Here is a 144179-nt window from a genome sequence, read left to right on the forward strand (position 1 = left end):
TCTCTGGGAGTGATCAGGGCTCAGGGCATGGGTGTCCTCCCACTGCTGCCTTTGGCCCACTGCAAATCTTACTGCACTGATGGTGCTGTAAGAACTCTGTGGCCTTCTCTATTTGGCTCCTGGTTTCGGTTGTTAATCCCAGGGTTCTACTTTGGGGTCCTTTTGCCTTATTTTTCAGCTACTTCTATAGCCCTCTCATGGAGCATGGGATCCTTTTCAATGGTCTCCTGCGTGTCCCACTGAGCTGAGGAAACTTGAGGGTTACTTCTCTCTCTCCATTGCTTCTGGAAGTCCAATTATAAATATACTAAAGTTTTGTATTCTGACTCATAATTTCTAAATCATTTTTTTTTAAAAATAATTTTTCTCTCTGTGCTTTGGCTCAAAACATTATTCTATTGTTCTATTTCTCAGCTCACAAATGTCTTTTTTCTGCAGTGTTCTAATCTGCCATTAAACCAACATACTGAATTTTCCTGTCTGCTGTTGTACTTTTTAGTTCTAGAATTTCCATTTAGTTCTTTTTTATTCTAGAATTTTCTGGTAAAATTCTTCATTGTTATCTCTTTTCTTCCATTTACTTGGACTTATTAAACATAGTTATTGTGAAGTCCTTGTTGGCAAACTCCACTAATTCCCTTTGACTTGGGTCCTTTCTCTTGACTTTCCATCATTTAATTCTGTCTTTTAGTACGCCTGGTAACTTTTTATTGTATGTAGACTTTGTATATTATAACCTATAGAGGCTCCAAGTGATATTATCTTCCTCTAAAGAGGAAGTGTCTTCTGCTAGGCCCAGGGGTTTGCTCATCTTAATCAAATTAGAGATTTAGCTGAATTGAGGCTGGAGACTTTTTTGTGGAGCCCTCCAGGGGTTTAAACTGAGAACCTGGATGCTCACCTGGGCCCCTCTGTTGGGTGGAACCCAACTCTAATTAGTTTCCTTGGCAGTGTGAGACCGTGTGAAAACTCTGCTCTGTTTCTCAGAGGCTCTCTGCTTAGCTTCTTAACCTCCAATTCTGCAGAGCTTCAGAGTTTGGCAAATGTCTTAAGACTTAGCTCTCCGCCTCTCCCTTCTGGTTGAGGCTTCAAGTCTCCAATTTTCTCTCTTCAGTCCTCTTGAGACCACCCACAGCTCTGCTAGATTCCCTGCCTCCTCTGCCAAGGTCCTCTATCTTAACAAAGGCCAGATTCTCAGTTTTTTGGCATCACACCTGGAATTGCCAAATGTTTTCAGGGAAAAGAAAACTGCAGAATATCAACTTACCTCTCCAGGTCCATCCTTCTCCAGAATCTTGGTCCCTCTAGCTCTGGTTGCTTTGGCAACTCTCCATTACCTTTCTGTTGATGTTTTCTGTTTTATGTCTTTTCTACTTATTTGAGGCAGTAGCATTGCTCTTATATATCATTATTATATTTTTTGTGTTTTTTCTATCAATTGCTGACAGAGGTGTGATAAAATGTCCTACTGTGATTATGGATTCTTCTACTTGTTCTTGTAGTTAATTTTTATTTCTATATTTTCACGCTGTATTATTAAATTCATACAAATAGAAAAGACAATCTTCATGGTGAATTGTGTTTTTTATAATTGTATAGTTCTGTTAAAAAATACTCCAGTTATATATTTTTCCTTAAAGTTTAATTTGTCTGATATTAGATACATCAACTGTTTTCTTTTGTCAGTGTTTGCATAGCATATAGTTTTCCATCCTTCTACTTAACACTTTTTTATATCCTTAAGTTTTGATGTGTCTCTTGTAAGATGCGTATAGTTGAAAACAAGTCCCCCTAAAACTGAGTTCCTCTGCTGAGTTTATGATTAACCTCTCTATACAAAACTTTACTCCCTTTCTTGTCCCACACCTGTTACCCTCAAGATTGAGGAGTACCAAAGAAAAGGGGAATGAAACTGAGCAGGACACTTTGGGGCCCTCCTGGGTACAAAAGCCCTTCTGTGTCCCCTGTTTCTTGTTTGTAGAAAAAAACTTTAGTCTCCAAGGCCTTCCCTGAGTTCTAAAGAGCAGGCACAGGCAGTTACTAATTAGGGAAGTGAGGGAATGCAGAAACAAAGGAAAAGCAATTAAACAAGAAAAGCAATGGCAGTAATTCAGCAATAAAACAGAGTCCTAGTTCCTTCTCAAAGGATATGATAGATATCATAATCTATCAGATATCATAATCTATCAGATATTATAGATATCTAGATACCTACAAAATCTGATAGATATGGATATTTTTAAGTTGTTCTTCAGGAACTAAGGCTCCCCTCCCTCACTCAGGTGGAGGATGGTACTCCAGACTGGTTGGAACCAGAAAGTTGATGATTAAGATTTCTGAAAACCACCCTGTTACCCCACCACAAACGAATCAGAAGAAATTCATGCATCCTGAAACCCTCAACCCCAAATGTTGCCTTTAAAAATGCTTCCCAGAAAGCCATCAGGGAGTTTGGGTCTTTTGAGCATAAGCTGCCTGTACTCCTTGCTTGGCACCTGAAATAAATGCTGTATTTTCTTTCACCACAACCTGGTGTCAGTAAATTGGCTTTGCTGTGCATCAGGCAAGCAGACCCAAGTTCAGTTTGGTAACACAGTTAAAAAAAAAAATCCAGTCTAATATCTTTGTCTTTCCATTGCAGATTTTATTATTGCCTTATACTTGGCATTCATTGAGATTTGTCCACATATTTACCACTTTTCTTGCTTTCTATTCATTCCTGTATTCCAACCAGATTAAATCTGGGAACATATTCTTTTTACCTTTTCAATATATACTTTAGTTCAAGTCCATGCATGAAGAACTCTCCCAGTTTTTGTTTTCCTGAGCATGTCTTTGCTTCACTTTTCTTCTTGAAAAGTATCTCCTCTGGGTACGGAATTCTCAGTTGGTACTTTTCTTCTTTGGAAAGCTTTTTGAAGATAACAACCTTTTGTTCTTGTTAAGAAGAAATCATTCAATTATTGTTCATCCAATGGTAGTTTGTCCTTTTTCTTTGACTGCTTTCATTTTTCTCTTTGTCTTTACTTTTCAGCATATGTAGCTTAAGAGGGGGTATATATTTTATTTAGCATGTTTGCAGACTTTATGGCTTCTTGAATCTGCGACTTAAGGTCTTTCAAAAATTTGAGGAAATTCTTAGCTGTCATTGCTTCAAAATTGCTTCTACCTCATTCTATCTCTCCTTGTCTTTTTGAACTCTAATTACACACATATAGAGCTTCTCACTTCATTACAAATGTTTTTCCACTATTCTCTTTTCTGTATTTTTCATCCTTTCTTTCTTTTTGCTTCATTCTGGATATTTTCTTTGTACTTATCTTCAGATTCATTAACACTTTCTCCTCTCTTAGCTGTGCTTAATCTGCTGTTAAATCCATCTATTGCTTTCTTAGCATGTCATTTTACTTTTTACTTGTATAATTCCCATTTGGCTCTTTTTATTATTTTTATTTCTCTGATGAAATTCTCAACTTGCTTTTTATGTCATTGGTTACCTCAAGCTTTGTTATTTTGGAGACTGCATCTGATAATTCCAACTGTGGGTCTTTTCCATTGTGTTTTTCTCTTTGATTTTATTCATTATAATGTCTCCTCGTGTGTGTGTGTGTGTGTGTGTGTGTGTGTGTGTGTGTGTATGCACATCAGACACTGATTTTTTAAAATGCTTGTAGAGATAATATAAAGCCTAAAATGTTGATATGTTTCTCCAGGGAGGACTTTTTTTTTTTTTTTTTGCTTCTGCCAGCTGTCTAGGGCATTATTCTTCTGGGATCCTCTCACTGCAGTTTCAGAGGTTGAGATGTTTTGAAGGTGCATGGTTTTCCTGTGAGGTACTATGTACTTCCAGGTCACTTCCATTCCTAGGATGCTGTCCTTCTGGGTCCCAAACCACAAGAAGGTAGATTACTAAGGAGAGGGTTTACTGTGAATCCTAGATTCTGCTCATTGTCCTCGTGGCCTTGCAGGCTTTCAAAATCTACTTAATCTCTCAGCTACTCCTGCAGAAACTAGCAAATGCTTCATGGCAAGATTAACCTCAATTATTGACTCACCTCTTTGGTTCTCTTTCTTTCCCCAGAAACGGGTCCAATATTTCTTTTCTATCTTATTAGCTCTGGGATGCCTTCAAATAGATTAATTTCACCCCCAGGTTTTTGAGTTGTCCTGAGTAGGATATCTTGTCAGAATTATCTGTTCTGCCATTAGTAGAAATGTAAGTTCTATATATTTAATATTAATTTCCCATAGATTCTCTTTATACTTGTAATGGGAGATGTTTCATGTTAGTCTTAGTCTGTCATGTTGTCTCAACATAAGAACAAAGTGCTGAATTTATAAAAGATACTTTACTCTAGTGGTTAAAAGCTTGTTCTCTAAAATCAAAGAGATTTGTGTTCAAATAGTAGGTTTTCATTTTCTTTTTATACTTATGTTTTAGATTACCTGGCAAAGAACTTGGTGATGATTTCCTATGCTCTTTAAAAATCTAATTAATTGTGAAGATGAAATTATAAAGTATTTAGCATAGGGCAGCCATGGGGGAATAATCTAGAAACACGTTGTTGAAAAAAGAAATCTTAGCTCCAGGGAAAAAATAACACTTTAAATAGAGAGATTTGGTGATTATCATCTCAAGCAAATGATCAGATTACCCTCTCACACTGTAAAGTGATCAGACATTATGTGCCTCTTAATGTAGTACAATAAGAAGTATATTACATCACCTATGTAGTCTAATTGCTGAATGTGTTTTACCTGAATCAGATCATAAAGGGAGACTAAGACAAATCAATTACAGAACATTCTATAAGATAACCAGTCTGAATTCTTAAAAAAAAATCAAAAACAAAAAACAAGTCAATATCCTGAAAAAAAAAATCAAAGGGCAGGGAGATGCTTCTGGTTAAAAGAGATTAAAGGAACATAAAAAATGATATGCATATGTAAACCTTGTCTGGATCTTGAATTGGGGAAAAAAAATCTATAAAAGATATTTTTGGAACCACTGGGTAAATTTAAATAGGGATTGTAAATTAGATATTATTAAATTAATATAAAAAAATAGATGTGCTGGGCTTCCCTGGTGGCGCAGTGGTAGAGAGTCCGCCTGCCGATGCAGGGGACATGGGTTCGTGCCCCGGTCTGGGAGGATCCCACATGCCGCGGAGCAGCTGGTCCCAGAAGCCATGGCCGCTGAGCCTGAGCGTCTGGATCCTGTGCTCCGCAACAGGAGAGGCCACAGCAGTGAGAGGCCCGCGTACCGCAAAAAAAAAAAAAAAAAAAAAAAATGTGCTAATGAAATTGTACTTAGGAGACTGTACTTATTCTTAGGAGATGCATGCTGAAGTATTTAGGAGTGAAGTATCACGTCTGCAACTTATTTTCAAATGTTTCAGCAAAAATAAATAATAAATGTGGAAACGTTAACAACTGGTATATCTAGGTGAAGATATACATGTAAGAGTCTTTTGATGTATCTGTGGGGAGGAAGGTGATCTCCGCGTCTTACTCTTCCACTATCTTGAAGCTCCTCCCATGTACGAGTTTTTTGTCATGTATTATTACTTTTCTGGGGGTTTGAAATTTTTCAAAATAAAAAGTTGAAGGAACATTCTTGGCTCTTTCATTTGAGTTACTTGTTCTCAGATTAGTTTTTATTTGTTCAAAATAAAAATTTAATGAGCACCTACTATGTATTACTCTTACAGGTGCTGAGGAGTGGGGTTGAACTAGACAGATAAGATCATTCTCTAATTTTCAGTTCCTTCATGCATAAAATGGATATAGAGTTAGAGTGCCCCCCACATAAGCACAATGCTTGGGGCAGAGTAGGCATTCAATAAATGTTGGCTATTGTAATTAATCAACTTTGTCCATTGTTGACCTAATTTCATCCATCTGATGGTTTTGTTCTTTCAACTCTACTTTAAATAAAAATGTGTGATCTTCCATCTTATATATTCTTCCCAAGCCATTTCCTAGTGTTAATACTCATTTTTGTTAATATTATTAGGGCACTGGAAGTTTTGGAGAGAAGATATCATGTAAAGTCAAAGCAAAGATGAAATTAAACTGGTTAGGGGTATATTTTTCAAATTAGGCTTCTATACATGACTATTCTAAGGTCTAAAATTTATATTCCCATAGATTTTATTAATGATTATCTTGGTTTAAGATTGGGTTATAAACTAGAAGCAACTAAGGAAAGGTTTCTAAAAACAAACAAACAAGCAAAGCAACTAGGTCTTGAGCTGATCAAATATTATACAACATTGGAAATTCTTTAATCCTCTATCCCCAATAACCTTAACTCTTTTTACAAACTGTGCATATGTACCATGTTATCTCTGAGTGAAAGCACTCCTTCCTTTCATTCTACTCCACACACACATGTCCTCAGATGCCAATGGCTTGGTCTGATAAATGTATAATTCATTCTAAGCCCATTCTGTAAATTTGTCATTAAGTTCCAAAACTTTCCTTTCAGTGTAGACTGTGATCATAGTTTATAACTTATTATACATAGAATTATTTTAGTGGTATAATACTAAAACAAAAACCAAACTAAAGAGTATTCATATAACAAAATAATACTTAAGACTGATTGGGGTGACCCAATAATTAAAAATAAGTGAAACTTTTGGGTGAAGTTTATTTGCAAGTGTTTATTCAAAGAATTTAAAAAAAATATTTCAACTTTTCCTATTTTTCTCTTACAGCTTTTGAGAAAACAAGAATAATTCTTCATATATTAGCATTAATATTAAGCATCCCGTATATCTTATAGGTTGTACATTGCATTTCAATACAATCTTATCCACTAACAATATGTTAACTTACTTTTATTTTACATTCTGGGTAGGATTAAAATAAATAATATAGAAATAATTTAACAAATCTTTATGGAACTATGTTCCAGGTTTGGGAACACAAAAATAAATAAATGGACCCTGCTATTAAGAAGCTCACAGCCTAAAAGGGGAGATAGACAAATAAAACAGACAATTTAATGTAGTATGCAGCTTTGAGAACGGTATGTACAAAGAACTAGGGGAACCTTAAGAGGGTCACTTAATCCAGAATGGTAGAAGTTTGAGATGGTTTCCAGGTCGGGATGACATATTTTACAAAAGAATTTGCCAAGAAAAGAAGTAATGGTGGGTGAGAAGAAGAACATTCCTATAGCAGGGGTGACTGAATAGTCCTAGGGACTGGACTGCCTGATCTTCAAGGCCCCTTCCAAGCCCAAGAAGACAGTAGGAGACAATCAATCATCATCTACTTGATCCAACAAAGGGAATTTGTATAGAGTGGGGCACCTTCCTGACATTTGCCTACTCGTGGAATACCGATTTCCTGGACTCACTTTTTCATGCTATAGAGCACCATTTAAGAAGAAAATCCCATGCTAACTAAAGGTTTTGTAGACACTTTACCTATGGTGCTGATCACAGATTCAGAATGAAGAATCTGGAATAGTGAATATTATATCATCTACTTTTAAGAAAAAGAGAATGAAAGTTAAAGACTCCTATAAAGCTCTAAACTTCAACAAAGTATACAGGTTTCTCGAAAATAATATTTTTCTTTCTCTTCAGTTGTGGAGAAAACAGAAAGGAGCCAGTCCTTTGTCTTGGTTATCTACAAGGAGTACACTAGATGGTGCTATAAGGCTGTCAAAAAGAAGGTAAGTTTCACCAAGAAAAATAGTGTGGAGGTTCTGATGGCCGTTATGTGTGCTGAAAACTTTCCATATATTTTCAGTCCCTGAGAGCAATTCTAGGTTTGTAGGCAAGTAATGGGAATCTTAATCTCATAAGCTTTAGCCCTCTGGTCAGATTCATTTTAAATTAAACCACAAGTTTAACACAAAATGGTTTCAGTGTTTGACAATTCAATCTGATTCCACTGAAATGGAAATTTTAAAGTTATTGAAATACAAATTTATTATACATTTAAACACGTTGCTATTAATTTCATTTAGGGAGTCTCCCCATGAGTCTAGTTATGTCTACTAATTAATAAATCTCTAGGGCTTCCCTGGTGGCACAGTGGTTGAGAGTCTGCCTGCCGTTGCAGAGGACATGGGTTCGCGCCCTGGTCCGGGAAGATCCCACATGCCGCAGAGTGGCTGGGCCCGTGAGCCACGGCCGCTGAGCCTGCGCAACGCTCTCCCGCAACGGGAGAGGCCACAACAGTGAGAGGCCCGCGTACCGCAAAAAAAAAAAAAAAATCTCTAAGTCAGTTTCTTCAAATGGTTTCCTGAATTTTCAAATTATCATTAAGCAGAAAATATCAATCAAACTCTCTTATCATTAAAGTACTGCAACAGAGTAACACAAATACATGAAACAATACACTTTGAAATCACTCTATCAGTATAGTTTTTTTACATAAATAGCATTTCATGATTTTTTCACATTACAGTAAAACCAGAAACGTATTTTTAACTAAAGTGCAAAATAAAATCAAAGCTATATTTTTATAATATGTTCTACTTAGTTTTCTTTTAAATGTTAAATAGAAAAAGGCAAACAAAAAAATGGACGGCTAAAGATATACCTTTTATAAACTAAGAGTCACTTTAGTTTTAAACTCTCAAAGTTAGGAGATCTGTGTGTGATTTTTCTGCTTATCTTTCCAGTTCTGCTTCTAGAATTTCCCCCCATGTGTCTGCATCCATTGGGTACATGATTTTTTCTGGTAGGCTGATAGGAGAACATATGTTGCTGTATCTGCCACTTAGCCATTCATGTTTCACTTTACTCTTCTGGTAATTCCTCAGTAGTATTACCTGAAAGAGGTAAACCACCATTGTTAAAGAAGGTAATCAGTGGTTGGTGAGTGAGTTTGTTTGAAACTAGAGAAGCTGATTGAGAGGGCTGAAAAGATTATTTACATCGATATACACACATATACTAATAAGTGTGTGTGTGTGTGTGTGTGTGTACAGAACAGAGTGACTCACAGAGTCTCCCGGGGGTTTTGGATAAGGTAGAGTGAAATGAAGTAGCTATTGTGGTTAACAGAGGTAAATGCCCCCAAAATGTAAAAAGATGGATGGGAGATAGCGTGGTTTGCAGGAAAAGAATAATAAAATTCAACTTTAACTCCCAAAGCCAACAAACTCTGTATGTCATTCTGGATATGAAATCCTCCCTCTTCCAAGCAGAAGGTAGGCTTGGGCTCAAACTGACCACCATATTGTCAAGAACACTGCAGACTCCATAGGTTAAACTTACCCTCCAGGGATAACCACTCTCTAGATCGTCATCTATCTCTCTTTGGCATACAGCTCTCACAGTCAGGCAATGAGGTTTCCACAAGGCATCGCTGTGTCTTATTGTGTGATTCCAGCTCCTGCACGTCACTGAAGCCCTGCACAAACTCCAGATGTCCAGCTGACTGAAAATTTTAAAAGTAACTTCTGGAGGCAGCAGTTCAACAAAGTTATTCTGACGCTCTTTTTTTTCCTTCTCAGCATCCGCAGAGTTCAATTCTAGGTCAGAAACCCTTGAACTGTGGTTCCTCTTGGAGTTTTTCTTCATAGCTTGATGTTTTAGTGAATTATCCTCATAAGTAAGCTAAAAGGCAAAAGTTAAAAAGACTCACTCCCTTTAGATCAGACTATAGATCCTACTCTGAGCCAGATACTTTCTGGGTATGATTTAATGAACTTTAACTTTCTTGACTTGAGCTTCTCAGTCTGTAAAATGGGGCCAATGATGCTTCTCTGGGGTGTGTTCTTGCAAGCATAAACAGGGATAATGTGTAAACCATCTAGCCCCACATCTGAATTGCGTGTGGGAGGCACCCAACACATGTTAGTTCCTTTCTTCTTTTTAGACATTTTTGGTAAATGGGTTTGTTTCTAAATATTTGGGTTTTTTTTACTCCCAAAGAACATTATCTTAAAAAAGAGAAGTGATTCTTCACAGTCAGACTATAATTTATTTTTAGCAGTAGAAACGAATATTGTGAGAACACATTCGATTCCAAGTACTGATTGAAAATACTTTTGAAAAGTATTCGATTCTATTCAACTCATTAATATTTGTCTGTGGGAACCAATGCCTTGTCATTAAATTCTTCACCTACAGTTTGTGACTTAATCATAAACTTGATCAACTTTTAGTAGTTTATATAAGAATTGTTTATCTACTTACATCTAATGGGTAGGTGCTCACATTTGACACAAATACTAACTGAAATAGACAAGAAGTTGAGGTCTGGGTTAGACTGACAAAATTTCAAATATTCAATAAGAGTAGTGTTTTAGAAATGGCTTTTATTTATTCTTGGCTGTGTTGGGTCTTCGTTTCTGTGCGAGGGCTTTCTCTAGTTGCAGGGAGCGGGGGCCACTCTTCATCACGGTGCGTGGGCCTCTCACTGTCGTGGCCTCTCTTGTTGCGGAGCACAGGCTCCAGGTGCAGGCTCAGTAGTTGTGACTCACGGGCCCAGTTGCTCCGCGGCATGTGGGATCTTCCCAGGCAGAGCTCGAACCCGTGTCCCCTGCATTGGCAGGCAGATTCGCAACCACTGTGCCACCAGGGAAGCCCCTAGAAATGGCTTTTTGAAGCTACACTACATGCATAGTCAATTATGAATTAAGATAACAGTCACTGAGGCCATCAAGCAACAGTGACTAACAACTATGAACAATGTTTATAACTCATCGAGGTATAGCACGTGACTAAAAATTTAAAGTCCAGTTTCAGCTAATTTACCTAAGGTGCATGGTGCAGGCTTCTGAAATCAGTTGAAAGCATGGAGCTATTTTGGCATATAAAGACAGTTCATATTTACTTAAAATCAGTTTATTCCATTTTGCACTTCCTTTTATAATGAGGGGTGGCATCACAGGAGAGGTTTCAGATACAGCTAAATACTTTTTCTAGCTCAGCTAATGACAAATTAGCTGACAAAGGGGAATGACAAATTCCCCTTTCCAGATGTGCTACTCACCTATATGTTTCTGTACTTGCCAAGACCACAGACGATCCCATTCATTTGGTGGTTTATGATCCAAATTAGTTCTGGTGGTTAGGATTTTAATGTCTGAGTTCAGCAGAGGACTTCCTCTTGAGAGTCTGGGTAAGTAAGAAAGCAAACTGGTAAAAACAAGTTCATGAGTCAAGTTTTTGTCACCCCCACCCTCCTGCCCCATTAATATAAACCAAAGCCAAACTACTCTACCTCATATTAGGAAAAAGTTACTGTGCATTTAATGGCACATTTGTTACTTCTCCCAAGATCTCACTGGGGATAAAATGCGTCCTGCCTTTACAGTTAAACCACAGGAGGCAGATGAAAGCTTTTGAATTTAACAGGTGGGGGTGCCTTGGTGAGGTTCCTAAAATCCCACTAGGCATTTTTCTTCTTTTAAGTCCAGTTTTGCCTGGATGCCTAGAAACCTATCCTCTTCTGCCCCTTCTTCTTTCTGAACCAAACTTTGCTGAATTACCTCTCTAGTTAGGTGACAGATCGCCCCTCTTTCGGGTGTCACACGGAGGGAGGGATCGGAAGGCAGCGCAGACGCCCGGCTCTCGGGGAGCCCTCACCCCCTGCGGACCCCGCAGGTTGGAAGGAATGACCCCACGTCCTTTCTGAGCCACCCTCCTGGCGTGTCCCGCCCAGACTGCATTTGCCGGAGTCCAAACCATATGGGGCACTGACAAGTAAACAATTAACAACCGTCAGCACCAAATGTCACCGCAGCTCCGGCCGGCTAAGCGGACGCTTGTGCTAGCGCCAGGGCCGCGCCCCCGAGCACGCCCGCCCGAAGTCAGCCGGAAGCGAAGACCCTCCTACCTACTGGGCCGTGGCGACCTCTCCTTCAACGATTTAAACCTTCCGGACTTCGAACCCTTCTCCTTCAAGTCCCGCACGTCCAGCCCACTCTAGCCCCGCCTTGCTGACTAGTATTTCGCACAGGCGCAGAGAGGAGCGCGCATTGCCTCTTGGGATTGGTAGTTTTCCCAGGGCGTCTCAGCTCGGCAAACGAGGAGAAGTGGAGGCGCCACGGACTACAAGGACCGGTGTCCTCCGAGACAGGTGGGCGGTGAGAAGGGCTGGGTGGGGGGGGTTAACCGGGGCTTTTAAACAATAGTTTGGAGGCGGCGTGAAGGGGGATATCCCTGAGCTAGTCGCTGGTCTGGGTGGAGGGGCGGGACTCCGTACCCGCGCTGGGGCCCCAGCTCCGTGCGGCCTGGTCACACTCAGGGGCAGTCTTTGCTCCACCTCCCCCTGTGTTTTCCGGGGGCCTGCGTAGGCCCGGCGCCGGTCCATGGAAGGCGGAAACGGCTGCGGGGTCCGGCTCCTCGCGAAGGGGTCTAATCCTCGCGGCCATGTCCCGGGTCTTCGAGCTGCAGCCGCAGGACGGCGGCCCCCGGGTGGCCCTGGCGCCGGGGGAGACGGTGGTCGGCCGCGGGCCGCTGCTGGGAGTAAGTGTGGCGGAGGCTCGGCGGCCCCGGAGAGCCGCGAGATCCTGGCCGGCTCTTGAGGCCCTACTCGGGGTCCTGCGCCTGTTCCCCGCCGCGCCGGCCAGGCCTGTCTGGATTTTAGAAGTTTGGGGGCAGCACGTTTTTCAGTCAACTTGACTTGGGTTATCGTCATTATAATCTTACCCGGGGGTCGGCAAACTGTGGCTCTGGCTCCAAATCCAGCCAGCTTTTGTTTGGACCCACATACTAAGAATGATTCTCAAATTTTAAAATGTAAAACGTAAACAAAAAATCCATGTTAAGCGTTTCAGGGAGAATAATTGCTCTAAGGGTTGGGGATATTGCCTCTTGGCTTGATAAGCCACAGTGTTTACAGTAGTTTCTGGCCCTTTACAGAAAAAGCTTGCCAACCTCTGATCTTAGCTTTTCTAGAATAATTTCTTTTAAGCTTTGGCTCCTTTGGTGGTACTGTGTCGGCTTTACTTTTATTGTAGTAGCCTTTTTCAGCAACAGTGGCTCACCCTTCTGTAGTGTGTAGTATTCCAGGCATTGATCTAAGGACTTTACCCATACCAACTTCTTAATCCTTTCCAAACCCTATGAATTAGGTGCTCTTATTATCTTCATTGTTCAGATGAGAAAATTGAGCTATGGATTGGTTATTTAAAGGGCACACACAAGCTTTTGGACGCAGAGTGCCATTGGGCTATGTATTCTTCCTCTGGGATGTTTAGGAGTTAGAAAACTTGCCTGTACCATTCTGGAATTTTGTAGATCTCTCCCTAAATACACATATATTGTTTTCTCAACATTCAGCATGTCTTGTTTAGTGCCTGCTTTGCGCAGCATGTCGTGCAGACCCTAGCACTGCGGGGCACACAGGGATGAATGGGTCCTTGCCCTCCAGTTTTCTCTTGGACTGTCCCGACACACCTGTGTCAGTGAGCCAATACCAGGGAGTAGGGAGTGTTGTCTGTTACCCTGGTTAACCTCCAGTGTCTAAATAGAACCATAGGTATTAGCCTTAGGACTCCTCTCCAAGCAGGAAAAGGAGTGGTGGTTCAAGGTGGTGATGGGGAAGTCAGTTCTAAAGGGGTGTGAGTGTATGTGTGCATACATATATGTGTATGTGGTAAGATTTTTGAGAAAGTTCCAAGTTCACTTGCCGGTTTGTTTGTGGGGTTTTTTGTTTTGTTTTGTTTTTACTTAAATGTTTGTTATTTTTCTTCAAAGTTTATTAACCTATACATACGTTTGGTGGAACTGTCTGGAGGTTTCCTCCCTCCCTTCCTCCCTTCTTTCCATCCTTCCTTTCTTCCTTCCTTCCCCTTTTCGTTCCTCCTCCCCTCCCTCCCCCTGTTTTTCTCTCTCTCTCACTTTATCTCAGTGAGAAACAGAGTATGTGCTTCATCTAGAAATGTTATGTCTGATTACTAATGAGTTTTAATTTCCTTAACATACTGTATCACTAACACCGAGTGCCGGTTAAATGATGGATGAATTTTAGGCCTCTGTTTTATAAACTTGACATCGGGTCACAGACCGATTCATTATTGGTAGCTTGATCTTTGTGTTATAGGCTTGCTAATGCGAGAGGAGCCTATTTGGTTTCTCTCTCTTTTTTTTTTTTTTTTTTTTTTCTGTACGCGGGGCCTTTCACTGTTGCGGCCTCTCCTGTTGCGGAGCACAGGCTCCAGACGCGCAGGCCCAGCGGCCATGGCTCACGGGCCCAGCCGCGGACCAGGGCACGAACCCGTGTCCCCTGTGTCAGCAGGCGGACTCTCAACCACTGCGCCACCAGAGAAGCCCCGTTTCTCTTTTTAAGAATGGTAAGGAATAGAAAGTCAATTATCTGGTCAGGATTTAGCTTTTCCTTTTTGAATAGTCATTCAGTGATGAGATTTAAGTTGCCAAGGCAGGTTATTAGAAGTGGTTACGAACTATACTAGATGTGTGGAAGGAAAACCTTGAAAAACAAATTACCTTGTGGTTCTCAAGATTTTGGAGCTGACAGACAGGTGTTTCTTCTCTGCAGTGGTTTAAACTCCACCTGAGGGCTGCTGTTTCAAACAACAGCAATTCCAGTGAGTTGGTTGGTTTGTTTTGTTTGTAGTGTGTGAGAGAGCAGACTTAGTAAACTCAGGGAGTTTATTGTAAATTCGTATCTATCTGAAGTGATTAGTAATAATCAGGATGATTTTTGAACTCTCTTAACTAGCCATGTCTTTTGGAGACAAGTTTCACGAACCTTCATGGCCACAATCTTTAGGTTTATAATTCCAATGTGTAAAGCATTCTTTGTGGTAAAACAATTTGACCGTGGGAATGCCTTTGTGTCTTTACAGTGGCAGGAAAACCCTTATAGAGAACATTTGTAGACAACAGAGCACAGTGAAATTTCATTTTCTTGTTCCCTTTGCTTTAGTGTAAGTCATCAGGGAACCCAAGGTCTTTATTTAACTAAGTTGTCATCAGGGAACCCAAGGTCTTTATTTAACTAAGTTGTAATTCTGTTTCCTGATCACCATTTAAAAGGTTTTACAGCAGGATGAATCTCCAGGGAGTTTTCCTAGGTGAAAACAAACAATTCCAAAGGTCACATATTGTATGATTTAATTTACATACTGTTATTGAAATGACAAAATTATAAAGATGGGGACCAACTTAGTGGTTCCCAGGGCTTAACGAAGAGGTGAGGGGAGCAGGAGGGAATTGGGTATGCCTGTAAAACAACAATGAGGGATTTGTTTTGTGTCTTGACTGTGTCAATATCAATATCTGGTTGTGATACTGTACTGTAGTTTTGCAAGATGTTACTGCTGGGGGAAAGAGTAAACAGTACAAGAGATCTTTCTGTAATGTATCTTTTAACCATGAATCTACAACTATCTTAAGTAAAAAAATTAGTTAAAAAAAAGATTTTACAGCATCTCAAACAACAGAATACCATTAGGCCCAATTATTTGCTTTATGGTTTTTCTTGAATTAAATCCGATTTTGCTCTTAAATGAAAACTGCTCTTTCTGATTTCAAAGTTTCCTTATTCTGTTTTGATAGCAGGGATTATAGGACCCATTCCTTTATGATCTATTTTCCTCCAAGGAAGTAGGACAGCACCTGGTACCTAGTGTGATTTCCTAAAGGCAGATGTGATTGAAGCTACTGCTCTAATTAAAAAGAGAAAGGGCCCCCAGGTGGGGATGGAGTTAGTCCTGGGCTGTAGTGCAGACTCTTCACCAGGCATCAGTTCACCACTTCTAAGACTGTTGTAAGTGTCCCACAAAGTTTATACAAAGTAAGCACTCCCAGGCCTGGCAACTCTGCACTGTTCCTACTTGTTGCCAGACTTCACCTGCTGCGGCTGTCTGGTCTGACAAGGTTTGTCCCTAGGGACGTGCCAAGCACTCCTAGCTTTGCCCTGCCCTCAGTTATTAAGCCTAGTACAATTCCTGACGTATGGTAGGCCTTCAGCACATGATCTCTTCCTTTTCTGCATCTCAGCCTCACTCTTCCAACCCTCATAAAGAGCCCACTTGCAACCTAGGTGTAAAAAGGAGAGCGTAGAGTTTTAAAGTGAATATAAATATAGTAACGAGGCAGTGCTACCAACTGCTAAAGCTTAAGGAGCAACATTCATGGTGGATTGTGTTAGCATTTTTTCTATTTTATTGACTAATTAGTAAATTCAGAAAATAGCTAATGAATATATACTATAGTTAGGTGGGAGGAATGAAGGAGAAATAAGTCCTTGCTCTCAGGAAACTTATAGTTAGTAGGTATGAGAGACATAGAAGCAAGTAACTAGAAAGGGGAGCTAGGCGGGCACCTCCAGTGAGTGAAGTGGGAGAGAGTAAGAAAAATAACACAGGGACACACTGATAGATGACAGCGGTGTCGTAAATGACAACTGCCTCAGTGTTGAGGCCACAGGGAGAGAACTGTGTAATGCAGTTTCTGCTACTCACCCCCATTCCTACCTAGTAAGTGTCATATCATTTTTCTCAAAAGTAGTAAGAAATCTAGATTTTTAGATATAACCTCTGATTTTTAAAAGCTCACATTAAAAGTTTTGTTTCAATACCTTGAGCCAAACAGAAGGATGTAACGTGATACAGAGAGGTGTAGGAATGAACCCACAATTAAGATGAGGGCTCAGAGAAGGCTTCGTGAACTCACTGACATATTGAGCTGACTTTAAAGTGTTAGAACAGTTAGAATTTTGATAGGTCAAGAGTAGATAGGAAGGGAAGGGCCCTTAAGGCTAAATGAATGATTTAAGGCTCTAAGGTTGGAAAGGGTAAGGCACATTGGATAATTGGATAAGCGTTGAGTAGACTTGTGGGATGATCACATTACATCAGTGATTCTGTTTAGCTTTTACAGACATTGCTTTTACAACATGTACTAGTTTTCTTTCTTTTTTAAAAATAGGCTTTTTATTTTTCTTAAAAATAAAACCTCCCCTATCAACATCCCCGACCACAGTGGTATATTTGATGAACCTGTATTGACATGTCATTATCACCCAAAGCCCACAGTTTACACTAGGGTTCACTCTTGGTGTACATTCTATAGGTTTTGACAACTGTGTAATGACATGTATCCACCATTGTAGTGTTACAGAGTACTGCCCTAAAAATCTCAATGTTCTGTCTGTTCATCTTTCCTCTCCCCTGCAAGCCCTAGCAACTACTGAACTTTTTAACCATCTGCATAGTTTTACCTTTTCCAGAGTATCGTATAGTTGGAATCATACAGTATGTATATGTAGACTTTTTTTCAGATTGGCTTCTTTTCATTCAGTAGTATGTATTTAAGGTTCTTCCATGTCTTTTCCTGTTTTTTTAGTGATGAGTAATATTTCACAGTCTGGATGTTCCACAGTTTATCCATGTGTCTACTGAAGGATATCTAGGTTACTTGCACATTTTGGCAATTATGAATAAAGCTGTTATAAACATCCATGTGCAGGATTTTGTTTGAACATAAGTTTTCAGTTCTTTTGGGTAAATAATAAGGAGTACAATGGCTGGATAGTATGGCGAGAGTGTGTTCAGTGTTGTAAGAAACTGCCAACTGTCTTCCAAAGTGACTGTACCATTTTTCATTCCCACCGTCAGTGGATGAGAGTTCCTGTTCTTCCACATCCTTGTCGGCATTTGGTGTTGTCAGTGTTTTAGATTTTGGCCATTCTAATAGGTGTGTAGTAAATTGCTTTTCATACATATTTTCCAATTTAATTCTTTAAATTGTCATCTGCCGGGTACCGCTCAATGTGAATACGAGAAACCAGATTTGAAAACTACTTTTAGACACACTAAGTGGAATGCTTGGCACAGAATGGGTCTTTAAGAAATGTCTGCTGACCTGAACTAAATGTATTTAGAAAGCTTCATTTACCAAAGTCCCAAGTGGGGATTTAGACCCAGTTTTATCTTACTAAGCTGTGCTTATATTTTTACTCACTATGTTGCCTCTGTCATAATATATTAAAGTTGAGGATGATGTTCTCACATTTGTATAGCATTCACTGTGCAAGCAGAATTGCAAGCCAAACGGATTGAGTGAGTTGAAATTTCAGTGGCAGTGAGTCAGCACAATTTCATCATATTGGCTAACAATTCGGCAACCTTGAAGTAGGAGCTCAGAAAGTATTGGATTTTACTTTTAAAAGTCTAAATGATCCATATTTCATTAGTATTGTGGATTACATGGGTGTTTGTGAGGTAGTCTGATAACCTACCTCTTATTTACATCATTATTCATGTGAGAAAGTATATTCACAAGTTTCAAAGACCACATCCAGTATATTAATAACCTTATAAAGAGAGATCATGCATAAGTTGGAGTCTGCCTAGAGAGCCTCTGGTCAAAATCAAGTCCATTTCCTCGAACTTGTCATTTCTTAGTATCAGAAATTGCACTTTGATACATTCCACGTGGGATGATGTTAAACAGCTTGTGTCAGCTAGCTTTTGCTCTGTTCAGAAATAAGGTCTACTTATCATCTAATATCATGGCAGCCTTAGTGTTGATGTCTGACCTCTGGAGTGTGGGCTGGACCCAATACTGGGGATCACTCTAGGTAAGAAAAGTTTATGGTTTGTCAACTGGTTTACAGTAACCAGTCTCTCTTCAATTCAGGTCTTAATTTTATTTTTATCTTTTTTATTTTTTTAAACATCTTTGTTAGAGTATAATTGCTTTACAATGGTGTGTCAGTTTCTGCTTTATAACAGAGTGAATCAGTTATACATATACATATGTCCCCATATCTCTTACCTCTTGCATCTCCCTCTCCCCCACCCTCCCTATCCCACCCCTCTAGGTGGTCACAAAGCACCGAGCTGATCTCCCTGTGCTATGCGGCTGCTTCCCACTAGCTATCTGTTTTACATTTGGTAGTGTATATATGTCCATGCCACTCTCTCACTTTGTCACAGCTTACCTTTCCCCGCCCCCGTATCTTCAAGTCCATTCTCTAGTAGATCTGCATCTTTATTCCCGTCTTGCCCCTAGGTTCTTCTGTCCATTTTCTTTTTTCTTTTTTAGATTCCATATATATGTGTGGGAATATGGTATTTGTTTTTCTCTTTCTGACTTACTTCACTCTGTATGACAGACCCTAGGTCCATCCACCTCATTACAGATAACTCAGTTTCGTTCCTTTTTATGGCTGAGTAACATTCCATTGTATATATGTGCCACATCTTCTTTATCCATTCATCTGTTGATGGACACTTAGGTTGCTTCCATGTCCTGGCTGTTGTAAATAGAGCTACAATGAACATTGTGGTACGTGACTCTTTTTGAATTATGGTTTTCTCAGGGTATATGCCCAGTAATGGGATTGCTGGGTCGTAGGTAGTTCTATTTTTAGTTTTTTAAGGAACCTTCATACTGTTCTCCATAGTGGCTGTATCAATTTACATTCCCACCAACAGTGCAAGAGTGTTCCCTTTTCTCCACACCCTCTCCAGCATTTATTGTTTGTAGATTTTTTGATGATGGCCATTCTGACCGGTGTGAGATGATATCTCATTGTAGTTTTGATTTGCATTTCTCTAATGATTAATGATGTTGAGCATCCTTTCATGTGTTTGTTGGCAATCTGTATATCTTCTTTGAAGAAATGTCTGTTTAGGTCTTCTGCCCATTTTTGGATTGGGTTGTTTGTTTTTTTGATATTGAGCTGCGTGAGTTGCTTGTATGTTTTGGAGATTAATCCTTTGTCAGTTGCTTCATTTGCAAATATTTTCTCCCATTCTGAGGGTTGTCTTTTCATCTTGTTTATGGTTTCCTTTGCTGTGCAAAAGCTTTTAAGTTTCATTAGGTCTCATTTGTTTATTTTTGCTTTTATTTCCATTTCTCTAGGAGGTGGGTCAAAAAGGATCTTGCTGTGAATTTCAGGTCTTAATTTTAGATTTTGCTTATTTGCCCCACAATATAAGTTTGGGGACAGAATTTTATGGAAATTATGCCTAAAATAGATCCCATGCTTCTTTAGGTTTAGGCATTTTCTCATAATACAGGCTTAAATCCCATAGCAGATGATTTTCTGTTTTTCTCTACTATGAAAGTTTGAATTTGTCTGTTGTTGATAGAGCAAACCAGATAATCTTATGTGATAGCACTGTAAATTATAAAGTATTGTACAAGAAAATTGTTATTATCTTAGCCTGTGGTTTGTTATGTAGCTTATTCTGAAAAAAACAAATTTTTCCTCTTCTCTGTTTTTCCATTTATAGGAACCAGGCTAAATGGGAACACTGAATTCATGAGATATGTTATTCCTGTCTGATATTCAGAAATTTCTCTGGGAAGACATTGTCAGAAAAATTAACTGATGTTGGTTTTTTAGTAAATATTATATATGGACAAAAATGAAATGAAAGGTCCAGTAGCTTTTCTACTTTTACTTTATTCAGGTTTATTTTTTACTTTTAGGATTTTGGACATAATAAACAAATAGGTCAGAGACCTTGGTTCAAAATATCTAAACATTTCTGCTGATAGTGTAAGAAAATCTTCATTTTGTCTGACTTCAGTAAATGCCAAAAATAAATATTTGGCAAACAAATCACAAACAGTTCTTTTATGTTTTCATGTCTTTTCTTCTACCACAAACTCCATGTCTTAAAAATGGAGAAAACTTGTACGTGTGTCATAACACATGAAATATCCAATTGAAAACCAGAAAATCAAAGATAAGGGATCCACATTGTATTAATACAAAAGTCATATAAAAACAGAGATCCCGGGCTTCCCTGGTGGCGCAGTGGTTGAGAGTCCGCCTGCCGATGCAGGGGACACAGGTTCGTGCCCTGGTCCGGGAAGATCCCACGTGCCGTGGAGCGGCTGGGCCCGTGAGCCATGGCCGCTGGGCCTGCGCGTCCGGAGCCTGTGCTCCGCAACGGGAGAGGCCACAGCAGTGAGAGGACCGCGTACCGCAAAAAAAAAAAAAAAACAGAGATCCCTGTCCCCATTCAAGACACAGTCTGAAGAATTCAAGTAAAAAGGGTTTTTTCTATAGTGTCTGAAGAAAAATTACTGTCATTTTAGCTGTTGCTAACAAGAGATAGGAGTGATTTCAGTGTAATTCTTCAGTCTGTGTATCCTTCAGAATTTCTTTTCTAAGCTCCTGCTGTATGCTGTGCAGTTCTTTTAATATTAAATGTTCTTGTATTTGAATGCTTAATTTACTTAGCTTTTCTGTTTTCTAATACTCCTTCTCTCACTGGCTGAGCATAAACGAATTTGCTATTAGTGTCCAGTATCAATAATAACAGTTGTTAGAGTAGTGTGTGTTAATCGTAATTGCTTCGGCTGCAAGTAACAGAAATGTGACAAACGGCAGCTTAATCAGATTAATTTTTCTTCTGTAACAGAATCTTGGGCAGTCGGTGCAGGGCTGGTGCAGCTGCTCAAGGAACAGGCTTTTCCGTGCTCCTCCTTGGTCATCCTTTGCGTATGGCTTTCGCATCTGTACTCATAAGATGGCTGCTGTACCTTGAGGTGTTACACATAAGCTGGAAGAAAAAGAGAAAGGCAGAGGGAAAAAGGTGCAGGCCAGTTGAGCCTGTTCCTTTTTATCAGGAAGACACTAATCTTCCCAGAAGCTCCAGTATATTTTGAAATGTAGTCTTATTGTTTTGTTAGGTATGGTGAGGCCAGCGGACCAGGAGATGATTATTGTTGAAAAACTAATTACTCATAGTTCCGGAGAGAAGTAAGGACACACCATGCCACACAGGGCCACACAAGGTTGGTGGAAGGCAGAGAGAGCTAGGGGAACTGCAGGAAAGCCTTTATTGTGGTTCTCTTTGGAGTGAATGGGCAAGGCATTGTAAACAGAGGATGATCTAGTTTGAATAATCTTATGGGGCTCTGGGCTTTAGGGGCCACCCCTAGTTGTCGGATGCCTAGTCCTAGGGTGGTTAGGGCAGTGTAAGGACTAGGTAAAGCCATCATTGGGGGTGTGGCTTTGGATGGGTTTGTTTGCATATGAAAGGTGCACTTGCGGGTGAGTCATTTACTGTTTCTTAGAATCAGTAACCCTGGGAGGGGTAGCCTTTCCCTAGTCAGCAAAGTCTTAGCTATCAAGGCATCAGATACAGAAACTATAAAACATGGTTAATACACACTCTTCCTTATGTGCTTGGCTAGAATTGTGTCTCGGCCATCCATAGCTATGAGGAATTCTGGCATTTGGATGTTTTTAACTGGGTACATTGTTACCCTAAACAAAATTGAAGTAATAGTAGTATGAAAGAAGAAATGAATAGATATTGATTAAGCAACTAGTAGCATCTGGTACACAGTGTCATGCGTGAAGAATTAGCATCTGAAAAGTATAGGTGTAGTTTAAATCATGACTTACAAATTCACGTGCCTGCAGAGGCCCGGTATGCAATAAAGAGTGAAGCCGGCTAAGTGGAAGATTATAGGGAGTGCTGGGCACTCTGGGCAGGTGGAGGGTACATACACTCTTCAAAGTAAAAATTAAAAAAGATACTGTCTGAGTGATTTGTGGTGTGTTGGCTACCAGTTTGTGGTGCTTAGTCTAAATCAAAGGAATATTTTAAAACAGCATATAGAAATGTAGAAAATAGAGCATGTAGAAAATAGAGGGTTATTAATTTCACTGGAACAGGTGTAAATTAAATCACACTTCAGTTATGTTATTTAGCAGTCGTGTACACTACATTTCCCATTACCTGATGATAACCCTTTTAGTACCAAGCAAAAATGTACCAATATTTTTGAAATTTTAACTATTTTTGCCTCAACTTTTCATTTCGAAAGATTGCAGACCTGCAGAAAAGTTGAAAGACTAGTACAACTAACACCTATGTATCCTTAACTTAGGTTAGTTAATGGTTAACATTTTGTCCCATTTACTTTTTCTTTATCTCTCATATGTATAAATATATATATATATATATATATATATATACACTTTTTTTCCCTCTTTCTCCTGAACTCATTTGAAAGTACATTGCATGGCACTTCATCCCCAAATATGCCAACATGTATCACCTAAAAACAAGGACATTTCTATATACATTATATATGTAAGTTATATAAATTATACTCGAGAAATTTGTAATGGTGCAGTAAATTTTAATATTCCATATTCAGTTTTACCTAACTTTCAAATAATGCCCTTTTCAGCATTAAAAAAATTTAGGATCCAATCAAATATATATTATCTTCTTTAATCTAGAGCTGTCTTTCATGGCATTAATGCTTTTAGCAGTCCAGGCCAGTTGTTTCATAGAATGCCCAGAATTTTGATTTGTCTGATTGTTTCCACATAATTAGATTCAGGTTAAACACTTTGGGCAAGAACATTCCATCGGTGATATGAACTTAGAGGAGCATGTCAGGAGGCCCAGGTCTCTCTCTCTTTGTCCTGTTGTTGGTGGTTATAAATGTGATCACTTGCGGAAGGTGGTGTCTATCAGACTTCTCCAGAGACGATGCTATTCTTTTTGTGAGTAATCTGAGTGATGCTTTGAGACTTCAGGAGTATTCTGCTTCCCATCAAGCTTTCACCTGAAAATTAACATCCATTGTTACTTTACTGAGTCAGTTAATGTTAGTAGTTACAAAATTGTGATTTCCTCATTCCATCATTTCTTCTATGTTAGCTGTCATTCTTTTATAAAGAAAGGCTTTTTCTCCCAGCCCTGACCGCAGCCCCTTTCTTGAGTTCAGTATGAACTCATGGATTATTTTGTATTGAGTGTGTTATATTCCATTATTGTTATTATTCATATTGATGCCCACACTATTTTCAATTTTGCCGGATCTCTGAACTCTTGGATGTGGGATGCATTTTCAGCCTTTCCCACTCAAGGGGTGACTTTTTTGTGGTTCTCGCTCCCGTCTTCTCTCTTCCTCCTAATTGCCACTTAAATTCTGTTCCAGCATCGATCCTGAAGCTTCATCCGCATTTGGCATTTCTTTCCCCTCTTACATGTAAATTAAAGTTAGTGGTAGCCTGTCTCCTAGTTGTGCTTTAGATGTGGAAAATAGGTGGTTTTATTTGCTGTATTTGTTGATCTCTGATTTTTTGGAGGATGTGTGGTGTGATTAGAAGTTAGGTGGCTACAATTATTTGGTAGGACGCTGGAATTCCTCTATTTTAACTACTTCTATGGTTTTCTAAGATGCGAAATGTCTGACTTTCAAATGAAGTTTTTGTTTAAACCTGATGACTCTTGGTAATCAGTAAGTTAACTCAGATTAGCCTTTAGTACCTTGAGAAGGATGTTATGCCATTCGTCCTACTCCCAGGAGTCTCTAGCCAGTGTACTCCTTTGAGTCTTTATGTTTCTTTGTTTTTCTACAGCCTTTTTCTTTCCACCTGCAGACCAACATCATTGTTAATGCACTGACTACTAAACCCTATGCACTTTATTATCTGCTGTGAATAGACAGCTGGGAATTCAGAAAACTCATCTCATTAGACTTGGGGGTGATCTTAGAATAAACAGGACCACGTGAAAGCCTGAAGGCCTCTTGGAGCTTTATTTAGGGCTTGATTTTTCTTAGAATGTCTGTTTGCTTAATAAATAGCCATTCTTCCTTATTTCCAGTTTTTTAGTATGCTTTAGTTTACAGTCAAGCTGATGTTAAATCATCTAAAAATGATATTTTACCTAATGATAATGAGGGAAGCAGTACAGTACCAAGAACAAAGATGTCTTTAGAATCACAAATCCTGGTCCTGCTGCTTATTGGCTGTGTAACTTTAAGTAGTTCCTTAACTTCTCTGCACTTCCATTTCTCACCTGAAAAACAAAGATAGTAGTATCTTCCACAGGTTTTGTGAAGATGAAAAAGATATATGTGATAAATATAGAACAGTGCCTTGGTCTTGATAAATAATTGCCATTACAGTTAGTATGTTAATAAGAATGTATGAATATTTACTCTGCACAAGGAGCAGTGATTGCTGTTACATAAAGCAGGTCATCAGATCTTTAGGATCTGTTTGTGATCTCACCCACTTCTCACCATCCGCATCCTGAAATTCAAATAAGCTTTAATGATAATTTGTTAAATCTCTAAACTTTCCATTGAAAAAGCATAAATTATTATTTTGTAACTTACTCATTATTTAGAGGTGTGGTTTAAAAGGGACAGGTATAGCTAAATGCCTGAATGATGTTAATTTCAAAGACTCTAAAACACTTTCCTTAGTACTATAGAAATGCACAGCTTGTGATGAAATTACATTGTTGTAGAAACATGTGTCCACTAGAGGTCACATTATACTTTTATGTTATAGCTTCCTGCAAAAATATGGTTTGAAAAAGAAAGAAACCCAAGCTGGACTATTACAGGAACCATGCTTATATGTCATGGTTTTATATTGGACAGTTTCTTACTCTGTTGGTTAGAAAATCAATTTGTATTATTGAAGTTAACAATGAGATATTACTCTCCAAGTTATAAATAGAAACTTCTTACTCCTCACCACACAATAATTTGCAGTTCTTGAAACTACTTCTGAATGATTACAGGTAGGTGTAGAGTAATATATGACTGTTTTTCTCAGGTATTTATTTTTGTTAATAAGTGTGGATTTGGAGTCCTACCTGCTTGAAGAGTGACCTACACAGGCAACTTAAATTCTCTGGACTTTCAGCTTCCAAATATGTAAAATGTGAATAATAGCTATGACAGTATTAGGGTGAAGCTCAATATTTAAGTGAAAGTTCTATGCAAATGATTAAGTTTGTGCAAATGGTAAAGTGGATTATTAGATAACTGCTATTTTGGGCCCACTAAGGCACATTATGGGAAGAATATAGGAACCTCCAAATTTCTGTCCTCTCTTTTCTGATTGAATAGGCTACTAGTTTATGCTTAATTTTCTGAAATAGCCATTGTGGCTAATAGTGGATATATTTTAAATAGGCTACCTTTAAGATATTTTATTTTAGAAAATGTTCTAAAAATCAACTGTAGCTGTGTGGAATATTCACTATGTGGAATTTATTCCACTGCTATGCTTGATGTTACTGTTTTTATATAGTCATAGCCTTAAGCGTGGAATTAGTCGTTGGCTAAAAACATGAGTACTGATTCCTGGAAGTTTCATATTTTTGCAAGTTTTTGTAGAACCAATGGGTTTACTTGAATTTAGGCTTTGCTACAGTCTGCTTTTACTGATAATTTTGGTCCTGATGTGGATAAGGTCAGAGATGAAGTGATAGATACTAAGGTAATGAAGAGGTAGGCCGGATAATTATGGTGCTAAGTAAAATTGATGATTAAAATGTTTTCATTACATAAAGTCACAAATTACAAAGGTAATCTTAACTGTTCTGTTAATAGCCATGCAGGGAAGGCTTGATTGGCAATTTCAACATTGAAAGTGCAAGCAATTTTTTTTTTTAATTGTGGAGAGGGGAGATAGAAAGTGCAGAAGTGAAGGTTGCAATTTATTTTATTATTATCATTATTTAAATATTTATTTATTTATTTGGTTGCACTAGGTCTTAGTTGCGGCAGGCGGGCTCCTTAGTTGTGCCATGTGAACTCTTAGTTGCGGCATGTGTATGGGATCTAGTTCCCTGACCAGGGATCGAACCCAGGCCTCCTGCATTGGGAGTGTGGAGTCTTATCCACTGCGCCACCTGGGAAGTCCTCAATTTTTAATCATTGGTGTGCAGAAGTGATTGTGAGAGTAAGTAGAACAGTGTTGGCTCAAAACAGGAAGCAAATATATAATTAAAATTTTTTTCTTCACTGTAAATACTCGGTTTTCACTGCTCCCTCTCCTACCTTCCTGTTCTCTTAACTACTGCTAATGGCCCTGAGCTCAAATGCAGGTCTGCCTGACCTGGGTCTGCTTGACACCAAAGCTTGTAGTCTTACCTTTTACATTTACCAGACTGCTGCTTTTTGAGACCTTCTGTCATTATAACATAATTTATCTGTATTTGGGATCTTATCTTATTTGGAATGCTTATCTGTATTTGGAATGCTTCCTGATAAGTACATATTATATAGATTTTTTTTTCTCATTTTATGAATTTTATTGATAAGAATCCCTACTAAATGTCTGTCTTGAATGGAAACCATCATGAAAGGTTTTGGGATCTCTTAGTTTCCAGCCTTGAGTCTCTGCTTCACTGTTTATTTTTCTGTGATTAAGGTCCCTTAATCTCTGAGTTGTTTCGTTATTTGTTCAGTGAGGACAGTCATTTCAATATACAGTTGTTGAATAAATAATAGATTTCATATCTAGCCTACTGATTTCAGAAACGTTGCTGTGGGGTTTGTTGTTGTTATTGTTTTTTAGACAGGTGGCTGTGTTTGAAATTTTAATTTTTTTTCTCCTGTAGATAACAGATAAGAGAGTGTCCAGAAGACATGCCATTCTTGAAGTGGTGGGTGGTCAGCTTCGAATCAAACCGGTAAATATGTTATTGATGATTTATTTTAACATTTTCTCTCTCACGTGCTTCCAGCTCCTGATTGGAGGGGCTTATTTTTAAGGTTATGAAAATAGGGAATTAATGTCGGAATATGTTTTTCTTATTGCCAGAAGATAATTGGGAGATAAAGATCTAAACTGTTTAAGCTACTTTTTTTTTCCCATGGGGCAGTGCTACATTTATGTAGTTAGAATCTTAATGAAAGGTGACTACCAGTTCATGTGTACATCATGATTTTGTTCATGAGTAGATTTTACAAATAAGATTCTATAAGAAAGTCCATAACTGTGTAATGGTTGGCTTTTGGGGGATGGGTTAGCAACCAAAGTCACTTAAGTGTTATAGACTTGTTTCAATAGATTTCTGTACCTAGAGTATTTTCCAAATTGGCTTAATAGAGATGCTTAATTGGAGTCATGTCTATACTTGGATGAAAAGTATTCAGGTGTATTTTGAACTTCTGTGACTATTTAAAAGAGTATCGATAATATAAAATAAATATACTTAAAGGTGATTTTATTAATGGAAAATTCTTTCTTCAGGTTAAACTTTATCCCTTATGAAGTGGGTCAGATTTCTGTATGGGTGTTTAACAATGTTCAAACAAAGAAGACACCTTTTAGAAAACATTCTTTACCTTGCTTGGTCTTTAATTAGATTGTGTTGATATAAGTCAACAAGTGTCTTTTGAGCACCAAACTGTGGTAGATACAAAATTAGAAGTTAGAGCAAAAATTCCACATTAGATTATAGACTTTTAAAACTAAAATTTGGGATGGTAACATTTTATTTAAATTATACCTTTGTTTATATTTATCTTTTAAATATTGTTTAGTATAATTTTATGAACTTTTAGTAAGTGACCTTATATACATAGGGAAAAGGTAAGTGTTTTTACCCTTTTCTTGGTACTATTATTTTTGACAACTTAGAATGTCTAATTCTACATAGTCAGCAAGTTGTTAAATGAGAATTAGAACTCAGGTTCTTTGCACCCTCTGCAGTATTTTTTTTTTTTATCACATTTTCCAAGTCAGGATTCTTTTGCCATGTTCTCTTCTTTAAAAAAAATTCTTGAAGTTAAAACTAATTGTTTCAACTTATCTTCACAAGACGTTTTAGTGCCTTCAGTTGAGTAGAACTTTAGAACTGAAAGCAATCTTAGATTCAGGCTTTTGTATGTGGGAACTTGATTTGGGCCAGAGCTGGCATTGCATGTAAATGGAGAAGAGAACTTTTTATCAGTAAATGGTACTGGGACAGTTTGTTGTTTGTTTGGGCAAGAAAATTTAAAAAATAATTAGACCCCTACCTCAAACCATACACAAAAATCAATTCCAGATTAATGTGAAAGTCAAAACTGTAAAACTGTTAGAAGATAACGTAGGATAAAACCTCTATGACCTTAGAGTAGGGAAAGGTTTTAAAATAAGATATAAAAAGCAGAAACTGTAAAAGAAAGATTGAAAAAAAGCCAATTACATTAAAATTAAGAACCTTTGCTGATCAAAAGACACTATAATGAAAATGAAAAATACAATGGGAGAAGATACTTAAAACATATAATTGACAAAGGAATGATATCCAGAATTTATAGCAAATGCTTTCAGTCAATGAGAAGAAGATAATCCAATAGAAAAATGGGCTGAAGATTTGAGTGGCACATTGCAGAAATGGAAACTTGACTGGCTAGTAAACATGAAAAGCAGGTGCTCAGCCTTCTTATTAGATGGAGAAATAAATGAAACCACAATGAGATACGATTCCACACCCAACAGATGGGCAAAAATGAAGAGTCTAACAATTTCAAGTGTTGGGGGAGCAGTAGAACAAGTGGAATAGTTATGAGCTGTGGCTGGGAGCTTAGATGGTGCAGCCACTTTGGAAAATAGCTTGACGCTATTTCCTGAAGATGAAGGCTTGTATTCCCTGCAGGCAGACCTCACGCACACACAGGTACCAATAGATATGTACAAGAGCCTGAAGAGCAAAATTGTTTATATGATAGCAAAACACTAGAAGCAACATAAATTTCCACCAACAGTAAAATCAATAAATATATTGTGATATATTAATTTAATGAAATGTAGTACAACAGTGAAGATACAGTACTGTGAAAGCTGAAAAAGCATGGATTAAAATCAGGAACATAATACTGAATGATGAAAGCAAGCATTGGAAGAATATTTACAGTGTGGCTTCATTTATGTAAGATTAAAAATCCTACAAAGTAAACAATATATTCAGGGTCATAAACATAGGTGGTGAAACCATAAAGAAAATCAAGGAACTGATAAGCACAAAAATCAGGATAATTACATCTGAGGAAACTGAGAAGAGAGTGGTTAGGTAAAGACTCATTGGTAACATCAAAGGTAATGGTAATATTCTTAAACTGGGTCCACACATAATATCTTACATGTATTATGTCTCTAAAAAATTATTATGGAATATTTATAACATGAAAAAAGGGTAAAGAATAGTACAGTATATTGCAGTTATTTCTGTAATGCCAAACTACCAAACATTGGAAGACATTAAAAATGTTTTTTTAAGGAAATGTGCAGTTCTAGTACTAGAATTTGATTGCTCTTTTAGAAAAATATTTAACTGGGTTTTGGATTTTATTCCAAGAGTTACGAAATTCACTTTATATTAGTTGAAGGAAAGCTGCTTCTTGGACTTAGTGATATACGTATGGGTTCTTTGCTTTATGTAATGCTTGATTTCTTGTTTATATTAATATAGTTTCAATAAAATACCTATCCCCTTGAAATAGATTTATTTATTTAATCAGCATCTTATTGTAGCTGCACCTTCAAGATGCAATTTAGAGAAGTTTAGAGGAATTCTAACACTGACTTTGTTAATGGAAGTTTAAGATTAGAAGTAATGAGTATGAGATGGACAGATAACTTCCAGTTTATTCATTTTATCATAATGTGTGCTAAATATCACTTATTCTCTGTTCTAGTCAATCACAAATTATTTGATCTGCTAAAGCAAATTATATATACAACTGTAATAAAGTGTTGAGAGAGAAGTTTTAGTTTAAAAAACTTTGTAAAATTATATAAATAAATATAGCAGATATTTTGTTTTGATGATCCCTTCTGTATGCTGTATACTCCACTTTATGTTTAAGTAATTAAATGTTTTTTTGCTTTCCCTCAAATTAGAAATCTAAGTAAATAAAAAAGTAGCTTTGACAATGATAGATGAATGCAATTAGGGGAGTAACTAATTTGGACTTTTAAATTGGATGAATTTGTCTTTTTTTCCTGCTCTAATATTTCCCTTTAGAAAAGCCTCTAGCTCTTAGCAGTTCTTGGAAATAGTGCATGAGGAGATAATATTAGCTCATGGGGAGATGATGTTCGCTTTTTTGTGTGTCGTTTAAATTTGATGTACAGTCTGGTATCAGCAGGGAGAAAATGCATTCTGAAGGCAAAATGATGATGTTCTTTGTAAATGACTGTATCACCAGTGGTTAGTTATGTCATCAGGGTGAATTTATAGCTGTCAATGCTTTTTTTCTTTTTTTTTTGCGGTACGCGGGCCTCTCACTGTTGTGGCCTCTCCCGTTGCGGAGCACAGGCTCAGTACGTGCAGGCTCAGCGGCCGTGGCTCACGGGCCCAGCCGCTTCGCGGCATGTGGGATCTTCCCGGACCGGGGCATGAACCCACGTCCCCTGCATCAGCAGGCAGACTCTCAACCACTGTGCCACCAGGGAAGCCCTGTCAGTGCTTTTATTTCATTTTAATAAAAACTTACTCTTTGGTTCTTGGATGATTGAGAGAGTAGTTCTAAACTGTGTATAAATTGCAAAAGATATGTATTTTTTGCCATTTGGTATTGATTCTCAAAATATGCAGCTTTGGGTGATTGTATCTTTTCTATTGCACAATGAAATTTCTGAGTTGTGATTGTTTTACTTCCCATGAAATTATGGGTGCACTTGTAAAATAACTATAAAATACTAAAATAGCTTTTCCACAACTCATTTTGTTTTTTAAAAAAATGCTTTCCAAATTAAAAAAACACAAAATAAGAGGGAGCGCTTTTTTTCGGTATACATCAATCTTTGTTTAATATTTAATGATAATTCCAATAGAAAGCGATAGAAAATTGATTTGCATTTTAGTTCTAGTCCTTCAGGGATAATGCATCCTTTGCACCATTTCTTTTTTTTTTTTAACGTCTTTATTGGAGTATAATTGCTTTACAGTGGTGTGTTAATTTCTGCTATATAACAAACTGAATCAGTTATACATATACATATGTCCTCATATCTCTTCCCTCTTTCATCTCCCTCCCTCCCTCCCTCCCTATCCCACCCCTCTAGGTGGTCACAAAGCAACGAGCTGATCTCCCTGTGCTATGTGGCTGCTTCCCACTAGCTATCTTTTACATTTGGTAGTGTATATATGTCCATGCCACTCTCTCACTTTGTCCCAGCCAGCTTACCCTTTCCCCTCCCCGTGTCCTCAAGTCCATTCTCTAGTAGGTCTGTGTCTTTATTCCCATCTTGCCCCTAGGTTCTTCATGGCCATTTTTTTTCTTTTGTTTTTTTGATTCCTTATATATGTGTTAGCGTACGGTATTTGTTTTTCTCTGACTGACTTCACTCTGTATGACAGATTCTAGATCCATCCACCTCACTACAGATAACTCAGTTTCGTTCCTTTTTATGGCTAAGTAATATTCCATTGTATATATGTGCCACATCTTCTTTATCCATTCATCTGTTGATGGACACTCAAGTTGCTTCCATGTCCTGGCTATTGTAAATAGAGCTGCAGTGAACATTGTGGTACATGACTCTTTTTGAATAGAGGCAGAAAATGTTGTGTCTGTCTTCTCCTTTTTTATAAATATTGATAAATTTTTGTCATTTTATAACTTTTAAGAAACAACCTTTTGGACTTCTTGTATGTGTGGCTTTTTAGTTGGAGTGTATATTGTTTGATATAGATTTTTAAAAAAAGCTTACTCAATGAGTAATAGTTATTTAGATGTGAGTTTTAGGAGCGAACATCAGATTTCTTGGTATGTCATTTTTGCTCTTAGTTCTGGGATCTCCTGTATGAACATTTTTAGAAAAAGAAAAAGATGATCACGGAGCACACAGATTGGTCCACTTTCTTTGTGGATGATTTGCTAAATGCCTAATATTTAACCACCTATCATTTAAATATTAAGTGCTTTCAGCTGAGGAAAAAATACTCAAACTGACTGTTTTCTTGACTTTGGGTTTGTGATGTGTTTTTAAAGAAACGTAATCATTTTCCTTTCTTAAGTATTTTACCTATTCTTCTCTTACAATTTTATGCCTTTGTATTTAACATCTTAGCTTTTATAAACTTAGGAGTATATCATTATTTAATATTGTTTAGAGATTCGTTTGAATCTTTAAAATACTCATGAATAAGAACATGGTCTTCTCTTAGCTTATAAGAAGGAAACCTCATTTAGAGAATATTCAGGGTTCAGGCAGAAGATATGTATATTCCTGTTTTGACTTTTGTCCTTCCTGCTACCCACCATTCCTCATGGGTGACCATGGCATATACCCGAGGACGGGGAGGCTTCACTTTAAAGGCTGAGGAGTAACAGGGAACATTTCCAAGACCAACAACGTGCAAAAACACTCAAAAGCTCTAGCCATATGCCAGAGAGCCACATTGAGAGATAAATTAGGGGTGGCTGATAACATAATGAAAGGTTTCTAAACATTACATTTCAGTTATAACTTAAAAAAAAAATCAATTCACAGCTCTTTTTAGGAATATGATGTTGCATAAATTACACTGCATCTCCATTGTTATGCCATCTTGTTTATAAAATTTTATATTAATATAGTTTATAAAATGACTGACCAATGAAATAATTGCCTACCAAATTTGTATAGCCCCTGTTTTTAACTTCTACTTCTACCCTTTTTCTCCAAATTTTATTTTACTGCTTTCTTTTAACACAGACTTAAAGGAAATAGAAATGTTTCCAATTGCAGAAACACCTAGGAAGGACTTAACCAGATCCTCATGAATTTTAATTGCCAGAACTAGATAGACTATATTCATTGCAGCTTTCAGAATTGTCTTTTTTTTCTTTTTCTTTAATTTGAGCATGTAGGTAACAGTGCTTATTTTCCTGGCAGCTTTTGCTTTAACATTCCCTATTCTGTATTAGTCTCACCGGCCTGCCCCAGGCCTTGGTTAAATGTACTGTTTAGATGGTTTAGCGTCTAAAATGTAGTTATTTTCTTTCCTAATTTAGCTAAGTAGTTTTTGGTTCCTTTCCCCAAATTCCATGATTCTGTGGTTAATTTAAAAGTATATTATCGTATGCTCTTGGATTAGAAGAATCAGTATTGTGAAAATGACTATACTACCCAAAGCAATCTACAGATTCAATGCAATCCCTATCAAGTTACCAATGGCATTTTTTATGGAACTAGAACAAAAAATCTTAAAATTTGTATGGAGACCCAAAAGACCCTGAATAGCCAAAGCGGTCTTGAGGGAAAAAAACGGAGCTGGAGGAATCAGACTCCCTGAGTTCAGACTATACTATAAAACTACAGTAATCAAGACAATATGGTACTGGCACAAAAACAGAAACATAGATCAATGGAACAAGATAGAAAGCCCAGAGATAAACCCATGCACCTATGGTCAACTAATCTATGACAAAGGAGGCAAGGACATACAATGGAGAAAAGACAGTCTCTTCAGTAAGTGGTGCTGGGAAAACTGGACAGCTACATGTAAAAGAATGAAATTAGAACACTCCCTAACACCATACACAAAAATAAACTCAAAATGGATTAGAGACCTAAATGTAAGACCAGACACTATAAAACTCTTAGAGGAAAACATAGGAAGAACACTCTTTGACATAAATCACAGCAAGACCTTTTTTGATCCACCTCCTAGAGTAATGGAAATAAAAACAAAAATAAACAAATGGGACCTAATGAAACTTAAAAGCTTTTGCACAGCAAAGGAAATCATAAACAAGACGAAAAGACAACCCTCCGAATGGGAGAAAATATTTGCAAATGAATCAACGGGCAAAGGGTTAATCTCCAAAATATATAAACAGCTCATGGAGCTCAATATTAAAAAAACAAATAACCCAATCCAAAAATGGGCAGAAGACTTAAATAGACATTTCTCCAAAGAAGACATACAGATGGCCAAGAAGCACATGAAAAACTGCTCAACATCACTAATTATTAGAGAAATGCAAACCAAAACTACAATGAGGTATCACCTCACACCAGTTAGAAAGGGCATCATCAGAAAATCTGCGAACAACAAATGCTGGAGAGGATGTGGAGAAAAGGGAACCCTCTTGCACTGTTGGTGGGAATGTAAATTGATACAGCCACTATGGAGAACAGTATGGAGGTTCCTTAAAAAACTAAAAATAGAATTACCATATGGCCCAGCAATCCCACTACTGGGCATATACCCAGAGAAAACCATAATTCAAAAAGATACACGTAGGGCTTCCCTGGTGGCGCAGTGGTTGAGAGTCCGTCTGCAGATGCAGGGGACATGGGTTCGTGCCCCGGTCTGGGATGATCCCACGTGCCGTGGAGCGGCTGGGCCCGTGAGCCATGGCCACTAAGCCTGCACGTCCGGAGCCTGTGCTCCGCAATGGGAGAGGCCACAACAGTGAGAGGCCTGTGTACCACATAAAAAAAAAAAAAAAAAAAAAAAAAAAAAAGAGACATGCACCCCAATGTTCATTGCAGCACTATTTACAATAGCCAGGTCGTGGAAGCAACCTAACTGCCCATCAACAGATGAATGGATAATGAAGATGTGGTACATATATACAATGGCATATTACTCAGCCATAAAAAGGAACAAATTGGGTCATTTGTTGAGACGTGGATGGATCTAGAGACTGTCATACAGAGTGAAGTAAGTCAGAAAGAGAAAAACAAATATCGTATATTAACGCACATATGTGGAACCTAGAAAAATGGTACAGATGAACTGGTGTGCAGGACAGAAACTGAGACACAGATGTAGAGAACAAACGTATGGACACCAAGAGGGGAAAGCAGCAGGTGGTGGGGGTGGTGGTGTGATGAATTGGGTGATTGGGATTGACATGTATATACTGATGCTCATAAAATGGATGACTAATAAGAACCTTCTGTATAAAATATATATATATTATTCAAGTCATCAAATGAAAATAAATAAGTAAATAATTTTTTTTAAAAAGTATATTATGGTATTTGATCAGAAGAAGTCATGTGAAGTGACAACTAAAGTTACTTTTATGATTTTCTTGGGATTTTGAAAGCCAGTAAGCTCACGTGCCGAGCTGCTTGCTTCCAGGAGCTTTTTAGCAGATGAAAGTGGATTCTGTTTGAAATTTAGTTTACCTAATTGTACCGATTATAATTTAAAAAAATCATTTAATATGACATCTTATAGAGAATGCAGTCAAACAGTTTTAGGGGTGACTCTATTTAAGTGATTCAACAGGTAGCATTTTTATTAAGTACATTAGACTTCAAGCCTCACTTCTTATAGTACACTATTTGGAACCGTTCCTGAGATTATTCACTAATGATTGACAGTTGAAATATCATTGATTCTTCCTGCTGCTAGAGGCTTCTGTAGTCATTTTAATCTTAGACTGTTAGAACTGTGTTAGGTAGTTATCTGCACCCATGGACCTTGGAGTCTAGTGGTGATTTATCAGATGACTATCTTTGAACTGATAGGGACTGGTTCCAATAGTTCAAGCAGAACGGTGGGGTGGGATAAGACATTACTGAGGCTGTAGTAAACAAAAGAGCATTTTTGAGTAGGTCTCGATGATTGGATCAAAGATTGTATGTATAGGGTGCAGATTTTGGTGTATGAAGGTGAGAGATGAGGTTGCAAACCACTGTAGATTTATAAAGAGCCTCCACTGCTATGCTTTGCTTATATTGGAGAAGCATCAGAGGCCTTATGTAGGGAAATGTAAAAAAATAACTTAGGAAGCAGTGAGGTAAAGGAAATCAGGGAGACTTGATATGATGTTAGCATAAGCAAGAAATGCAAGCAGTGGGTAAGAGTTTGAACTAGGGCAGTGACTGCAAATGCTAAAGAGAGATGGACTCGGGATACTTCAGAGGTAAATGATCTGGGACTTGACATTTGAATGGAATGAAAGAATGTTGTAGATGTTCAGTAAAAGTTTGTGGATATTTTGGTGTGTTTTAATATATAATCGAAACTAAATCAGAATATCCTGTATTTACGCTTGAAATACCCTATGCTTTTTCCATAGAAATAGACATTTTAAGAAATAAAAACAAATGAAAAATAAATTATAATGCAAAATAATCTACCTAACTTAACAACATTATTTGCTTCATGTTTTATAACAATATTCTAGACTTGTTTATATCTTACTTAGTTTATATTCCATAAATGATTAAGATTTTTAAAAAATGTAAGTAACTATATTTAATAAAAATTTTAACCAAGTTTCCCAATGAAAAGAAAATTTTTGAGGGGTAAAAAGAAAAAAAAATACTGATGCATTTCTAGAATTTCAAAATACATTAAAAAGAGGACTATTATAAGTTTCCTTAATTTTTCCATAATGAATATTTTTTACAGTAGGAACAGAAGTTTTTACCTACTGAATTTATACTCATTTCTAGTCTGTTCAAACTCAGGGTGAATAAAACGTATCTTAACACCTATAGATATATTAAATGGTTGGGATCAGAAAAAGTTTTGATGTGTGAAAATTTAGTTGTATCTCAAGATACTTTAATGAAGTATAAATAGAAGAACTGAGAATGTTTGTCATATGTCCAATCTCAGGGTGACATTTACCTTGCTTTAAATGGAGAGATGGTTGATGTCTCTAGAAAAAAGTCATTTATACTGATGAAGTAGACAGATGAATGGGTGGTAGGGGGAGTTGCTCTATGTAAAATTCTTTTAAAAAACTGAAGATCTGCATTAATGTGGATTGCTTTGGTATATGCTAAAGCTTATTAAAAGGCCCAGTGGTTTAGATGACAAGAAGGCTATTCTGGAGATGGCTAAATTCAGCTTGATTTTAGTTAGAATTTTTAAGATGCCTTTCAATAGGTGTTAATTATGGAGGCAACTCTCATTATCTTTGCTAACATGAGGTAATCAGTGGAAACATAATTCAAAATAGGGAATATTGTAATAGCTTTGACATTGAGATATATTTACCTCTTGCAATTTGAATATGGATGATGATCTTCAGAGGGGAATTTCATTTAAACAAAATAAGAAGATTCCTCTGTGAGGAGTAAAGAAAAAAGGTATGTTGTTTGCTTGAGAAATTTGATCAAGAATTTCCTTCCCATAGTTTCTCATTTTTTAATCATAGTAAGAAATTATTAGGGGAAAATAAGCAGAAGAGAATTTTCAAGAGATTAGTGAATTTTGGATATCAAAATTGGGGGACTCAGTTTCCATACTGATAATTATTTTTCATGTTTCTCTTTCCAATGTCCAGTCATCTCTCAAACAAAATAGAAGTATCTTTTAACCAGTTAATTGATAACTTTGCTTTTTTCTTTGATTCCTAGAGAAATGGGAGGTATGTTACAACTATTTTTTTATGTTTAGATAATAATTATGATACTTAGAAGTGCCAGATTTATTAGACTTTTAAGTGTAAGTTTATACTTAGAATTGTTTTGACACAAATTTTGAATCAGTTCATGTTTCGTTGTAGTTTTGTCATGATTTTGAGTTACTACATCACTGTATTCTTTTTCTTTAATTTGTTAGATACATACAAATCCGTGCTTTTATCAGTCTTCTGAGAAGAGCCAGCTCTTACCATTGAAGACAAATCTATGGCACTGGTTGAATTCTGGAGATAGTTTCTCTTTATTAGTTGACAAATACATTTTTCGTGTTTTGTCTACACATTCTGAAATGGAAGTGGAATGTACTTTAAGGTAAGATTGCCTGATGAAATGCAATTAAGTAACGGTATTTGTAATCTAATTCCTCAGTCATCCACAAAACCTTCAGTAGAAACCACTCTAGAATTCAACTGTATTGGCGATAGGTCTTACATGGTGAGCGTGTGTGTGTGTGTGTGTGTGTGTGTGTGTGTGTGTGTGTGTGTGTTTCTAGAAAACATTAGATTTTGGAAACTTATGCCTCAATAGTGATTGCTTCCATATGTTGTATCTTTTACCATTGTGTTTAGAATATATTTCGCATCTGACAATAACCAGGATAGTTAATTTGAAACTGACTACATTTTCTTAATCTTTTTTTTTAGTTTTTAAAATTTTCTTAAGGTATTAACCTCTGTTTTAGATTATGCTTGTATAACTCTTATTTCTTATAAAAATAACAGAAAATATAGAATAGGGAAACGGATGAAATGAGGTTACAATAAATAGCTGATGTAAAATTGAAATTAATGCACTAGTTTTGTTGAGGCAGTCATTAGCAGATTATTCGCCTTTGTTTTAGCTTTTAAATTATAGAATACTTAAACTGGACCTATAGAAGTAGATAGACAAAATTATATAGAGTGTGTTCTTTGACGGCACTGGTATTAAATTTAAAAATCAATAAAAATACATTATCTAGGAAAATCTTCAAGTGTTTTGAAATTAAACAGCACATACCTAGGTAACCTCTGGATCCAAGAGAAATCACAAGGGCAATTAGAAAACATTTTGAACAGAATAATACTGAAAACATAACAAAAACATTTGTGAAATATATCTAAAGTAGTCCTTTGAGGGAAATTTATACTAAATGCCTATATTAGAAGAGAAGAAAGAGGTAAAAATGATGCCCTTTGCTTCTATTTTAAGAAGATAGACAAACAGGAGTAAATTAATCCCAAAATAGGCAGAAAAAAGGAAACAATAAGAATAGGACTAGAAATCAACGAAATAGAACATAGACAAATAACAAAGAAGATCAACAAAGCCTAAAGTTAGTTTTCTGAAAAGACTAATAAAATTGATAAAATTGACAAGGCTTACCAAGAAAAAGAAGCTGGAAAACACAAATTATCAATATCAGGAATGGAAGAGGCAATATCACTACTGATCCTGCAGACCTTAAAAGAATAATGAAGAAATAATTATGTAAAACTTTATGCCAGTAAAACTGATAGCCTAAATGAATGGATGCATTCCTTGAAAAACACAATTTACCAAAACTGATACAGGAAGAAATAGAAAATCTGATGAATCTTATGTCCATTAAAGAAATTGAGTTCCCGATTTAAGAATTTCCTGCAAGGAACTTCACTAGTGATTTCTCTTAAACTTACAAGGTACAAATAATACCAATATTATACTTTGTTCTCCAAAATAGAAGAGAGTACACTTCCCCACTCATTTTATGAAGCTTCCATAATCCTGATACCAAAATCAGACAAGAACATTACAAGAAAAGTAAATACAAACCCACATTGCTTATAACAAAATATTTAGAAGTCAAACCCAGCAATGTGTGAAATGGATTTTAATACACTATGACCAAGTGAAATTTGTCTAAGAAATGCAAGGTGAATTTATCATATATATATAAAAAAAAACCAATCAGTGAAATTCACTATAACAGATTAAAGAACTGTCATTCCAGTAGATGCCTAAAAACAATTGTGACAAAAATTTAATACCTGTTAAAAAAACCTTAGAGAAAACTAGGAAAAGAAGGAAATTTCCTTCCTATAAAAAAATACTTAGTAGTGAAGTATTGAAAAGTTCTCTCCCTACAGTTGGGAACAAAACAAAGATATCCATTTGCACAACTTCTATTCCATGTTGACTGGAGGTCCTAGCCAGTCCAGTAAAGCAAGAAAAAGAAATAAAGTGCATCATACTGGAAAGAAAGAAGCAAAACTGACTTTATTTGCAGATGACATGATTGTCTATTTAGAAAATCCTGAGGAAGCAAGGCACAAAACAATACCTACTGTATAGTGACATTTATATTACGTTCTAGTATAAGAAAACTAATCCATCAATGTTTATTTCTGGAGGATTGACTAGGAAGGGGGACCACAAGGGAACTTTTTGGGGGTGATGGATATATTCTCTGTCATTTTAAAAATTATAGTTGATTTATAATATTATATTAGTTTCAGGTGTACAGCATAGTGATTCAGTATTTTTATAGATTATACTCCGTTTAAAGTTATTACTGAGAGATGGCTGTAATTCCCTGTGCTGTACAATATATCCTTTCGCTTATCCATTTTATTCACAGTAGTTTTTATCTCTTAATCCCATAACACTATCTTGCTCATCTCCCTTCCCTCTCCCTAGTGGTATACACTAGTTTGTTTTCTATATCTGTGAGTCTCTTTCTGTTTTGCTATATACATTCATTTGTTGTATTTTTTAGATTCCACACATAAGTGATAACGTACAGTATTTGTCTTTCCCTGTCTGACTTATTTCACTAATGTAAAACTCTCTAGGTCCCTGCATCTTGTTGCAAATGGCAGAATTTTATTCTTTTTTATGGATGAGTAATATTCCATTGTGTGTGTGTGTGTGTACGTGTGTGTATGTATATGTATATATAAATGTATCTTTGTATAACAACAGGCCATTCATCTGTTGATGGGCACTTGGGCTGCTTCCATATCTTGGCTGTTGTAAATAGTGCTGCTATGAACATCAGGGTGCATGTATCTTTTCGAATTAGTGTTTTTGTTTTTCTAGGATACATAGCCAGGAATGGAATTGCTGGATCATATGGTAGTTCTATTTTTAGTTTTTTGCGGAACCTCTGTAGTGTTTTCCGTAGTGGCTGCACCAATTTGTAGTCTTAAACAGTGCACAAGGGTTCCCTTTTCTCCACAGCCTCACCAACACTTGTTATTTGTACACGTTTTGATGATAGCCATTCTGACAGGTGTGAAGTGATATCTCATGGTGTTTTATTTGCATTTCTCTAATAATTAGTGATGTTAAGCAACTTTTCATGTTCCTGTTAGTAATCTATATGTTTCCTTTGGAAAAATGCCTATTTAAGTCTTCTGCCCACGTTTTGATCAGGTTGTTTGGCACATGGCTACACGGAGTTGCAAGGAAAGCTGGGCAATGTAATCTCTAGCTGGGTGGATAGCCATTGTTAAAGGTGCTTATAGATCAGTGCCATTACCACTTTGCTGACTGTTATGCAAATAATGTCCACTTAGCCTCTGATGGTTAAATGCTAACCACCTGGCCTCTACAATTCTAGAATGCTGTCATCTCCATTGATGCTAAAGAGCCTTGTTCTTGGCAGCCTGTCCTACCATCAACATTGACCTATAGAGGCAGTTACCATTGAGCTCTTCAACACTGCCTCACTAGTATGTACCTTATAGCTTAGTGTTCTGGGCCCTTCTGGGGAACATGGTCAGGTGGGGGATTCTCTAGTCTCATGTAATAAGTCCATTTTAGCATGCCCACCTCTTAGAGCCTATTGACCCCCTTTTCAGTATCATGCCAGGGCATTCTCTATTTCTACCCTATTTACTGTAAACATATTCTTTTTCCAAGCATGAACAAGCCATTTCAGCTGTATATTAGGACTGGCTTCAGGTGTCCTTGCCAGTACCTTAAATCCCAGGTTGCAGGACAGGTTGCAGTGTTTTTTTTCCAGTTTTATTCTGCATCCCCTGTTTTAGCATCTTCAAGATCTATGCTTGGGCATGCTCTTCTGGTTTCTGTCAGTACATATTAGCCAGGTCCTGTAGCTCTTTAGTAAATATTTGCTTTCCTGTTGAAGTAGGGACAGTACTTTTCTAGTCAGGTAATGATGAGTTGACCTTGGTTATTGGAATAGAAGCCACGAGGGGTGGGAGGGCAGGTCTTGAGGAAAGCAAGTATTATCATGACAGGTATACCATTAGGAGGCAGCTGCCTGGTCTCCAGACAAAGAAAGGCTGCTATCCTCTAACAAGGGGGAGTGAACCATGTCTTAGACTGTGGAAGTATTGAAATATATTTTAGACATTTTTTGATACCATTGGGATTCTCATATATTTTAGAACTAGCTCCATTTTGTAGTGTCTACCTCATAAAAACACCGTTGTACTGTTGTGTAAGATTTACACGTATGAAGTTTTTAATCTTCACAACCATCTTTATAAGGAATAGGTACTGTTAAAATCCCTATATTACAGATAAGGAAACTGAGACACAGAAGGTTTGAGACTTGCCCAAGGTCTCATAGCTAATATGTGACAGAGAATTCAAATACAAGCTGACTAGGACTATAGCTCTTACTGACTTCCCTGACTGTATAAGAAAGCTTACTATAGCAGTCATTCTAATAGTGAAGACACTTGGAGAGTGGCTAAATAAATTTGGTGTAGTTTTAAAATGGAGTGAAAGTGAATGAACTAGAGAGAGCTCCAGGTTGAAATGTGGATAAATCTCCACAATGTAATGTTGAGGAAAAAAACAAACAAAAAGATTACATATATATAAAGCATACACCGTTTGTATATAGATATATATTACATATTATACCTGTGTATTATGGATTATTTGGATTACTTCATGAATAATATATATATTATGTGTGTATATATATATATATATATATATATATACACACACAAGTAATGGATGTATACATATAGTAGTAAAAGTATAAGGACATGCATGTGAATAATAAAATCAGAATAATTTTCCTTCAAAGAAGGGATGAGAGGGAGAGGAACAAGATTGAGGCTGGACACAGAGGAAGCTTTGATTGTATTTATAATTAATCTGGAGCAAATATGACAAAATGTTTCTCTTTGGGTGGTGGATACAGAAGTATTTATATTAATAGATAGGTAGATAGAATACATACATTATATTTTCTCTATATTTCTACATGTTGAAATATTTTTAAATTTGAATAAAGAAAACCTATGTGCTTTGTGTCAGTTGTAAGGACCCCTGACATCATTGTAAATTTTTTCTTCCAACCAGTTATGAATTTAAGAAAGAGATTTGAACAACAAAACAACCGTACAAAAGCTTGTCATTTCTTTAGGTTCTCACTTCACTCATGTCAACATGCTTTTCATGAGTGTTTACATTCTGTATAATAAATCCCATTCATAATGAACTCAGTGAGAGCATATGGGTCTGTATATATCAGCTCTAGTGTGTTCATTTTTCATTCTTTTCTGTATATGTTTCTATGAAATTATTCTGTGAGAAGTACTAAAATCCATACGTTTTTGAGAAGTCGAAGTAAGAAAGCCAAAAAAAAGTTTTAGATTTTAGCTAATTAAATTTTGACGTATTTCATATAGAAGGACCAACATTAATTTTGCATTCCTATTGCTTCCCCAGTAGTGGGTGCTTAGCAGGCATTGGCTTCTTGAATACATGAATGAAATATTGTATAACATTTTCTTTATCTGAATTTCATTGCTGATAAGGAAGTATAACATTCTCTCTCTAGAGGGATTATTTTCTTTAAAACACTGTTGAGGAAAGTAAATCTTTTGTACCAAATTACATTTTTCTTTCAAATTGTTAAAGTTCTTAATACTTAGATTCCATATAAATAGCTAATTTTAATCACTTTAATTTTGGACAGGGCAAAACAATAAAATGTTGATGAAAATGCCATTGTAATATGAAAGTGTGCATGTTTACAATTCATTTATAATTATTTTAAAACTTACTTTTAGATCCAGCTCATACATATTAGCAGTACATTTTGTATTAAAGACAAAATATATAACTTATATTTAAATATAACTTGGAATATATCTTTAAGAGTTAAGAATAACTTAATTGCCAAAACAGTCTTTAAAAAGAAGAAAAGAGTTGGAAGATTCACACTTCATAATTTCAAAACCTGCTACAAAGCTACAGTAATCAAAACAGTGTAGTACTGGTGTGAAGAAAGACATACAGGCCAGTGGAATACAGTTGAGGGTCCAGATATAAACCCTTACACTATGGCCAATTAATTTTCTACAAGAGTGCCAAAACATTTAAATGGAGAAAAGAGTAGCCTTCTCAATAAGTGGTGCTGGGACAAATGCAAAAGAATGAAGTTAGACTCCTACCTCACAACATAGAAAAAATAAACTTAAAATGCACCAGAGACCTAATATAAGAGCTAAAACTATGAAATGCTTAGAAAAAAACACAAGTATAAATTTTTGTGACCTTGGATTAGGCAATGATTTCTTAGATATAAGAACAAAAGCACAAGCAAACAAAATAGATAAATTGGACTTCATCACAGTTAAAAACTTCTGTGCTTCTAAGGATACCATCAAGGAAGTGAAAAGACAACCCACAGGAGAGAAAACATTTGCAAATCATATATCTGATAGGGGACTTCTATCTAGAATATGTAAAGAACTTTTACAGCACAGTAATAAAAAGACAACCCAATTTCAAAATGCATACTAAATTTGAGTAGACGTTTCTTCAGGGAAAATACCCGACTGGCCAATAAGCACATGATAAGATGCTCAACATGAAATGCTAATCAGAGCCACAATGAGATACCATTTCACGTTCAGTAGGGTAGCTATGGTAAAAAAGACATAATAACAAGTGTTGATGAGGTTGTGGAGAGATTGGAACTCTTATGCTTTGATAGTGGGTTGTAAAGTGTTAATGCCTCTTTGGAACATATTCTGGCAGTTCCTCAAAATTTTAAACGCAGAATTACATGTGACACAGCAATTGCACTCCTAGGAATGTACCCAAAAGAATTGAAAACATCTGTATACAAACAACTTGTATGATTCCATCTATATGAAGTTTCTGAAAATGTAAATCTCTAGAGACAGAAAGTAGATTAGCAGTTGCTGGGGCTGGAGAAGAGAATGGGAAGTGACTGCTGATGCATATGGGATTTCTTTTTGAGGTGATGAATATGTTCCAAAATTAGATATTGGTGATCATTGTATAACTTTGCAATATACTAAAACTATTGAATTTTATACTTTAGCAGCATGAATTTCATGATTATGTGAATTATGTCTTGATAGCTATTACCAAAGAAAAGGGTAACTCATTTACCTTTGTTATATTGTATTTAGATTAAATTCCAAGTTTTTATTTTTTAACAAATTCTGATTACACTGTATTATAAATCTGTGATAGTTGATTGCTTGAGGAGGAAGTATTTGAAGATAATTTAAGAATATGTCCATATCACAGTGACAATATTTATATTTAAATAAAAGTATAAGAGAATAATTTGCACTTTGATCTATTTGAAACTAAATGTTGGAATTTTGTTCTGGGATAGGATTTTTTTTGTTGTTATATTTATTCTTGGTAAATATTAATAAAAATTCCCTATGGCTATAGGATGTGTGTGTATTAGTCTTGAATTTATGCCAGAATAGAAAAACTAGAAATGGAATGGATGATGTTGCTTAATTTGTAACACTGTAAGTTGTAAAAAGCCATTGCATTTCTCTGGAGTGTTTCTTAATATTTTTCAAATTAAATATTAAGAAAGTTTGAGGAAAAAATCAGAATTTGGAAGCACACCTGTGTGTTGTGAGTAAAATGGATTTGAATATTGTGATGGGAGTGCAATTTCATGCAATCATACATTTTCAACTCTGAGTCCCCAGTGCCTGGCACAGTGTCTGACACACCCTAGGTAATTAAAAAATATTTATTGAATGAACTAAAACAGTGGTGTTGTAGGGAAATTTAGTCTAAGTAAGTTGTTCTCTTTTGACTGATTCCTGCCATGAATTCGAGTCTGCCTTTGAAGGAGGTTATTCCTATAAGATACACTAAAACAAATAAAACAAGCCATTAATTATTCTTTTCTCAGCTAGACAAAGTTTTTTAATGTTAGTGTTACTGAGGAACATTTTACCCATAGTAAAATTCACCCCTTTTAAATGTATAATTCAATGCACTTTGACAAATTTGTGTAGTCATGTAAGTACCACCACAATGAGATATAGAACATTTTCATTTCCCCAGAAAATTCCCTCTTGCCTCTTTGTGGTCATTCCCCTCCGCCACCCACTGTTTCTGGTGACTTCTGATCTGATTTCTGTCCTTGTAGCTTTACCTCTTCAGAATGACATATGCATGGATTCATACGATATGTACTTTTTGTGTCTGGCTTCTTTCACTTAGCAAACTGCCTTTGAGATTCATCCAAGTTGATGTACATATCATACTTTTTTCCTTTTTATTTCTGAGTGGTATTTCCATCTATATTTTCAAATTTTCAAAAAGATAAGTCTGGGGCTTCCCTGGTGGCACAGTGGTTGAGAGTCCACCTGCCGACGCAGGGGATGCAGGTTCATGCCCTGGTCTGGGGGGATCCCGCGTGCCGCGGAGCGGCTGGTCCCGTGAGCCATGGCCGCTGAGCCTGCGCATCCGGAGCCTGTGCTCCACGACGGGGGGGAGGCACAGCAGTGAGAGACCCGCGTACCGCAAAAAAAACAAAAAAATGAAAAAACAAGAAAAAGATAAGTCTGTTGGATCATCTCTATGCATACATAAAGAATAATGATCCAGAACTTTGGATGATCTTACCACACTTTGCAGCAAGTAGGAGGTAATTGGTTCTGCTAGTATGTTCCACATGTGACCGTGGATGCTCCTGTGTCAGACGACAAGTTTGGGGAGATTTCACAAGTGGCTGCACTGGCCAGGACCCCAGTAGCAGCTGTGTGTGAACTTGACCTCAGGATTTTATTTCTTTTTTCTTCAAGAGCCTAACTAGCTTAGCTGATGTTCTTACAGTTTGCATTTTCTTTTTGGATACTTGGAGGAGATCTTAACTTTTATGGACAATCCGAACAAATACTATATAGTAAGTAAATAACTCTTAAGCCTTCATAGAGATGGCCATTGCCCATCTTATAAGTAGCTGTGGTTTCTAGGCCCATGTTTTGGAAAGATTAATGTATTTTATGGTGATAGAGTGGGCAGAAGATGAGGAACATATTCTAGTCTATGTATTTTATTCTAGCATACTATAATCTGCTTTTTTGTCTTCCTAAGTCTGAGAAAAGTAGCATAACCCATTAGTTAGATGTACTTGGGAGAATCACTTAATGATGGCATGGTAGGCAATAGAAATGTTTCAAATTTAAGTGATTAATAAATGAATTTCAATTGTATTTCATAGAAACAGTCAAATACTTGATGAAGATGATGTATTGAATGAAACGCCAAAATCTTCCTCGATTGATTTGCCTGATGAGACACCTGATGCCCCACAGCTGGAAAGAAGCACAGAAATAGGAAAGACCCAGACCGCTGCAAATAGTGTGGTAAGAAATTTAAGATCTCATCCATTTATAACATGTTCCTTAAGGAAAGAAAAGACAACTGGTATTAGACATATCATGACAAAATTTATAGCATTGATCTGCTTCTGCTCTTTGTAAGTTAAGCTCTAGAGAATATCACACTCGACCAACACTTCAACTAATAGAGATATTGAATTTCTTTCTTTGAGAACTTTGAGCAACTCAGTCCACAGTTGCAGATGGATTTCTTTTTTTTTGCGGTACGCGGGCCTCTCACTGTTGTGGCCTCTCCCGCTGCGGAGCGCAGCCTCCGGACGTGCAGGCTCAGCGGCCATGGCTCACGGGCCCAGCCGCTTCGCGGCATGTGGGACCCTCCTGGACCGGGGCACGAACCTGTGTCCCCTGCATCGGCAGGCGGACTCTCAACCACTGTGCCACCAGGGAAGCCCCAGATGGATTTTTTTAATGGTAGTTTTCTGTAAGTAAATAATTTTTATGGTTTTATTAAGGATGCAGGATTATTTTTAGCAATTAATATATAGGTGCCTTTTTAGTCTTTCCTAGATGAAAGTAGAGACTTGAGTAAGCAACAGCCAGACCCTTCCCAGAGGAAAAGAATCCTTCCAGCGTGGATGTTAACAGAAAATCTAAGTGATCAGAACCTTTCATTACCAGTCATCAGTGGAGGTAGGTTTTGTTTCAAGAAAATGTTTAACAGAATTTGAAAGTTTTTCTGAACAAATGAAGACAGAATAGCAGTTATGTAAGTGTATAACTTAGCCTAACATTTCTTTAGATGTGTTCATGAAGTCTAATTTTAAACATAAACTTTTATTTTATGCCATTTATCGAACACCATTCTGCTAATTATTATGATTATGATTATTTTTTAGTGGCTTAAAACAGTACCCATTTATTAGCTCACAGGTTTTTTAAAAATAAATTTGTTTATTTATTTATTTACGGCTGCATTGGGTCTTCGTTGCAGTGCGCGGGCTTCTCGATGCGATGGCTTCTCTTGTTGCAGAGTATGGGCTCTAGGCATGCGGGCTTCAGTAGTTGTGGCTCGTGGGCTCTAGAGCTCAGGCTCAGTAGTTGTGGCACACTGGCTTCGGTGCTCAGTAGCATGTGGGATCTTCCCGGACCAAGGCTCGAACCCGTGCCCTCTGCATTGGCAGGCAGATTCTTAACCACTGCACCACCAGGGAAGCCCTAGCTCACAGTTTTTTTTGTTTTGTTTTGTTTGTGGTATGCGGGCCTCTCACTGTTGTGGCCTCTCCCGTTGTGGAGCACAGGCTCCTGACACGCAGGCTCAGGGGCCATGGCTCACGGGCCCAGCCGCTCTGCGGCATGTGGGATCCTCCCGGACCGGGGCTCGGCAGGCGGACTCTCAACCACTGCGCCACCAGGGAAGCCCTAGCTCACAGTTTTAAAGATGAGAAGTCCAGGCAGATTCAACTGAGTTGTTTGTTGAGATTTTCACAAGAGAAATCGAAGTGTCTGTCAGGCTGGGTTCTGACCTGGGTGTCATGAGAGAATCCCCTTAGAAGATTATTCCAATTGTGGAGAATTTGCTTCCTCGCAGTTGGAGGACTAAAGGACTTGTTTTCCTGCTGACTGTTGGCTGGAGCTCACTCTGCTCCTAGAGGGCATTTTTCTGTTCTTGCACTTCATTTTCAAGGCCAGCATAACACAACAGACCTTTCTCCAGCTTTGCGGCTCTCTAATTTCCCCTCGTTGGCTAGCTGAGAAAACTCTCTGCTCTAAAGGACTTGTTGACTAGATCAGGCCCATGTACATGGTCTCCCATTTAATTAACCCAAGATAAACTGATTTGTAACCTTAAAAATAGGTGCAACATTTATTTTGCCATATAACCTAGCGTAATCATGGGCATGATATCTCATCTTATTCACTGTCCTGGGGATTAGGGCAGGAAATCTTGGGGAGGGTTCATTTTAGAATTCTGCCAACCACAGTAATACATGGTCTTAATACATCATCATTTAAGAATTATCTTATTACTGAATATTTATTCACTGTCTCAAATTGCAGTGTCATTAATAAGTGCGATTAAAAATCGTGAATATCTTAGAAGTCTACTCTTATTATTACTATGGTATAAATTGTAGAAAGGAAATTAGTTTATCAAAAAGTGTAAATATTAAAGGATCATGATATATGTTGCTAAAGCACTCCCTTTATACTACAGTGGAAAAAAAACTTTCGAAAAATTGTTTCCTGGTCAACTCTAGGTTTCACCCATTACAATATGTGCCATTTACATATGTAGAAAAATACTATTCATTTTAATACTGAAAGCAATACAGATGACTTATTAAAGTAAGTTTTCAAACAGACCTGTTGGGGTCATGTCTAAGGTAAAAGACAAGCACAGTAAGAGTGTTTAAAATTAATTATTTAATTAAACAAAAAACTACAGGCACACAATGGTACGTGCTGAAGGAGTCAAAGAAGATGAGACCAGTGTCCTAGCATAGTTCACTGTTATAGCAGATACCACAATGATTTATGTCATCTGCTGGGTATTCCCATTGATTCAAGATTATTAAAATGTTTCCTACATTGTATTATTCAGTCTGCATTTTATTTGCAACTTTTCAGTCATCTCAGGTTTAGTTTCTATTGGCTGCTTATTTTCCTTTATATGGCTCACATTTTCTTGTTTATGCTCTTGGATGTTATGAATGATAGAGTATAGAGACTTTGATTTTATATCCCTCTGTATAAATATTTTTATTCTAATAGGCAATTAACTGGGCCTAATGGGAAATTTACTTCCTGTTTTCTTAATGGGCATTTAATTCAGGCCCTGAACTCTGTTTCCTCCGTGTAGACAGCAGCTGCAGTCTCTGCGCATGTAGTTTAGCAACCAGCCAGGGATTTGGGTCAGTTTTAAATGTAGGTTTTGGTTCTTGGCTCTCTAAGCCTTTCTTCCTTCTGGAATTTTGTCTTTAACTTTCTACCTACTCTGTTAGCCTCAAACTCAGCCCTCTGACCACTTAAGCCAGTAAGGCTGCAGCTTTCTGTCACCTGCGAATTGGGGGATGCCCTCAGGGAAAAAGTCATAAATTGATAAACCTCACAGACTGTAGTTTAATTTTTCAAGGTCAGACTCTTCATTTCTGCCTTTTTGGTTATTCTCTAGTGCCTTCAAATAGTTATTTTTTTAAAAAAAATACTTTGTCTAAAATTTGTAATGGTTTTGTTTGGGATGATCAGTTCAGTCAATCTGCCTTTTTACCTTGAACATTGTCTTTTATAAATTAACAGCACAATTGACAGTACAATTAACAGCACAATATATGTTAGTTGAATGTTCCGACTCTTACTATTTCTCATGTTCAGCATAGTGGTCATAGAAGTCTTCTAAAGTTTTTGATCAAATATGTTGTGTACAGAATATTCCTTATTTGATGCTAATTTAGGTTGTAGTAGGATCAGAGTGATCTTGTGGCAAAAATAGCTCATATATCATGTGGTGAGGGAGATGTGATTTAGTCTAGAGAATTTTCGTATTTAAATCTAAGATTTCCTGCTAAGTGTTTTATTCCAGGACAGTGGTTTTCAATCCCCCACCCCCCATCATTACGTGTATAATATATTTTTATCAGTAACATTTCTCATTAAGTGTGGTTCTTCTCAGTTTGCAGGATGGGAATGGGGGATGGTAGTGGAGAGGGGGCAGCACTTTCCCTCAGTAGAACCTTTTCTCTAATATAGAAAGAATATTATTTGACCAAAAATTGGACCAGTGTGAACTGCCTCCTTGTAAACAAGTTCTTTTCTTTCAGAGTTATTTTGTACTCTATCTGCTTCTGTACTACCATTATTACATGACTTATAATCGTCTAAAATATATTTGCTTCAAATTATAAATTTGAAGCAAATATCCATTAATTTTCACTTGATAAATGCACCATATAAAATAAGAAGCACTTTTTTGGGCACCTCACCTTGAAAATACAAATGAGTAATTTGACATTGATTTGGACAGGAATATTATATAGTACATAATATACTTAAAATGCTAAAGCTTCAAAATAAGATAAAAAAGTCTTTGCATTCAGGCATGTCTTAAAAATTCAGACTTTGGGGGAATACTTAAAAAAGTGAAGTTAGGTTACTTAACTCCTTTAAAGACAGAAAGATTTAGAAGTAAAGGACAGTTTCGTACTTGAATCCAGCTAATTAAAGGTTGGAATAATTTGACTTTTTCTGCTGTGTAGTTTTTATTGTTATTGTTCTGTTTGTTTAAGTAATATATCATCCAGGTCAATAGACCGATGCTAATGATTTTGAAAAATCAATTTCCAAGATGCATTTTAGGCTCATTTAGATGTAGGTTACTTTCTTATGTCTTTTGCAGCTTTAGTACTCTATTGTGTTCATTGATCTTTATTTAGACTATCTGAAACCATCTTGATATTTTGGAACCATCTGTGACATTAATTACAGGACAAATAATAATGTTAACTGATGTTAACTACCTTTTTTAAGATCATAATAAATGCCAGAGCTATAACTGAGACCTAGTTCTGTCTGGCTCTAAAGCCCATGCTCTGAACCATATCACTATACCTGGATGGCCGCCTAAATTTACCCTCTGTATGCTTTGGGGGTTTGGTTTGGTTTGGTTTTTGCTTTTTATTTTATTAATATGCCCTTGCATTCTCTTCTAGATCTTTTCTCAGTTTAACTGTTAGTTTAATTCTTATATGTACGTGACTGTTTGCTGTGATCAGGCTATCCTTTCTGTCTTTCAACCAGTATACTTCTAATTTATTTACTTTTCTGGGTCCCCAGGTACTAGCCCTTAGATGTTATCATGAGCTCCTCAGGCCTGGGCTAAAATTTTTCCATGCCCCTTAGTGATTGGTAAGTGAATATAAATATTTGGGCAAAGGGTATTAGAGCCTCCCCTCTCTTTGCTTCCATTTGCTTCCTCAACCTTCTAGACCCCAGGACAAGTTAGAACTCCTAGGGTATGACACTCTTGCTAGATTGAAAAGGCAGCTTTTGTATTTTCACTGGTTATCATGCAACCCTTTAGTATTCTTCTTTCCCCATCTTCTAATCCTCCAACATGGAGTTATGAAAAATGGCACATGCTGATAAGGTTGAAGTAGTAAGTAATCCCCAAGCCATTTAGTTTACACTTAATTTTGTACTCTGAATATTTTCTGTATGACAACACAATACAGATTATAAATATTTAACTGACATTGTTTAATTTGGTTATGGTTCAGTTTACTTAAAGCTCTTCTTATTCTTTATAAACATTTACTTTATTTTAAGCATCCTTGTTAAATGATCTAATTAATTCTAATCATTTTTTAGCCTCTTGGATTTTCTAGCTGTATAGTCATATCTACAGAATTATGATAATTTTGGCTCTTCTGATCTATTTACTGCTTTTAAAAACATTTCTTATTTCATAAGTTAGATCCTATAAATTTTAAATAAAAATGGATAAAATTGGCATCTGTATTCCTGATTTTAACAGTAATTCTGTTAGTGTTTCAGCATTTAATATGATTGGTATTTGGTTCTGATACTTATCATGTTTAGTGTGATTGACTGATTCCTTCAGGAATAACTGTTGAATTCTTTGAAAAGAAATTTTGTTATAGAAACAGTCCTGCATTTTCATATGATAATGAAATTAATGATGTTGGTAGATTTCCTAATGTTGTACCATGCTTGTGTTCCTGGAATAAGTTAATTTTACTGTGGTGACTTATTATTTTCATGCTGTGCTAGATTTGCTGATATTTAGTTTAGGACGTTTGTATCTATATTCATAAGTGTGGTTAGTATTTTTCTCCATTTGTGCCATCCATGTCAGATTTTGACATTAGAGCTATGTCAGCATTGTATAAAGTGCATTAGGAGATTTTTTATATATGCTCAAGGACAGTTTGAATGACAGAAATATTCATTTCTTTATAGAACTTTCCTTTTTCACAATCTAGGCTGGTGCCTACTTTTAGTAGTTGATAGTTCTGGCATAGGAATAGGTAAGTTAGACCAGTAAAAAAGAGTGAAACACCCCAAAGCAGATTAGAATAACACACATTTAATATATAAGAAATTATCAGTTAAATTGATGGGGAAAGGATGCATCATTATTAAATATGTTGGGAGAATTAACTTTCCATTTGGAAGAAATAATAATAGAGCACTCACTGCTCATGCCATATTCATAAATAAACTTCTATTGAATTAATAACCAATGTAAAAATTGAAACTATTAAGGCATTTGAAGAAAATATGGGGAAATATTTTTTATTACTTCTGGGAAATGGTCTTAAGATGATGAGGAGCCTAGAACCATAAGGGAAAATTTGGCAGATCTATTTAGATTAAAGGTAAAAAAAAAATTTTAATGCAAAAGACACTGTAAACAAAGTCAGAGGCAAATAGCAGACTGACAAACAATACACTGGGAGATGTTATCTGTCACAGTTATAAAATAGATAGAAGGTTTTTAATAATTGTCTACTTAGTAACACAAAAGAAAGAACTTGGTAGAAATTTGGGGCATTTTATATGCTGTACTACAGAAGAATAAATAGAAACAGCCAATAAAGATATGACTACTATCAGATAGGGAAATGTAAATTAAAACAACCAGATACCAGTTTCTGTTTATTAAGCTCATCAAAATCTCAGTAATTGATAATATTCAGTACTGACCAAAATGGGTATCAGCAAACGTGGTTGGTGGAAGTATAAGTTGGTATAGCCTTTTAAAGTTATTTAGAGACATTAAATAGAGATATTTGCCAATATCTCTTAAATCTTTAAATGTATAACACATTTTGGTCCAGAAATTCCAGTTCTAGGTATTTATCCCAGAGAAATAATAGCATGTATACTTTTAGCCCTGTATATATTTATGTATTTGTAAATATATTTGCTTATTCTTAGGAAAAAGTTGAGAAGGATACGCATCAAATTGTTACTATAACTGTTAGAAGTGGTTTCTTTGGAGGATAAAATTGGATGGTTGTGATTTTAATGACATATATGCATATAGTTGAGCTAGTATTCATATAGTATTAGTGTAACTGATCATGTAAGTAAATGCAGTTAGTAATTGTTTAAAATAAACTGATTTGCTCTAATAGCTAATTTCTTTTATATTTCTATCATTTAAGTATACCTATCCTGGATTTAGAAAAATATTTTATATGCCAGATATAAAGATTGTTACAAGCCAGTTAACTTACATATTTTATATACACTTTGTGAAGAACATTTTAACAATATCAAAATGACTTCTTCCTATGCAAAAAAAAAAAAAAAAAAAATGAGCTCTGGTCCCTAGAAGGGATATTTGTAGTATATCATTTGGAATTTTAAAGAATTGGATATTTTAAATATATATATATTTAATTTTAGAATTTTATATACATCTGTGACACTTGGAATGTGGTGAACTCTCATTTGTGGAAAAGCTGTGCCTTATTTAATATACAGTTTTTTAGTTCCTAGCATAGTAAACAGTATCACAGTTGATTATTTCCCTTGGTTTCACTAATTCATAACTGTTATAATATTTGGTCATTTGCTTCACCAAACTGTATAGTCAGTTTTATTTAGTCCTATTTCTGCCAGTTTCTAAAGTGATGTGAAATGTTCCCTAATTTAGATTCAAAACAAAGATTTAAATAATTGAGGCTGAGTTTAGTTATTAGATAGTTTTTTCATAAGTTTCCTTTGATAAATACATTACTTTTATATTGGTTCAGTGATTTTCCTGTTCAATAATATGGACAATATTCTATTAGTATTTCTTTTCTGAATTTAATGAGGGTGTGTCATTTCAGGGCATTTGAATATCCTTTAGAACAGCTCTGAGCAAACTACAGCCCATGAGCCAAATTCAGCCCACTGCCTGTCTCTGTAAAGAAAGTTTTATTGGAACATAGCCATACTCATCCATGTATGTATTGTCTATGGCTGGTTTCACACTACAAGGCAGAGTTGGATAGTTGTGACAAATATTATATGGTTCACAGTGCTTAAAATATTTATTCTCTGGCTTTTTACAGAAGTTTGCTAACCTTTGCTTTAGAACATTAAAATAGTGACTACAGATTGCCTTACATACCTGTATCCAGTCTCTCAAAGGATCTTTGGACAATTTCTGTGTGTGCTAACAATTCAATTACTCAGACATATTCATTGAGTATCAGTTTTGTGTTAGGTATAGGTCTAGATACTAGAGACACAAAATGGGGGACAATGAACAAGGCACAGAAAGTCTCTGCCCTCATGAAGTAGAGGAGAAAGACAACTAACCATGAAGATTTTCCTCTTAAAATAAGCAGATCTTTTTTCTTTTCTGATTAGACAATTCATGAATTTGTTAACAAAATATGATGCTGATTTAAGTTTCCCCACTACATTGAACCTTGAATAAGTATTATGACAATGCAGTGTCCATTGTTGTTGAGACTTGTTTTCTTTATCAGTGAAGTTTGTAGAGGTTGCTCTTCCTTTTCAGTTATTTTAGGTACTTAATCTGTATTTAAGGTAACTTAAGTTGTATTCCTCACTGTGGATGATAGAGGCTCAGTAAGTATATGTAAAATTCATTGGATAGCTATATGTCAGATTTTCTGTTAGAGAAATTCAATGCCAAAATTTTAAAAAATGTATACGATAACTAACATACATGTGGTACTCTGAGAGTTTATATATCTTACCTCATTTACTCCTCCTAATAACTCCATCAGTTATTATTATAACTCCCTTTTTCCAGATGATGAAACCAAAGTTGAGAGAGGTGAGGTGAAACAGTTAAAGGATGGAGCCTGCCCACATTAGCATCTTGGCCAGGATGACTTCAGGGCTGGAGCTCTTGGCCATGGTGCTGCTTAATACTTTTTGAGATTTGCAAATATGCATTTTCAGATTGGAGATTGGCCTTAATATAAATAGAACTTTAAATTTACTTGCTCTTTTATCCTTTTTCTTTCCTTCTGTCTTTTTTTTTTTTTTTTTGGCATGGATTATTGACATTTGAAGGTACAGGAGATAATTTTCTTCTTCTTTTTCTTTGTGTTTATGTACTTGTGTGTGATTAAGATAATAATGTAATCCGAGAAAGTGGAAAAGAAGGAATCTGCAAAGACAAAACCCAAGTAAACATCACACAGCAAGGAAGAAAGCGATTAATTTCATCAGGAAGTACAGAAAGTATATCAGCAGAGCAAGACACAGGAAAAAAGTGCAAAAATGCTGACCAGGAAGAGTCTATCATTTCATCCAAGGTGATTTTTTAAAAATTCATAATTTGATTGTTTATTTTCTTCATCAGGTGTTCTAGTTAGGAATAGTTATATGCTGTATATATCAAGGAAAAACCAAAAATGCTTTTTATATTGAGTTTATCAAGATAAAAACTAGGCCTAGTTTTTCTTTTGTTTGTTTTTGGTTTTTGGCTTGCTGAAACTAATCTTTAATATAGCACTTGCAATGTAGAAAACAAAGCTATTTAATTTAGACATTTTCAGACTGAAAAAAAGGTGGAGACCACTTGACTTTGGTCATAGTTTGGTACCTCCATTTTGAAAATCTGGTTTCTTCTATTCTATTGGTCATTCTCAGACTGCCTGTAACTACCTTCTTTTTGATAAGTGTGAAGAGAGGAACAACAAATGAGTAGTTCTTAACAGCCTGTTGCAGGATTACTTCTGGACTAACTTGCAGTATTTATAAATCTCTTCTTTCCTCTTTCAGTTTTTGCTAAGTCACTAGAATTGTTTGGCTGACTGAAGCATTCTTTGGTACTGGATACTCTAAGAAAATGAGGTCTATTTATTGGATGAATTTAAGAAGAGAGAGAGAAGGGGGAAAAAAAGAGAGAGAGAGATGGCCCTAGGACAAAAAGATCAGGTATTCTTCCTTTCCGGAGTAGGGTGGCTTTAGATGACAGTTTTCATGATCCTTGTAGACCGATGGCTAAGCTTTGTGGGTCCCCATCTATTTAGTCTCATTGAGAGCCATAGGAGTAGGATTGGTTTTAGAATAGCATGCACTGGATTGATGGAAATTCCAGCAGTTATCCCAGAGAGTCAGACCTTTTATAGTTCTCCCCTCACTCTTGCCTCCTCTCCCATTAGAGGAGATCCTGCTTCTCATTGGATCCTTTCCTCAAGCTAGAGAAGTGGGGTATAATCACTATAGGCTCAACTCCTTTGCTTACTTATGGAGTCAAGTTTAATAAATGAAAACAAAATGTGTTCTGACTCATATATTGGCTATAAAGACTTAATAAGGTCATCAGTGCAGTTTGGGGTCTGCAGCCATGGATGAGCCACGTGCAAGTTCCTGCACAGCAAGGGAAGGAGAATGCTTTTAGAGAGGGGGAAAGGAAGTTGGGAGGGCTATAGTAAACAGAGTCCATGGTTTTTCATTGGCTGAGTCCTTGCCAGGAAGGAAGAGGAGTCTTTCTTTTTCATGTTGTGCTCTGCTATCATCACAGGGCATGAGAGCTCTGCCTTCTGGTCTCCCAACTCTATTTAATTGAAGTTTCTGTTTGTTAATATTTTACGTGTTACCCCTTTTGATCACGGTCTTTCTCTGAAAGCACTGCTGATCAAGAATCAGGTTTTCTGGTTTCAGTGGCTTTTTGTCCCTTAATGCCAGGAGGGGCCTTTGCTGGGTGTGGTGTCTCACATTGGAGAGAAAGTACAGATTGGAAACCTATTGAAGTCACATTCAAGTATCAAGGAGAGGTAGGAGGAAGAACTTTCAGGCACTTTTAATCTAAAGTCTCTATGTTATAAAGATCATAGAGATTGGAGAGCATCTGAAGTGTTATGTCATCATCAAAGGTTTGGCAGACAAGGTTCCAACGGGCCTGGTCTGGATATCTAGGGAAAGCTGTCTCATCAGATGTGGCTTCAATTACGGGAAATCTTTACCTTCAGGTCATCAGATGATGTGCAGGGCCAGTCAGGGTTCAGTGCAGTTTTTAGTGTGTCACATTAATCCAAGAGTCCACTCCTTGGAGTTTGGCAGCACAAGGGCTGGTTTGCAGTACCTGATAGGGGCCTTTCCAGTGAGGTTGAAGAGAGTTCTTCTGGAGGTGTTTCTTTCCAATAGACAAAATATCCAGGTTGCCAGGTGATGTTTAAGGTCATCATCTCCCACAAGTACACTATGAAAAGATTGCTCTACCAAAACATGGTTATTTTTAATAGAAGCAATTAGGCCTTTGCAATATTGGAGGATCTCTCCTCGTATCAGTTGTGAGTCAGAAGAAGCAAGAGCCAAGTGCATTGAGCATCCTGTGGCTGTCTTAAAGGGTGAGAGCTTTCTGAGTTCCAAAAGGGGTGGATCTGAGATTTAGAAGGACCAGTGGCGAGGTATCTGGAGGGCCTTTACAAATTTTGCCAATTGAGTCATAATAATGCCATTAGTGCATTCACCTAAAGGAGAATTGAGAGTGGAAAGCACCGTGAAAGTGTTATAAAACTGGCTAAATAGCAGACTTGAAGGGCCTGATCAGTAAAATGTGTTCCTTGATCACCATGAAATTTGAGAGGAATTCCCCAGGTAGGGATACTCTTTTCTAAAAGGACCTTAACCACAGAAGAAGCAGTAGCCTGTCTGCAAGAGAGGCCTGTCTGTATGTGAAAACACATAGACCATTGCTAAAACATTTATATCCGTGAGCCAGAGCAAGTTGTCAGACCTTGAGTGGTCCATCGGACAGTTTAAGTTGTTTAGGAGCAGTACAAACAGACTTCTTTGGGTTGTATTTCAGGCAAGTGGGACAAGTGAGGTAGATACTTTTGGTGGATTTGTCAGTGTTTCCCCATCAATACTGATTCATGAATGCTGTCATTTTGTCAGTAGACCAGTGGTCTGATGCATGTACAGGGGTGATGAATGGGGATTTTAGAGTCTCCAGTAGGACTGGGTTGTTAGTTAGTCTAAACCAGAGCTTTCTCTTTTTATCAAACCAACAATTTTTGAATTTCTAATCTTGTTTTTCCTTTTCTGAGGCCAGTTGTTGGCCTTCTTTAGCCAGTTTTTCTAAGTTATCATCTGGGGAAATGTTCCTTTGGACCAACAGAAGGCTGTTAGCCCCTTTCAGGGCAGCATTCCCTGCAAAAATGTCAGCAAAGTGATTTCCCTTAGCTTCCAGAGAGTAAAGTTTAGAATGCCCTGGAATATTAGTAATAGCTAAAGTGGCAGATAAAAATATTGCATTCCTGAACATAAGAGCCATTTAAAATTTTATTTCTGCTGGAAGTAAGGAAGCCACGTTGCTTCCACAGTATTCCAAAATCATGAGCTACTCTTAAAGTGTGTACCATCAGTATAAATATTGGCAGTTTTGCCCTTAGCTGAAGTACAGGCCCATTTGAGAGTGTATAATTCAGCCTGTTGGGCCAAAGTAACCATTGATAAAGATGCTGCCTCAGCAACATGAAAAGGAGTTGCAAAGCATACCCAACATAATATTTGCCATTGTTACCTTTTAAATAAGAACATCAGTGAACCACGAGAAGTCAGTGTTACTGAGAGATCTTTCCTGTAAATCACCATGAGGAGTCAGGAGGTGATCAGTCAGTGTTAAGCAGTCAAGAGGGACTTCTTTCGTGACAGAGGGGGGAAGAGTAGCAGGGTTAAGGTTATTATAGCATAAAAGAGTTATGTGAGGAGCAGTTAACAAAAGGACTTCCTTCATAGGAGGTGAGGCAGCTGGCTGAGAAATATTGAGGGTGATGAGAATTCAGGAGGGCTTCTACTGCATGAAGTACAAAAATAGTTAGAGGGGATCCCACAGTTTTCTTGGGGGCCTTAACCCAAAGGGCAGTGGCCATAATGGCTTTAAGGCAAGCAGGATATCCCTGTGCCACAGGGTCCAGTTATTGGCAATAATGCAGTGTGGGTTGATGGTGGACCCCGTGGTTTTGGGTGAGTACGCCAAGGACATTCTCTTCTTTTTCATATACAAAAAGGAAAAGAGGGAATTTGATAATTGGGATTCTCAAGGGCAGGCGGGTTCATCAGACTCAACTTTAAGGCCTTAAAGGCTATATTGTTTGGTTCTTCCCATAAGTTTGAGTCATGGTTGTTATTGTTTAATAAGGCATACAGAGGTTTGGCCGTAAGAGAGAAATTTGGAATTCAATTTTGGCAGTAACCAACTATCCTGAGAAAACTTTGCAGTTGGCGGTTAGTTTGGAGTTTGGGAAAACTTAGGGCATCATGAAGTGTATCTGGATCTACATGTAGCTTTTGTTCTGATATCAGATGCCCTAAATATCGAACCTAGGTTTGGGCAAACTGCAGATTTTCTTTGACAACCTTATGTCCCTTTCAGGCTAAAAACTTTGGCAAGTGAATACTGTCTTCCTGTGAGGATGATTGAGAAGTAGAGCAAAGAAGCAAATCATCCACATAGTAGAACCTCTAGGGAACTTTATATAATCCAGATCAGCCTTTGGGATTTGTGAGAAATAAGAAGGACCCTCAGCAAAACCCTGGGACATTACTGTCCAGGGGAATTGTTTTTCTTCCCAAGTGAGAGCAAAAAGGTATTGGCCAGCTTCATCAACTGGAATATTAAAGAATGGACTACATAAATCAGTAACAGTAAAGAATTTACTTCCAGTAAGAATGGATTTTAGTAATGTACGGGGATTAGGAACAGCGGGGTGTCAAGGGATAACAATGTTGTTTACTGCTCAGAGATTCTGGATGAACCTCCACCCTCAGCCATTAGGTTTTCTTACCAGGCTGGTGTAAGGGATAATGAGACCTTGAGCCTTGTAATGTTCTTTTATGGCTTTATGCCTTTAAGTCCTTCTTTTCTTATGGAATATTAATTCTGGAAGTGGTTTTGAGGGCTCTATTTGAATCTTGATGGGAGGTGCGCTGTGAATTTTGCCAGTATCAGTTGGAGTTTTTGCCCATAAGGAGGGTGGCAGCTGATTCACTAGGGACAAATGATCAGTGTTTCCAGAATTAGCTCTAGTGCCATCAGAGGCAAAACAAATAAAAGATGTCAAAGGATCACTTAATTCACCTGATTGGTTACTTTGATGACTATTGTCAAATTCTAGAATTATTTCCCCCTTTTGGGAGAAAGAAATTCCAGCATGATACTTCTTTAAGAAGTCTCAGCCTAATAAATGAATAGGGGCAGAGGAACTAAGGAGAAAAGGGTGTGCATCTCTCAAAGGGTCTAAACAAAAGGGAATAGGCTCAGGGAGAGGAAACTCTTGAGGCTGTTTAGAAGTCCCACTATTTGAGCTGTTTTAGGGACTGCTTTATAGTAGCGGGGTTGAGCATTGAGAGTATGGCTCCAGGGTCAGTTAAGACTAGAAGAGATTCATCCTCAATCTGGAGAAATGTTTCTCCAAGTCGATTGAGAGGGAGGATTGGGAAGAGCCCCTGTAGTTTATCAGAGTCCTGTCATTGAGAATTGGGCAGATGTTGGAAAGGCTGGTTAGAGGGCTGAAGGCCTGAAGTACTTATACTTGTTAACAGTCTCTTTCCAATGTCCTGGCTCTTCACAATAATAGCAGAAACTAGGAGGGTTTTGTTTTTGTTTAGGAGTCTTTTAGTTGCTGGATTTGAAGATTAAGAATTTTAGTAGTCTTTTTTTTGGGGGGGGGGCAGGGTTACCCACCTAGAGTTGGAGAGAGCTGGTTTGCCAGGTTAGCTAAATCTGGAGTGGACATTGTTTTCCATTCTATCCTGCTCCTTTTTACTAGAAAGGAAAGGACCCAGTTCAGCCCAGTAATAAACATAGAGTTAACAGTTACCCAGGTGGAATCCACATCTGAAAGAAGAGCAGAATTTTCTTTTAAAACAATCTGAAGTTGATTGTAATAGTCATAAACAGGATTATCAGATTTTTGTGTGCAAGCCTGCATTTTGTTCCAATCAACAGGCTTTGGAAAAGCCGTAGGAATTACCTGATGAATTCGCCTCATGATTGCTTAAGTGTGATCATATAATAAGTTACTGGGCTGGTCTCCCACTTGTAATGCTAGAGACCTTTCAAGATTTTCCCAATTAGTAGTTTTTATCCAATGCTGGGCCTGGCCTTCACTGACAAATATATGAACTAGGTGATGTAAGTCAGAGAAACCAGGTTGTCAAGTTTGAATGACTGTATTAAATTCCTCAGCAAATCTATGAAGATCTTCTGTTACTTTGGGAAAACCTTTGACTATTGCTCACAGTCAGCTTTAGTCCAGGGAATATAAGAAATTAAGGGTTTAGCCTCTGGCTCCTCAGAAGGCTTAATTTTAAAGCAACAGGTTCTGGCAATTTCAAAGGAAGAGGGAGTAGGGAGAGTTTCAGACAAAAGGGGAAGTTTAGCAAGAAAATTAGTATGGGGGCACTGAGGGTACAGAGGAGGTATAGACAGTATAAAAGGAAGGAGGAGGTTTGTGCCAGAGGCAGAGTCTGACCATAGGAGCTGAGGGAGAAAGACAAGATGGCACCTGAGGTGGAACCTGAGATGAAGAAGCTAAGGAAGACGAGCCTGAAGCTTCAGAAGCTATTTTGTTTTTCTTTAATCATTTGCCTCAGTTAATCTTAAAATCTTATTTTGCAGAGAGGCAATTTTAGATTTCTGATAACGTTGGGAAGCCTCAAAATTTCAAATCAAAATAGTCATTCCATTCAGTTCTGGAAGTTTTTGAGCTATTGTAATCCAGCTTGGTTTTAAGAAAATTAATTTGGGGATTTCAAAAGTTTCCCATAATGGCCATTGATATTCTAAATTGCCTTTGGTCAGGTTGGTCCATTTAGTTGGAAATGCCCGTGAGGAAGGACTGTGGTTTTTAAACACAAAATCAGCTGAAGTACCTGTTGTGGGGGTGGGTTGCCCTCAAAATATTTAGATAACTGGGTCCCAGTTCTCAGAGGTTTTTCTCTATAATAAAAGAACAATTTTCAAACAGCTTAAACAGCTCAATTCAAACAGCTCGCAACTCAAACAGCTCGCAGGTCTAATACCAGACAGTTCTAAGGAAACAGTTTGGTCCTGGAGAAGCCAGGCTAGAGGCTTCTCAGCCAGCTTCAGTTAAAACAATCTGATCTCACAGTCGGACCAAAGTGCCAAATGAGTACCCTCATGCAGAACAAGGCCTTAACCTGGAAGACAGAACCTTAAAATAGATTCCAGATAAAGCCTGGAGAGCTTCAAATGCAAAGAGGATATGAGCTCGGATCCTGGAGAAACATGAGTCTGCGAACTCCAGGGTCTGCGAGAAAAATCAGTGAGCACAGTGGACTCAATTGTGGGGACTGCACCTGTTTGCTCACCAGCCCTGGAGCTATTGGGGGTCTTCTCTGATCCCCATACAGGCCACCAAAATGTTGACCTAAAACAAATGGTTTTATTTGTGATCAGCAATTCGAGGTCTATAACCATGGCAAGCCATGTGCTGCAAGTTCTCGCTTTACAAGGGAAGGAGAACTCTTTTATAGAGAGGAAAAGGAGGTTGGCGGACTATAGTAAACTAAGATTCCATGGCTTTTTATTGGCTGAATCATTGCCAGGAAAGAAGAGGAGTCTTCTTTCTGTTGGGCTTTGCTCTCATCACAGGGCATGAGAGCTCCATCTTCTGGTATCCTGACTCTATTTAATTGAGGTTTCTTTTTATTGATTTTTTACAATATCAATATAACTACCCTTTTTTTTTCCAAGAAGAGAAATTTTTTTTCAGAGGAAAATCTGTAGTATACACGTTTTCCTATGTTTATACCAACCCATAAAGTTTGATAATCACAAGTGAACCTTTAAGAAAGGTCAGACCTTTTCTGCCAACTGTAAGGACTGCAATCAAGGTTATTCAGAAAGAAAACATTTTAAGTTATCAGGAATATCAAAAGATCTAGATGTTCAATAAAATCTTTGAAACATTACCAAAAATAGGTTGTTTATTCCTGAAAGCTGGTAGGGAGGTGATATTTTAAGAGTATCTTCATTTGTCTTGAGTACACTAGATTCTTGGCTTGGCTGACCAAAATAACAGGAGAGGTGAAGAGTGTAACTCTTACTTACGTAGCTATCTCTTAAGTAAGACTGTATCCCCCAGAGCTTCTTAGTGTTTGTTTACTGCATCAAAGAATCCTATATCCTTTGCTCCTGATCGGCCATTTAGGTTGTACCATTTATAGCATGTCTCTGATCAGTCCCACAGAAACACCTTTTCATTCATTTAATCATTCATTCATTTAACAAGTGCTCACTAAGCAAATAGTAGTAATATGGTGGCATTAATAATGCTATTAACAACAACAACTGAAAAAACACCCACAGTCATTTATTGAGCCTTTTTTATCGGCTATAGCCAGTACTAAGATATACTTATTTCATTTAATTTTTAGAAAATCCTGTAAAGTTGGTTGATAATATCCCTGGTTTACAGACCAGGGGAGTCTGAAAGTTTAAATCAACTTGTTCAAGGTCAAAGGTTAGGAAATAGCAAAGCTGATATTCAAAATCTGATTCTTTTATTTCAAAGACCATTCTAATAATCATTACACTAAAGCAGTCTTTCTGTTATATGCAAGGCAGTATGCTAGAATATGGAATTCAATGAATAAAGATGAATAAGATATAGTTGATAAGAAGCAAATAGTCTTATGGGGGACATGATTCAAATCCTAAAATAAAGTGACAGCACATTGATTTTTATGGGAGCCTTGAGGAGGACTACATAAGCCAGCTCTTCAGAGGAGAGATTGGAAGAGAATAAGATAAAAACGGGGGATAAGGGCACTGACAGTGTCATGAAATGACGAGAATCTGACCCAAGGCACTGACATTAAGGATGATGCAAAGGCACTGGTTTAGAGAAATATTTAAGAAACAAACTGCAGCACTTGTTGCTTAGATCTGGGGAAAGTGAAGGAAAGAAGAAATGAAAGATAGACTTCCAAGGTTCTGGCTAGAATGAATAGATAAATTATGTTGGCCAAAACTATGGCCAGAATACAGAGGGAGGATTTCAATTTTGACATTTTGAGTTTGAGTTGCATAGAATATTGAGGAAGGAATGTCTAGCTAGTGGTTGAATATATGAGTTTGAAGCTCAAGAGTGAGGCTGGGGCTGGAGTTTAGGATTTTTTAGTCCTTAGCATGTGGGTGCTAATGGGATTGATGCAGGACTTTTAAGGCAATTTATCAGCACAGACATTCTTTCCTAGGGCAGCTTGGAAACAACAACAAATTACTTCATTGAACTTGTATCGGGGAAAGTTCTTTATCCTGTCCCTTGCAGTGTATTAAAACTTCAGATGGGGAATTCCCTGGCAGTCCAGTGGTTAAGAGTCTGTGCTTTCATTGCCATGGGCACTGGTTCAGTCCCTGGTTGGGGAGCTAAGATCCTACAGGCTGCATGGCGGGGCCAAAAAAAAAAAAACAACTTCAGATGGTTGAGGGACGAGGGAGGGCTTATTGGGCAAGTTAACAGGCTACTTTAATAACCTTAATATGGTACATTTTAGCCACCTTCAAGCACCAGGGCCACCTTCCATTAGCTCCATGCTCCCCGATCCCTGAGGTCTCTAGCATGTATTTTTACAAAGTGTAGATCTGCCTCTTCTGTCATGAATCTCTAGCCTGCCACACTTCATTCTTCACAATTTCATCTCATCTAGGACATAAGCCATGTGGGTGCCATAAAATGTGGAGCTCTGCCTTCCCCTACTTCTTCCAAGTACAGAGCACCCTCCATCTTTCCTCTTCTCTCATTTGCCAGTTCAGTGACTTGCTCTGGCTCATGAGTTTTATAATTGGCACAGTACGAATTTATGTCTCAGCAAACTTACAAAATACTGCATGTAATAGATTTTTGAGACCGTTTATGAATAATTGAAACCACGAATGTTAAAGGCCAGGGGCCTACTGAATATCAATATTTCATGGAGTTCCATAAAGAACATTATGAATTCCAGTTTTTATGCCTCTTAAAATATTTGAGAACCCCTGATCCATAGTATTGATATCTGTGACTTTATTACTCCTTTCTCTTTTGGAATAAATTAACATGTTCAACATATTCCTTGTGAAGATATTAAAAAAACAAATCCTTCTTTACATTTCATGGAAGTAGAGGGAGTTGAAATATGATGTTTTACACTTTATATCTTTTATTTCATTTCTTTGGTTTGCTTTTCATATTTTAAGTGGTAATATAGTAGATGCTTATTGTCAAAAATTAGACTATTCAGACGCATGTGAAGTAAAATGGAAATCTTGATTTGCCTCATCCTTCAGTCCTATTGCCTACTGGTATTTCGGTTTGCATCCTTCTAAATCTTTTCATGTGGATTTACACAAGTAAGTACTCACATAGATATATAGGGAATTTTTTTTTACAAGCTAGATGGAATCATAGTATATATATATTGTTTAATTTAAAAAATCCTTAGATATATATATAGATCTACCTCATTCTTCTCAACCTCTGCACAGTGTTTCATGGTAAGAATGTGTTCTACTTTATTTAACCATTTCCCTAGTTGTGTTGTATTTTTTCCCCTATACTAAATGTGACAGGACGTTGAATGGGATATTTTTCCCTATTGTCAACAAAACTGTTGCTGAGGCCCAACACTGAGGACAGAAGTACTGTTAAGTATCTCATGTTTGAAAGGAGCACCCCAGCAGTGAGAGCTAGACTTTCCCTGTGGGGCTTATTGAAAGGGGTGAGAAGTATTCACTGTTCCACCCTCAGGCTTTATATAAAGAGAACTGAGAGACAAGGAGGTTTTAAGATCTGGGAGAAGGCTGTGTTTGGGGGAAGAAGTTATTTTCTCCCTTTCTAAAATCAAGAGAAGAGATGTGCTCTAAGAGAATTTATTGTAGCATTTCGAGATGCCAACAGGAAGAAGAGACTGACATTTTATTGGACCTGCTTAGCCAGTGGATTTGCTGACTTACCCCATTACTGTCCGAACAGAAAAAAAGAAAACTGGTGAGAGTTGACCCAGTGTGTGGACTGCCAAGTGGGGAGGTGGATCAGAATTGCTCTGTTACCCCACCCACCCCCAGGTCCAGATCCTGGCATGTGTTAGTTGGTCCTATAGCAGAGGGAGATGAGATTGGGGTGTACTTGAGCAGCTTCGGAGGAAATAGTGTATATGTTAGCGGGATGTGGCATGAATGCCACTACCTGAGGGCCAGCTCCAAGAGGTAGTCACATGATTGGTTATCTATTACCTACTATACGAGAGCCATGATTAGTTCTAGGTTCTTTTTGCAAGGTCTTTAGTCAGTTTGGATAACATTTTAAGGTTGGCATACTGTGCTAGAAAAGAAAAAACTATCAAAACACCTAAGTAATTAGTCTAAAAAAAAGTCATGCTAATACCTTCTCAAGAAATTTGAGCTGTTGGATATCACATAACATTAAAACCAGCTTTTCCCAGAAGACAGCCAGCATACATGAGTTCTTAGTTATACATGGGAGTGAACATTCACGTGTATCTAGAACATGGTCATCACATCCTTACCAGGAGGACTGGGGTTTATCTGAGCAATGTTTTCACTCCACAGGAAGTATAAGTAATTAATAGGTCATTTTTAATAGGGTAAGACTAGGCTTATTCGTTGTACTTACTGGTGGTAAGTACACATTAAAAAAGGTTCTGTAGTGCTAATGAGAATATTTACTTGATTCAAGATGCCTTTAATTGGTTAAACTGAAACTGTTATTCCTACCACTTCAAAGGAATCATTTATTTTCTAAGTTGCTCATAACTTAATGCAAATTTTTCTGTGAAGGAGGAGCAATTTCATCATGCAGCTGTAGGAAAAAAAATCATGATTATATTTAGAGGGTAGAAATAAAGTATTACAGTAACTTCTAAGAAATTATAAGAACAGGGCATAAAAGTGTGACACATTCTTGAACAGGAAATTTAAGAGCCTAGTAGGTTTTTTGGGAAAGATTATATTCAAACGAAAGCAGCTGTTGTGTTCTCTTATGTTTCGTTTGTATTTTTCTGGTTATTTGTCACTGAATGTTTGACACGATTGTAAAGGTTTGATACAGCTATAAGTTCCTTTTCTGATAACGGTAGACCATTTCAAAGTTATTAAATTAGAGACAGAGATAATGGTATTTTTAATAACTTTAAAATGTGAATCTTAAAGTTTTAAAATATACATATTGCATGAATCTTGTAGTTTCACGCTTTTATGCTTAAATTTACATATTTCTTTTGAAACATGTTTTATTATTTACTTTCTGATTTGTGTTATAGGAAATGTCACAGTCATTTTCTGCAATCACGTTAGATAACACAGAGGTAAATAACATGAAGACTAATGCACAGAGAAATGAAATCCCAGTAGAGGAACTTGGTAAGGTTCCTGAACATAAAATCACCACTAAGGGAACACCAGATAAAGACAGCAAGGCGAGGAGTGGTTCTGAGAGTTGTTTGAGTGCCCAAGGCAAGTCCTTCCATGACGAGCCTGAAAGATCTCATCCTGAGTCTGGCTCTGATCCCTCCAATCCTGAAACTTTGCATGCAAAGGCAGCTGATTCAGTTCCACAGGGTTCTGAAGAAAACAAGGTCAAGAGGACATCCTGCATGTATGGGGCAAACTGCTACAGGTATGAAGTGAAATTACAGCTAGCATATAATTCCATTATTTCAACAGCATAATAGCTATGTAGATACATGCTATAGTGTGTTAAAAGCCTAATAAAACCCATTGGCCTAAAGGTTAGGAGATTTTTCATGTTTCTCCTGGTTTGCACTTTCTCAGTATGCATTCTAGCAAATCCTGCTAGAGGCTTTTAAAATATTGTGGGGGATTAAATGTTTCATTGTAGATATGCTGATTAATACAGGGATCTGAACTGGGGAATCCAGACTTGAAAACAGAATCACTCAGATCAAAATACCTGCTTATGTAATGTCTTATTTAGCTGTTGGAAAGATGCCTTCATAAATAGTTGCTGTATACAGTATAACTCTCAAGAGAATTCTAAGTTGTGCTTAAGCATCTGATATTTGTGCATTTTCCTTTATATTTTTCTAATGGTGCTTCTGAGTCACCGTGATGCCTTCTAAAACAACTAAATATATATTTTCTGGATTGATTGGTTACTCCTATACTTACTTCATTTGATAACACTGTACCGTATTTTCTAATTTCATGCTTTGTGAATTAGTTTTAGGCTATAGTTTCTCTCTGTTTATTCTAGCATGCTTATAATTACCTAGCCCTATTTCAGAAGTATTTCTTTGCCATTCCAACTTATCAAACCAAGTATCTTATCAGTACATTCTAGTACAGTTTGTCTTCTATTCGATAGCATATTTATATCACATATTCTGTTAATTTCTCATTCATTGTATCTCTCTTTAAAATGCAGTGCCATTATAACACCTGAATAATTATATTTTTCAATTTCAACCATTATAATTTATGCGTTTATTCACAATTTTGTCTATTTGCAATGGCCTTAGTCCTGCATATGGAACATAATTTATAAACTTGTGAAATGGAAGTATATAAACCTTCTATTATTTTGGATTTTTGAAAAATCCTGTTTGGTATCTGTATCAGTTCACTAGAGCTGCTATAACAAAATGCCACAGATTGGGTGGTTTAAACAGCAGAAATTTATTATCTCACAGTTCTGGAGGCTGAAAGCCTATGATCAAGGTGTTGGCAGGTTGGGTTTCTCCTGCAGGCTCTCTCCTTGGCTTGCAGACAGTGCCTTCTCATGGCGTCCTCACATGGCCTTTTCTCTGTACATGCACATCTTTGGCGTCTCTTCCTCATCTTATAAGGACATCAGTCATTTTGGATTAAAGCCCTACCCTCATGACCTTATTTAATCTGAATTATCTCTTTAAAGGCTCTGTCTCCAAATATAGTCACATTAGGGGTTAGGGCTTGAACATATAAATTTGGGGGTAGGGAACACAATTCAGTCCATAACGGTGTTTGGCTGGTACTTGTCTTTGTTAAATGTGATTGAATCTTTTATCAAGATCATAATGAATTCATACATATTTGATGATGATACACGTTAGTTTTAACCAGTCATAGCTTATGAATAGTTTATTTTACTTCTTCACTAATTTTGATACACATAATTAATACCTGAGAAATATTTGCCACTGAAATCTTGAAAACAAAATGTTTATATTTGTAACAAAGGGGGAAAATAACCTATATTGAGTTCTTGTTATATACGTGCATCTTAACAATTAGTTAAATGTATCTTTTCTGCAGCCTCAATGCTACTGCTTTAGCTCATGCAGTGATCTCTCTGGGACAAGTGAATAATCTCCTAAGTCTCCAAACTTTCCGTCAGGTTCATATTCCTTCCTCATTGTTGCCTGAATGATCTGGCTAAGAAAATAAAAACAAAGGTAAAAAAGAAGAGAGAGAAAAAAATCTGACAATATTACTCTCCTTTACAGAATCCTTCAGTGGCTAAAGGCCAGATTTCTTAGCATAGTCTAGAAGACCCTGAACTCCCAGTAATTCTTTGGATGCACCATGCTGTCATGCCGTTGTTAGGTCCTTTGGATGTGTTGTTCCCTTTTCCTGTCTCCTGTCCTGCTTAAAGACACATTCAGTTCCTTTCTTAGCCCTTTTTTAACATGTTCATTCTTCCCTAAATTGCTCATCTTCTATTCTACACAACATTTCCTCATACGCTTTCTAATATTTGATATTAGATCTGATATTTACTATCTAATCATTGATTTCTAATTCTTTATTTACATGTTCCGTCTTAATAGAAAATTATTACTCAGGGGTAGTCTTATTCACTCCCTTGATGTTATGGTATTAACTCCCAAGTCTGTATCTCCAACACAGATTTCTGTACTAAATTTTAGGTCCAGATAATCACCACTTAAATCACAGGCACTTCAAATTCAACCTGTCTAAAGCAGTCACATCTTATTTCAATCCTTTGTGAAACAAAAAAACAACAAAATAGCATTTAACTTTATAGAAACTGTTGCTTCCAAAAAATTCTTTTTGAAAATTTTGTTCTTTTGGGGCCATATAGTTTTTCTGTTTAATAGCATATGATTCCATTAGTAAACTGCTTTTAAAAATTGGATAGAAATTGAAATGTCTCTTATTAACTTGTAAGAAATTTATACCTTAATTAAAACTTGTAGATTTTATCTCCATAAGGTCATATAAATTATGAGTTAATAATCTATAAAATAAGCGTTTTATCTCTAGTAAAGGTGATGTGTCTTATTGAGGACCAAAGCTCCCACTGAAAACAACTAGCAAAGCGGAACACTCATGCTTGAGAACATTAGAGGCAGTCAGGACCTTGAGGCTTCTTTTTCTCTTGTGACATTTGCCAATTTTTTAGTGTTTCAGACTGAGGGCTAAGAGGACAGGCAGAGTTTGGGGCAGTCTCATGGAACTTAGGCAACTTTTACATTTCTTGCCTTTGCATTTGGCAAGAAATCTTTGACAAATCCAATGTCATGAAGCTTTCCCCCTGTTTTCTTCTAGAAGTTTTATAGTTTAGGTCTTACTTTTATGTCTTGGATACATTTTGAGTTAATTTTGTTTATGGTGTAAGGGAAGGGTCCAACTTCATTCTTTTGCAAGTGAATATCCTCTTTTTCCAGCACCATTTGTTGAAAAGAGTATTCTTTCCTTTTGGAATGGTCTTGGCAACTTTGTTGAAAAATCATTTGACCATATAAGCAAGAGTTTATTTTGGGCTGTCTGTTCTCTTCCATGTGTCTATATTATATGCCTGTCTTTATGTTAGTACAACACTGTTTTGATAACTGTAGTTTTGTAATAAGTTTTGAAATCAGGAAGTGTGAAACCTTCAACTTTTTCAGGATTGTTTTGTCCATTTGAGGTTCCTTGAGATTTCACATGAATTTTAGGATGGAGTTTTCTATTTCTGCAAAAAAATGTCATTGGGATTTTAATAGGGATTGCTTTAAATCTGTAGATTGCCTTGGGTAGTATTTACATCTTAACAATATTAAGTCTTCCATTCCATGAACATGGGATGTCTTTCCATGTATTTGTGTCTTCTTTAATAGAAATTAAACCTGTGTATGTCTTTCACCTCCTTAAGCTTATTTCCTAACTATTTTATTTTTAAATGTTTTTTTAAATTGAATTGTTTTCTTAATTTCCTTTCGGGATTGTTCATTGCAAGTATATAGGAACACAACTGGTTTTTGGGTGTTGATTTTTGTATCCTCCAACTTTGCTGAATTAGTTTATTACTTCTAACAGTACGCCAAAAGTAGAATGTTCACAGCAGTATTATTTATAAAAACCAATAACTAGAATGAATCCAAAAGTCTATTAATAGTAGAATGGACAAATAAATTATAGCACTTTCATACAGTGGAATGTTACACAGTAATAAAAGTATACTACTGTTACATGCAGTAATGTGGAGTAATCATACAAACATAAAAAGTCATTCTCAAAGAAGTACATACTACATATTTCCATTTTAATTCAAATACAGGAAAAACTAATATGTTGTTTGTAACATTGCTTCTGAAAGTATGTTCCAGAGGCCCTTGCAGGTCCTGGTCCCCAAGATGCTTTTAGGAAACCTGTTGGGCCAAAACCATTTTCATAATAATACTTTGTGTGTGTGTGCCTTTTTCACTCTGATTCTCTCACTCACAAGTGTACAGTATTCCCAGAGGCTACATGATTTGTGTTAATGATTGAATGCAGAAGCAGATAGGAGGAGAATTCGGATGCCCTCTTTTAAGCCAGACATTAAAGAAATTTCCAAAGTATAAAACAATGTCTCCACGAATTTGTTTGGAAAATAGGTATTTACATTAAGATGTGCTATTTATCATAATATGTAAAGGGTTTATTACTATTATAAAGTAAACTTATTTTTTAAATTTCTCATTTTTAATTTCTAATAGGTTAAATAACCCACATAAATAAAAGTCCTCTGGAGTTTTAATAGTTTTTTTCCTGAGACTGAAAAGTTTGGGAAACACTGTTGCGGATGACAGGATAGTGGTTAGCTTTGGGTAGTAAAATGGGTTTAATGATTCGAAGGGGACATGCAGGGCTTCTAGAATGTTGGTAATATTGTTTTTTATCTTAGCAGAGGGAGTGTAGATGTGTTCACTTTATTAAAAGTCTTTAAAAGCTCTGTATGCTTATACTATTTATATTATCCTGTATATTCTGTTGTATATAGCCTATATAAAGTACTGTTTTCAGATTGTCTGTTGACATTCATGGTCTTCCCCATGTCACCAGAAATTTAATTTGCTACCATGAGAGTTCCGCACTGACTAAATGTCATGTAGCATGTTGGTTCACGTTCTAGAATAATCACATGTGTATTGTTTGGTTTCCTGCTATATCCTATTAATTATTTTTTTCTAGTTTATCTAGAAGTCTGCTATATCCTATTAATTCTTTTTTCTGACAGTATGTTTATCACTCTCATAGGAAGAATCCTGTCCATTTTCAACACTTCAGTCACCCTGGTGATAGTGATTATGGAGGTGTACACATCACGTGTCAAGGTGAGGCTGATGACCGGCCCGAATGTCCCTATGGAGCATCTTGTTATAGGTACGTAAACCTGAAGTGTTTGGTTATACTCCTTTTCTGCTTAATCTCTGTTACTTATTCAGGAGAAACTGCAGGCAAGTTTCTCATCTCAAGCCTTTAACTTTTAGTTTTTAAACTTCCATAGATAATAGGTTTTCATTTTGTTAATAGGTAGGATTGTAATGTTTCTTTTAGATAATTCTAAATTGTTGAAGTTATTAACATTATAAATGCCTAAAATTTTTCCTCATTTCTAACTTTCTAAAGTGTAAATCAGATAATTGAAAAGCTGTCAGTGCTACCCCATTATACCTTCTATCCAGACTCCTTAGTTTGACATAAATCAATTCAGGATGTTATCTCTGCTTCCCTCAACGCCTACCAGGCCACCATTCTTGCCAGCACATGAAACTCAATCCTAAAAGGAAACAGTACCTCCCCTCTCTCCTTCCATAGCATCTTGTACTTGTCTGTATCATGCACAGTAGAATTTATCTCATGAGATTGTGTTTAATTCTTTCCTGGATTGGCTTCCCCTCCAGAGAGTAAGTTCCTTGACAGTAAGGACTTCTTTTTTTAAGCATCTTTATTTCTTTTTTAATTTATTTCCTTTTTATTTATTTATTTTCTTTATTTTTTTGGCTGCATTGGGTTTTAGTTGCAGCATTGGGGTATTTGTTGAGGCGTACGGGATCTTTTGTTGCGGTGTGGGCTCTTCGTTGTGGCGCGCGGGCTTCTCTAGTTGTAGAGTACGGGTTTTCTCTCTCTAGTTGTGGCGCTCAGGCTCCAGGGTATGTGGGCTCTGTAGTTGTGGCACGCAGGGTACAGAATGCATGGGCTCTGTAGTTTGCAGTACGTGGGCTCTCATTGAGGAGCGCAAGCTCAGTAGTTATGGCATGTGGGCTTAGTTGCCCCGCGGCATGTAGGATCTTAGTTCCCTGACCAGGGATTGAACCCTGCATTAGAAGGCAGATTCTTTACCACTGGACCACCAGGGAAGGCCCTCCAGTAAGGACTATTTTATCTGCAACTTTGTTGAATGAATGAATGAACTTGAAATAAATCAAACTACCAAAGAAAGAAGTAGGATTCCATTCTTAGAGAGCTTTAATTCTAGACAACTGTCTTTCTTAGATAATTTTGGAATACAGGTTACTGAGCCTACTGCCGTTTTTGAAATTGTTGCTATTTCTATGATTTGGTTTTCAATAAGAAGGCAGGGTATATGCCCAGTAGTGGGATTGCTGGGTCATATGGTAGCTCTATTTTTAGTTTTTTAAGGAACCTCCATACTCCATACTGTTCTCCATAGTGGCTGAATTTACATTCCCACCAACAGTGCAGAAGGGTTCCCTTTTCTTCACACCCTCTCCAGCACTTATTGTTTGTAGATGTTTTGGTGACGGCTATTCTGGCTGGTGCGAGGTGATAGATACCTCATTGTAGTTTTGCTTTGCATTTCTCTAATAATTAGTGATGTTGAACATCTTTTCATGTGCCTCTTGGCCATCTGTATGTCTTCTTTGCTGAAATGCCTATTTAGATCTTCTGCCCATTTTTTGATTGGGTAGTTTTTTTTTTTTTTGATATTGAGCTCCATTGTGTATTCTTGCCTCCTTTATCAAAGATAAGGTGGCCATATGTCACCTTATTCGGGTTCCACGTAAGTTAAGCGAAAAAATCCTTGACCATATTTCCGCGTGCAATTCTCTACTTAAACGTAACAAAAACGTTTCATTTTTAAAACAAATTGTGACGGGCAATGAAAAGTGTACACTGTACACTTTTTTTTGTACAGTGGATACTGTACGATAATGTGGGACGGAAGAGATCGTGGGTCAAGTGAAATGAACCACCACCAACCACACCAAAGGCTGGTCTTCATCCAAAGAAGGTGATGTTGTGTATATGATGAGAGTCCTCTATTATGAGCACCTTCCGGAAAACCAAATGATTAATTCAAACAAGTACTGCTCCCAATTAGACCAACTGAAAACAGCACTCGACAAAAAGCATCCGGAATTAGTCAACAGAAAACACATAATCTTCCTTCAGGATAATACATGACTGCACGTTTCTTTGATGACCAGGCAAGAACTGTTAGAGCTTGGCTGGGAAGTTCTGATTCATCTGCCATATTCACCAGACATTGCACCTTCAGATTTCCATTCATTTCGGTCTTTACAAAATTCTCTTAATGGAAAAAATTTCAGTTCCCTGGAAGACTGTAAAAGGCACCTGGAACAGTTCTTTGCTCAAAAAGATAAAAGGTTTTGAGAAGGTAGAATTATGAAGTTGCCTGGAAAATGGCAGATGGTAGTGGAACAAAACGGTGAATATGTTGTTCAGTAAGGTTCTTGGTGAAAATGAAAAATCGTCTTTTAGTTTTACTTTAAACACCGAAGGAGCTTTTTGGCCAACCCAATACTATGATACCATTATTAAATAAATCTTTAATATCTCAATATTCTGTCAGATATCCCTGTTCCCTTACAGTCTCATAATATTTTTTTTTCCTTTTGTATCTTTGCATTCAGATCCAGTTAAGGTCCATGTATGACAAAAAGTGGCCATGTTTATTAAGTTATTTAATCAATAGGTTCCTCTTTGTTTTTTCCCTTGCAATATATTTGTGTAAGAAAGCTGACCATTTGTACTGAGGAGTATCCCTTAGTCTGTATTTTGCTGATTGCATTACGAAATTGTCATTCATTATGTTCCCTTGTATTTCCTCATAATTGATTGTTAGAAGCTAGTTATGTGTTTGTTACAGATCTCTTACTTCTAGTAGTACTTTGTCTCTGAAACACTACCTGAGTTAGAGATCTCACTCTGCCTTTTTGAAGATTCAGATTCAGAACTTAAGTCTCTCAGACCTCCCAGGAACTCAGCAAATATTTCTTGGGAAAAATCAGCCTTGTGTTTGGGGTTCCTTTAGTTTCTAGACTGTTGTGACAACACCGTGAGATCATGATAAGCTGTACTAATTTCTCTTTCCTAAGATAGTGGGCCTCCACTTGGTCCAAATCTTATCCTTAGCCCACTCTAAGAATTGTCAAAGGCTTCTGCGGAAGAAAGAAGCCAGTTACTGTCAGCTCACCTAGGAAGGACTTTTTCCTCTTTGGAATTTTAGATAATATAAAATTCTCGTTGCTCCCACAATTCTCTCATAAATATATTTTTAACCATTTATCAAGGGTTTTTTTTCTAGTTGTTAAAACAAGAGTATCGGTCTGCCATGATGTCCTGCACCCTTTTCAGAAGCAAAATACAAATACGCCTATTCTCGAGGAGAATAAAAACAAAATGCAAAGCCTTGCTAAGAATAATGATGTCAAAAATTGCTGCCGTTATTTCGTCAGTCTCTTTAAATGGGGGCAGAGTAGGGAGTAGTCAAGAGAAATTACTCAAAGGCCAGTGACTCACATGTACTAGTAGAAACTTTCATATCTATATCTAAATATATTTATATGTATGTATATTGTATTTTTCTTTTTCATCTGTTGAGCTGCTTGGTGTCACTGTTTCCACTTGAAGATAAAATCGTAAGATTTTTTTCTCCCTCATTAATTTTAATTACAGTTTAGAGAGACTCTTGGAGAATGTTAGAGATGATTGCTTACTCTGACTACTGTTTTGCAAGTAAGGGAATGGAAACAAAGAAAGATTGAGTTGCCTAAGACTCCAAAGCTAGTGAGCTCAAAACCAAGTCTCCTCTCTCCTCCAGTCCAGCATTTCTCTGTGTTGTGGCCTGATTCCACCATTGTTAGCGCTTCTAAAGTATTGATAGTGCTTGTCTTTTTAGCTACATAGCAAAATAATATTTTGGAGTTAAAAAAAAAAACCAGACCCAGATAAAGTACCTTAAAGAAATCGTGAATTTTTCAAATCAACAAGATACTAGAAACTAGATTGTAGAAGCATGATATATATTTATATATCCTTTCTTGTCACATTATCATTTTTAGTTAGGCAAAAAACAGATCTAGTAAATTTATGTTGTATCATTTCTATAACTAAATTGATATAATGTCATGAGCTGTTTTTTCTTTAACAATATTGATTTGCAAGAATAAATTATTTTTTTAGCCATATACTGTTTAGTGCTGTTAGAAAATGATTTAAAGAAGACAGTTTGGGTGATACAAATTAACTTTAACACTTCATGAAACAGTCTCCATTTGGAGAAGTGCAACATGGGGCAGAAGACAGGAAGTTTTTATAGGATGAAGAATAAAGAACAAGGAAGAGAAAAATAGAAAATGTCTGATTGGCTGGGGCCCCATAGTCAACCTTGTTTGGGGTGAGAAGGAACAAAGAAATAAGTATAGAGCCGAGAATTGGTTTGGCCTGTGGGGATTGGCTGACTGGATACACGGTGTCTCTGGTCAAGCAGAGCATTTACAGGGACCTGAAAGTTATCTTAAGTTTCAGTTTGCTGACATGGCACCCTAGGCAGGAGTGGCTCCATCTTGGTCCTAGATGTTTGTTTCAGTAGCGCTAGAATATAAGCCTACTGTATCAGAATGATAAAATGTTCTAAATTAGCTTGCTTAAAAGCAAGTTTTTAGGTAAATGCATGTCAGGTTTTCCCTGTAGCCATAGAAGAAAAGTATTGAAGCCTCACGGATCATAAAATAACCCACGAAATCACCCAGAAATTAATATATTTAGAAAAGTAAAGATATATATGTTTTAAAAGTAGAGTTGTGATAAGCCTGTATTCCATGATGGTTGACACATTTGGAAGAGAGATGAAATTCATGGGCTAAAACATCTTTGTTTGCTTTTTATCTTTAAAAATTTGCCTTCACAAAACAGGATAAGAATTATTCTCAAGTAAAAACAAGTATTCTCTCAAGTGAAATACTAGGTTGGCTTTTAATTTGTTTGCTTCCCAATCTTACCTTCTAATCCCTTGAACGTGTCCAAGTCAGTTTCTCGTTTTGATAAATCTAGGTGATCTCAAATGTTGTATAATACATTAAATCTTAATCTTATACTCTATCAGCTAGTACAGCTTATCATGATCTCATGGTGTTGTCACAACAGTCTAGAAACTAAAGGAACCCCAAACACAAGGCTGATTTTTCCCAAGAAATATTTGCTCAGTTCCTGGGAGGTCTGAGAGACTTAAGTTCTGAATCTGAATCTATAGTAAAATAAAGATTCCCATAGCCCATATAATATAGGAGGTTGATGTTGAAAAAAGGACCTTTAATTATTAAATTTTATTTCTTCTAAAACTACAGGCATTATTAATATTTTCTCTGACATTATACTTTTAAAACTCTAACAAAGTTAAATCAACTTGAAAAATGATAATTTGAAAGAACTAGTTGTTATCATTTTCAGTATCTCACTCATTTAACCAGTTTTCTTCCCTTTGCGCTATACACTGCAGCCTGTCAGAAGACTCGTTCTGTTTAATGCATTTGATTAGCTTAAGGTACTTGTCTAAATTAGAACATTAGATACTTAATGTCCAGGATAATCCAGTGATTGCTGTGCTTGCCTCTGACCCACCTCCTCTGGTGCATAATAGGATTTTATTCAGTGCATTACTCCTGTTCTTATTTGTTAAATTAAGCACTAAACTTAAGATATATATACACTAAAATAAACAGAATCCATCTTCAACCAGCTTAGTGTAAAAATGTCAAGTCAAACACGTATATTGTCTTAGATTTACAAAACCTTAGGCAGGCATGTATTATACAAATGAAAGTGTTGTTGCCTTCATGTTTTCTAGAAGCCAATGCCCCATTTTTTTTAATATTAATTATAATACCTTCTAAGAGGGATGACATAAGGAAGTGTATCAGTCATCAACTATAAGTGCTCTCATTGTAGTGAATCTGCAATATAATCTGTATAGTGTGAAAAAACATAAGTGTTTTTGCCGCAAGCATAATTCGTTGATATTAAAATTACTATCTGTTTTTATTTGTTGATCCAGATTTATAGCTATGATCTAGTCTTTTCCTATTTTCTCTTTTATTTTCAAAGTGTTCCAAGTTATTGCAGTATTATCTTAATTGATCCTGTATGCAAATGTACACCTTAAACTACAAGATACTGATCTTTAGAAGCTGCTTAATTAAAAAAATAGGAATGTGTGTGTTTAGTGTAAATTCATATTATATTATTTGAGGCAAAATAAATAGGTTTTAATAGGGAAACTCTAATTGCCTCGTAGTTGAGATTCCCAGAAGCAGTCATGTGAGGCTGTCGATTATTTTATTTGTAGTTAAGAATAATCAAAGTTGATCGCATTTTTATAGGATCTGCATATATAGGAAGTAACCTGTCATCACTTGCCACGCTTACGGTTCTTTAATCATATGTAAGAATACAATCTTAGAAGAAAGTATCTTAAAGTAAATGTTAATCACTGGCTGCACAGTTTTACCTGAGACTTGGCTATACATTTTTGTTTAACTTCATTTAGAAATAGCAGTAACAGCAACAAAAAAGAAGTAGCAGTAACAACATTGCTACTTGACATGTAATGTGTCATATAGCCTTGACAAAATGTGCTGGAGTGTCTTCTGTGGTTTTTTTCTTTATCCTTCATTTGAATATACGTTCCCTTTCATATTAATGTTTGTTTTTCTTTGTTATATTTAGTGTTAATTGCACATGTATACAAATTTTCAGAGCTCTCTTGGCAGAGATAGTAAATTGTAATGATTTTCAATTAGCAGATTGACTACTTTCTCTTATTTTATGCTGGCTTACTCTTTCAGTATTTGATAAAGACCATATTTGTTAATTTTCCTTTTTCTCCTAAATTTGAGACTTAGATATTTGAAAACATAGGATTCATGTTTTTGCTTTAGGTTTTAAAATAAGTGTTGAATTTCAGAAGTGCAGGATAAATTATTTTGGAATGAAAACATATAGTATGATCATTTATTCATTGAGTGAATGTTGAGCATCTGACGTACTAGTCAGTTTTGTAGAAGTTGATGTAAAACAGTACTTTAGGTTCATTTTTAAATTTTGAGTGGTAGGTTTGGTATTAAGTTATCCACTTTTCAGAAGTAAACAAAAATAAAAATTATTCTGTTCTTGTTACTGCCTAGTTAATCTTCAGGTAGCTCTTTATGATGGAGAGAGAATGGGTTTTGAAATCAGCAGACTTAGGTTCTAGTTATGGTTATGCCAATTCTGTAGCAAAACTTTCAATGTCGTTTGATTCAAACGACAAAACTTTCAATGTTGTCGGCTTCAGTTCCTCATGAAAACAAGAAGGTTGGATCATTTGTGCTCTGGAGGCCTCCATTCAATAGTGGGGAAATCTAGAACAGAGAGAAATATAGTCATATTCATAAAGTCAGATCAGTTACATTCATGGCTACTCTTCCTTAGCCGCCTTTGCTGTCTCCTTTTTCCCAGCTGTAATTATTGCTGAGCCTCAGGGTTCAGTTCTTTGATCCTTTCCCTTCTCTGTTCTGTTTATTCCCTAGGTGAGCTAATTCAGGGTAATGGCTTCAGACTCAAATGTTTAAATGCCTGCACTTGGTTGTAAAATAGGTCAAACTTGTATCAGAAACAGACCTCTTGATTTTGGTCATGAAAACAACTCTTTCCCAAGTGTTCTCCACCTTTGTAAATGACTTCACCATTCACATAGTGTTTAGGCCCCAAACCAAGACATGCCCTTGATTCTTCTCTTTTCTTCACATCACGCATTCAATCCATCAGCAGTTCTTGCCATTTCAACCTTTAAATACATTAAGAACCTGACCATTTCCTACTTCCTCTACTTCAGTCGTCTTAGTCATAACCACCGTCATCTCTGACCTGGTGTACTGCAGTAGTTTCTTAACTGATATCCTTGTTTCTTTTCTTGCCCCTTAATAGTTCATTTTCCACACAGCAACTAGAGCGGTTCTCTAAAAATAAGTCATATCATGTTGATTTCTTACTCAGAATCATCCGATAGCCTCCCACAAAACTCTTTCCCATGGCTTACAGGTTCTTCTCTGACTTCATTCAGGACTTCTTTTCCTTCTCCCTCATTCTCCTTGAGCTATACAAATCTTTATTTTTCCAAATACCCTATGGCCGTGGCAAATTTGAAGACATTTTTAATTTTCTCTTACTGAGTGTTCTTCCTTCAGATATGTATTTGTTATTCATGTGTCTATATCATTAACACCAGAAATGCTTTCGAAAACGTATATTTTAAAATGTAACAGCTCATAAAAACCTGGTGTAGTTATGGGTGTATACGTCTACCTTTAGAACCCAAAGATTTAAAAAAAGTCCAAAAACAGGATTTTGAGGCCTGCTGAGTTACAGAAAATGCTATTTGTGGAAAAGGTTGATGTAAATCTTTTATGAATGAATTCTAAGTATTTCCATTCATTATTAGGAAAAAGTCCTGGGTGGAATTTTGCATTGTCCTTGAAAGTTATTTCAGATGTTCGTATGTCCCCAAAGAGCTGTACAGTATTGCCACTTAGCGTTAACCCAGGGTTATATGAAAAAGACTTTCTGCTTTATTATTAATAACTGATTTTTAAAAATAGGATATGCATGGGCAAATGTTATAAAATATTCTATAAATATGTGAAATGCAATTGGGGAAATATTCAACAATAATAATTATATGTATTATTGAAGGAAAAATTCAGCTTTCTAGTGTTAGTTGGCAGTTACTTTTACTGGCATATAGAATTTTTAGACATTGTTGGCTATCTTTTTTTTTTTTTTTTTTTTAATTTATTTATGGCTGTGTTGGGTCTTCGTTTCTGCACGCGGGCTTTCTCTAGTTGCGGCAAGCGGGGGCCGCTCTCCATCGCGGTGCGCAGGCCTCTCACTGTCGGGGCCTCTCTTGTTGCAGAGCACAAGCTCCAGACGTGCAGGCTCAGTAGTTGTGGCTCACGGGCCTAGTTGCTCCGCAGCATGTGGGACCTTCCCAGACCAGGGCTCGAACCCGTGTCCCCTGCATCGGCAGGCAGATTCTCAACCACTGCGCCACCAGGGAAGCCCTGTTGGCTATCTTAAAGTAAAATTGATTTCTGTTTCTATAAAAATAGTTGACACCTGTAAAATGCTTAATGGCCTACAAATGTTTATGCACATCACTTCATTTAATGCTTCAAACAACGCTGTGTGAGGCAAGCAGTATTTTCCCTGCTTTACAGATGAGGAAGTGGAGACTTGGTCACAGGACTTGCCCTGAATCACATAACCAGTAAACTGTAGTTTGAATTCAGACTCGGTTCTTCTGATCTCGAAACCTGAACCCCTTCCACAACATAATGCTGGTGATCTAAAGTTTAACAAGCCAGATGAGAACTGGTCCAAGTCACAGTGGCATCTGCCTCTTAAGCGTTTGTGAGGGACACACTCTGTGTTCCTGTTAACTGGAGTGATTGATTGACTAGAGCTAAGTGTCCTATGATGCTGAGCAGTCAGTATCTCAGGAACCTGATTGCAGTGGTGTCTGCTTAATATGGTTGTCGGATTTTCATTGTTTCCTGGGGAAGTAATATGAATTGTTAATGGCAGGAAATTCTAACATATTTCAGTCCTAGGTTTGTGTAAAAAGCTTCCGTGAGCACTTTGATTATTAACTTTGTAGGTGTGAATGCAGAGCAATTTCAGCACATTGACATTCTTTTCAGCCTAATGAGAATAGGCATTCTTTGGCTTATATCCAACAGAAAAGCTGCCTTTCAAAGGATAGACTTCTGAAAACATCACGATCCATGGATTACAATTTCCAAAAAAAAAAAAAATTAACATTAATGTAAGAAAACTCATCAGTCTAGAAGTTATTAGAAATCACGTTTTGTACCAGCCAATGAGAATTTTATTGCAAATGTTTTTTTTTTTAAAAGATTGGCATTTTTATTTTATTTTATTTTATTTATTTATTTATTTGGCTCCGTTGGGTCTTCTTTGCTGTGCGTGGGCTTTCTCTAGTTGCGGGGCCTACTACTTAATTGATCCTGTATGATCCTTATTGATCTCTAGTTGCGGGGCCTACTCTAGGAACGGGGCCTACTACTCTTCATTGTGGTGCGCGGGCTTCTCATTGCGGCAGCTTCTCTTGTTGCGGAGCACAGGCTCTAGAGCGAAGGCTCAGTAGTTGTGGCATGTGGGCTCTAGAGCGCTGGCTCGGTAGTTATAGTACACGGGCCTAGTTGCTCTGCAGCATGTGGAATCTTCCCGGACCAGGGATCAAACCCGTGTCCCTTGCATTGGCAGGTGGATTCTTAACCACTGCGCCACCAAGGAAGTCCCACAAATGATTCTTTCAAGCTCTTTTCAACAATCATTTTCTTAAGAAATAATAGTATAGGTAGCAAAAACAAGGGCCTTTTTCCTCTTAAATAGGAAAATAGAAAATATTTCATCATTTTGGAAACTCATGTAAAGCTCAATTTTAAAAAAACCTCTTTTTGAAGGAAAAGAGTTGATTATATTGTAGTAGGTAGATAATTTATGAAAAATATAGTTGAATGCCACCTTGTAAAAGGTACTCTTGTAAGTGCTATAAAAGATATTTAAAAATGTAAGAAAAACCCATGACCTCCCGCAGCTCATTTGACAGATGATGAGATAATACACACACACACACACACACACACACACACACACACACACACAAACATTTGTGTTGAAAATTTAGATGACAGTATAAGAAATTATGTGATAAGTACCAAATGGTGGATATGGACAAGATGTTCTGGAGATATTTCCCAGTAATTATCAGAGTTGTTTTCCTGTGCAAGGTACTTAGACAAGCAGTGTAGAGTTAGAAGAATATTCTTGGCAAAAAGGCTGTGAGCAGTATGGAGATTCCTTAAAAAACTAAAAATAGAACTACTATATGACCCAGCAGTCCCACTACTGGGCATATACCCTGAGAAAACCATAATTCAAAAACAGTCATGTACCACAATGTTCATTACATCTCTATTTACAATAGCCAGGACATGGAAGCAACCTAAGTGTCCATCAACAGATGAATGGATAAAGAAGATGTGGCACATATATACAATGGAATATTACTCAGCCATAAAAAGAAACGAAATTGAGTTATTTGTAGAGAGGTGGATGGACCTAGAGTCTGTCATGCAGAGTGAAGTAAGTCAGAAAGAGAAAAACAAATACCGTATGCTAACACATATATATGGAATCTAAAAAAAAAATGGCCATGAAGAACCTAGGGGCAAGATGGGAATAAAGACACAGACCTACTAGAGAATGGACTTGAGGACACGGGGAGGGGAAAGGGTAAGCTGGCTGGGACAAAGTGAGAGAGTGGTATGGACATATATACACTACCAAATGTAAAAGATAGCTAGTGGGAAGCAGCCACATAGCACAAGGAGATCAGCTTGGTGCTTTGTGACCACCTAGAGGGGTGGGATAGGGAGAGTGAGAGGGAGGGAGAAGCCAGAGGGAAGAGATATGGGGATATTTGTATATGTATAACTGATTCACTTTGTTATAAAGCAGAAACTAACACACCATTGTAAAGCAATTATACTCCAATAAAGATGTTAAAAAAAAAAAAAAAAAGGCTGTGAGCAAGTGCCTATCAATGGCAAAAAATCAAAACCTTTTTTCCCGCCGACGTAGAAATGAAGGATTGGGCTGCAAATAAAGGTGGAGAGACCTTGAAGGAGAGGATAATTTAACATTCAGAATACTTAACTTCTTTACATTTAAATTGCTCTGTAAACAAAACATGCCTAAAATTTGTTTTTGAGTGTGTGCTTTTGCGCATAAATGTGATGATACATTTTTGTTTCTGCTTTGGCTCATTTTCATATTGAAGTCTATCTATTCTGTGAGTTATAGCATCAAGAAAGAATAAAGTATTTTTGAAAATACCCCAAAACAGGGAACTTTTGAACCTGTCCCAGAGGATATTTTTTCTTCATTTTCAGTGAATTAACTAGCAGAATCTCTATTGATATTAATTAATTAATACTTTTGTTTTAAATGGGAAGTTTGATCTCTAAGTTAAATGTGGAGAAGTACCAACCCAGCTGGTTTCTTCTGGTCTACATTGCAGTCTTAACACCTGCCTTTTAATGAAAATAGCAAGTTCTCCTAGGAAAGGATGGAAACTATTAGCAGAACCTCAGAGAAACAGCTTTTTCCCCTCTAAGGCAGATGAGAATCTGCACATGGAGCTGAAATTTTCTGAGCACAGAATTTCATAACACATATTTCTGCTCTTCCTTTTTGCAATATACCAGGGTAAACTTTTTTCCCTATTCGTTTATTCTGAAATGGCTTGCCTTTTCCTAGGTAGTGTGTGAGGTTAGATAATGTAAATGGAGTATGTGAGTGCAACTGTGTATGTGTTCCAAGATGATGGGGAACCTTACCTTCTGCAACTTTGGGATTGAACCATTACCTCCATCCCCACTGTGGTTTCTTTTTTTTTTTCAATTGGGGTATAGTTGTTTTACAATGTTGTGTTAGTTTCTACTGTACAGTGAAGTAGAGTTCCCTGTGCTATACAGCATGTTCTCAATGGTTATCTATTTTATACATATTAATACATATATGTCAATCCTGATACTGTGTCTTCATTTGGCCTTTTAAAAAAGTTACTCTTCCTTTCAGTCTTGCTAGCCTGACAGTGGATGTCCACAGTCTTTTAACTGGTGTTTGGTACACAAACTGTACTTGTCTCCATTAACTCACTTAGTTTCATTTCTATACTTTTTTTTTTTTTTTTTTTGCGGTACGCGGGCCTCTCACTGTTGTGGCTTCTCCCGTTGCGGAGCACAGGCTCAGGATGCGCAGGCTCAGTGGCCATGGCTCACGGGCCCAGCCGCTTGGCGGCATGTGGGATCTTCCCGGACCGGGGCACGAACCCGTGTCCCCTGCATCGGTAGGCGGACTCTCAACCACTGCGCCACCAGGGAAGCCCTCTATACTTGTTTTTAAAGTCTGACATTTAGTTACTTGAGAGTTTCTAAAGCAGCTTTTGAAGGAGGCTCTAGTAGCAAACAATTAAGACCATATTGAACTTTTCAATAATCCTGCTCTGTTAAGGGCAAAACAGGAAAAGGTTAGGACTTCTAGGTACCTGAAGCAAACATGTATTAAAAGGAAGGAGGAAAAAGCCTTTAAATCTCAAATGACTGTAGATAGATAGATAATAATAATAATGAGGCATCTGTGTAGAATGTTAACACTTGAATCTTGATGAAGATATATGGAATTTCTGTGTACGAATCTTGCCACTTTTCAGTAGTTTGACATTTTTTCAAAATAAAAACTTACTAGTATATTTTACCACAATAAAAAAAAAAAAGATTTTAAAATGGTTACCAAAAACAATCTCAAAGGATCAGCAATTTTATCCAGATTATTGATGAAAATACCTTTGGTATTAATGTCCCCCATTTTTCTGTTCTTCCTCCCCTGATGTCCAACATTAATTGTACTTTAATAAAGACTGAATTAAACAAGTTAATTACCTGTGCCAGCATGTTCAGTGAGGAAAGATCTTCCCACGAAGCATCATGGCAGCTTTGTTCGTTTGCAGCTCCCTTCATCACGTTTAAGTTATCCAGTTTATTTCTTTCAACTTTGAAGTTTCTTTTCCATCAAAAGGTCAAATTTGGGTTAATTACCCCAAACACGCAATCTTTTGGAGAATCTTTTTTCCAGTTTTCAAAACTATTGAGTTATGACCCCAGTTAATTGTGTGGTTGCACTCTCGTACTGTGTTTAATGCTCATATCGTAGGAGAAGTTACCCCAAAAGGAGAGATATTAGAGATATAAGAAACGTCGCTGACACCTGACACAGAGCCTGGCATGTAATAAGTGGCCCATGCCTATTACTTGGACCACTGATGAATGAATCAATGGCTAAGATTAATTACTTACCACCTACTGCGCCCTTAAACTGAGGACTTATTGTGTATTACTCCTGAATCCTCACAACAGCTTCATGTGAACTGTATACCTCAGCACATGTCTACTGTCAGCGCTCCCCAGCTCTCCTTTGTCAGTCCCCTAAGAGAAAGGTACCCACCAAGTGGATCATGATAAACCAGTTGCTGCTTTGGGGTTCTGCTGCCTGGGTAGTTTTGTACTTTGTGGAGAATGTGTTGTATACACAGTGTACCCAAACATTTGTTTAATGAAATGATAGAAGCGCTCATCAATATATATAATCAAAAGTAGATATTCAAACAGTAGTTTCTGTTTGACTTTGAGATATGTTATTATAAATTTCTCGATGCAAACTGACTTTCTTGTTTTCTCATAACAGTTGATTGGTATTCTTTGGAGAGACATGACTTACATGCTTTTGTCTTTGGATTCTAGAAGAGCCTTAGAAGTATCCTTTTAGATATTACACACACACACACAATTTGATATTTTGTGTTATATACTTTATATACTAATTTACCTCACATCTTTATATATGTGATATGTGGCATTGACAGTTTAGAAATACAGTATATTGTATTATATTTTATTTGTCTCATACTGCTTTTCTGTAGGATGTCAGTCATGAGGGCAGCACTTCATCTGGTTCATCACTCTGTCTGCATCTAGAAGTATGCCTGGCATGGAGTAGGCACTCAGTAAATGTAATTAAAAAGCAAATGCTTTGTACAGCATGGTGACTATAGTTAACAGCAACAACAATAACAAAGCAAATGCTTTTCAGTGAGAGGTTTACTGCTAATTTTATTCATAGGTTAGTGAGTGCTCTAGTTTAATTTAAACAGTCCTATTCCTTTTCAGTGATTGTCAAACTAGACCTTATATTTGCTTTCTTTCTTTTTTTTTCCCTTTTTTTTTTTTTTAAGGAAGAATCCCCAGCACAAGATAGAATATAGACATAGTACATTTCCAGGTAAGTAATTTTCCTTCAGGAAACTCCAAATGAAACCTTCAAATGGATTCTCCTGTTAAACCTAGATACAGTTTCCAGTTATTGTGAATTTTTAAAATCTCTGCTTCTGTGAATTTGTTGAATTGCTGATTTTAATAATTTTCTTAGATTTAATAACTGATGAGTTTTTATATAGCAGATGTTTTCTACAATCATTGTCCAACAGTATATATTTGCCTTGGTATCTGTTATGATTCTTTTGTTTGCAGGTACCTTAAAACAAAATCTCAAACTGGCCTGAACAATAAAGAGATCATGTTGTCTTCTATAACTGAAAAGTCCAGAAGCAAGGCTAGATTGGACAAGATTTGTTGCTTTGGCTCATTAATAATGTCAATAATGTTACCAACACCCAATTTCCTTCCATCATCCTGTCTTTAGAGGGGTGATTTTTATCCTAAGACTGGCTCCTCTCCCCACCAAGGAACTGTATGCATCCTTATTCAACTGGCTAAACTCCATTTAACATGGTAAACTCCCCATGTTTATATGTAAGGAGAGAGAGAGAACAACTTTGACTCTTGCTATTCCTAGGAAAAATCATAAAATTAACTTTTTTGAAACTGGCTTAGGTTACATTCTTATTCTTGAATTAATCACTGTGACCACTGATTAGTTTGTTCCATGCTTGGAACCAAGGCAGAGTCCCTTTCTTCAGAACCACAGAGATCCCCAGTAGAAGCTAGCTTTGGGGAAGGAGAAGGGGAGATAGACACCAGAGATGCAACTATCGAATGACTGTCATTCCTGTTTACATCAGTCTGTTTTACCTTCTGTTTCCCCTGCTTCTGAACTCTAATATTTTTTCCCGTTAACAAATTCTGGCTTCTTCGTATCATTTATATAATGCAGAGGCCAATTCAGCATCCAGTATTTCTGCCCACAGAGTGAGAGAATAAAATGTACTATCCAGGCTATGCCCACTTGCCTTTGTATATGTATAAACACAGCCAACTTGTAACCAAGTGATAAAAATAATTAATTTCACCACAAGGGAATTCTATTTGCTATTTCTTATTGAAACACACTTCAGTGCTTTAATACTGCGGATACAGATTTAATCACTTTCTCTGAGCTAATATGGTATGGAGTTTATATGTTATCCTTTTCTTTATTGGGGCTGTATCTCAAGCTATAGCTTTTATGGTTGTTAAATTAACTTTCCTTTGAACAATAATGTAATAATATTTGATTAAAACTCTATTTTATTGACAGATTTCAGCACTGCCCCATGAAAGAGCATTTGACACATTTGTATATCTTTACAGAACTAGGAACCATTTTCCTAAAACCGACAATATGCATCATATGGCATAGTTAAAAGTATCTGAATTTTCTTTGAAAAATCTCTTTGAATTATCATTGAAGTGTCTTCTGAATGAAGAATGTATTTTTAGAACAATTAACTTTTCTTAAAAAAAACTGTTTCTTTTGTTGGAAAGACAGTTGTGGTTTTTTTTTAAGTATGATATTTTAATGTAACAGTTTAGCCTTATATATTTAATGTAGTTTCAAGAGTTGTTATGTGGCAATATAGTCAGAATATCTCTTCCTACTCTAAAAACCTATAAATTAAGGTGTCTGGGGTATTTAAGTATTAAATGTTGAGGTCTCATATTTCTTAATTTAGAGATATCTAAAATAAAATGCTAACATACTTGTTTTTCTTATTTCCCAAATATTTAAAGTTTAACATTACCCAAGATCTTAATCTGATTTATGTAACACTCATTCACTCATTTATTCATTTATTATGTGTCTTCCAAGTGAGCAGAGTTACAGAGATACATGAGAACCAGCTCTGGCTCTACATGCTTGGGGTGAGATGCTCTAAAATCTTGGAGGAAAGGGATGGAGCACTTTTTGCCAGGGTTTATCAGGGTGGACTTGATAAGGGAATTTTAAGTTGTTCTTTACAATGGTAGGATTTCAATTATCTTTGTTTCTTAGCTTTGCGTGGGTGGGTATAGGACATCCCAGACAAAGTGAATAATAGATGAGTCAAGGACATTGAGTAGAAAATGGAAAGTTGCGTTTGGAGTTAGAAGGTGGATCATTTTAACTGACAGGGAGAGTCTCTATAGTTACTGTGAATGATACTAAAGGGATGTATTGAAGTCAGATTATAGAAGCTCTTGAAAGCTAGACCAAAGAGGTATTGTGCACTGACAAACAATGGTGAGCCAGTATTTTACCCCTGATAATGAGCAGTCTGAATTAAAGTAGGGGAAGCCTTCAGGAGATCAGTTAGGTAGTTGAATAAAGGACCAGAACTAGGCTACCATGAGAGTAGGAAGATAGGATTGGATACAAGTGAGATTTTGAACTAAGCGTCAGTAGGATTTGCCAACTGATTGGTTGTGGTGTGGGGGGTGGGATGAGGTAAAGGAAATAGGAATGACTGAAAATTAAAGTACAGATTATCAGGAGGCTGGAGATGATAATAGAGATCAGGAGGAAGAACTAGGTAGTTTGTGGGTTTTTTTTTTTTAACACATGTTAAATTTGAGGTGGGGGTATCATAAATACATAATAAAACAGTAAAAGTTAATATAGACCCATATACTATATACCAAATACTATAGAATTTTATAATACAGAATAACTACATGAAATCCTTATTTAATTTCTGATTTGTAGCACTCCTAGAACACTTCAGTTTGTAAAGTTCTTCCACACATGTAACAGTTTATGCAGTGTATTCCAATTTTTGTAGGTTTGACTGCTATCATCTGTTAAGCTTCTTGTATATCTAATTGGTTTAAAATTTCACTAACTTTCCACACTTTTTCATAGTGCTGCAGTTTTAGCACAACATATTGAATACAAGAGTAATTAATGCCAGGAAAATTTTATTTTAAACTTTCTTAGCTGCCTTGCTTGTTGACAGCATTTGAAAGAAATTGTCGTCAGCATTTTATTACCTGATTATTGGAGTCATTCTTTCTGGCTTTGATTATTATGCGCTAGTCATGATTCTAGGTGATCAGTACCATTCATGACTCAAAATTTAGAATGTCCTACTGATAGCTATTTTCATATTTCTCTAGTTCTGCAGTTGTATGCACACATGTGCTTATGTAGACTTTTTTCTTTTCAGAAGTAGAAATTAAAAGGTCTAGAAAGAAAGCTATTAAGGAAGGTTGGTGAAACTTAAATGAGATTCTGTAAACTGCTGCTTACTGTGAAGAAACCTGAGAGATTTTGGAACATATAAAAGGCTAACACAATGGTGTTTTAAAAAAGAAATAAACTTAACGTATACTAAAGTGGATCAGACCTGCACAAACTGCTTTCCCAAAGTTAAAAATATGAATACCCAACTAGTAGCTTGGTCTTTAGTAGTAAAATGAGGCATTTAAAAATGTATATTCTTATAGTATGTAGTAAGCTTTCATCTTTAGAGATGCTGGGCTAAAGTATTTTTTCACTTAAATGAAAATTAATATCCTAACTAGTCCTAAGATATACTGGAAAAGAAAGGAAAATAAAACCTGAAGAATTATTGATGTTAAGCTGTAACGAGACATCTGTCTTATTATTGCCTATTACCAGAAAACTATTTGGAGAAAATCAGCAATTTGGAAAGATTTTTTTCTCCATGTAAAAATCTTCCAGCATGTATGTGACACAGTATACTCTTCAGTAGCTCTGCAGACTTGGTTCTTGGGATAAGACTTTGATGGTGAAATTTTAAATTGTACAGGAAATATTGGATACAAACTTCAGAGTTGTCATTCTGTTATTATAAATTCCTCTGCATAAGTAGAAAAGTCAGAAATTACCATATCCTAATACCAAATAGTTAATAGCATGTTGTTTCAAATATGTTAAAGAGTTTGTTACTTTTTCTAGAGGTTGTTATTTTTCATTATTATGGTAGAACAGTGTTACCCATCAGTTTTTTTAAAAAAGTGACAGCTTATTTCTCTTGTGCTGCTTTCAAGTAGTCAAGCTGTCAGCCTGTCTCTGCATTTCATATTCCTGTAGAGAAAATGAAAATTCCTGTTTTGTCCTTAAAATTAGAACTTTGGAGTTGGAAAGGATCTTTGAGGTCATTTAATCAACATCCTTTGATTCACAGATAAAAAGATAAATTCCATTAAATCCCTTGTTCATTGTCATGGGCTTCATGACGCAGATCTTTATACTTCTACCCTCCTAGTCTCTTTTTCTTAAACCATGCTATTTTTTAAAGAGACTTCTTGTTGGGTGAGGGGAATGGAACACCACATAAAAACAGCAAAAACTAGCAGCTAGAAACTTAAAAGTGACTTATGTGAAGATAGAGGAAAAATTATTCCTTCCAAGCTCACCTTGATTTGGAAGAAACAAGCTCACTTCTGATTTCTTAGACATGCTCAACAATTATATTTCAAATAAGGTAGCTGCAGTGTAAGAAAATGCTAAATGTAGGCTCTTATTTTTTCAAAAACGGTATTACGCTATTTAATTGTATGGAAATCTATTGGAAGTTACAACTACAAAAAATAAAACTACAAAAATTATTTTTTGCTATTGATTAAAAATATTAAACAGTTACTACTCCCTCTCCTGTTAGTTTTGTACTTCAATAAGCTTTTCACTAACCGTGGTGTCCTGTGTACAGTTTTGGGGTCTGGGCTTGGGATCTTCTATGACGTGACTCCCATGACTGAGTTGTCTGATTTTCTAACCAACAAGCTTCCTTGTGTGAGAGACTTTCTTTGAAGTTTTTGTGTAGCAAACAGGAGGGTTTATATGAACTTTACTGGCTTCATCACTTTAAATCCAGGTATTCAGATACCATGCTTCAGCTTGCTCAGAAAATACTTGCATGGGTGTTTTTTCTTGGTTTCTCTGAATTCCCTTTGCATAAAAACGTATTAATTGTTATGGTAAAGACAGGTATTTTATTCCTAGGTTAGGTGCTAGTCACATTTATTTCAGAACCATGCCTCCTGAGATTATTCCCACGATTCAGGAAATGATGAAATAATTCAGATCAACAGGTGCGCTGATTCAGAGCATTTTCCAAGTAAGGAAAATTTCGTTATCTCTATGGCCCAGTTACACTGAAAGGCAGAAACTTATTTCTCTAAAAATACCTTCAGCACTTAAAAACAAACAAACCCTCCCACCTAGGTGGCATTTGTATTGTGGGATATTTAAAGTCACTACTACAGAATTTGCTACAAGAGGGCCCATTTATTAAGATTCCACAAAGATGTCAGCATTCAAAATCCTGAAATGTCGACCTGGGACCACTAACAAAGGACACAGAGCTGAGTTCCGGAACTGACTTGCCCTTCTCATGACTTTGGCTCTTTAGGTGCTTTCACTTAAAGCACAAAGTACCCGTTCTGGAATTTGACTACCAGCTACATTGAGTTCTGTTACCTATGGTTTTTTCAGATTCTGAACCTCCTGTTAAAAGAACATAAATGTGATGTTTACGTAAACATCAAGTGTAATGAAGATTTGATAGAGAAAAACAAATTTTTGATGAAACAAGTGTAAGTCTTCTGATAAATACATCCTTATCACTTGAACAAATGAGCCTACCCAGTTAAGTTGCTAAAGATTTCCAGCGTTCATTGAGGCTTAAAGCTCCTTCAATTAGCAGGGTTTAAATAAAAGTCTTTAATGTAATACATTGTGTTAACAGGCAGGCTCGTGATTAAAAGTGTAGATTGAAATAAGAAGGGTTTCTGTAAACTAAAGGTGTTCAGCAGTTGATTCACAAATGGTTCATTTGTTCATTCATATATTTAACAAATATATGTATATAAAGTAACTTATACGTGTTAGGCACTGTTGTAGGAGCTGAGGTTACAATAGAGACGAAGCCTTGCTTTTGTAGTATTTCACAAAAGTGGACAGTGCACATGTTAACAATTATATGATGTCATGTAGTGATAATTGCTAAGAAGAAAAATAAAGCTTTGTAAGAGGACAGAATGGCAAGGGTGTGCATGGGGGTGGGGGTCAGGTCCCATTTCAGATAGAACAGTAAAAGAAAGACTCTGTTAATTTGACATCAGAGCAGAAGGCTGAAGGAGAGAGCAAGCAGGTGATTCTCTGAGGGAGGAGTATGCCAGGCAATGGGAATGGTGCTTCAAAAGCCCTGGAGATGATCCTGCTTGGACTATTCAAGGAGCAACGAAGAGAGAGTAGGATTGGAATGAAGTGTAAGTGAAGAATGGTAGATGAGATCAGAAAAGCCAGAAGTGAACCAGTTTTGTAGGGTCTTGGAGGCCAAGAGCTACAGATGAAGACTTCAGATCTTATTTAGAGTGAGATAAAAAGCTATAGGAAGGTTTTCTGGCTTCTTTGTGGAGAACAGATAAGAGTGGAAGTAGGGAACCCAGTTAGGAGGATATTGGATTAGACCAGGAAGAAAATGGTGGTATAGGGACCAGGGTATTGGAGTGATGTGAGAAGTGGTGGATGTATTTTGACAGTACAGCCAATAGGATCTTTTGACATATTAAATATTACAGAGGATATTCAAGGGTGACTCCAAGGTTTCTTGCCAAAGCAGCTGGAAGGTTAGAAAGTTGGAGGAGTCATACATTCAGGATTGATAAGAGAATGACCAGATTTGGGTGAAGTACCTCAAGAGTTTTGTTCTGGAAATGTTGGGTTTCAGATTTCTGTTAGTCACCAAGTAGAGATAATACATAGGCAGTGAGATAAATGAGTCTGGAATTTCGGCAATGGTCAGAGCTTAAGGTATAACAAATTCGGGAATGTAGGATATATAACTAGGTGAAATCATCTAAGGAGTATGTTAGAGAAGAGATCCCAACCTGAAATTTGGGCACTCCAAAATTTAGTGGTTGGAAAGATGAGGAAGATACAGCAAAGGAAATGGAGAAGGAACAGCCAATAAAGTAGGAGAACCTGACGTTGTTTCAGCTTTATATATTTTTTTCTTATAAATCTGCTAAGATAATTTCAGAATTTGAAAGGAAGCTCTTTATTGAGATGTCATTAGTTATATATACGACATACTTCCAAGAGTAAAATGGACAAGAACAGAAATACTGCTGTTCTTCCCTCCTAACTCCCTTCCCCATCTGCAGACTACCCTCTAAATGTTTTTTTAATTGTATTCTATCATAAAAGTTATATGGGGAGTCGAGATTAGTTAGACATAAAACATGCCCTCAGGATGCTTACAGGAGATGATAAGTGTACAAAAATAAATATAACGCCAGACTTCCCTTAAGGAACTGGTGTGCTGCTTATGCCAATGAGAATTGTGTGAATTACTCTGTAGCCTTTTTAGCCTTGGCTACCAAGAAACTCGGGGAGAAATTTGATGCTCAATTTATATGAATTACGTTAAAAATTGAGGTTGACATACTTATATTCTGCTTTCTTTGTTCTTAGTTTCTACTTTTATTTGTATTTTTATTGTCTCATTATTACTGTTATAAGCTATCTCAAATCCTCTTGGAATGACTAGTGATTATTAAGAAAAATATAATCGTCTGGGCTATGGAAGTTAAGAAGACAGATAAATTACTTCTTTTGTCATCATTTCTCCCATCAAATTTTTTCCCCGTCAAATTTCTTAACTTTCATTTACATTATATCTATTATATATGAACATTTTAGGAAGAAGTTAGCTAAAGCATATACAAAAGTACAAACATTTTTAGCCTATACATTTGCTCTGCATCACAGGGATTGTCTGCCATTCAGAAGACTTCCAGATAGAATCTTCCTACCTGTTTCTTAAATGCTCTACATCATCCTAGAGTCTCTTACTGCCTCATTTTAAACCCACTCTGTTGCTCACTGTGGAAAGAAAATAAAACAGAGTGGGATGAGGGAAGAAATGAGTCTTGAGACAAAAGAATTCTAGAATTGTAATTCTACTATTATAATGTTATTTAGAAATCTGTAAAGTCTAATGGCTGTTACCATAGTAATCCTAGTCTTATTGAAGCATGAGCTAAATTTTCCAAAGTTTGTAAGCTTATATTTCCTCATTTGGTCACAACCCTGGTGTGTCAATCAGATTGTGCTAGGTTTGCAGAGATAACAAACAGTCCTCAAATTTTAGTGCTTTACAACGATAAATAGGTGTATTTCTCCTTCATGTTACATGCATGCAGCTGCATGTTGGCTGTGGCTCTGTCTCATGTGTGTTCTCATCCTAACTCCAGGCTGAAGGATCAACCTCTGTCTGGGACACACTGTTCTCCTAGCAGAGGGGAAATGGCAATAGCAGAACCACAGAAAGGCCCTTAAGGCTTCTCCATGGAAGCTGTTACTTCCACTCACTTTTCTTTGGCCAAGTCTGATGTCAGTGGGGATGGGTATATAGAATCACATCACAGGGAGCGACAGTGAATAACTGGGACAAAAATACATTCTACCACAGTGGAAGGTAGGGTAGCATGAATATGATTATGATATTATTAAGGAACCATTATGAATCTCAGAGGACATTTTAGTCTTGGGAGCCTCATGGTAGGAAAAGTGAGAATTAAGCAGATGTTAAAAAAAAAGTTAGAATTATAACAAATGAGAGCTTTAGCCCCCTTTCTAGAAATTTGTAGTAGTTAGCTTTGTGTTAAGTAAAATTAATTCTTCTTGGCAGAAAAGGATATTTTACAGTTAGATGTTTCTAATCCCAGGTTGAGTGGCAATTGTTGTGTCATGTACTAAACTGTTTTTCAGTGAGAAACATTTCAGATGAAGATGACAGTGTTGGCCAACCCAGTGAGTACAACCTGCATGACAGCGTTACAGATGATGAGGGAGAAGGATATGAGCCAACAGATGAAGATTCCGACTGGGAACCAGGAAAGGAAGACCTAGAAAAGGAAGATGTGGAAGGGCTTTTGAAAGAAGCGAAAAGGTTTATGAAAAGAAAAAAGTAACTCTTCTCTGCAGTAATATATGGCTCATATTTACCATTTCTTTGTGGAAAAATAATTCAGGAACCACGGAAGCACTTAAGTGATAATTGTTTTCCTTCTTTTTATAGTTATGACTTTACTATTGACTCTTTACAAGTGAAACACTGAAATGTCAACCTTCAGTGTAGTGGATGGAATTTGTTTTGTTGCTTTGCTTTTCTGTCCTATTTAAAGCATCTGGAAATAATAAGCAGACAGAGAGTTAAAAAGAAATAATTGATATTTTTCATGCACTTTTTGTGTTTATAATAAAACTAAAAGCCATAGGTTGCACAAAACATTGGTCTCTTCTTTTTTCCAAAGATTCTGTCTTTATATAGAATACTTACGCCAGTATAACCAGGCAGATTGCATAATTAGTGGGAAAGCATGCTTCTTTCATTCCTATTAAAGTAATTCTTCAAGCAGAACCAGGCTTTAAAAAATAACAGCCATCACATAATGGCTGTTATTTTTTCTAGAACCCTAGATGTGAGCTTTGCAATTTCATTTAGCACTTTTATTCTTTGAAACAGGGAAATCAGTACCAAATGGATACTGCAAATAGATTCAACTAGACTGTAGAAGAGAAATGTCCACCATGTTGGGGATGTTATTTTGTGTCCCAATTCTGTAATTTACTGTATGTCTGAGTTTAAAAGTATTTAGGAAAACTCAAAGAATTTGACCATTTCTTTTACAAACTGAAGTCCTGCCTGATTATTTTAGCTCTCAATGTGCTGTCCTTATATTAAGAATAAAGACAGTATTTTTAACCATAATTTTCTCAAACGATATTTGTTCTTTTATCCTCAGATGAAAGTAGCAAGTTGTCTGCCAGCATTCAAGATGCTGGCCTTTTATTTCAAGAAGAAACTTCTTCTTCTCCAATTTTATGTAGTGTATCTTTTTTTTTTAAATTAATTTATTTTGGCTGCGTTAGATGTGGTGAGCGGGGGCTACTCTGTTGCGGTGCACAGGCTTCTTATTGAGGTGGCTTCTCTTGTTGCAGAGCACAGGCTCTAGGTGTGCAGGCTTCAGTAGTTGTGGCATGCGGGCTCTAGAGAGCAGGCTCAGTAGTTGTGGCGCACGGGCCCAGTTGCTCCGTGGCATGTGGGATCTTCCCGGACCCGGGATCAAATCCACGTCCCCCACACTGGCAGAAGGATTCCCAACCATTGTGCCACCAGGGAACTCCCTGTATCTCTGTTGTTAAACTACTTTAGGCTCTGTAATACTCTTCATTTTAGATGACTTAGAATCTTTGAAATATAGTTTAGAATCTTTAATTTGGGTATGTACACAACGCAGTAGATACAGTATTGAAATCATAAATCATAAACCAAAAGTTTTCTTGTTAAACACTAATATTTTCTATTCCAAAAGAACCTAAAAATGTATATCTAGAAAGAGCAAGACAGATTTATAATTGTTTTCTTAGTGTCTTTAAATTTGTTTTCAAGAAATTATATAATATTAAAATTTACTTAAATTACAGCAAGGAAAAGGTAAGTATTTCTCTATTGTCTATTATTCTGATTTTCTCTCTGTTGTTATTTAGGAACTAATGTTCTTTCCTAATGTCCCTTTAGTCTTGGGGGCTTGAAAAACCTGTGAAAAAAATTCTTTGAACTTATTCTCATTTTGCACTAACTTAATCCTCAAAGTGTTTCTTGATCCACTTACAGATCTATCCCAAAGGAATTAAAAACGTGTCCACGTAAAAACTTGTACACAATGTCCATAGACGCATTATTCGTAATAGTCAAAAAGTGGAGACACCTAAATATCCATTAGCTGATGAATGGATAAACAAAATGTGGTCTTCCTCTACAATCAAATAGTTTTTGGCCATAAAAAAGAACTGAAGGATTGAAACATGCTACGGCATGGATAAACCTTGGAAACCTTATGGTAAGTGAAAGAAGACAGACACAAAGGGCCACAGATTGTATAAACTCTTTTATATGAAATATCCAAAATAGGCAAATCCATAGAGACAGAAAGTAGATCAGTGGTTGCCAGGGTCTAGAGGAGGGAGGGGGCTAGGGCGTGACTCCTAATGCATAGAAGACTTTCTTTATGAATTGATAAAAATATCCTAAAATTAGTGGTGATGATGCAAAATTCTGTAAATTTACTAAAACCCACTGAATTATACACTTTCTAAGGGGGAATTTTATGGCATATGAATTACATATCTCAATAAGGGTATTATAAAAAAAAGAATGCAAAAGGTGACACTCGTCTTTTAGAAAGAAAAAAGAGCATTCAATATCAGAATATATTCTTCCTGGAAGTAGAGTAATATGATAACTCATGGTAGCTGTTTTTTAAGGATAGTTTGATGTGCCTTTCATAATCATCCTGAAGACACTTTTGAGTATAACAAACGTATAAATATGTAACTCAGTTGACTAAAGTGTAAGAAAAATTTGCCACTTGTAATTGGACTATATTTAAGTCTGTGATTCTCAAAATAGAGGGAAAACTGATGACATTTGTGGGCTCAAAAGCAATATTAACAAAAACTTGATTCTTTAATTAATTGCTGTCCTGAACGTGGAAAAGAGCCAACTCTCCCTATTGTGATGTTCATGGAATTTAAACTATATCCCAGCATCCTCCTTCAAGCTAAAAATGATCACATATACATTTCTCACCTACATGTTTAATTCTAAAAGCAGATATTTTTTGTTCACTTCTTGAAAGGAGGTGGGTTTTCTGGGACCTTGGGAAGCTGGAGAGATGAAGATTTTTCAGTGACACATGGGCGCTGATTCTGCTTTTCTCCCAGGTTGAGGATGGCCTTGTTGATACTGTTGGTTTCTAGAACTAGACGATCCTAGTGGTTGTAAACATTCATTGTAATGAAAGCAAATAGATTGTGAGCATAATTTTTCCAGAATGGTGATATAAAGCTGACAATAAATGGATAGTGACTTTCTTCTGATTTATCTATGCAGAGTTCAGTGTCACCAACACACCCCTTGGAGGCGGAAACCACACACCAGCATGCTATATCCAACCCTGCTCTGTGTGACCACCTTGTTCCAATTAATTTCTCTTTCATGTGTGTGTATGTGTGTTTGGTTTCTTCCTGCCAGTCTGCAAACCTAACTTATGAAGCTGCTCCTCTACAGTAGGTATTGAAAGAAAAATGATAAAGAGTAATTATTGCTGAGATTGTTACCGGCCATCTTGATATAATATACATAATAAACTTGATTATCATAAACAACCACAGTTGTACTCTGTTGTGCCCAAGACCCTGTCTTAGGTGCTGGTGATTCAAAGAAGAATAACACAGAGTTTCTGTTTTCAGTGTCCTTACAGTCTATTGGGGAAGATAGGATATTTATTCATTCAGTAATGGTGACTACCGAACACTGTGGAGAATACAAGGAAGAAAAGGACATGGGGTCTACAGTCAGAGAGCTCACAAAGGCAGTGAGGCAAGTATGCAAATAGCATAATGGGTAGAAATGAAATAGTCCAAGAAAGGAATGCTGGAGTATAATTTAAATGTCCTGTCTTGCTGCATATTGAAATACAGTCTCATTCTTGAGGAAGAGCCCTTGTCTGATGTGAGTTACAATCTGAACTAGCAAATTTTTTTCATGGAATACAATTTTTATCTTCAAGAGTGACTGGCAGACATACTGTGGTTATTCAAATTTGGGTATGTGGCAGACAGTTCCTCAAAAATGAACTTAGCTTATTTTTTCAAGGAAAGCAACCAACAGTATATGTTGTAATTGTAAAAATTGAGCTTTCAAAGAAAAAATTAGAATTTTAGAAGACTTGTGTATGTTGCTGTGAGCTTGATAGCTTCCCAGAACTTTAAAAACTCTTCTGATGATATTGATGGTGATATAATACAATGAAATGTGTCCACATTTAGGAGATCTACAAAACTGAGCAAGCCATTATTTTACGAATGACCAATGTATGTTATAAAATCAGGCATGGATAAAAGATACATTCAAGGCATAAGATAGACCAATGAAACTTAGTGTAACAGAGTCTGTAAAGTTCATTAATATGATTTCAGGTTACACATTGCACCTAACATCTCAGAAGCTGCTGTCTGTCTATTTTGGGTGACATTTTGAAAATAATATTCACAATTATCTGAAAAGGCTATTAAAATACTTCCTTTTCTAAGTATATATCTATATAAGGCCTAATTTTCTCTATATACTTTGAGCAAAACAACAAACGAGAGCAAACATGAGAATCTGTCTTTTATTAAGACAGGCATTAAAGAGATTTACAAAATGAGAGATTACAAAAATGTGAAACAATGCCACTCATTTCACTAAATTAAAATATTATTTTCCATAAAATATATTATTTGTGTTTATGTATAATGGATTTATTATTTTTAAAAGCATTAGCAAGTAAATATTTTAAATTTCTTAATTATAATTTCAAAACAGGTAAGTATAGATAGGACCCTCATAAACAAAAGATCTTTAGGGTCCTCAATAATTTTTACGTGTTAAAGGAGTCTTAAGCCTCAGTGTTTTGAGAACCACTCAATTAGATCACTGTGCCATTCAACTAGGCTAGTTATGGTGGGATAACCCCCAAATCACAGTGCCTGAACACAAGGAAAGTTTTCATCAGCCAAGATTTTTTGTGTTGGGTGACTCTCCAGGCCAGTGTCTTTCATGTGGCAACTCATAATTCCAGGCTTTCAGAACCTCTGTCATCTTGTAGTTGTACCACCGGAACATGAAAACTTATCAATCATGACTGCAAGGGGAACAAAGAAAGTGGAGGGCTGTACCCTGTTAATTAAATGCTTCATGCTGGAAGTGTCACTCATGCTCACAGCCCATTGGCCAGAAGTAGTCACATCGCCTTGCCCACTGAAAGGGGCCTGGAAAGTACAGTTTGGGTGCCCAGAAAAGATGAGAACAAGATGGAGTGAACACTAGTAATGTCCACAATCACTGAAGGGGTGAGTGATAAATAGGGAGAAGAGAGTTGAATACAAGATCTTGTGTGTCAGCATTTAAGGAGTAGGAAGATAAAGAAGCCTTCACAGGAGTTGGAGAAGAGAGATGTCGGGAACTTGCTGTGTTGCAGAAGCAAAAATTTGAGGGACTATTAAAAGAGAAAGTAGCGAACAATGTCAGTTGCTACAGAATGGATACAAGCCTAAGTACTGAGATTACATTTGACTTCCTACTTCATGGAGATAATTGAAGCCATTAGATGAGAACTTACAGACTCTCACCTCTATCTACCTATCTCCCAGCTATTCCCATATTCTCTGTTGTCTTTCCTGATATTACAGTTGAATTGTCTGTGTTCCTATTTAAAACCAGTCCCCCATATTCAGTCACCTCTTTCATGCTCGTGGATGTCACACTGGTAATTCCTCCCTTTTGCTCTTATCTCATCAGTTTTTGCCTATATACTGAACCATTCCCATCACCATATAAAGAATATTTCTTCCATCCTGAAAACAAATGAAAATCTTCCTCTGACTTCACTTTTCCCCACAGCTTTACTACTCCCATTTCTCTTCTCCCCTTAACAGAAATGTTCCCCAAGAGTGTTGCCTATACTTGTTGTCACCAATGCCTCTACTCCTTTGAAACTCAAGCTTTCCTTATCACCTCTCCATTGCAACTGCTTTGGTCAAGAGCATCAATGATCACGCTTCTAAATCCTGTGATCAATTCTCAGCCCTCATTCTTCTTGGACTTTCTGCAACATTTGAGACAGTAAGTCACTCCTACCTCCTTGAGACACTTCCTTGACTTGACTTCTAGGAAATTAGAGTATCTTGAGATTTTTCTGCCTTACTCCCAGTGTCCATTGCTGGGTATTTAGTTTTTCCATGAGCTCTTAATGCTGGGTACCCTGCAGCAGTCCTTGGTCTTCATTTTCCTATTTACATTCATTTGCTTGGTGATTTCATGCAATCTTCTGTTTTGTTTCATTTTGTTTTTTCTATGTATGGATAACTCCTAAATTTGTATCTCAAGACCTGACCTCTTCCCTAACTAAATTCCAGACTTACATACCCAATTGTCTACTCAACATCTCCGCTTGAATGTATGATAGACATCTCAAACTTTACATGTTCAATACTGAATTCTAACTGCCCTCCTCGCTACCCCCCAAACCTTCCTCTCCTGATCAGACTAAACAACTTGATATTATTCTTGACCTTCCATTTTCTCCCACACTCAGCAGAATCTTGATGGTTCTACTTTCAGAATATATCCAGAATCTGACTCTATCTCTGAACTTCCACTGCTATCAGCTTGGGCTCCCTGCTTCAATCTTTGGCCTCTACAGTTATATATAGCCTTAAATGTATATATTAGGAAAAAAGAATACAAATAAATGAACTAAGTTTTCTCAAGAAGCAAGATAAAAGCATCAAAATAAACCCGAGGAAAATAGGACAGAATTAGTAAAGTGAAAACTTGAAACAAAAGATTTGAAAAAGCAGTAGACTTGATCAATAATACACAAAAATAGATTCTTTGAAATGACTGATAAAATAGACACGTGGCAAAAAAAGACATTAGAAACAAAAATGGTTAGAACTATACATACAAATGTTGTAAAATTTTTGTAAGATAATATGTACAACTTCTTGTCAGTAAGTTTGTAAATCTAGATAAATGTATGACTTTCTATAAAAATATAATTTAATCAACATTTACTTTAAAATAGATTTAAAAATCTGAATAGATCAATAGCTATAGAGGAAATGGAAAGTATTCGAAGATCTGCCCCTACTGTGGTACTAAATGCTGGGGATTACAAGTGAAGTCTATTAAACCTTTATTCAACATACAGTCCTCCTGTTATAAGAACTATTACAGAGTATAGAAAAACATGGAAAACTCTCCAATTCTTCAAATCAGCCAAAGACAGCACTGAAAAACTTACAGACTTACCTCAGTTTGAACATAGACATAAATATCCTAAATAATGACTCACTTGTCTCCAACAGTGCATTAAGATATCATGATGCACCAGGATTTATGCTGAGCGTATAAGGGTAGTTCAGTGTCAGTAAATCTATTAATGTGATTCATCACACTAACAGGTTAAAGAAGGAACAGCTTCTCATGATCTGAAAAGCCAAAAATGGTACTGGATAATTCAACATTGTTTTTCGAAAAACAAAATAGCAAGAAGAAAACGCTTGGTAAGCTAGGAGTAGAATTAAACTGCTTTACGTTGATGAAAGTGTTTATTTGAAATTTACGGCAAACATTGCAGTTCATAGGGAAACATTAGAAGTGTTCCCAGAGAAGGAGTTTGAAACAAGACAAGGGTTTCCACGATCACCTTTACAGTTTCATGGTCTTCTGAGTCTTCCTCCCCAGGTAATAGAAATGAAGAGAAATAAGAGTTTTCCATATTGGATAGGAAAAAAACCCCAACAAAACCTGTTACTATCTGCAACATGTTTGGCTACGTAGGAAATACATGAACTGAAAAATTATTAAAACTAACAAGGATATTTTTTAAATTGGCTAGATACAAGATCACCAAAAATTAACAGCTTCCCTATACATCTGCAGGAACAAGTTAGAAAATGTAATGAATGAGTATCTTATTCAGAAGAGTAACAAAGTCGAAAATGCCTGGTAATAAACCTAACACAAATGTGTAAGACCTATAGAATTAGATATTAAAAACTTTATAGGGCATGAGAGACTGACATAGATGGAAATGCAGACTATATTTCTAGGTTAAAAATGCAATGTTGAAAGACACCTTAATTAATTTGATGTGGTAATCATTTCACAATATATATTATGTCAAAACATCATGTTGTATACCTTATATACAATTTTTATTTATCATACCTCAATGAAGTGGAAAAATATATAAATCTCTCTAATCAGTAAATTCAATGAAATCTCAAGTAAAATTTTGAATGTTTTTTTTGCGGTACGCGGGCCTCTCACTGTTATGGCCTCTCCCGTTGCGGAGCACAGGCTCCGGACGCACAGGCTCAGCGGCCGTGGCTCACGGGCCCAACTGCTTGGCGGCATGTGGGATCTTCCCGGACCAGGGCACGAACCCGTGTCCCCTGCATCGGCAGGCGGACTCTCAACCAGTGCGCCACCAGGGAAGCCCTGAATGTATTTTTTATAGAGTTTTACAACCTAAAGTTTTGACAAGTTTGCAATTTTAAAGTTCATTTTGAAGAAAAATATACTTCACAAATCAATAATTTTTGAACAAGAACAATGAGAAGACTCAACCACCTAGTCAAATTGTCTATATCTAAACAATAGAGGTATACGTGCTTTTAAAAAATTGTTATCAATACAGGAAGAGACAAACAGATGAATGAAGAAGCATAGAGATTCTAGAAACAGACCCATGTGTCTATAGGAATTTAACTTATGATAAAAGTGCAATTTTAAACCAATTGGGCCAAGTTGAAAAATAATGAAATTATACTCGCCTCAGATACTGAAAAATAAAATTCAGATGGATTAAAGAAAAAACATGGGGGAAATAAAATATTGGGAGGAAATGTAAAATAGTTCCCTAACCTAATGTTAAGGAAAGCCCTTCTAAGAAAAACCCACGCTTCAGAATCTGTAAAGAAAAAACACGACACATGTCACTCAAAAATAAAGAAATTTTGTTTTAATAGAGCAACAGACTGAGGGAAAATATCTGCAGTATATGCAACGTATACACATAAAAATCTATGAACAATGTAAAAGAAAAATGGACAAGAGACATGAACAGGTGATTCATAGAAGATAAGCAGTTTGCCAGTGTGTATGTGAAAATGTGTTCAGCCTCACTGTACATGGGTACAAATTAACATGATGAAAGAGTTCTTGACTGCCAAGTTTTAATCTCAAATATTGACAACTTTCAATGATAACAAGGAAGTGTTCAATGGTCAAGCCTTTCTGGAAGATAATTTTGCCATAGTTACAAATATTTAAAGTGCAAGCCCTTTGACTCAGATTCCTATTTGAGGAAACAGTCCTACAAAAAACTTTGTGTCCAAGTGTAAAGATGAATATTCCAAAAAGTCCATTGTAGCCTTGTCTCTAATAAGAAAGAAAAACAAAAAAGAAAAGAACCTAAATTTCCATCTATCAATAGGGAAATAGTTGAATAAATTATGAAGCTGCCATATTGTGGAGTATTATGCAGCCATTAAGAAGAATGTGTTTGACTTATGTACAAATATGAAGAGCTCTCCAAGAAATGCTGTTTGTAAAAAAAAAAGAAGTCATTGAATAATTAGACCAGTATGACTGCATTTATGCAAAGAAGAAGTACCTGTGTGTATTTATTTACATTTGAATAGAAAAAAAGCAGGGTATAGGTAACTGTTAATAGTACTTACCTGTGAGAATGGGAATGGATGTGGGAGGGGGAGGGGAGTAAGGGTGGACTGTCAAATTCAGCCCATGTACTAATGTATTCCCAGAGTATATTATTATATTATAACAAGAACATATTCAAGTACCACTTGTGTCCAAAAAAAATCATTGCTGAGGATCCCAATCGAGGCTGGCAGTGAAAGAGATAAGCAGTACAGTCTCAAGATAAAGCCCTCAGACACATACATTATTTCTGCTGCTGTCAATAACATTTCTGTCAATGAAAACTATTTTAGTGACCAGGACGAATCCCCCTATGCCCATGGCTCCTGGGGTTTTGCCAAAACATAAATTCAAACAAAAACAATTTAACTAGTAGAAATGTAAGAGATTTTATGGATTCAAGGCATTCCCCATGCCAAATCTGATAGATTTTAGAAAATCTGATAGATTTAGAAAAAAAATTTAAGCTAAATTTCCCCAGTTCCCTCCAAATTCCAGGCACTTATCAATGTAACTCCTGGGTGAGGAGTTCGGGGAAGCTGGAGAAGGAGCATCATGAGGTAAAACAGAATGAACCCACTCAGTGCTGCATCCTCATCCTTTATTCTGGAAGGAGTCTTCACCCCTCCTCCTGGAAATCTCTTGACATTCCATGGTGTTTAACATCTGTCATAAATACTGAGTGACCGGGTTCTCCTAGATGTCTTGATGCTTGGACTCCTCCACTGTGTCAGCATCATTAGGTCAGCAAGCACCCACCCATGATCATTGTTATTCTGTGTATTATAACAGGGCAAGGTGAAAAGCCAGGGGGGTTTTCACCTACTGGTACCACTGGATAAGAAAATGCAGGTTGAAGAATGTGAGCTAATTAAGACTCCAAACAACCCCCACCCCATCCCAGTGCTTACATGAGAAGTCCAGAATATCCCCTAATTGTGTTAATGCTAGCTTAATGACAGCATATAATTGGAATTCATCCCTTCTTTTTTGAAAGAGAAATTTGTTCTTCCAAAACTGAGATTAAGCAAACTGTGTTTCCAACACCCTTGATTACATGCTGGAGGGATTTACATTCTTTGGACAGTGCTATCTAAGTGCTAATGGACAGGAGATAAAATCACGTTGCTTGGTGTGTCTAATTAATAGCCACAGATCAATCTGCCTATTGTTTTCTTCTTAGATATAACACTTGTTATTTCTGATTAATGGTTGCCATCTCAAGATGGCACAAATCATCTATGCCTAAATATTAACCATGCCACCTGATAAAGAGATGACACTTTTGTGACTTAGCAGGTTTACTGGTCTGTGAAATAAACAAATGTCTGGAAGTAGCAGGCTGGATATTCAGGTAAAATTTTCCTAATCAAGGATACATGTTTGTTCCCCCAAACTTTGTTTTCCAAGCTGGCACCTTACCTATAGTCCCTCTAAACGGTAAAAATCACAATCACCTAAGTTGTTTTGTTTTAACAAAACAGAGCTATCGACACAATCAGAATGACAAAGTTAATGAAATTCCCACGTCTTCACTCAACACACCATCTCACCAATGGCAGCCACTCTCAGTTCATTGTAAAGAACATCTGAAGTTTCCTTAGTAGAGGCTGCCCGCTGGTGATGATCTGCTGTCTCTGAGAACATGCCCAAGAGTGGCTCTGGGGACCATGTCCCAGCTTCAGGATCCTGCCTCTCTGACCTCAGCCACTGATGCAGGGTGAGCCCAGACCCCACAGGCCCATCAGGTGTTCTTTCCAGAGAATTTGTCCTGGATAAGAACAGAAGGGAGGAGTTGGAGCTGGGGCAATTGCACTGTGGCCGTCTAGAGAGCGTATCCCCAGACCTTTGTCTGAAGTGCCACAGGGTCTTTTTTATTTTCCTTAAGCTAGCCAAAATTGATGTCTGCTGCATCCGGAAAAAAGGAAAAAACAAAACCCCTTTTAATTATTACACTATGATTAAGCTATATAATCAACACTATAGTTTTCAATTAAGGGAATTTTTTTTAATTAAGGGAATTTTAGCCATCAATATTTGTTATGATCTTTCCTTTCCTGTTTTCTCCAAAAGTCAGTACTTAAGGAAGCAGACTGAGGTAGAAATGTTGAAAAGATACTGTTTGTCTTTTAAAACATCTGATATAACGCTTTAAGGTGAACTTCTTGGCATTTTGTCAAGTAATGAGTCTCAAAGTTTATTCTTTTATACAGGTACTATTTCAATGCTTCTTAAGCTCAAATATGTACAGGGTCTTCTTAAAGGAAAAAAAATCTTGCAGATCTTCAGATCCCAGTGCGCCAGCATTTATTTAGCTGATTAGAGATTTAAGTATAGCTTTAACTACCAAAGTTGTAAGTGAAACAAAAAACTAGTGACTCTAATTCATAACAAAATATTAAATACATACAAATTTGTGAGTATATAGAATACTACTGTTACTACTATTAATAATATTTCTTACAAAGTAAAAGAAGGAAAAAACTCATTAACTTCTTACTCTGCAAATTTGAAGAAACATTTATCCTGCCTTTGGGGAAAAACTGTATTTCATCCCCTGTAGATGAGAGAAATCTCTTTTTCACAGTAGAATGCCAGCTAATAAAAGGAGGAGAAATGAGAGAACTAGGAAATCACCATTTTCTAACCGCCCAATGTACCCATGAATTCAGACCAGGGCCATCAACAAACACATCCTGAAAAGTGTCATCCTGCAGATAATTTACAGATGAGAAAATGTAGCTTTACAATGGAGAGAGAAGTTGTCACCCACCAATATGACCTTATGTGCTTCCTGAAGTGATGTTCATGACCACAATATTTTATTGAATCTAATTAAGCCTTTGAACCTAACTCTCAGGGTACAGGAAATATAGTGGGCAGAGGAACATGGTAAATGACACCACAATAAAATAATCAGATAAACAAAATGTGGGATGTTCTACCTGATCTCTTAAAAAAAGACAATGTTCTAAAAAGATTGTAGGGGGACCAGTCTGGACTTAAAGAGAATAAAAAATTATAACCACCACACGTAATACATAAATCTTGATTTGATCTTTCTTTGGAAAAAATAGATATTTTTAGGACTGTCAAAGAAATTTGAATATGAACCGAATATTAGATGATATTAGGAAATTATTGTTAATTCCTTTGGCTGCAATAATAGCATTTTGATGCTGGAGAAGAATGTTCTTAATTGGAGGAGATAACAAGCTGAGGTATTTATGGCTGAAGTGGCATAATATATTTAGCTTATTTTCGAATGGTTCCATTATACACATATACACACACGGATAATGTGGCAAAAATGTTAATTAATGTTGAATTTAGGTGGTGAGTATCCACATGTTCATTATACTATTATTTTAACTTTTCTGTGTGTCTGAAAAAACTTTCTTTAAAAGTCTTAGAACAAAGAAAATAAAACATGGGGGTGATTTCTTAAATACAAAAGAAAGTGATGCATAGCTCTATACTAGTTAACTTGAAGACAAAAGAATCCTGTTAAAAATATTATTTCAATTTGACCTCATCCTTTAAAATTAAAAATTTTTTGTGTGTTTTGTAGTGCATATATTAATATGGTGGTGCATATAAATACTTTATGTCCAGTATTTATATGAATGCTTGCTCAAAATTTATAAAAAAATATATACATGCTCAAAGTTTCTTGTTCATGCAGTGTGCGATCAAAAACATTTGGAGACCACTTTCATGCTTAAAATTTCTCATATTTCCGGGTGAACTTTTAAACTGCTACCAAGGCAGATAGAATAACCTGGTTGTGGGTTTGTAGAGCAGACAGAAAGTAAGAAGAGTAATCAATTAGGAAGAATTTGTTAGGGGGCTTCAATCAAGATTGGGAGGGTTTTTTGGGGGTGGGGTCTCACTTAAGCATCAGAAGTTAGAATTAAGTTGAAGAGAGCATTCTAGACTGTGTTTCTCTGTCTTCAACCACTCGCTTTGCCCCCATGGAAATTTGGGGACATGTAACATGATCCAGATATTTCCTATGGAAGGCTCCCGAAGGCTCTGGCTGCAGTACTTCCTGGAACTAAGGCTCATGGGAAGACAATACAATGATCTTCTTGGGGAAAGTAGCAAGTTGCAATGGCAAGTAGATTTATCTTCATTCTCCTAACAATGTCACTCAACCCACACGTCTTACCAACGAGGAGAGTGGTTCAGTGTTGGGAGGAAGCAGGAATTGGGCAAGATTGGATGCTGCCGTACGGAAGGTTCCTGCGACCTGTGTGAGACAAGCTTGGGTGTCACACTGCTTGTCTCCATGTGGCTCTTTCGGTAAGAAAATCTCCCAAGTGGCCACCAGCAGATAGACACTTTGTTCTCTCATGTGAGTCCCAGATTGCAAGAGCCTGGACTACTGAGACCGAGGTTCTGTTCTTGGTCTAGGAGAGACTTTAGAAAATTGGAGCTGGAAGGAAGGGGATTACTTGAAGGTCAGAAGATGTCATTCCCCTTCTAAAATATCCTCAATGGATTTCCATAGCCAACGACAGCTTTTCCCAAGTGGAGCTCTGATCCTATAGGGTGTTTATAGGTGAAGCTCAGAAAGGAATACAGTGATGAAGTAAGTTTGTGAAATGCTGGATTAAAAGGGTCTCTCACTCTGAGACATGTCATAGCCTTGCATAAGGGAATTTGTTCTGTGAATCTTCAAAATTGTGTTTATAGTATTTACTGTTTATGAAACCTGTGTAACCATGACTTTTTTCCTGGAGCATTCTAGAAATTCTAGAATATTCATTCACTCCTTCATTCAACAAATACTTATTGAGTAACTATAACTGAGTCAGACATTGTTCTTGGCACAATGTTCTTTCCCAAACGTAGCGTATTCTCTAGCAGGATAACGGCAAATAAGCCAGCAAAACAGAGACGCTGATAGCAATGTAATAAGTGCTATAAAAATAAAAAAAAGAGATAGGGAGTGGTGAGGTGGGGACTTGTGGTGGGTGTGAGGGGTGGTGGCTAATTTAGATCAGTGGTAGGAGAAGGTGTCCCTGAGGAGTGATATTTGAGTAGAGACACAAGTGAAGCAAGGCAGTGGCCACGTGTAGATCTAGGAGAAGAGTATTCTCAACAGAAGTAACAAGTACAAAGGCCATGAGGCAGGAAGGAGCTTAGAGAGTTCCGGCAACATCAAGAAAACCTGAGTGCTTAGGGTAGAACGAGAAAGGCTGAGAGGAGTCGGAGGTCAGGAGGGATAAGAGACTTCTCCCTTTCGTAGAGGGAGGCAGGAGCCAGACCACGGAGGGCCAGCTCATGGGGATGTTCAGAGAAGAGGTGAGCATCTAGCAGACTTGGGAGATGACAGAGTGTGACTTACAGAGGGTAAGTTTGGGGGCTGGGGAGGAGTAAGAAACCGAGTCAAGTTTGTATACGTATTGAGCACATAGGTATGAGATACTAGGTGCGGAATGACCTTAGACTTGACTGAGGCAAACGGGTGCGAGGCACGGTGAGATGCATCTGATGGAAGACAATTGCGGCTAATTGCAGTCTCCAGTTACAGGGCATGGAGTATGGGCAGCTGAGGCTTGTGATGTCCTGAGGAAGGGGAGAGGAAGCGTTACCAGGGCGTTCAGAACCCTTTGGGGTTTCGTTATTTCTAACTGAAGCCCCTGTCCCAGCAGGGAAGGGCGGTCATCCTAGGAGGGTCATGTGGGTCCAGTTTCCTTGAGGGTGAGGCCTGTGTTCTCTTTTTCTCACACAGTTCTTAGCCCTGTGCTGTATACGTTTTTTTCCCAGCGAATTGAATCTAGATCTTGTGGCTTTGAGAAGATGAATGCTCTAGAAGAGAAACTGACTTACACTATAGCTAACAGAATCCAAAGCCATGTCAGCTGAGAGGAAGAGAAATCCATAACACAAGAAACCTTAGAAACATTTCTACTATAACCGTCAATAACACCCGAAATATTAAAAGTTAAAAAACTTCAAATGAAAATAATGAGGACCTTGTATGCATATTAATGAAATATGTTTTAATTATACATATGTGTAAGAGATACTAAAAAATAAAACCTTATTTGGTGTTAGGTGTGTATTTGAAACTTTTTAAGGTTATATCATTTTTATCTAATTCCATCTAACTCAAAAATGTCATTTCTTCTCTGTGGCCATCATTATGCTGAAAAAAATGAAAAACTATTGAAAATGTGACTAATCATGCCCTTTAAGTAGTTTCTCGAATTGATGACAGGTTAGCGAACATTCCTGAACTTTTCTATAGACCTCATTAACTCCTTGTCAGACATTAGCCTAGGAAAGCATTTCTGTCTCATCATAATGACTGGAGAATATGTATTGGTTGAAAGTAGTAAAGGTATCATCATCATTTAATTTTACTGCTGGAAGAAGCTTTAGAGTTTACTGAGAAGCAAGGTAGACTGTGGAAGACTGTTCATTATCATTTGAGACAATGATGGGATTGCTTCCTCTGTTATGACCCCATGCATAAAGAACCATCAGAAAATACAGAGGGCTTCCCTGGTGGCGCAGTGGTTGAGAGTCCGCCTGCCGACGCAGGGGACACGGGTTCGTGCCCCGGTCCGGGAAGATCCCACATGCCGCGGAGCGGCTGGGCCCGTGAGCCATGGCCGCTGAGTCTGCCTGTGCTCCGCAATGGGAGAGGCCACAGCAGTGAGAGGCCCGCGTACCGCAAAAAAAAACCCAAAACAAACAAACAAAAAAAAGAAGAACATTTATCAGTAGCGAGGCAGTAACTTAAGCTTAAGGAAATATTAATAATATTGATGTGTGAAAATCAAATAATATGTAAATTAAGAGATGTTAAGTGAATCTTCCAAAGTTACAGAGGAAAAATTAGTAGCAGAGTTGGTTCTAGGAGGGGATGGCAGATGCTTTAGGCCTTTTTCTCATTCGCTGTACATCAATAGTTCAAGTACTCCCTTCCAGCCTACTGGGTCCTTCCTACCTTCTGAAGCTGCCTCTAGTTAGTAGTGGCGGGTTCAGCGGTAAAATTGGTTCACCTGATGCCTGAACCAACTCTCTCACACCTAATCTTATAAACAAAACAAAGTGCCAGGAGGTCAGATTTTTATCTCATGCTTTGATCTTGCTTCAGGACGCTACTTTGAATGTGGACAATCAATGACCGATTAATATGATTATCAGCCCTTCTGAAATCCATCCTCTTAGTGAACTAAGGTCTTGCTAGATTTGCTACTTAAAAAATGAGATAAAGCTATAAGGGAATATAATAGATGCCAACTTGGCATCATTCTCTCAGCGATAAAGTATTTCTAAAAGAGGAGTTTCTGACTAAAGATGCAAGGACCCTGTCATGCTAATTTCAGCCAATTTCCTGCCTCAATATGTCTTCCTGTCTCTGTCACTACCAGTGACTGACAGCTGGCTTAATAATTGAATTCAAGCAGTGTTTGCTTTTCTTGACCTTTACCGAGAAATGAATTTTCAAGCTCTGGACATGAATAGAGTGCTTTAATTTGGGGAGAATAATGTGCATCGTCCCCAGCAACCCGTGGATCTGATTACCCGTGCTATTTCTACATTCCACTGTGTGTTCACAGCAGACTTCCAGAGGATGGCTGGTATTGTAGCCACTCTGTAATTCTGAGCTTTGGCTCTCTGCACACTCATCACCCACAAGAGGGCATGTTTGTTTCTGATTGGATGAATAAAGTCTCTAGCTGACCACTGCTCTCAAGAGGCTTCAAAACCTATATATTTTGAACCTCTAGATTTTTCATATTTTGCTAAGGTCTTTGTTCAGGCTGGTTTACATGAACGAATAGTTTTCTCAAGTTGTAATCTTGATTTTCTTGCCTGTTTTCATCTTCTGTTCTTTCCTTCTTTCTTTGTTTCCCTATTGCTCTCCATTCCCCTCTACTGGGGAACACCTGGTGGTGCAGCAGTAAAGAGCCCTTAGACTTGAGTGAGCTTCAGGATTTCAACAGTAAAATGGATCTAATACCCATCTCGTAGGTGTGTTGAAAGGATGAGGCATGACCATGTATGTAATGTGCCCAGCAAGTGCTTGACACATGCCGTGGTAGGTGCTTGATGCATGTAACTGCTGCTATTTTCTTACGTATCCAAAGGCTTCTTTATGATCTTTAGTTCTCCAGCTGTGTGGGCTTTACAGGTTGCCCCCCTTCCTTTTTTTTCTGTGCACTTTTCTCAGATCCTTCAAAGAGAATCAATTTCTTGAGAGGAAAATCCCCCTACCCCCTTTGTCAGCATTGGTTTGGCTATTCCAGAACATCCTGGGATTCTTTCTTTGTCTGGTAAGTACCTACCCTGGAATTTTTCCGGTCCTCTCCTGACAGTGGAAGATGCCACCTCGAAGAACTAAGCTAGCTCTAGGAGGCAACCTCATCTGTAAATGAGAGGGTGGACTCCATCTCTAAGAACTCATCCAAACTGAGTCTAAGGACAAGTAAAGACAAACCCATAAACTTCAGAGGCCTGTAGTGGGGTAGCAGGATGTCCAGACATGTAAAGCCAAAGTGACCACATAATATACCACCCCACTGGGACATTTTTGAAAGTGAAAGGGGACGCTAAAATTGTTAGAATTAAGTGATTTTTAAAATATTTAACAAAATATTGGTTTTATTGTATTGGCAGACCTGCAAAAAAGTTTATTCAAAACTGTTTTTCAAAACTAAAAATCTTTTTAAAAACTTGAATACATAAGTGATAATAGATCAAAGTTTTAAATTCCCTTATAGGTTTTCTTTAATATTAAAAAATAGCATAAGCAGTATATTTATTTTGGATAAATATTCTTGAACTTTAATCAATTTCAGGGCCATATCTTTGTCTTATTATGTGACACTAGTATTTTGCTGAAGAAAGTAGTTTTTTCAATTCAGCCTTATTTTTACTTTTTTTTTAAAAATAAAATCTCCTGTAATTTTCTTCAATATTGCTGTTATGGTTAATCAATTTGAAATTGTTTATACTTTCATCTGTCTCTTCTCCATAGAATATAATATTGTTAATGAAGAAAATATTCTATCTATACATGCTGAGGTACCCAGTAAACTTAGAGTCAATTATGCTAAATGGAGACTATTTCCAAATCTATTTTGTTTTGTATTGAAATGGAACAATATGTCAATCAAAATATTTTCAGAGATACTTTTACTGTTATTCACAGTATCTTTCTTTTTTTTGTTATTATTTATTATTTAATTTATTTTTTGAACTTCTTTTAACAATTATCAGCTATATATATGTTTTATCTTATATATTTATCTTCTCTCTTCCCTATTTTCTTTCTTTTTTAACATTTTTATTGGAGTATAATTGCTTTACAATGGTGTGTTAGTTTCTGCTTTATAACAAAGTGAATCAGCTATACATATACATGTATCCCCATATGTCTTCCCTCTTGCGTCTCCCTCCCTCCCAGTATACTACAAAGCTACAGTAATCAAGACAGTATGGTACTGGCACAAAAAAAGAAATATAGATCAATGGAATAGAATAGAAAGCCCAGAGATAAACCCACGCATATATGGTCACCTTATTTTTGATAAAGGAAGAATAGTGAACATTTATCACCATCTTCCCTTAAAAAATGATAATTAGTACTCTCCTTTCTATAAGTTCATTGCTACCAAGAGGTTTTTATTGCAAAATAAATTTTAGAAAGCACTACCAAACCATATTGTAAAATTTTTAAACTTCATATTTTTCTGATTCCTGAACATCCCCATAAATAGGCTGTGAGCACGCTGCCCAGGTGACCAGGTGCACCAGTGTGATAAGGCTGGTCCCCACTGCAAGTTCCCCTTCTTGCCCTCCCTCTGACCTAGTGGCATTCAATCACACTAATGAAATCCGCTCACACTTTTTGCTTATGTGCTTCACTCTGACCCCCAATACAGGCACTTGTCCACAGGTCCTCATTCTCTCTTGGCTGCCCACCTGCTTGGTTGAGTCTACTCCCTTGGCCCTCCTCCCATGCTGTCGCCTGCATGTAGTGCTGGGTTTACCTCTTCTGGGACCTGTGAGTATAGTAAATCTCTTTCACTTTCATGTGCCTCTCTATGGTGTTATTCTGTGTCTGTACGAGGCTGATCAACCAAAAAAACCATTTTAAGTAATAGAGGTATTCCTTACAACACACAAACACTAAAATAAATATATAGATCTAGATTTACACTGTACCAAAAATGATGAAACTGCTGTAGCACAAGCACTGACTACTCTCTATAAACTCCAAGGCAGGACAACTCAGCCTCTGTTCCCACACACCTGTCCTATCATTTCCCATGTTTGCCAGGGACCCTTACAGCTGGTAGCAGGGAAGCTTTGAGCATCTTGCAGGCCACAGCACATGGGCCATGGCACAACTGGCTGGTTTCCCAAGGAGCCAGCAGGAACAGAATTGGTGAAGACCTGAAAGAGTTAGATGACCCTCAAACCTAGAGGCTTCATCTACTTACATTGCCTTCTGAGCAGACGTTTGAGTTTGTAACCCCTGATTCTAAAATGTTTTTGCCATTCAGCCTTGTTAAGATATATTTTTGTTTATGATCCTTGGATTTCTCTAGATGATTTTTTGTTTGCTTTTTTTGTGGCAATATGTTATCTAGTCTTATTTTTATTTCTTTAATTTAGTTTTTATTATTGAAATATATTTGACTTGGGTCACATGTTAATTGGATACATTTACATACTGTGATATGATTGCCATTGTAGTGAAAGTGAGCAACTTTATCACGTTACATAATTATCCTTTCTTTTTTGGAGTTGGAGTAGTTAAGTTATAGTCTCTTAGCAAGTTTGGTAATTATAATGCAATATGTTACACAATATTGTTCATTGTATCTCTAAGGCTTATTTATTATTTGTTGTATCTAGATGGTCTCAAATACCTCTACTATGCATCTACTTACTTTCTCAAGGACTTCTGACAGAAGCAAACTGCTGCTCCCTTTCCTGCAGTCGAAGTAGAAAGTACAGGTGATAAATGGCAGCACAGGAACTTGGACCTCGATTTATCTGATATCAAGGCCCATGTTCCGTCCAAGACTCCATGCTGCCCCTCTTGTACCTAAGCACTGGTGAGAACACAGGAGATGGATGACCATAATAACCCCTGTTTGTTGAGAGCTGCCAGGTCCTGCAGTAAGCATTTCAGGTTCTGAAGCACTTCAAAGTTTCAAAGTGGTTGTTTTAAGCTGTTCGGTTTCAGTAATTTTTATGTAGCAATCGATAATTAATATAATTAATGTTTAATTTGATTCCTTTAACCAACTTCCTGAACTTATTCATCTTCCATTGCTGCCTAAGAAACTTACCCAGAGAGAAGAGATGATTCATGAAGAGCAGTGTATTCAGGATCCCATGTGAGTTAGAATTTTCTTTTTAAATTTGTAAATGGAAATGATTTTATTCTTCAGTCTCACGTGTTTGGCTAATACGAGTCCACTCTTAAGGGATGAATCAGACATTGGCCACAAAATCAGGTTGCTGAGCCCACAAGGTTGAGGACCATAGCTGAGTGGTTGTGAACATAGGAAGTTAAAGATTGTCCTGGGAGGGGAGAGATGTACCATGTTCTTGGATTGGAAGAATCAACATTGTGAAAATGACTATACTACCCAAAGCAATCTACAGATTCAATGCAATCCCTATCAAACTACCACTGGCATTTTTCACAGAACTGGAACAAAAAATTTCAGAATTGTATGGAAACACAAAAGACCCTGAATAGTCAAAGCAATCTTGAGAAAGAAAAACGGAGCTGGAGGAATCAGGCTCCCAGACTTCAGACTATACTACAAAGCTACAGTAATCAAGACAGTATGGTACTGGCACAAAAACAGAAATATAGATCAATGGAACAGGACAGAAAGCCCAGAGATAAACCCACACATATATGGTCACCTTATCTTTGATAAAGGAAGCAAGAATATACAGTGGAGAAAAGACAGCCTCTTCAATAAGTGGTGCTGGGAAAACTGGACAGCTAAATGTAAAAGCATGAAATTAGAACACTCCCTAGCACCATACACAAAAATAAACTCAAAATGGATTAAAGACCTAAATGTAAGACCAGACAGTATAAAACTCTTAGAGGAAAACATAGGAAGAACACTCTATGACATAAATCACAGCAAGATCCTTTTGGACCCACCTCCTAGAGAAATGGAAATAAAAACAAAAATAAACAAATGGGACCTAATGAAACTGAAAAGCTTTTGCACAGCAAAGGAAACCATAAACAAGATGAAAAGACAACCCTCAGAATGGGAGAAAATATTTTCAAATGAAGCAACCGACAAAGGATTAATCTCCAAAATACACAAGCAGCTCATGCAGCTTAATATCAAAAAAACAAGCAACCCAATCCAAAAATGGGCAGAAGACCTAAATAGACATTTCTCCAAAGAAGATACACAGATTGCCAACAAACACATGAAAGAATGCTCAACATCATTAATCATTAGAGAAATGCAAATCAAAACTACAATGCGATATCATCTCACACCAGTCAGAATGGCCATCGTTAAAAATCTAGAAACAACAAATGCTGGAGAAGGTGTGGAGAAAAGGGAACCCTCTGGCACTGTTGGTGGGGATGTAAATTGATACAGTCACTATGGAGAACAGTATGTAGGTTCCTTAAAAAACTACAAATAGAATTACCATACGACCCAGCAATCCCACTACTGAGCATATACCCTAAGAAAACCATAATTCAAAAAGAGTCATGCACCAAAAATGTTCATTGCAGCTCTATTTACAAGAGCCAGGACATGGAAGCAACCTAGGTGTCCATCGACAGATGAATGGATAAAGAAGATGTGGCACATATATACAATGGAATATTACTCAGCCATAAAAAGAAACGAAACTGAATTATTTGTAGTGAAGTGGATGGATCTAGAGTCTGTCATACAGAGTGAAGTAAGTCAGAAAGAGAAAAACAAATACTGTATGCTAACACATATATATAGAATCTAAAAAAGAAAAAAAACTGGTTATGAAGAACCTAGGGGCAAGACAGGAATAAAGATGCAGACCTACTAGAGAATGGACTTGAGGATACAGGGAGGGGGAAGGGTAAGCTGGGACAAAGTGAGAGAGTGGCATGGACATATATACACTACCAAATGTAAAATAGATAGCTAGTGGGAAGCAGCTGCATAGGACAGGGAGATCAGCTTGGTGCTTTGTGACCGCCTGGAGGGGTGGGATAGGGAGAGTGGGAGGGAGTGAGACGCAAGAGGGAAGAGATATGGGGATATAGTATATGTATAACTGATTCACTTTGATATAAAGCAGAACCTAACACACCATTGTAAAGCAATTATACTCCAATAAAGACGTTAAAAAATAAATAAAAATAAATTCATTGCAGTTTCTAAAAAAAAGATTGCCCTGGGAAGGTATGACAGCTTTCAGGACATTCCTTCGGTGAATGCACCTGCTTTTCCACACAAAACTCCTCAACATGGGAGTAAGAGTAAGAGTTCCAAGGAGCCTAACTCTCATGGGACCCTGAATCTGCAGAGCTCCGTGACTCATCTGTTCTCTGTTTTAAGTTTTAATGGAAGCTGAATGAGATTGAGGCAGTTGTGGTTAAAGGAATTGAATATTTATGGGTGTGTTAATTATTGATTATTGTATAAAAATTACCCAAAACAACAAACACTTATTATCTCTCCATTTCTATGGGTCAGAAATCTGGGCGTGGCTTAGCTGTGAGCCTCCGGGTTAGGATCTCTCACAAGACTGCAATCAAAGTGGCACATGGGGCTGTGTTTATCTCAAAGCTCAACTGGGAGAATCCACTTCCAAACTCACTCATGTGGGGTGGCAGGCCTTAGTTCCTCACTGGCTTATTGGCCAGAGACATCAGTTCCTTGCCCCATGAGCCTCTACCCCAAAGGGCAGCTCACAACATGGCAGCTTCCTGGCTCTAGATCACATGAGAGAGCAACAGAATGTGTCTAATATGGAACCACAGCCTTTTTTAACCTAATCTCAGAAGTGACATCATCACTTTTGCCATGTTATATTTATTAGACGTGAGACATTAGAACTAGCCCATGCTCAAGCAGAAGGGATTACATATGTCATGAATATTAGGAAGTAAGGGTCATTGGGGGTCACTTTAGAAGCTGCCTACCACAACCCTCCTTGTTCTTTTTGAAAACTGTCATGGCTATTCTTGCAGATGAACTTTAGAATCAGTTTGTCAAATTCAAAAATAAATTCTATTCTAATTTTTTTTTTTTTTTTTTTTTTTGCGGTACGCGGGCCTCTCACTGTTGTGGCCTCTCCCGTTGTGGAACACAGGCTCTGGACGCACAGGCCCAGCGGCCATGGCCCACAGGCCCAGCCGCTCCGCGGCATGTGGGATCCCCCCCGGACCAGGGCACGAACCCGCGTCCCCTGCATTGGCAGGCGGACTCTCAACCACTGCGCCACCAGGGAAGCCCCTCTATTCTAATTTTTAATGGGAATGCACAAAATCTATAATTTAATTGGAGGGTACATATTTAGAAAATTCAATCTCATCCAGGAATATACCTGCCCTTCCATCTCTTCGGTTCTTCTTCTATATCTTTAGTATTACAGTCTTTAAAATAATGCCTTGCATATTTCTTGCCACTTTTATTTCTAAGTACTTCATAATTATTTTTGCCTTTCTGAATGGAGTATATTTTTCCTTTGCATTTTCTAATTGGTTACGGCTATTGCTATGAATAAGAAAACAACCCAAGTTTCCTGTGTTGATCTTTTATCAGACCAACTTAATGAACAGTCTTAATAGTTTCAGTATTTATTATAACACATTCTGAGATATTTTCTCGTTAGACAATGATACTATTTGCGAACTAGGGTAGCTTTGTTTATTCTTTTCCAGTGTTTGCACTTCACCTATTTTTCTTGTTCCATTAAGTGTTGAATAATGGGAACTTATAGCCAGATTCCTTACCTTGTTCCTGATTTTAATGGGATTGCTTCTAAGATTTTACCATGAGGTATGGGACTTGCTGCCGTTATAGATAAAAAAGATCATAGAGTTAGAATTTTACAAGCAAACCTTTTGTTTTCTGTCTAAATAATTGTCTAGAGGAAGAAATGAGGGAAACAAACACAATAATTCAGTCTTTTTCACATAAAAATAATCACAGTTTCTTTTTTTTATAACCTAAGCATAACCTAACAAACAGCTCTTCAAGAATTGCCTTATGGTAAACAAGGAAGAAAGGGGTCTTATGACATCAAGTGGGGGAGATAAGACCCAAGATACTCAAAAAGGCAGATGAAAGTGGCACTTGTGTCGTAATTTAGAAACTTCAAGGTCCGTATAAAGAAAGCATTGATAACACACATAGTAATTATCCAGGAGAGTATTTGGGAAGGTACCATGGCATCTTTTCCAGGAGAGTAAAACACTGAAGACCTATAAAAAGATCACGAAGTTGGTGCAGAGGAGTCAAATATTAAGTAATTCTTTGCTGAGAGGTTAACATTTGGAATATGTGACGTGTAGTTTTATTGATAGTGGGTCTGTTTTTTGGGTTTTTTTTCTCGCACGATAGGTTTCTAGTTAAGTTTACTTTTATTCATAGCTTATAAAGAATTTTAAAAAGAAAAAATTATTTTGAATTTATTAAATTCTTTAGCCTCTGGTAAGTATATTTCTTCACCATTCACCTTTTCATGTAATAAATTACATAATAGATATTTAATGTTGAACCATGCTTGTATTCATGGAAAAAATCCTGGTCATGATTCTTCTGCTGTATCCAGTTTTGCTAATATTTACTAACAGTTTTTGATCTGTATTCATAAGGATGATGGGTAAATATTTGGGCTGGCCAAAATGTTTGTTCGGTTTTTTGGCCAACCCAATATCTGGGGGAGATTTCTATCATTTGTTCCTCACAGTTCAGTAGACTTTTTGCATAAATCTGGCTTTGTTACCTTTTATAGGAGGAGACTTTAACTACTTTTTCATCTATCTATAATTACTGTGATTTCTACCTCTCGAGTCAATTTCTGTAATTTCCAAAAAATGATTCATTTCATCAAGTTTATAAAATGTTACTTTCATATTTTAAAAAATCCTGTACAACCATATTTACTTCCTTTTTTGATTGCTAAAGCTATCCTCTACCACTAATCTGTTTATTTTCTTCAGAGATTTCATGCCTTTGAAACTTTGTCTTGCTAAGGGTAAATGAGGTTTATAGGTGATTTGAATGTATGTGATTGTTGTTTTTTGCTTTCCTGTTAATTTCTTTATTTTGTTTACTTTAGCTGCCTCCCTGAATCACTGACCACTAAAAAGGCAGAATAGAATAGGAAAGATGTTCTAATATCCAGACACCTGGATTCTCAGCCTGGTTCCAGAACTTACAAGCCTTGTAAGCCTAAGGCTCAAACACATACCATGTCATCAACAACCCACTCCTCTCAAAGTGAGAATGATTACAATAAGGGCCAGTGGCCCAAGGTGGGGGAGTGTAAGCCATAATGATGTTTGGTCTCTGGTCTTCCCCTGGTTTAAGGAACACAGTATAAAAAAGCACTGTTATGAATTGAACTGTGCCTGCCCCCCCTTCCCCCATTCATATGTTGAAGTTCTAATTCCCAGGACCACAGAATACCACAGAATTGGAAATAGGGTCATTGCAGATGCAATTAGTTAAGATGAAATTATACTGCAGTGAGTGGACTCCTAATCGAATATGACTGGTGTCCTTATTAAAAGATTTCATGCTTATGAAAACATTTGGGCACAGAGAGAACGCATGTGAGGATGAAGAGATAAAGCGGGGTGATGCTTCTACAATGTCACAGATTGCCAGCAAACCACCAGAAGTAGAGAGAGACACAAAACAGAATCTTCCTCACAGCTCTCGGCAGGGACCAATTTTAACTACACCTTGATCTCAGACCTTGAGCTTCTAAAACTGCAAGACAATCAATTTCTGTTTTGTAAGCCATTCAGTTCATGGTGCTTTGTTACAGGAGTTTTAGAAAACTAATACTAGATGGGCTCCAGGGGAGTATCTCTAGAACATTTCATGCTGCTCATCTTTGTAAACCATTACAGGATGTATCGGTCAGCCTTTGCAGCAATAATGGTGCATTACTAAGTACCTCGAAGCTTAGTAGCTTAAATTCCAAACATTTATTTTTCACTTGTGGGTCTGTGGTTGTGGAGCTGCTCGATGCTGCTGGGGTGTGCTGGACTTGATAGCGTGTGGGAAAGATCCAGGTCTCTCTGTCTTCTCGTTTCGGGGACAAGACTGAAGGAGCAGCCACTGTTGTTTGCAGGTGGACAGTACGAGTTCAGAAGGTTGAGTCAAAACATGCAAGTGGGCATACTGAGTATGTCCACTCACACGCCACTGGCCAAAGCAAGTCCTAAGGCCAAGCCCAAAGTCAGCTGTGGAGGGGTGGGGCTGGTAGCTAGTGGAGTCAGCAAAGTACTCTACCTAGACAAGTATGAACAAATAATTACTAACAAATAATACAGTCTACTGCACAGTCCCTAAGACCTAGAAGAAGTGTGTTTGTTTGTTTTATAAGATATATATATATAGACATATTTGTATTAATTAAAATCTGCAGAAGTTCTCTGAACCATCACTTTGTTCGATTTTCCTGAAATGCCCTCCCGACCTCTGTCTCCCCTTTTCTCCTTTCTTTCAAGACCTGCATTGCTGGCATGGAGCTTTGCATACATCAAGCAGTCAATAAATGCTTGTTAAATTTATGGTTGAATTTAACCTTTTCTTCCTGATGTGACTTGTAAAAAAGTAGCCTTTCAAAGAACAGGCATTCAAAAAAAAAAAATGAATGAATTGAATTGAGGACAGGAAAAAGAACAGCTCTTTGAATATAGCTGTTGATGGAGACCCAGACAACCTTGTCTGATTCAAGGATTACAAACAAGAAAACCAGAATGCCATCCTACTGCAATTTTCTGATGTCTTTAAGAGCTAATAACTTAGCCCCAATTAATTAAAATCTATCTTTTTTATTTGATACATTTCCTTTGAGCTTCATTCATTCTCTTACTATTTATATTTGGTATCGTTTCTAAAAATTGCAAGAAAATCTAAATACATTTTATTCTCTTGCTAACCAGGTCTTCCAGTGTGTGAATTCCAGGCATGTGTATAGTGAAAATGCTCCTCTAGTGGTTCTGATGCACAACAGATAATAAAAATCATGTTTAATAAGGTAACATAATGAAACTTCAGGAAGCCTCTTAATCCCCGCCCCCCAAAACCTGAGAATTGGGAGGCCATGTTCAGTGCTCTTCTTCTCTAAATCAGTACTTCATTTGCCTCACAAGAATGGAAAGGACATAAAGTTCAAATTCTGGAAACATGAGGTTGAACTCTGGGTCTGCCATTCACTGCCTGTGTGACTTTAGGGCATTGGCCTCTTTTTTTTTTTTTCTTTTTCAGTGTGAAAAGGAACTAATGATAGGACCTACCTCATAGAGTTGTCGTGAGGATTAAGTGAATAGTGTATATACAGTGCTGGCACATAATAGGTGCTCAATGAACACTTGCTCCCTTCCTTGGCAAAGCATGGCATCTGGCCCCAAAGGGTGACCAGGTCATGAGGGAAGAGAAGAATGCTGTAGAAAAACCTGGATTCTCCCCTTGGGAGTTAGTCTCCTCCATTTGCAGAAATGCATCTCAGGCAAAGGCACTGTGCATAGGTGAAGTATTAACTGTGAATGCTGTTGTTTTTTGGTTTGTTTTGGTTTATTTTTATTTTTTAATCTGAAAAGTCTGCTGGGCAGGGAGTATGAAACTGAATGAATGAAAGACTATAGGGATTTAAAAAAAAAAGATCTACTAACTACTTTTGCTGAAGCTTTTGACTGCTGATTACTCAAATTACTGACTTTTGAACTGGGTCTCAGTCCTTCTTGCAAAGGTTCCACAGAGCAGGCCTTTGTGCCCCATGAAAATGCTGGTCTACCGGCCACGCCCAGTGACAGACCCTTACCCTGGGCTCAGTTCAGGACTTGGCATGTGTGATAGAACCTAAATGTTCATTTTCCTAGCAGTAAGGCTACAGAAAATAGAATAACCAATGGTTTAACGTTTTGTTAATTTCTGCTTTAGCTGGGGAGAGAGGTACTTTCAACACTTGAACTGAATTGAATGGAATTCGGCCCATAGCCAGAGGACCTTAGTACAGTCATATCCTGTCTTCTCTGAGGCAGTTACTAGAATAGGAATTAAAATATAGCTAAAGATGGAAACCCTTCTTTTTCACAGGAGCAACAGGAGTCTAAAGACCTATGAAGATGGTGGGTATAGTGCTGGGGGCAGCAACAATACAATGTCGCACAGCAGTCGTGCAACCACCCATTGTAATAAGTTCTAAAACATTTTCAGCATCTCAAAAGAAACTCTTGTAGCCATTAAGCAGTCACGCCCCATTTCCCACTACCATTCTTCTTTCTGTCCCTGTGGATACCTCTTTTGGATATTTCATAAAAATGGAATATGTGGTCTTTTGTGTCTGGCTTCTTTCACTCAACATAATGTTTTTAAGATGTCCCATGTTGCAGCATGTATTTCTCTTTCAGCAAGAGAAATTATTTCATTTCCTTTTATGGTGGAATTATATTCCATTGTAAGGATATACCACATCGTTTGTTATACTTTCATCAGTTAATGAAAATTTGTATGTTTTTGGTTACTGTGAATAATGCTGCTATGAACATTTGTGTACAAGTTAATGAATGAACATATATTTTCATTTCTCTTGGGTATATGTTGTCTGAGTTAGCCTTTGCTACAATAATGGTGCATTACTAAAATAAGGCATTTGGAATTTGATAGGGATTGCAATGAATCTGTAGACCTTTGGGGAGTATTGCCATCTTAATAATATTGTCTTCCAATCTATTAACATGGGACATCTTTCCACTTATTTAGGTGTTCTTTAATTTCTTTCAACAATGTTTTGTAGTTTTCAACGTGTAAGTATTTCACTATCTTGATTAAATTTACTCCTAAGGACTTTATCTTTTTGATGCTATTGTAAATACAGTTGTTTTCTTAATTTTATTTTGGAATTTTTTTTCTTTCTTTTTTTTTTTTTTTTTCTTTACTAATTGCCCTGGCTAAAACTTCTGGTACAATGTTGAATAGAAATGTAAGAATAGACATCTCTGTCTTGTTCCTTATCTTACAGTGAAAGCTTTAGTCTTTTACCATTAAGTGTGATGTTAGTTTTTCATAGATGTCCTTTATAAGGTGGAGGAAGTTGCCTCTATTCCTAGTTTGTTGAACATTTTTATGTTGAAAGAGTGTTGGATTTTGTCAGATTTTTTTCTGTATCAGTTGAGATTATCATGTGGTTTTTGCCTTTTATTCTATTAGTATGGTCTATTTTATTTGTTGATTTTCATATACTGAGTCAGCATTCCAGGGATAAATTCCACTGGGTCATGGTGTATAATCCTTTTTATATGTTGCTGGATTTGGTTTGCTTGTATTTTGTTGAGGATTTTCATGTCTATATTCATAAGGGATATTGATCTATGATTTTCCTTTCTTAAGATACCTTTGGTTTTTATATCAGAGTAATACTGTTCTTATAGAATGAGTTAGGAAGTTTTCACTACTCTTCTATTTTTTATAAGAGTTTGAGAAGCATTTGTGTTCATTCTTCTTTAAACATCTGATAGAATTCACAGGTGAAGCCATCTGGTTCTGGGCTTTTCATTGTTGTAACTTATGACTAAATCAATCTCTATACTTCTTTTAGGTCTATTCAGATTTTCTATTTCTTCTTGTGTCAGTTTTGGTAATTGTGGTTTTTAGTACTTTACATTCCTGCTTTTACTAATTTTAGTCATTTCATTCATGATTTTAGTACTTTTCTCTCTTTTTTTTTCTTGGTCAGGGTAGCTAAAGTTTTCTCAATTTTGTTGATCTTTTGAAATAACCAACTTTTCATTTCATTGATTCTCTGTATTTTTCTATCCTCTATTTTGTGTATTTCTATTATAATATCTTTTCCTTTTTGTTGCTGTGAGTTAGTTTGCTCTTTTTTTCAAGTCCCTTAACTTGAAAAATTATTACTTTTGAAGTAGGTATTTATAGCTATAAGTTTCCCTCTCTACAGTACTTTTACTGCATCCCGTAAGTCTGGATATGTTGTATTAATGTTTGTTCATTTTTTTCTTTCAGCACTTTGGATGTGATATCCCTACATATTTTCTGGTGGTAAATCAGCTGTTAATATTAGTGATTACTCCTTGTACATGGGTCACTTCTCTGTTGCGGTTTTCAAGATTGTCTCTTTGACTTTCAACTGTTTGATTGTAATGCAACTCTGTGTGAATCTCTTTGAATTAATTCCACTTGGAGTTTCTTGAGCTTCTTGAATGTGTAGATTAATTTTTTTTTAATTTTGAAAAATAAATTCAGGAAGATTTTTACCATTATTTCTTTAAATGTTCTTCCATTCCCTTTCTCTCACTCCTGTCCTCTGGGAGTCCCATTTGTACATATGTTGATATACTTAATGGTGTTTCACAGGTCTCTTAGGCTCTGTTCATTTTTTTCCTCTTTTTTTCTCAAACTGAATAACTTCAGTCAACTTTCTTCAAGTCTGATGATTCTTTTCATGCCTGTTTGAATCTGCGGCTGAGCTTCTATTGAATTTTTCATTTCAGTTATTGTACTTTTCAAATCTGGACTATTCTCTATTTGATGAGACCCTCTCTTAGTTTCTTTAGTTCTTTCTCTATGGTTTCCTTTGAACATATTTTTGAACAGCTGATTTAAAATCTTTGTCTAGTAAGTCCAACATCTGGACTTCCTCAGGTATAGTTTCTATTGATTGCTTTTATATTTCATTGTGTATTGTTTCTTCATATCCTTTGTAATATTTTGTTGAAAACTGCACTTTTTGACTATTATGTGGGCAACTCTGGAAATCAGATTCTCCTCCCTCCCTAGGATTTGTTGTTGTTGCTGCTTGTTGTACTTTTGGTCTTTGTTTTTTAGTGGCTTTTCTGAACTAATTCTGTAAAGTCTGTATTCTTTGCCATGTATGGCTACTGATGTTTCTGGTCTGTTCATTTTTTGGTTACCTAATGATTTGGACAGAGATTTCCTTAAGCACCTGGAACCAAAAATTCTTAGAGCTTTTGCCAACAGGCTCTCTGTGAGTGTTGAGGCATACATTTAGCATCTAGTCTGGAAGTTTACAGCTCTGTCCTAAGCTTCATGTTATGCTTATGCGGAGTCTCAAGGTCTGCCAGTAATGAGAGTGTAGGGCTTCTTGGGTCTTTCTTGAGCAGGTACACAGCTCTGGGCATGTAAATAGCCTTCTATACTCCGGGAAATATTTAGGAGCTCTTCAAAGTTCTTCATTCCTTACTCATTCTTTTCAAGCTTCCAGGTTAGTCTGTTGTTTGCCCAGCTGTTATCCATTGCCTCAGGCAGCCGTGGCTAAAATATTTCCTTGTAATTGTTTTTGACAAATGTTCCTGGGTAGTGGCTTTAGTACTAGTTGAGTTTTGAGTCAAGTGAGATGAAGATAGCCTTTCAAGCAGTCTTCCAAAGAGTCACTAGTAGGTCAAATAATGACAATTCTTTGTGAATGTGGTTTGTTCTGTTCTCTCTGGTATTGAGAATGTGGACCATTATTTTCAAGGCTGTTACTGAGCTGGGGAGTGGGTGGTTGGACTAGGGTAAGTTAAAACACCACTAAGCTAACCATTCTAACATAGATTTAGCTGTTTTTCTTGAGTAAGTGCTCCCTGTGTTATTGCAAGCCTTTGGTTAATTTCCAGATTCCTGTCAAAACTGACTCTTACAGTTTTTGACATTTTTTTCATTGCTTTCATGGAGGGACATACTTTTTGGAGTTCCTTACTCTACCATTTTGCTGAAGTCCTATCTGATCTTGAATAACCATACCAATACTGGACATTTGAAGATGTTATGCAGTATTTCAAGCAATTTCATATCCATTTTCTCATTTCATTCTTATAACAGAATTTGAAGTCAAGAAGTAAATATGCCTTTTATAGATGAGGAATTTGAGGTGCCCTGCATGAAGCTACTCTGTCTTCCCAGCTCATCTGTCATATTATAATTGTGATTAATCTGTTTTCATAGGTAGACCATGAACTGCAAGACAGAATAGATAATGCTATTTGTACTATTAGCATAATTCTTAGAACAAAGTACAAATTTTGGAATTAAATAAAAGAATAATGAATAAAGTTTAACACATGAGACCTCTTTCCTGATGAATGGATTCATGAAATCCTACAGTGTTAGACCCGAAAGTGTCCTCACGGGCTACATCGGGAGGGAAACGATGGTGTAGGACTTAGTTCCTTCCCTAATGTTTCAACAAAACCAACTCCACATTAATTTTTTCTCCCCATGTTCTTTTAACAAATATTAATTGAGCTCCTACTCTGCCCCAGGCCTTGTACTAGTAGCTAAGAACTTAGAAATTAATAAGACAAACTCCTTGTCATGAAATTTATATTTGTGAGACAAAGAATGAGTATATAATTTCTAGAATTAAATGTAAAAAACCCCCAGAAAAACAAAGAAAAGCAAAACAAGGCAGGGTAAGGTAGGAAGGGCACTGGAAGACACAGAATTATTTTAGATAGTTTTAACAGAGATGTCTTTTCTCAGGTGATATTTAGGCAAAGATATGAAGGAAACGAAGGATCAGGCCATCTGAGAATGTAGGGGCAGTGTTATAAGCAAAGGAGCAGCAAATGCCAAGACCCTGAGGTGGGGGAGAGTTTAGCCTGATCCAGAAGGAATGAGAAGGCAGGCATGGGCTGAGCAAGGGCTGAGTGCCATGTGTGAGAGAGGTGGAGATCAACCAGGTCAGCTCATGGGCTGCCTTGGTAGATTTTCTTCGAGTAAATAGTTCTATGGATAAAGAAAAAGCTGAAAAATACTCAGTTTTATATTATAATTTGTGATTATTTACTTGCTCCCTTTTTTGACCTTTTAAAAAACCTGAAGTTTAGTTAATTTACAATGTTGTGTTAGTTTCAGGTACACAACAATAATATATATAATATTTATTCTTTTTCAGATTCTTTACCATTATAGGTTATCACAAGATATACAGTACAGGATATCTTGTGATATACAGTAGGTCCTTGATGTTTATCTATTTTATATATAGTAGTGTGTATATGTTAGTCCCAAACTCCTAATTTATCTCTCCACCCTGCACCCCATCCTCTCTTCCATCTTTTCCTCTCTTTCTTCATTCCTTCCCTTTCTTATCTTTCTTACTTTTCTTTCTTTCTTTCTTTGTGTTACCCACCAACAAAGGGATCTGGACCATGCTCTCTTTACCTGTGATAAACACAGCACCTGGCACATAAGGATACTCAAATGATATTTTTGAATAAGTGAGGAAATTGAGACCTGAAAGGTAAAGTAGCATTTTCAAGGCCACACAGCTTGTTAGTGGCAGAACCAGAGCTGGACCTATATTTAGTTCAGTTTCCGCTACTCTTGCGGAATCCCTTGCACGGAATCAAAAACAGATCCAAAGAATTTTGCAATTAGTGTAGCTTGTCATTTCCTGCTACTGCCTCCAAGTATAGTCTCGTCACCCAATCACGCAGCTAAGTCATTAGCAAAAGAGTACTTGTCGTTTCATTGAGTCAGGTGAAAGCTTTCATGGTGACAGTCAGCATCAAAGATACAATGTGTTGTAAAGAACCAAAAGGTATGTTTTGGGAGGCAGGGTGGAGGGGCTGGACCATTGGTACAGTGTCCCAGGTCAGGGAAGGGTGACTTAGCTGCAAACCTTCCTTAATGAGGGAAGAGAGAGAAAGGAAAAATAGCATCAAGAAACTGTCAAAGTAGAAAATGCCACATTTACTACTTTGCAGATGCAGAGGCCAGAAAGCAGACAGAATCAGAACACACATTGTTAAAATGACCCATAATGCTTTGGAGAACAATAATGTGATTGGCCAAGGCTTGAAGCATCTCTTTCAACACCAGCACAGGAGGTCATCTGTGTCTCCACACGATGTGCGGCAAATTCAGGTAGACCCGAGCCTGAAATGGATCTGGAAAGCAAGAATGCGTGTGCTGAGATTGATGGTGTCTCCACCCACCCCACAGCTCTGAATGAGTCCTACAGCAGATCCAACTGCCATCCAAGATAAAGGAAGAGATGAATTTTCATAGTAGGTGGGGCAAGCCAGAGACCGCAAGGGGAAGTCACCAAATCAATAGGAATAGGAAATCTGGCCAGAAGATGGCAGTTGTTATAGTCAGGCCAGCCCAAGTCTCTAGCTATGACTGATGCTTCTAGCAGCTTAACTGTGATGGAAATAGCTTGTGTTGCTGCTGCATTTCAACCGAGACTAAATGGAGTAGTTGGAAGTAAGTAGCCTTGCCCAGACTTCCACTCGCATTGATGGCAGCATCCAATGGATTCCATGGATGGAATACGAGATGCTCAGTGCACAAAGGCTGCTATCGCTCACCTGCACCAGAAGACCCTGAAGTTTACATAACAGATGGAGGTTGTACAAACATCCCAGAGGACAACGCTGATGACTAGTTGAAACTTGCCAGCAGTGCAGACAAACAGCAGGCCACCCACATCAAGCAGGTCTTTGAAGAACCAGAAACCTACTCAAATCTTCTTCCAGCTACAAAAGAAGCTTAAGTGCTACCACTGGAAGTTTTGGGAGATGGAGTGGGATGGGATCTCATGGCAACCACAGGACATCTTCAGGGACATGCACCAGGGTCTGAAGGATGTGGAAGTGAAGGTGGCTGGCTTCAGTGAGAGTGTGGTCGGCTTAACAAAGGTGCGCTTTCCAGCCTCTCCCAGCAGCCACTCAGGGGTGGGGGCCGTGATCTCAAAGCCCAAGGAGATCATTTGACTAGTTGGAGCAAATTTGACAGTGTGGGAATCTCTCAAACTTGATGCCCAAAGGAATCATGTAATTTTTGAGCTTGAAGGAGTCTTAGAGATTCTTAGAGATTATGGCAAAGCCGAATCCCAGAGAAGGTAGGCAAGCTGTACACCACCACACAGACAACAGCAGGGTAGAAATTTGAGCCCAGCATGTTAGCCTTCCAGCCTAGTCCTGGAGCCTCTTTACCCAACAGAATGTAGAATGGAGGAATACAAAGTTGGATCAACGATCAACTGGCATGCTGAATTGATAAAGCGAAGACTTTTGAGGACCAAGTGTTGATTGTTGACCAGTAGACAGACTCTGGGCCACTGCTAGCATTTCATTCGTCTAAAGGCACCCCTTCCTCTGGGTGGACTCAGGCCACAGGAAGGCCATCAGCTTGGCACGAGGTGTGTGGGCAGGGCTTCGGCCTCTGCATGCCTTCTTGTCTGGGTAGTTTGTGTAGGATACACCCTGGACAGTCTCATCCAGCAGCCTGGCGAATTGGGGAAAAGTTACAGGGAAGCCCTTGATGTAGGAGGATAGTGCAGGGAGTCAGGGAGCTTTGGATACTCTTTGGTATCCATAACCCAGTTCTCTGTGCTCTTGTCCAGCTAATGGGGTCAGAACTCAGGTGTGCCCCCTTGAGGCTGGAGGACTTAACACCGTTACCTGACCTGGTTCCACCAGGGTGTGTAGCTGAGTTCTGTGACTGTCACGGCTTAAACCACAAAACTGAGAGACTGTAACCAGAAGCCTCTCTTCCCCACTGTTGCCTCCGATACCAGAATGCATCTCTCCCCTCTATTGGGTGCTTAGGGCCAGTTCTAGTTGCTTTCCTGGCTAGAGGTGGCACTGAGGCCTGCTGCCTAGAACCTGGGGCTCCAACACACTGCCAAGCCTTTGCTCCCAGCTTTCCCCATTGTCAATCAGAAAAGTAGAAGCAGCGTCTGGCCGCACAACCATCTTGTCTCTCTAACACCCGGGCAGTTCGCTTCTACCATTGGGCCTTCCATACGGCCTCTCCGCACCTCCTGCCACCTACTCCAAGGAGTTCCATCCTCTTGCAGGGCAAGTCTCACCTATTTCCTGCCTGAGCATCACTCAGATGCAGAGTAGCTGCATTATTGTCTTCTCCTCATGGGTTCCAGGAGACAATCTCCCCACGGAAAATCGTCTGAGCTTGGAATTCTACCAAAGCACAGACTGTTCTGCCTGGTGTCTTTAATACATACACAGAGAGTCTTCCAAAGAACCGCATCCACCAGTAGACTGTTACACCAGTAACAGGCTCTGGTCCTGGGGTGGGTATTTTTTTTTTGCACAGGCTCCGGACGCGCAGGCTCAGCGGCCATGGCTCACGGGCCCAGCCGCTCCGCGGCATGTGGGATCCTCCCGGACCGGGGCACAAACCCGTGTCCCCTGCATCGGCAGGCGGACTCTCAACCACTGCGCCGCCAGGGAAGCCCCTGAGGTGGGTATTTTGAACATTTGTGACTTTATAGTCGATTGTCTCTATTTCTATATTTAAAGTATACATTGACATATGCTAGTATCACATTAATAAATTTTATATAAGGTTGTTTTAAGATACTCTGTTTTTAGGAAAATACCCACACCAAACTGCTAATAATGGGATTAGGGATAAAGGTAAGTGTGAGAATTTTCATTTTCTATACTTAGTATGGTTTGAGGTTTTTTGTTGTTTTTTTTTTTTTAACAACAACACATGTTACTTTTGTGATCACAGGCAAAATTTAAAAACATGGAAAATATATACTTCACATACTATGCCTAATTAAACACTACACACACACACACACACACGTATTCTTTATTCTTGAGAATAGTATTTGATGTGGGGAGAGAGAGAGAGCACGAGCGGGTGCAGGTGAGCGTAGAGTCTGGAGACACCTGCACATGGATGAGGTGACATCATCAACAGGTAGAAAGCTGATGAGGAGGTTAAGTGCTGCCATACAAAGTGGCATTTCTGTCTGGGCAGCTTTAACTCTTCTCAGACCCTTCCTTCCAAGTGGTGGCTTCTGCTCTACTTTACCTAAATTACAGGAAGTCCCGGTCCTTTGTCTTAATATTCACTCCATTCAGCCCTCCCCCGCCTTTTGGTTAATTAACGTTGAGAGCAGTTTCATTAGATGAGCTATATCACTATAGTCTGGCTTTTGGCAGGGATAAAAGTGCTTCCAGGGGTTTGCTGTGCATATCACTTGTCTTCCACCTCCCACCACGCCCCTGCACATACGTCTACACACACACACACCACACACACACACAACTTGAAAATGGTCTGAATGTTAAGACAGTTTTGTAACTTATTCAATAAACCATGCAAAAGATTAATTACACATTTTTACATGTAATTTGAGTTCAACCTTCTCCTGCGCCTTTCTCTACACATACAAGGAGCTCAGAACTCTGACACTTGACTTTCTGTAGAATGACATCATCTTCTTGGCCGTGTGCCTGTGGCTGTTCTCCTGGCTGAAACTCAAGCAAATGTCAGGCAGGTCAAAAATCAGAAGGGGGAAATATGGTTGTGTGAAATCAACTGAATCAACTCACATTTATTACAAAGCAACTCTGGGCAGAATGCATAAAGGCTGAAGAATCAGAGAAAGCTTAAGACATTCCCGAAGTGAGAGTGTTGATTTGAATTCTTAAATTAAGCTACTGATCCAATTTCCATTTTTGCATTTTGTGATCTTGACTAATTTGATAGGCAAAATTTTATGCCATTGTATTTAGATGAAATTCCTTTGATTACTGGTGAGAGTAAGCACTTTAAAATACATTTTATTGTTATTTGCATTTCTTTTTGTGAATTGCCTTTTTGCCCATTATTCTTTCGAGGTACCAGCTCTTTCCTTATTACAAAGTAACAGTACTTCATATACTAAGGATCTTGACCTTTTGTTTGCAATATTTGCCATAAATATTTTTCCTAGTTTGACATTTATCTTTTAGTTTTGTTTATGGTTTTTCTGACTTTCAAATGTTTTAATGTAGAAAAATCTATCCATTGCCTTTGGGGTTCATCTATTACCTTTTTGTTTTTTGCTTAGTAAAGGCTTTGCCACTCTGAGATCTCATGAATCTCATAAATTTTTATCAGTGTTTTCTTTCAGTTTTTAATTCTTTGAATTCAGCTCTTTAATCCTTCCTTATTGCATTTTGGAATATAGTGTAAAATAAAGATCTAAGTTAATGATTTCCCCTAATAGGTGAATCTCCTATTTATTGTAATCAATTCACCCTTTTCTCATTTATGAAATTTAAAGGATTATACAAATAATATAGCTGCAATAAAAAAAATCAGAAAATACAAATAGTGGAAATGAGGGGGAAAACACTTGTATTTTCTTTCCACTCTGAGTTGAGTGTTAGCAATTTCCTCTGCCCTTCCAGACATTTTCTTTTCTAGATGATGCATACATTTCCCCTCCAAATGGAATCATATTGCAATATGGTTTTGTAACCTGATGTTTTTCCATTCAGTAATGTATCATGACTATCTTTCCATGTCAGTCAATATACTTTTACAGCACTATGTCCTAATTAACTTTTCATTGAAATATATTGTACATTCAGAAATGTGTACATTTCATAAGTGTACAGCTGGATGAATTTTTACCAACTGAACACATCCATGTAACCAGCTACTAGATCAAGAAGAAGAATATTACTAACACCCCCAAAACCCTCCAAATGGTTCTTGCCTGTGATCTCTCTTCCCCAAGGGTAACCACTGTCCTTCTGTCCTGACTTCTAACAGCATAGATTGATTTCATAGTCCTATTTTTGATAGCTACATTGTATTCCATCACACATAAATGTATCACAGTATACTTGCTATGGGTTAAATTGTGTCCTCCCCAAAGATATGTTGAAATCCTAACTTCCAGTACCTGCAAATGTAACCTTATTTGGAAATAGGGTCTTTGCAGATATAATCAAGTTAAATTGAAGTCATCAGGGTGAGTCCTAATCCAATATGACTAGTGTCTGTATAAGAGGAAAATGCCATATAAAGACAGAGACAGGGCTTCCCTGGTGGCGCAGTGGTTAAGAATCCGCCTACCAATGCAGGGGACATGGGTTCGAGCCCTGGTCCGGGAAGATCCCACATGCCGCGGAGCAACTAAGCCCGTGTGCCACAACTACTGAGCCTGTGCTCTAGAGCCCAGGAGCCACAACTACTGAGTCCGTGTGCCCCAGCTACTGAAGCCTGTGTGCCTAGAGCTCGTGCTCCACAAGAGAAGCCACCAAGATGAGAAGCCCGTGCACTGCAACGAAGACCCAACTCAGCCAAAAATTAAAAAAAAAAAAAAAAAGACAGAGACATACAGAGAAGAAGGCTATGTGACCATGGAGGTGGAGATGGGAGTGATGCTGCTGTAAGCCAAGGAACAACAAGGATTGACAGCCACCACCAGAAGCTAGGAAGAGGCAAGGAAGGATTCTACTTAGAGACTCAAAGGGACCATGGCCCTGCCAACACCTTGATCTCAGACTTAACTTCCAGAACTATGAGAGAAGAAATACCTGTTGCTTTAAGCCACCTAGTCTGTGGTACTCTGTCACGGCAGCCCTAGGAAACTGATAACCCAGTTTTGATGACTTTGGGGTTTTTCTTACATTTTATTATTTTATAGTGTTATGAATATTTATTTTTTTTCCTTAAAAGAAACTATAAGAATGAACTATCTGAATCAAAGAATACTAGTAGACAATGTGAGTACAAAGTACTTAGTAAGACAATGGCTATGATTTACCAACTCTATCTCTAAGTGTTATACTTGGTGATAGAGGTGGTGTGGGCTCCTTCCTTTGTAATGAATTCCTCTGTAACTCCAGTCTCACCAGGATTTCCTAGCCTGTGGGTACAGTGGGCCCACATAAAGATATAACTCACTTCTGCCACCACCTCCATAATCAGAACATTCCAGCCCCTTATCTCTAGGAGTCTCTGGGGTGGGGCATGAGGCAGTGGTGGTTATCATTCCAGTTCTTGAACAATCCTTGCACCTTCTTCTCAACGTCCCAACACATCCTCCATAAAGACTTTTGGGGGCCTGACTGTGCTACTCCCTCTGAGAGTGCATTAAGTCAGTGGAAGGACCCATCTCATCTTCAGAAGCTGAGCTGCAAGGTGCCAGGGCACTGTGGCATTCCATGTGGTCCTCATTGCATTAGAACCAGGCAATGTTTCTTTCTTTTTTTATTTTTCTGCGGTACGCGGGCCTCTCACTGTGTGGCTTCTCCCGTTGCAGAGCACAGGCTCCGGACGCGCAGGCTCAGCGGCCATGGCTCACGGGCCCAGCCGCTCCACGGCATGTGGGATCTTCCCGGACCGGGGCACGAACCCGTGTCCCCTGCATCGGCAGGCGGAGTCTCAACCACTGTGCCACCAGGGAAGCCCCAGGCAATGTTTCTTAAACAAGGAGAGAAGGGCTTTCTTAGCCACTCTGTACTAGGAGGCCCCAAACAGCCCTCTCTGTTTTGTCTTGTCTCCCAGAGTCCTGCTGCCTGTAGCCCTTTCACCTGGGACTTAGCTAGGAAGATTGGAATCTGAGGCAGACACCATGTGTCAGCTGCATTACAGTCCTCATGTAAAATATTCCAGATTGATGATTCCACAGTTAGACTTCATGCCGGGATGTATCTAGAGCTTAACAGTGAGCACACTTTCTGCTCAAACTCATTACCTGCTGTCTTCTTGAGCCTTCATGATATTTTGATATTCATAGGTAAAATATCCTCTTCTCTTCTTTTTCAAAAAAAAAAAACATTCTTACAAGCCATGACCTGTTTATTTCTCCAGATAAATATATGAATAGTATTGTCGACCATTAAGAAGTTGTCAAGGATGGCATCAAACCAATGAAATTAACAAGACAGTTGACATCTTTGGCATGTTTGGGTTTCCATCAGGTATGAGAGCATGTCTCTGTGCCTCGCTGAATCTCCTTTCACATCTCCTCCAGAGGGATTTGGGGAGCTGGAGAGGAATGGCAGAGAGCAGTCCAAACAACCTGCTGAGTGGGCTTTGGGAAGCCGATCAAGCATTGCTGGCTCGAGTGCAGGGGAGGTCATTGAAAAAGGAGGCAGGATGAGTTCTGAGCCAGCTCTGGGTGTCTTGCAGGAATTCTTGATTTTTTTCATGGCACTGGATGAGAGAGTGTGCCCAGGGAACAAATCTGATGAAAGCAGAAAATAAGCTGATTTAGTAAAATTTGTCAGGAGGAATTGTGGCTGAACCCTGGAGCCAAGGATCATGGAAAGAGGGGTAAATTAAAAACAGGTAGCAATGTGCACTGTGGGTGTGGCTGAGCAGAGAGGCGAGGCTGAGCTAAATTTCAAGATACTTGGATTCCAGTCTGAGCTCTGAAGTCACGCTGCTCTGTTCCTTTGGGCTAAAGGCCTTTCCTCTTGAGCATCTGTTTGCTCTTTTCTCGCTATAAGAGTGCTCACTGAAGGACCTCTAAGGCTCTCCTTGAGCTGGGTTTCTAAGTGGTATTTACTAGAGCAACACAGGAGTTGCATGGCTGAAAAAAGCCCCAAGATGTTAAACTTTCATGTCTAAACCAAAGGACATAATTATAGAATGATGTGATGAAGAAATGAAATTTCAAAGCACCTTTGGGAAGATTCCTGCCAGTGGAATAAGAAAGGAAAAAAATCCAAGGTAGCTCAAGAACATTATTTAGGGGTGAGGGATACCTAAAAGCACTAAAAAAAAGTGCTTTCCAAATGAGTTCTTTCTTTTGGTTTTGTTGGGTAACATCTCCCTGAGGTGAAATTCTCTCCGATATTGTGACTTGCTTTGTCGGTGGGATGAAGCAAGGAATCTTCCCCTTGCAGCAGGAGACTCTAACCACAGAAAAAAATTCCAGGTCATTTGTGTCTTTGGGGCTACACATTTGAAGAAGAAATTACATCATTGGAGTTCCAGATTGTTTTAAACTCATTTCCTTTCCTTCTTCTTTCCTTATTTTTTAAAAAAAAAATTTTATTTACAGATTTTGCCATAAGCCTAGGTTTAACTCTGTCACAGAGATGAATTATTAAAATTGGGCCCCAGATAGATGTCTGCTTCACAGATGGAGAAGGCTCCCCTGAAGCCTTTGGCAGAAACTGACATGTAGGGACTAAGCCCTTCAAAGGAGTCCCCACCAAGAGCTGCAGTGCATAGAACCTGCCAGACTGTATCTGCTTCTAATATTTCCATTTCCCCCATGGGGGTCCTGGCCAATACATTCTTCCAATTATGCCCTCATGACTCCAACTCCACAAGTCATCCAGTACCTCACTACTCTGAAGGTCAAAAATGTCTTCATTGAGGCTAGCATTATTGTTAGCTTCAAGAACCATTCACTGCCAGGTTTTTGAAGGGGAAATAGGAAAATTCTAAGTTTTGCATTGTACCCAGCCTCCAAGATGGCCTCCAAATCAGTCCCCAATGATCCACCTCTTGGTATTCACACACTTGTGTGGTCCCCTCCCACACTGTGGCAGGGTGTATGTGAGTGTGTGAAAAATAGCATATTGCAGAAGAGGGGAGGTCAGCTGCCATGTAGTGAGGTCACTCGGGCAGCCTAGAGAGAAGCCCACATGATGAGGAAGAACTGAAGTCTCCAGCAACAGCCAGTGAAAAGTAGACAACAACCTTGTGAGTGAACTTGGAGGTGGATCCGCCCCACCCCAGCTGAGCCTTCAGATGAGAGTACAGCCCTGGCTGACAATTTGACATCAATCTCATGACAGACCTTGAACCTGGAACCACCCAGCTATGCCACTCCCAGATTCCTGACCCTCAGAAACTCAGTGAGGTAATACATGTTTGTTGCTTTCAGCTCTGAAGTTTTGGGGTAATTTGGAATGCAGAAATAGATAACTAATGCACTCTGTGCTTTGTTTTTGATTTTCTGAGTAAATAGGAAGACATGCCATGTGGAACGAACACAGATAGGCTATATGGAAGGACACGTCAACATGTGTCTATCTTATATCTTCCCTGAGTTTGGGGCAGGATCAAGGAATCCATATGTTTAACTAGCACCCCAGATGATTCTTATCATCAGGAAAGTTTGAGAAACAATACAGAACAGGATTCAAAAGTGAATGAGACATACCTCTTCTTCAGGAAACTGTGCAAGATGGAAAGCAAATTGGTACACAGAAATACATTTAAAGAGAGGCACCAAGTGGCAAGGAAAGGTTTGAATAGCCTTGGGGGAATCAAGGAATGCTTCCTGGAAGAAATGACACATGAGTAAGATCTCAAGGGTTGGTTAGGACCTCAGGGAGCAATATATGGAAAGAATCACAGAGTGAGAGTAACTGGTGGCATTTATCAGGGGCCTGCATAGCACCAAGCACTTTACCTGCCTCATCTTATCCAGTCCTCACAACAGTCCCGTGCAGTAGGAGCTACTGTCACCCATTTTACGAGTGGGAAAGCTAGGCTTTGGTTAGCACACTGTCCAAGGTCACACAGCTCCTGTGTGCAGTACTGGGTAGAAAGGAGATAGCTGACTCTATCTGTCATGCTTTTAACCGCTATCATGTTCCATGTCCTAGGGGACATGAGACTCAGAAATGTGAAAGGCTGGGACATTTTTGCAAAAGACAGGAGTTTTGTGGAAATAACAGAAGAAGGTGTCCACGGAGGGATATGGGCCAGGGGAGGATACTGTATGAAGTGCTGGAACATGGCAGTGGTTTCCTAGTGCAAGCTCAACTCCTTCATTTAGTGAATGAGGAAAGGGAGCCTCAGAAAAGTTCTGTGACTTGCCTGAAGTTTGATAGTGGCAAGGAGGAGTAAAAGTCCAGACCCCTGGCAGCCCCATTTCCATTGTGGACAACTGGAGGCCAAACTTTGATGCCTTACTAAGGAGATCTGAGCTCTTCCATGGCTTTTGTTTTTTTTTAATAAATTAATTTATTTTTGGCTACGTTGGGTCTTCGTTGCTGCGCGTTGCCGTGCGCGGGCTTCTCATTGCGGTGGCTTCTCTTGTTGCGGAGCACGGGCTCTAGGCACGCAGGCTTCAGCAGTTGTGGCTCACGGGCTCTAGAGTACAGGCTCAGTAGTTGTGGCGCACAGGCATCGTTGCTCTGCAGCATGTGGGATCTTCCCGGACCAGGGCTCGAACCCGTGTCCCCTGCATTGGCAGGCGGATTCTTAACCACTGCGCCACCAGGGAAGCCCATGGCTTATGTTTGTTTTGTTTTGTTTTTAAACAACTTTAAGTGTACACTTCGGTGACATTAAGTGTATTCACAGTGTTCTGCACCCATTACCACGCCCCATTTCCAGAACTTTGTCATCAACCCAAACAAATTCTGTGTCCATTAAACAATAACTCACCATTCCTCTTCTTCATTCTATTTTCTGGCTCTATGAATCTGCCTATTCTAGGTACCTCATATATGTGGAGTCATGTGTTTATCCTGTTGTGTCTGAATTTTTTCACTTAATGTGATGTTTTCAAGGTTCACCCATATCGTAGCATGTATCAAGACTTCATTTCTTTTTTCCCCCATTTTTTCTGTTGTGGTAAAATACATAGAATATTTACCATCTTAACCATTTTTAAGCGTACAGTTAAGTGAATTAAGTCCATTCATATTGCTGTGCAACCATCACCACGATCCATCACCCTAACTCTTTGCATCTTGCAAAATTAAAACTCTGTACCCATTAAGTAGGAACTCCCCTTCCCTTATCCCCTCAACCCTTGGCAAGTGCCATTCTACTTTTGGTCTCTATGATTTTGATGCATCTAGGTACCTCATATAAGTGGAATTAGGCAGTATTTGTCTTTTTGCGACTGGCTTGTTTCACTTAGTATAATGTCCTTAAGGTTCGTCCATATCCTATCATGTGTCAGAATTCCCATCCTTTTAAAGGCTGAAAAATACTCCATTGTACGTACCTACTACATTTTATTTATCCATTCATTTGTTGATAGACGTTTGGGTTGGTTCTACCTTTTGGCTGTTGTGAATAATGCTGCTATGAATATGGGTGTACAAATATCTCTTTCAGACACTGCTTTCAATAATTTTGGGGATATACCCAGAGGTGAAATAACTGGATCATATGGTAATTCTTTTTTTTTTTTTTTAACTTTTGAGGACCTGCCATATTGTTTTCCACTGTGACCGCATCACTTTACATTCCCACCAACAGCACACAAGGGTCCCAATTTCTCCACATCCTCGTCAACACTTTTATACTTCATTCCTTTTTTCAAGGATAAGAAATATTCTAATGTATGTGTACACCACATTTAAAAAATCCACTTATCAGTTGATGAACGTTTGGGTTGTTTCCACCCTTTGGCCTGTTGTGAACAATGCTGCTATGAACATTGATGTACAAGCATCTGAGTCCCGGCTTTCAGGGTTTTTTGGGAAGTGGAATTGCTGCATCAAAAGCTAATTTGATATTTAAGTTCTTGAGAAATCTGTAGACTTTTGGAGATCTGTGCTCTCTGTAAGTTAGCTCTGGTCATCCTAGCCTTTTGAACAGATATCCCTGGGTGGGTGGGAGGCCACCTCTCTCTCCCGTATCCACACCGCTGCCCTCCCCGCCGCTTCCTTGCTTTCCGGAAAGCGGTTCTCAGAGCCTCTAACACAGAGGTCAGGCGGCTGAAATGAAGCTGACCCCGGCGTCCAGTTGGGCTTGTCTGAGGGAACTACCTTTGGGTCGCTCCCAGCGTCTCCTGCGAGGGCGGTGTGGGCAGGAGGGGAGGCTCCTCCCGGTTCTCTGAAATCTCGCCA

The 144179-nt window shown here is 37.5% G+C and overlaps 2 protein-coding genes and 1 pseudogene across 6 annotated transcripts; 2 read left to right on the top strand and 1 right to left on the bottom strand.

Annotated features, from left to right (window-relative positions):
* Window positions 1–6648: 6648 nt before the first annotated feature.
* On the bottom strand, window positions 6649–11914 carry FBXO48 (F-box protein 48). 3 transcript variants are annotated; one of them, XR_004353016.1, is made up of 5 exons: window positions 11815–11914; window positions 10969–11093; window positions 9246–9587; window positions 8566–8797; window positions 8152–8209 (listed from the first exon to the last, which is right to left on the bottom strand). XR_004353016.1 is itself a non-coding variant. In XM_032653800.1 (4 exons), exons 3-4 carry the CDS (start codon window positions 9549–9551, stop codon window positions 8636–8638), a joined length of 468 nt encoding a protein of 155 aa, XP_032509691.1. In that variant the 5' UTR covers window positions 9552–9587; window positions 10969–11093; window positions 11815–11914; the 3' UTR covers window positions 8231–8635. The 3 variants fall into 3 exon arrangements, 1 of the variants encoding a protein (XP_032509691.1); XM_032653800.1 differs by lacking the exon at window positions 8152–8209 and having other exon boundaries at window positions 8231–8797; XR_004353017.1 differs by lacking the exon at window positions 9246–9587 and having other exon boundaries at window positions 6649–8797.
* Window positions 11915–12096: 182 nt separating this feature from the next.
* APLF (aprataxin and PNKP like factor) lies at window positions 12097–98948 on the top strand. Of its 3 annotated transcripts, none has more exons than XM_032653443.1 (10): window positions 12097–12446; window positions 27311–27382; window positions 38210–38382; window positions 47540–47684; window positions 48218–48350; window positions 56784–56968; window positions 68952–69307; window positions 74155–74280; window positions 89078–89124; window positions 97840–98940. In XM_032653443.1, exons 1-10 carry the CDS (start codon window positions 12351–12353, stop codon window positions 98040–98042), a joined length of 1536 nt encoding a protein of 511 aa, XP_032509334.1. In that variant the 5' UTR covers window positions 12097–12350; the 3' UTR covers window positions 98043–98940. The 3 variants fall into 3 exon arrangements, with proteins under 3 accessions (XP_032509334.1, XP_032509335.1, XP_032509336.1); XM_032653444.1 differs by having other exon boundaries at window positions 12133–12446; window positions 89082–89124; window positions 97840–98948; XM_032653445.1 differs by lacking the exon at window positions 89078–89124 and having other exon boundaries at window positions 12133–12446; window positions 97840–98007.
* A 33181-nt stretch (window positions 98949–132129) lies between these two features.
* Window positions 132130–133355, top strand: LOC116764024 (annotated as a pseudogene).
* Window positions 133356–144179: the final 10824 nt, after the last annotated feature.

Source organism: Phocoena sinus, chromosome 13 (genome assembly GCF_008692025.1).
Source record: "Phocoena sinus isolate mPhoSin1 chromosome 13, mPhoSin1.pri, whole genome shotgun sequence".
Classification (NCBI taxonomy): domain Eukaryota; kingdom Metazoa; phylum Chordata; class Mammalia; order Artiodactyla; family Phocoenidae; genus Phocoena; species Phocoena sinus.

What these genes read in the sequence shown, in the direction of transcription:
- FBXO48 (XM_032653800.1), bottom strand. Translation starts at nt 9,551, where the DNA reads ATGAAGAAAAACTCCAAGAGGAACCACAGTTCAAGGGTTTCTGACCTA. An exon ending in AGAGTGGTTATCCCTGGAGG is followed by an intron (nt 8,798 to 9,245) that starts GTAAGTTTAACC and finishes TACCTCTTTCAG; the next exon opens with GTAATACTACTGAGGAATTA.
- APLF (XM_032653443.1), top strand. Translation starts at nt 12,351, where the DNA reads ATGTCCCGGGTCTTCGAGCTGCAGCCGCAGGACGGCGGCCCCCGGGTG. An exon ending in ATTACCAGTCATCAGTGGAG is followed by an intron (nt 48,351 to 56,783) that starts GTAGGTTTTGTT and finishes TGTGTGATTAAG; the next exon opens with ATAATAATGTAATCCGAGAA. An exon ending in AGTCTATCATTTCATCCAAG is followed by an intron (nt 56,969 to 68,951) that starts GTGATTTTTTAA and finishes TTTGTGTTATAG; the next exon opens with GAAATGTCACAGTCATTTTC.